The sequence below is a fragment of the Podarcis raffonei genome, chromosome 3, assembly GCF_027172205.1.
Source record: "Podarcis raffonei isolate rPodRaf1 chromosome 3, rPodRaf1.pri, whole genome shotgun sequence".
Classification (NCBI taxonomy): Eukaryota; Metazoa; Chordata; class Lepidosauria; order Squamata; family Lacertidae; genus Podarcis; species Podarcis raffonei.
Window position 1 is genome coordinate 21,924,324 of NC_070604.1, and position 144,179 is coordinate 22,068,502.

General features: G+C 43.5%; 3 protein-coding genes across 4 annotated transcripts; 2 read left to right on the forward strand and 1 right to left on the reverse strand.

Moving 5' to 3' along the window:
* The first annotated feature begins 42,003 nt into the window (after positions 1–42,003).
* On the forward strand, positions 42,004–56,542 carry ALKAL2 (ALK and LTK ligand 2). Its single transcript, XM_053380790.1, has 6 exons — positions 42,004–42,339; positions 44,707–45,041; positions 51,216–51,269; positions 51,366–51,446; positions 54,182–54,247; positions 55,913–56,542. Exons 2-5 carry the CDS (start codon positions 44,771–44,773, stop codon positions 54,244–54,246), a joined length of 471 nt encoding a protein of 156 aa, XP_053236765.1. The 5' UTR covers positions 42,004–42,339; positions 44,707–44,770; the 3' UTR covers position 54,247; positions 55,913–56,542.
* A 3,860-nt stretch (positions 56,543–60,402) lies between these two features.
* On the reverse strand, positions 60,403–71,225 carry ACP1 (acid phosphatase 1). 2 transcript variants are annotated; one of them, XM_053380801.1, is made up of 6 exons: positions 71,099–71,225; positions 64,753–64,826; positions 63,921–64,034; positions 62,215–62,276; positions 60,972–61,077; positions 60,403–60,844 (listed from the first exon to the last, which is right to left on the reverse strand). In XM_053380801.1, exons 1-6 carry the CDS (start codon positions 71,139–71,141, stop codon positions 60,767–60,769), a joined length of 477 nt encoding a protein of 158 aa, XP_053236776.1. In that variant the 5' UTR covers positions 71,142–71,225; the 3' UTR covers positions 60,403–60,766. The 2 variants fall into 2 exon arrangements, with proteins under 2 accessions (XP_053236776.1, XP_053236775.1); XM_053380800.1 differs by lacking the exon at positions 63,921–64,034 and adding an exon at positions 64,091–64,204.
* Positions 71,226–71,341: 116 nt separating this feature from the next.
* SH3YL1 (SH3 and SYLF domain containing 1) lies at positions 71,342–100,454 on the forward strand. Its single transcript, XM_053380797.1, has 10 exons — positions 71,342–71,636; positions 78,896–79,006; positions 79,906–80,019; positions 82,474–82,538; positions 86,554–86,666; positions 88,718–88,846; positions 90,403–90,562; positions 91,224–91,284; positions 92,832–92,888; positions 99,654–100,454. Coding segments are annotated over exons 1-10 (1,008 nt in total). The 5' UTR covers positions 71,342–71,635; the 3' UTR covers positions 99,851–100,454.
* The last annotated feature ends 43,725 nt before the right edge of the window (positions 100,455–144,179 follow it).

The following is a 144,179-nucleotide window of genomic DNA, read 5'->3' on the forward strand; positions in this document are numbered from 1 at the left end:
TTTTTTTGATGTTTAATGTTTTTTGTGCTTTTATATATGTTGGAAGTCACCCAGAGTGGCTGGGGCAGCCCAGTCAGATGAGTGGGGTAATAATAATAGTAGTAGTAGTAGTAGTAGTAGTAAATAGGACATCCCTATTTTCACTGGAGAAATGTTGGAGGGTATGAGGCCCAAACTTAAAGCCCAAACTTTTCATTTTAGAAATTCCTCACTCAGATGCAGATCTTTATCCCCCTAGCAAAACTGGACCCCTTAATCTAATGACTGCATCTATTGGAACTTATTTACTTGGGAGTAATTCCCCACTGAATTCAATGAGACATACTTCTGTGTAGACATGTACAAGATTGCACTCTCAGTCTGCGGTTCTCAACTACTGAATCTGGACAAATGTAACAAATTTTGGCAGAGCTGCTTCAGAGTGGAGGGCTCTGCCATGAGTTTGATTCAGTGTTTATTTCTGATGTCAGAAACAGAACATGAAAAATGACCAAACATATTTAATTTCTGGCTATCTTTAGGTCCCAACTGTAATATAATATCCTTGTCCTGGAGCCCTAATATCTCAGTCTTAGAATCTGCGTAGAAGGACATAACCTGGACATTTGAAATTAATTAGGCCTTGTCATATCATGCTATATTCTGGATGTGTACCAAGTTAAGTTTTAAAGACAATTTAAATGAATTAATAAATGTGAATCCATTAGTGCTTTGGTAATACACTCACTGATAAGAAACAGTAACTGAGATATTACCCACTTCCCACAATACCTGAAAAACAAGCAAGCCCTGTGCTATTTTTCTAGAAAAAGAGGTGCCAGAACTCACCAAGAATGCTTCCCTTGTTCTCTTATAATGGCAATGGTATCCACTTGAGAGGTGCCGGAACTGAGTTCTGGTGAGTTCCGGCTGAAAAGAAGCCCATTTGTAGCCACGACTGACAAAACGCTGAGGTAAAAGCCCTCTTCTCTAAATATTTTGGATAGCAAATGAGCCTTTCCTGAATTGTCTTAAAGAAATCTCAAATAATACTTAAAATGATATTATCACTAAATCAAATCAGGAAATGGCCTGTGGAACAGAAAGTGGTGTTGGTGTCGTGATTCTGAGAAGAAAAGCTATCTGCTTCCTAAACCCTGAGGGCTTGCTCCACCCAAGGTAGAAAGTGAGGGGGATTGGTGACTGACCAGGAATGTGACCTTGCAGATCATAATGGACAGTTCAGTGAAAATGTTTAACCCAGTGTGTGGGAGCTTTGAAAAAGGCATGTTCCATGCTATGGATTATTGGGGGGGACGGACTAAAAATAAAACAGCTGCTATCATAATACCGTTATACAAATATATGGCGTGACTGCATTTGGAATAATGTGAACAGTTCTGGTTGCCTCACCTAAAAATGATATTTTTGAGTCAGAAAAGGTTCCAAAAAGGGCAAGCAAAGTGGTCAAGGGGACACCCCTATGAGGGAATTATGTGTTGCATCAAGAAAGTGAGAGGAGAAAATCTTTCCTCTATCCACTTTCTCCACATAGGGTTGCCATGTGTCCTCTTTTTCCAGGACACATCCTCTTTTTTTTTTAGGGGTAGAATTTCCTGTTCAGGTGATTTTTAAAAAATTTGCCAAAAGGTCTCTGGCTACACTTTCTGGATGAGACATAGACATAACTGGTGGTTGAAGACTTGCTTTCCTCTTCTCTTCTCTTCTCTTCTCTTCTCTTCTCTTCTCTTCTCCGCCATCCTTCTGATCAGCAAGCCCAAGAGGCTCAGTGGTTTAGACCACAGCACTAGGTTAGGCTGTGATAGGTCCAAGATCATCTAATGAGCTTCAACTCTAAACCTGGATTTCCCTGGTCTGACTCTCTAACCACTACACTAGTGCTTCCTGAAAATGTATAGCTTTGACACTGAGGGAGTCTCCAGCTTTAATTCACACTATCTGTCAAAGCAACCATGCGCTACAGGGCTTGGTCTGGCTTACATCTCTTGAAATTTGATCAGATATCTAGTTAGACATGTCACAACAGTAAGAAATTTCAGCCAAAAATCTGATTCCTTTACAAGCCAGCACATCCAAATGAATGCATGAATGGAAGAAATAGCAAGGTCCAGTTTTTGAATTTGAAATATTGGATTATGGTGAATCTATTTTGCATTTAAAGTATTTGACCATACAATTGGGACTCCACTCAGGCAATGCATCAGAAGGTGCAAACAGCCAGAGTCATTTCCCTATCCATCTGAATTATTATGTACACAATGGTTGCAAGTAGAGGTAAAACAGCCTAGAAAAGCATATAGCCTGAATGCCCTAATCTTTGAATGGATTTAAATAATTTAGTAGAGCTGGATTTAAACTAACATGGTTGTTAAAAAGCCCAGGCAGCTAGAAGTTTCTACAATTATTTAATCTGGCAACCCAGGATGTACAGTAGACATAAGTGAAAAAGACCTTGTCCAAACACTCATCAAGATTATATTTGTTTTCATTTAAAGCATTTTGCCAGCATACAATATGAAACATGGTTTATTAAAGAGAAGTACTTGTATCTTGGCAATCTTATTCCGTTGCTTGAATATTTATCAGGAAACTGTTTCCCAACAGATTGGGTTGTGGGGTGTGTGTGTAGCACAACATTTCCTAAAAATGGAAGAAAGCCACTTCTACTCTTTCTTTACATCTTTATGCAGAATAACCCAACATTAGATTCTGCCAAACCTTGAGATCTTGTTCTAGGAGGAAGATCATTCAATAACCTAAAAAGCTATCACAGGTAGACAAGCTGGGTGTTGAAATGGATCAAACCAAAAATGAAGTACAATAAAATAAAGTAGAACCCATTGCTGATCTGTAAAACTCATGGATTTGGATACTGATGAAATTTATAGTGATATATACTTCTCATATTTTTGTTTCAACCCCCTATTTTTACTGCAGCCTCAGTAACACCTCCCATGCAGTTCTGAAGGATACCCAAACTTAAGGAGCAGGTTTTAGCAGGTGCAGAGAACTTCAGAGGGAACAGCGACCTGGTTGTGCCCTACTGAAGATTGGCAAGGGCCAATCCATCTATTAGCCAAGGCTCTGTAGTGAAATTTTAAGCAGCATTCGCCACCACAGGGTTGTAAGCACTCTCCAAGGTCGGCTCTCCCACAATGCCTCATTCTGAGGAAGGCCCCTCCATTCTCCAGAGAAAGACCTGGGCAAAATGGTCCCAGGGGTCTTTCAGGAGAAAAAAGGTGCTGTCAGCAGTGGAAGCAGAGGAGTTTGGTTCACAGGGAGATGGTGTTCTGTCCCAGCTGGATGACAGGGTTCTAGCTCAGATGGGAGCTTGTCCTAAGTACAGGGTCTAGGGACGCCAGGTCACATACCACTAGCACCACTTCCAGATTTAAGAAACAAAGTTCTGGTGATGCAAGGTCAAGTAATGTAGAGCACAAGACCAGATGAGGAAGGTCAGGTGAAGCAGAGATCAAAGTACGAAAGGCAAACATGGAAAGTGGGTGGACCCTGGACAGCTCCAAGTGGAACCCATGCTGGAGCTTCAGATAAGACTCCAGCCTCCTTTGACCAGCCCTGATGAATGATGTCTCTACACTTAAAAAGACACAGCCTTCTTTAGGAGCCATGGACTCCTGTGGTGTAGAGGAGGCTGTGGCTTGGCCATGACCTCTGAGCTGAAGTCCTTAGACTCTAAAAATGCAAAATCTTCAGGCCGGAGAGTGCTGGCACCGCAAGTTCTTCTAGTGCTGGAACTTCAGCCGAAGCATGGACGTTGCCGGTTGGCTCATACAGAGTATCATCCTCCCAGTTAGATGTACCTTCTGAATCCTTGACCTCTGCCTCTGATAGTGGGGAGCCAGGGCCTTCTGACTCTGCCTCGCCTCAGGTGGCACAATGATTTGTTCTGGCCCTGGACTGGCACACACTGAGAACAGATAATTGAATTAGGATGGTTATGTGTACTAGTTCTTAATCTATTATATATAAGGAAGTATTAGGTTTAGGTTTTTCTAAATTTTCATATCACTTTCCACTTTTGAAAAAGCCCTGAAGCAATTTACAAAGTTAAAAAAAACACACATAAACATTATGATTAATCAAAATTAATAACATCTTTGGCAATGCCCAAATGTCCAGGAAAAAGATGTCTTTAATTTAGTGCTGAAAGAATGACAAGTTTGGGGCCAGGCGAGTCTCCCCGGGGAAAACATGTCATACAAATCTAGGCAACAAAGTTCAGTGTTCAATGCAAAAGTGAATTTCACTAGGGAAAATGACCATTGACAAATGTCATGTGTTTGCTGTCTGGTTGGGACGGTAAAAATAGAGCATTGGCCAAGCACCTGCAAGGCCAAATATAAGGCTACTGTTTCCACTTGCTGCTTTGCAAGCTCTATATCTTCCTTCATATACTTCATGGGACCATATTTCCTTCCCCACCAACCCACAACTTCTGTACCAATGGTTGTTTAGTCGTTTAGTCATGTCCGACTCTTCGTGACCCCATGGACCAGAGCACGCCAGGCACTACTGTCTTCCACTCTGTACCAGTACTTTAATATTAATGTTGTTTCAAATACTGAGAGGTTTCAATAAGCTGTGTTCTTGCCCTCGTCTTCCTATTTGAACCATTATCAGAATACCACTTTCCTTACTGATCTTAGAAGAAAGCATAAATCATAAGATGTTGCTAATATAAGAAAGCTGGAATGAAGCTTCCGTTCAAATTCAGCAACTGTAGTAGGAAAGTAAAAGCTGCCCTTTGCATCATAATTAAAAGAGCATCAGCCTTTGAGTGGAAAGAAAGGAAATTCAAAGTTAATAATAATTATTATTTTTAGAGAAGTCAGAATAATAAGCTGATAATGAGCCCAGTACTCTGGTTTATTAGAAGTCAGTTGATTCCTTTCTGGTAATTTACATGGAAAGTTGTGGACAGCAGCTATTATTACAGCCTTCTCTACAATAGAGGATGTTTTTAATTTTTCTCTGCCACTTCCTAGCAGGACAGCTTTTCTATAGTTTAATTAGCAAGAGGAGAAAAAGGAGGGGAAACAGGTTAAGCGATGCTCGTGTCTGAAAGCTTACTGGAATTCTCAACAGCAAATGAACTGCGGAGGATGCTTTACAGTTAATGATGCCACAGGATGAGGGAGTGACATGATATCTTTGTGAAAAATTTCAAGGGGAAAATGATTAGTATCTGTGAAAGAATTTCAGAATCAAACAGACAAACAAGGGTAACAACTATCTACCTGCCTGTGAATTTATCTATCTGCCTATCCCATCTCTCTACCACAATTTGCCTTCCAGATAGGTTATGAATCATTTTAATTATACAACAATACACCTTAGGAAGCAATCCTGTGGTCTCTGAAAGGGCAACCCGGGGCAAATCTTCCTTGACCTCACTTGTAGAGAGGGATATCTGTGGGTGGTCTGTGTCCAACTGGTTTAGGCCTGGTTTTAGACCAGAAAGTGCTTTGGCTGCCCTGTATAATGAACTTTGCCATGAGAGAAACAGGGGGAGTGTTTCCCTGTTAATTATTCTTGATCTCTTGATTTTTATATATACCTATGACCACTGCTATTTTTCTGAAAAAAGAGGAGCCAAAACTCAGCACGAACACCTCTCTTGTTGTCTTAGAATGGCAATGGCGCCCACTTGAGAGGTGCCAAAACTAAGTTCTGGTGAGTTCTAGCTTTTTTAAAAAAGGGCCTGCCTTTGACCATGGAATCCTTCTGGAGCAGCTATCAGAGCTGGGGCTGCGTAGCATCACTTTGAAGTGGCTGCGGTCCTAATTGAAGCTTTCCATGTGGGGTTCCTCAGCGTTGAATTCTATGGCGGTTTTAAAATACTTGTTGTTGTTGTAAGTCTCTTTGGGTTGCAATGGCAAAGAAAAGTGACAAACCAATTTAATAAATCATTATCACCAGTGCTTTTTCTTTCTTTCTTTCTAGAAAAATAGGTGCCGGTACTCACCATGAAGTTGTTACCGTAAATGCCACACTTTTTAACAACAAGAACAAAAGGGGGTACTGCGTACCCTTGAGTACCTGAAGAAGAAGAAGAAGAAGATGAAGACGAAGACGAAGACGAAGAAGAAGAAGAAGAAGAAGAAGAAGAAGAAGAAGAAGAAGAAGCAGAAGAAGAAGAAGAAGAAAGCACCAATTATCCCCATTATCACTCTCAGAGGGATCCTTGTGGCAGCTTCATAAACCTTTGCCCTTGGTGTTCCAGTGGGCTCAGAATGGGGGAAAGAGGCTTTGTGGGTGCATCCGGGGAAGCTTGGGATCTGCTGGATTCAAAGTCCTCCGATTCCCTTGACGCACCCCAGAACAGGAAATGGGAGTGGGGAAGGGCAGTATGCCAACCCTGGGTCATCGAACCATAGAGTTGGAAGGGTCCCAACAATATGGAAATACTGGCATATAATTTTTATAAGATTACACTGTCTTGGCATTTATCATTCCCAAAATATAAGGGACATAGCCCATTTCCCCCATAAATCTCTTTGGCTGATTTATTTGTGTTCTCTTAAGACAAGTTAATTTTATCATTGTTACAATGAACCAGATTTCCTCAATGTAATCTGATATAAGGATGGTGCGTTATTCTTTTTCCAATGGGGTAAGAAGAAAGGATTTGATGCTTTTATTTAGGGAGTGCCCTATCATTCAATTTATTTATTTTTAATAAGGCCCTAATACCAGCATGTAAGTGGCAGGTTATCTTACAACTCTTGAGTTCAAGAGAGTATGTTTAGGGATTTGGGTATAGATGGATAGATGATAGATATAGATAGATGATAGATAGATGATAGATAGATAGATAGATAGATGATAGATGATAGATAGATAGATAGATAGATAGATAGATAGATAGATAGATGATAGATAGATGATAGATAGATAGATGATAGATAGATAGATAGATAGATAGATAGATAGATAGATGATAGATAGATAGATAGATAGATAGATAGATAGATAGATAGATAGATAGATAGATGATAGATAGATATAGACAGATATAGAAAATGATTTGGAGGTGGCAGTCAATTTATTAACAGCTGATTGTAGGGAGAGGAAAGATTTTCTAAAGGCCATCCCACATCTACCCTGCCAACATGAACCCAGCAAAATTTGGCTGGTCCTCTGCTTGGGTTCTTCTTCTGCTTCATTTTTGGATCTCTCTGCCCCAAAACAATAGCTTAAAACAATATAATCTCAACACCAAAACATAACAAACTGCAGTTTAGAACAGGAGTTGCGCCTGCACTTGACTATGTCTGTTTCCAGCAAATGTTTTGGTTATGTATTTTATTCATGGCTTTTTAACTAGAATGATATATTTATATCTATATATTTATATGATTGATATGCAATATAATCCAGCTGAAATGTGCTAGTTCTTTGCAACCATATGTTGCTCTCTGAGATACAACATGGCTGTGCCTCATTTAGGGTTTTTGCTATATGACTCCTATATTGCTGCAAGGGATTTGGAAAAAAGTATACATTCCCGAACATTGGAAATTAATTTCCTAGGCATAAGAATAACATAGCATTTATTCCTGTGCATTATAATAAAGGATGTTGCTGCTCCATTGAAAATGTAGCAATTTCCTCTCTAGCTAACAATAATTGGCTAATTGTGGCATAAACAGGGTTTTCTTTCCCCTTCTCATAAAAAAAAACCAATAGGAAGGAAATTGCAGGGTAGAAATTCTGTGAATGAGAGTTACTGCATCCCCAAATACAAAATGAACCACTTATGAAATGTGATGGAGAATTATTAGTTTATCTTCCCACGCAAAAAGGGTCAGAAGATTAGCCAGGAGCAGAGTCGCCTTTGAATTGTCCCCTTTTTGAAAGCAATTGAATTGCACAATCTGGAGGTAGCATCTCTTTTCCCGGCACCCCAGCAGAGAACAGAGGATTTCAGTGTGGCAGGGTGCTGTTTGAGTGGAGAGGGCAGGGCATCAGGAAGGGAGAAGAGCCAGGCAGCCTTGGGCTCCTACCGTCTCCTGGTCAGCCTTTTTATTATTGGTATCACTATCCATTTACATTTTTGTTGCGTCTTGTAATTAAGTAAATTCCCTTGACATATTGCTATATTTAAGTCATGTTGTTGTTGTTTAGTCATTTAGTCGTGTCCAACTCTTCGTGACCCCATGGACCAGAGCATGCCAGGCACTCCTGTCTTGCACTGCCTCCCGCAGTCTGGTCAAACTCATGCTGGCAGCTTCGAGAACACTGTCCAACCATCTCGTCCTCTGTCATCCCCTTCTCCTTGTGCCCTCCATCTTTCCCAACATCAGGGTCTTTTCCAGGGAGTCTTCTCTTCTCATGAGGTGGCCAAAGTACTGGAGTCTCAGCTTCACGATCTTTCCTTCCAGTGAGCGCTCAGGGCTGATTTCCTTAAGAATGGATAGGCTTGATCTTCTTGCAGTCCATGGGACTCTCAAGAGTCTCCTCCAGCACCATAATTCAAAAGCATCAATTCTTTGGCGATCAGCCTTCTTTATGGTCCAGCTCTCACTTCCATACATCACTACTGGGAAAACCATGGCTTTAACTATACGGACCTTTGTTGGCAAGGTGATGTCTCTGCTTTTTAAGATGCTGTCAAGGTTTGTCATTGCTTTTCTCCCAAGAAGCAGGCGTCTTTTAATTTCGTGGCTGCTGTCACCATCTGCAGTGATCATGGAGCCCAAGAAAGTAAAATCTCACTGCCTCCATTTCTTCCCCTTCTAATTGCCAGCAGGTGATGGGACCAGTGGCCATGATCTTGGTTTTTTTGATGTTTAGCTTCAGACCATATTTTGCGCTCTCCTCTTTCACCCTCATTAAAAGGTTCTTTAATTCCTCCTCACTTTCTGCCATCAAGGTTGTGTCATCTGCATATCTGAGGTTGTTGATATTTCTTCCGGCAATCTTAATTCCAGCTTGGGATTCATCCAGCCCAGCCTTTTGCATGATGAAGTCATTTAAGTCATATACTTTATTAATAATATTTATTATGTGCTGTTGTTGGGAACCGCTTTGCTTTCTTTCTTTTTATGAATAAGCATAAAATTCATTCCTGCACAAGGATTCCACTGAACAACTCTAACACCAGCCTTGCAGACCTCAGAGACTACAAAATAAAGCCAGAGCCTTTCGAACAGCCAGCCAACTCCTCCAGGGAGTTTTTCAGCCCACAAACGGCTCTCAGTGGCTCTAGCTTCCTGCAGAGTCAACCTCTTCTACTACAGCCACCTTCTTGAGAGCAGGGGCCCCTTGGAGCTGTCCAAGGTTTGTTTTTATCTGCTCTCCTCTTGGACTTGGTACTGCTGGATTCCCCTGTGAGCCCAGAGCTCCCATGAAACTGGACAGTGACAGTGCTCTAGGGGAAAGCCCTTTGTTCTTGTCCGGGCTACTGAATGGCAAAATAGGAAAGCATATTTGCTGAGGTCATGTGCAAAAGGAATCAGGTGCAGGGTACGATATTTTCACACATCCAGATTCCTCGTATCTCTAGGTAGGAACTGAGGGCAAGCCCATCTTATGTTGACGAGGTCAGCTAGTGCACACCATTTTTCACTCCTCTTGTTATCAGAAAAGTTGCCAGAAAAGCTTGTGGTGTGTGTGTGTGTGTCTTTCCCTAGCTAGAATATGTCCATGTGTGGTGGTAGAGAGAAAGAAGGGAGGAAGGAACACATTTCTTGCTGGAATGTGTTCTTCACCAATCACAACCTTCCTAATCATAGAGATGAAGCTGAACCTCTGAGCTGGGGAGAGGGGTGCTGGGAGTTGAAGTGCAAGAAAAGTCTATTGTCTATCTCTGGCTGAAATGTGTCCCTGAACTGTGGTAACTGTGTGTGTGTGTGTGTGTGTGTGTGTGTGTGTGTGTGTGTGTGTGTCCTTTGAGAGAGAGGAGGACGGAAAAACTACAGAAAGAAAACCTATTGTCTGTCCATAGATAAAAAAATGTGTGTGTCTGTGTGTGCAAAAGAAAGAAAGAGGGAGAGGAGGGGTGGAGAGAATGTGGTGTGCATTTGTGCACATGTGGTGTAATATGAATATATGTTTTGGTCCAACCTTCTGCTTGTATGTGGTCCCTGTGACATTTTCCCTAAGCCCTCATGGAAGGGGAGGGGAGGACAAGGGAGCTGGCATTTTTCCACAGACAGTTTTTCTGGGTCGTGTGGCCAGCATGACTAAGCCGCATCTGGTGAAACCAGAGCAGTGCATGGAAACGCCGTTTACCTTCCTGCCGGAGTGGTACCTATTTATTTACTTGTACTTTTTTGGTGTGCTTTCGAACTGCTAGGTTGGCAGGAGCTGGGACCAAGCAACGGGAGCTCACCCTGTTGCGGGGATTCGAACCGCCAACCTTCTGATCAGCACCATCTGTAGATCATTTTCATGTGGTTTTCCTTCAATAAGTAACACACAGTATATTTGAGGTCCGTTGGGGAGGGTAGGCTTTTCACCTCTGTGCTAGGAGGTAAAAAAAATTGCATCATGGTAGAGCACCTCAATAAGAGCATGGTGTTGTGATATGGGCCATGATGTGACTATGTCAGTTTTCCTGGACCATCTGCCTGAGACCTGGTAACTTCATGGCCCTAACTTATTCCTGGTTAGATTGAGTAGATGCTCACCAGAGTCCCTGAAGGCAGCAGGGCCTTAAGAAAGTTGAGTCATTGTTAAAGAAGGCAAATTGGATCACCACAGTTGGCGCAGCATGAGACACTTAATCTCGGGATCATGAGTTTCAGCCCCATGTTGGGCAAAAGTTTCCTACATTGTAGGGGGTTGGACTAGTTGACCATCATGGTCCCTTCAAACTCTGTGATTCTAGGTCTGTATGCTGTGGTGAAAGACAATCCCATACACACACACACCCCAAAAAAAGAAAGGTTGTGGAGTGATTTTTTAAAAGCAAGGTCTTGCATTCCTTCCATGTTTCATTTTTAAAAGCATTATACAACAATTACAGCTATGCCCATTAACTACCATGTAGCTGGATTGGATTGGACAGGGCCTCTTTGTGTAGCTAAAGAAGGAATGTGACAGGACTCTAGTCATCTGCTAAAACAATGTAAACACAATAAACATTTTATTGTTTATTGTGGGGGGGGGGATGAAAGCATCCCAACAGGATTGACAAAATAGAATCCTGAGGAAAATTAACTTCAGAAAAGGCTGGCAACAACGAGCAAGGCCAAAGCCAAATTTATAGTCTTTTCTTTCTGGGTAAAATCTCAACTACTGGAAATGAGATTAGGCCCTTGTTTCGACTCCAGTCACAAAGAAAGTCTTGTGAAACCATGGCAAAAACCAGCAGCAAATCTGCTGGTGGTAGGTTGAAAGAACAGTAATGGGTATATATTTTACCTGAGGCCTAGTCATATTCTTTGCAGGAGCACAAGTGGAAAGGTGCAAAGAAGGTATCTAGAACATTTATGAAGCAAGCTGGGCAGAAACAGATTCCAAACTAAGTGGGAATGGACAAAAGGTTGAAGATAGATCCCAAACCAGAAATCCCAAATCAAGAAAGAACAGAGGAGTATCACTTGATGGTACTACACGTTACACATAACAGAGGAGTCCCTTACATGCTAACAATGGACAGTTCAGTCTATGTCCAGTTGCTGTCAGGTTTTCCACAAGTCCATCTCTTCATTAATCTCCAATAATAATAATAATAATAATAATAATAATAATAATAATAATAATAATAAACCTGTCTGACAATTGGCACTGTTTTGGATGCATTTTTCCCCCCACGATGCACATTTTCCAACATAATATATCCTAAAAGTGCTCACTTTTGTATGCATTTTGAGCACGCACACACAAAATGCAGTTCTGGTATATTCTTTTGAGCAGAGAATTGTAGTGCAAAATTTGGTTGATCACATGAGGTTCTCCTCAGCACCGTAGCCCACCCATTATCAACATGAACATTGCAAATGGGAAAGCCTGCATGCATGGGCTTCTTCCCTGGGTCCTTGGAGCTGTGCATAGGCTCTCCCACCTCAGACAGTCATCCTAATGCATAGATGGCAAGGCTGAAGAAACCTGTGGAGCATCAGAGGTACTGCCAAAGGTGCAGTCACCCAATGGGCCATCCAGAAGAGTGTTGTGTGAAGAGAAAAGGACTTTCGTTCTCCTCCTCCTCTATGCCACAATGTAAGGAATCATTTTTGTGACATCATTTTATGCACACACATCTATGCACACACACACCAGCAGCTGCACCCAATAATGTGAAGCAGGAAACAGATAAGGAGGTTCACCTGAGTCCCCTCATGTGTTGAACAAATGCATGAGACAGTTGTGAGGGCCACACCACAAAGCACATGTGCCAACCCCATGCAAGAGGGGATTCTGATTAATCCAGATTTCCCCCCTCGCACTGAAGAGCTCTACAGGCACACATGCAAAAAGCTCCTTCGTATGGATGCTAAATGCAATGCCAGCAGTAAGGCTTTGGGATAGGGAGGGCAAGCATGTTGACGACGCTACGGCATTACACAGGAATTCCATTTTCAGTGACAGCACCGTGGTGTGCATAATGCATACTTCCACTCTCTATATACCAGCAAACTGTGCATGATACAGTCTGATTTTACACCCCATATGGGTAGCTTTGGCTTCCTTGCCTCATGCATCCAAACTGATGTTCTTTATGGATTTTGCATACATTGCTGGTAGTAGACAGACAACAAGCCTGACTTTGTACTCTGTTATTCATTATTTTATGAAATTTCATTCCATTATTTCATTTCATTTTTATGAAACAAAATGAAAGCCTAAAGCCAAAGCTGTTGTGTGATGTGTGTGTGTGTGTTGTTGTTTTTAGTGGAATTTTTTTTCCCATTTCTAAACGGGGTGGGTCCTTTTTTTTTTTTTTACAATAAAAAATATACATGCACCTTCATTATGGCAACTGTGATTATTTTAGCTTAGTTTAAAAGGTTAAAAACAGGAGTTTTTCGGTTTCTTATTTCAAAAATGGTTTGGGACATCACAAGACAAGACAAAATGAGTAAGCACACCACAAATACTCCAAGTCATTTCTCAGTTATGTACTGGATACGTACAATTTATAGGAGCATCACATTTACAAACTTTCTAGCATTTTGTAGCACCGTCAAGGTTCCAGTAATATTGCCTGTCAAAAATTAAAAATGCTGTATCTCTATCCTTCTCTTTCTTTCCTCTTTCTGACAGCTGTAAAGTTGCTATACCATGTTGCAGGCATGGTGTAGGAAGGGGGTGTGGTGGGTGTGGGTTGCCCCGGGTGTCACCACTGAGGGGGGTGACAAAATGGCAAAAATATGAGGGTTGTGGGTTTTTTTAAGAGGAAGAAGAAGAGTTTGGATTTGATATCCTGCTTTATCACTACCCTAAGGAGTCTCAAAGCGGCTAACATCCTGCTTTCCCTTCCTCCCCCACAACAAACACTCTGTGAGGTGAGTGGGGCTGAGAGACTTCAAAGAAGTGTGACTAGCCCAAGGTCACCCAGCAGCTGCAGGTGGAGGAGCGGAGACACGAACCCGGTTCACCAGATTACAAGTCCACCGCTCCTAACCACTACACCACATTGGCTCTCACGAAAATTTTTAGTTCAGTCAACAAAAGCAACGAAACGCGGCTGGCACTGGGTGCTACACCGCAGGGGCTGGCACTCTCCGTGGGGCCTGCAGCGTGCCAGAGCCACACATCTCTCCTGGGAGTGACGTGGTGGCTTGGGCACCTGCAGGCTCCGCGCTGCCTGAAACGGCAACGTGGGGCTTGCGTCTGCCCACCGCCTCTCCCTCAGCCTCCCTACAGCTGAGGGGAAGGTGGCGAAGAGGCTTTGCAGCTAGCTACGCCGTTGGTTGCAGGTACCAGGAGCCCTGAGAAAACTACAAGCTGCAGGAGCCCCCAGATCTGTAACATGAAGTAGCAGCATTACAGGTACTCCTTTCTCCCAGGAAAGAAGCATGGGGAAGGACAGACAAAACTGGCCCCATCCATTGGTCAGAGAAGGATCAGCTGGCAGGAGTTTGCTTTTAAAAACTCAGAACTAATAATGTTCAAGTTTTCCTTTTATCTCCAACCTCCAAATCCCTTTTGTTTTGTCTCTTTTAGATTGTTAGCTTGAGGAAAGAGGCCGTCTTATTACTGATCTTTACAAGTCACTCTGGAAGGCTTTTTTGGCTGAAGAGCAGACATGGGGGGGGGAGAACCCCACTTCAAATAAATAACCTGGCTCCAATTAAAATGAAAGGTGACCCTAATGTGTTGCAATGGTTTGTACTCTGAGCCAAGGAATTATGAACTTTGGTCACATTGTTAGTAACTGCATGTGGAAGTGAGATTTTTCTTTTGTTGGCTTTTGTTGGCTTTGGAGTCCTACGGAGCTCCAATACGTTGTGGTGTGGGGTTCTGAATCACAGCTCCTCATCTTTATTTGCTGGACTATATAGAGAGCAATGACAAGATGCAGAAAAGTGCAGAATAGGAAGCTTCTACTGGCGATGGATCTCTACTATGTCTAATTTCGTGAACTAAAATAGGCACAAAGAATTGCAATCAGTGCTTTTTTTCTTAAAAAAATGTTTAGGAGTACTGTCATTTTGACTCAAGAAAATCATCATTTTATAATTCAAATCAGGGAAAATAAATACAGTAAATGGACAAAGTACAAAGAATATGCATTACTTCATATTACACAGCTGACAGCTCACAGTAACTTCCACACTGGCATAAGGTTGCGTGCACTAACATCTTCCTGATTCCTCTGCTTGCTGTTGGTGAAATCCAAGCTGCTTCACACATTAAACGCTTGCTTCCATCTGAGACTCAGGATACACCGGGAAAGGAAATGAAGCCAACATTGGAGATGGTAACAATGAAACTGACCAATCACCATGCTAACTCACACATTATATGCTCGCTTCCATCTGAGACTCAAGAAATACTGGGAAAGGAAATGAGGCCGCCATTGGGGGTAGCAATGGAACTGACGATTCACTGTGTTAGAGAAGAAACTAAAAAAATATATAGTTTCTTCTCCTGTTAGATTCAGAAAATGTTTTGGGGTACGTGTACTCCTGCATCCCCCCAGAAGAAAAGCACTGCTTGCAATACTTTATTATCATTATAATCAGTGAGTGGTATCCAACGAAGTAATTCTCATAGTACACCCAATGAAATAAATGGGCATTGATTTCAATTGATCTACTCCAAGGAGCTGGCTTCAGGCAGCAGGCCTGTTAGCACACCAACTCTGTGCTATAAATGCGTCATGTGACATGAAGGTTGGCAACATTAACATCACTGTGTGGAAATTCCTTGCAGGCGACCACAGTCCTGGAGACAGAGTGCCAAGTTATGTATCCACAGCACTGACCAGAGGAGAAATGACCGCTGGGAGGAGCACAGAGAAGAAACACCCTGGTGCATCTGCAGCAGCACAACTGGATGTCTTCATCTGCCCCCGCTGCACCAACACATCTCTCTCCTGTATTGGTCTCTACAGCCACAGCAGGAGCTGTAACTCTCCAACGGTGCTTCGGTGGTGCACTCTTCCATTCTCTCTTGAGACAGACAGATGCTCCAGGACAGACAGACTCCAAGGATGATCAGCACTGGATATCTCCCCGTCTATAGTCAGCTAAATGTACTCAATAAAAGTACTTAATAAGTTTAATGAGTCAAACTTTAGTTATTAAAATTGTGTTTTGGGATTTTTGCTTGATTACTAGCCTAAGGCTACTGAATGTTATTCTAATCCACATCAAGCATCTGTCTTCCATGCTATATGATGAGCATCTAAAGTATTTTCTGAATATTAGTCATAGAGCCAGCTTACGTAAACCTTCAAGGCAGTCTCTGAATTCAGAGGCATCATAAAACTCCCATTATGTCCCAGCCACAGGCAGCAACCCTGATCGATGCCATAGTGGTGGGATACCAGACTATTCTAGGAGACAAGTGTTTTGGGTTAATTATACCCATACAGTAGATAAGTAGCATCTCAACAACTTCTGGTGTTTTACTATGAGAGCCTGTGTTCCCTTGAACACCTGAGGCATTTAGAAATAACTGTTTGACCTTCAAAATGAATCTAGGATTTACTGTATTTAAATTTTATTTATTTATTATTTCATTTGTGAATTGCTTCCTTTGAAGCATCCCAAAGCAATTCTGCAACGCAATAAAAATATACACAACTCAATTATGTATGTAGACACACAGAGAAAAATTTGGGGACCTGTGTGTTTTATTTTACTTTATTTTTTGCTACAGACATGGGTTCCCCTTAGATTCTCTGTGATTCCTCCTACAAAGTGAAAAGGCAGCTTGGGCTAAAAAACAAATAAGCCCAACAATCAGAGGGCAAAGGGTTAAGTAGTTTTCCCCTGATGACACAACACAGCCAACCACAAGCAGAAAGAAAGAAAGAATAATAGAGACACTTAATATGTCATTGAATGTTGGCAAAGTGGACCCAATACTAATGGCCCCAGTGGGCCTTGGATGGCTTACCTGGTGGTGACAGCACTTTAAATGAGCACCAGGTGACTGGGAGCACCATTAACATTTCCAACAATGCCCCAGACATAGGGGCATTGTGGGAAATTTTAATGGCAGCTTCCAGCTTCCCATAATTCTAGCATAAAAGGTAAAAGGTAAAGGACCCCTGGACAGCTAAGTCTCCAACAACCTAAGATTCCACAGGTTCCACAGGTCCCAAGGCTTACTCTGGGGTTGATTCCCTTTGAAATAAGGTCACTGGAGACTCTTCAGCATCTTGTTATATATTTACACCAAGGAGTAGCAGCCATTTAAAGTTCATGGATGCATTTGGATTTTGGAGTGGGTGCCACCCTCTCTCTAAAAAAGGGGGGAGGGAAAGGACCCCTGGATGGTTAAGTCCAGTCAAAGGTGATTATGAGGTGTGGCGCACATCTAGCTTCCAGTCCAAAGGAGCCGTTTGTCCACAGACAGCTTTCTGGGTCATGTGGCCAGCATGACTAAACTGCGTCTGGCACAACAGAACACCGTGACGGCAGCCAGAGTACACGCAAATTCCATTTACCTTCCCGCCAGAGTGGTAGCTATTTAGCTACTTGCAATGGCGTGCTTTTGAACTGCTAGGTTTGCAGGAGCTGGGACAGAGCAATAGGAGCTAACTCTGTCACAGGGATTCAAACCGCCGACCTTCCGATTGGAAAACCCAAGAGGCTAAGTGGTTTAGACCAAAGGGAGATGAATGGTGGTCCAGGTCAGGCATCACTGGTGTGCCCCATGGGAACATTGTGACCAGATCAGATGCCTGATGGTGTCATGTGCTGTGTCTACCTTTGGGTATTTCTCACAGCAGCTGTAGGCTACACCCATGTCCAGATATAGAAAGCCACTAAGTCTGGATACGGGACGCAGGTGACGCTGTGGGTTAAACCACAGAGCCTAGGGCTTGCCAATCAGAAGGTTGGCGGTTCGAATCCCCACGACGGGGTGAGCTCCCATTGCTCGGTCCCTGCTCCTGCCAACCTAGCAGTTCGAAAGCATGAAGTGCAAGTAGATAAATAGGTACCGCTCCAGCGGGAAGGTAAACGGTGTTTCTGTGCGCTGCTCTGGTTTGCCAGGAGCGGCTTAGTCATGCTGGCCACATGACCCAGAAGCTGTACGCCGGCTCCCTCAGCCAATAAAGCAAGATGAGCGCCGCAACCCCAGAGTCGTCTGTGACTAGACCTAATGGTCAAGGGTCCCTTTACCCTTTACCTTTAAGTCCAGATACAGAATGCCACTGAGTTCATGTTGTTGGGAGAGACATGTCGGAGAGGGTTACTGTCTTCGAGATCTGCTTTCCAGAGCCAATTGCTTTGCTGTTGTGGACTAGATGCTGAACTAGACAGACCCTTGATCTGATCCAGCAGAGATGTTAATGTAGGGCTGCTGGAATGACACAGCATCCAGAGATCCTAAGATGCAGCCTTAACTGTTCTGAAAAATGCCTTCTCCAAACTCCTCTACTAGGTACCTTCCCCATTTGGAGGCACTGGGCAGCATCTATTCAAGAAGGTGTAAGGTACTCTGGATCTCGAGAAGTTAGTTTCCAGAAATGCATGGGAGACCGGGCAAAAGTCAGAGCTATGCCCCCTCCCACCCCAATGAATCATTTCTCCAGTTCCTGTGACGCATACTTTCTTATGAGTGCAGGATGCGAAGCAAGGCTTCTTGCTTTGCCAGTGTAATTAAAATGTTGTTTCTTTCCTGTGCTGTTTACTTCTTTCGAAACCTATCACATGCCCTCAGGATCTCAGAAAGAGAATGTAATTGTGTGGAATGAATGACGAAATCTAGAGAGTATGTATTCAGTGGTTCTTTGGGTATCTTTAATCTTTTTTTCTCCTTTCCCCAAGATGAGAAGAGAAGGTGGTGTTTGGATGCCACCTGAAGAAAATGTGTTCATAAGCTCAATGGTGATACATTACCATAGAAAGAAAGGCAAGTTCTGGAGATACGTTACATAGCTTGCAACCTACAATGCTCTCCTACATGTACAACACTTCCCTGTAATCTCCTGGTGCTTGAAAAATTCTCTATGGCTACTAGCTTTATGATGCTCCCCCTTAGTTGTAAATGAAGGGAGAAGGAATGAAAAGCAGTAGCTGAAAACTACAGTGGTACCTTGGTTTACAACCATAATTCATTGTGGAGGTGTGGTTGTAAACCAAAACAGGTTGTAACCCAAGGCGCACTTTCGCCAGTGGGGCCTCCCCCCCAAAAAAATTGGTTGTAATCCAAAGAAAGGGACACACACTTCTGGGTTTGACGTGGTTGTAATCCAAAACTGTTGTAATCCAAAGCGGTTGCAAACCAAGGTACCACTGTACTACCTATCTTGACACTTGAACAACCATAACGTTAGGTGCCCCTAAGATTCAAGTAGCAAAGGGTTCCACAGGGCTTACCCTGGGGCTCGTTGCCTTTGAAATAAGGTCACTGGAGACTTTTCAGCATCTTTGTTACATGTTTACACCAAGGAGTAGCAGCCATTTCAAGTTCATGGGCACATTTGATTTTGGAGTGGGTGCCTCCCTCTCTTCTCAGGCATCCATGTGCAACATACATACATACATACATACATATACATACATATACATACATATACATGGAGACCTAAAGAGAGAAGCACATACAGTACATGCCACTTTCCTGTGGGATCTGGGTAAAAGCAGTTGAAACTTTGTTGCAACAATAAAGATCAGGCTTACTAGCTGCTTTTTGCTTCTACAGACTCAGCTGTGGTCTCCGACTGATCCAGAAGCCAAAGGACTAGATCCTAGCAAAGTTGGGACATTCCTGTATGCGTATGTCCCCAAGTTTTCTTTATCCATTGGGTGTAATGTACTAGCTTGGTCTAAAGGAAGTACAGAGAAGGAATTGTCGCACTGCAAACAAGGCATAACACTAAATGCATCACTTCGAATTAACAGCAGACCCATTTGTCCATAGGTAGGAAAGGGCTAACATGTTCCTCCCTTATAATAGTGACAGAGAAATCCCCTGTGGCTCTATTGGTGTCAGAACAGGTATAGGCAAACAGTTGCTGCTACGTGGGTTGCTTTAAATCACACATCTTGTAGGCTGCCTCAGTGTAGTAACCAACCTCCTAGATTCAGGAGAGAAGCACGATAACATCCATGGTCTAAAAGAGACCACCAATTGTGGGCTGGTATTTGTAGGAAGAAGCAAGCACAGTCTCAGACCCTCCAAGTGTCCCTATTTTCCAGGCATAGTCTTGGATTTACAGAACCCATCTGATTTGATCCTAGAATGTCCCACTTTTCCTTAGGATGTCCCTATTTTCATTGGAGAAATGGAGGGTATGGAAAAGGACATCCCTATTTTCACCGGAGAAATGTTGGAGGGGGGGTGTCCCTATTTTCATTGGGGAAATGTTGGAGAGTATTTTATTTCATCAGAGAAATGTTGGAAGGCATGCAAGCTTGGACATACCTCAAAATCTTCATGAAGAAAACTGCGTCTTGACATTGGAAACAGAAATGAAAACTTTGCACTCCTATTAGAAAAGAAGATTCATGTAATCTTCTTAGTCCCTGGAGGACTGCAATGCGCTCGGTTTCTTCACATTACATCAGAGGCCAAGCTCTCGGCATACTGCAATCAATAAAAGCAGGAGGATGATTGAACACACCTCCTTCCAGTTTCAGCTTTCTAAATGTTACTGCCTGACTTCTGAGGCAAGTAAAATTCAGGTGTAAGATCTGGGCCTGAAACATGCTAAGGACCAAACTGGATGAGAAACAATGCATGTAACTCAAGTAAGTGATTCTCTATTGCACACATGATTTTTAACTAGCTGGTTAAGAATATGGGACACATAGAAAAGGTCACTGAGCCCAGCCACCTCTCTTCTGACAGCAGTGCTTGATGACCTGGGAACTAGAACTCAGTTTGGCTTCAAGATTTGGAGCAACACCAACTTCAGATTTAAAGACTTGGTTAATCAAGATAGGGTGGCTCATTACTCATTAATTGTGAGTGGCTTGGATCATGAAAATCCTCCTCTGTGGTTCAAAAGCTTCTAGATAAGATATTTGATAAATGAATATCTCAGGATTATCATTATCAGACAAAGTTTGGGAATGTGTTCAAGTGTTGAAATAAACTTTTTTTAAAAAACGATGAAAATAAAAAGACAACAACAGTATGACTTTATGGCACCCTGGAGCATTTATGGGTCCAGGCACATTGTGTGCCTTTGTAGGTGACACTCACACACACACTCACACACAGAGGGAGAGAGAGGGGGCACACCAGGGGAGGACTGTTGAACTCTGGAAGACTGGATTTTGCAAGTCCGGTTTCTGTTGATTCACTTTGAATCAGGCTCCCAGCCATCTGCAAAATCCATGAGCTCGTCATACCTTATCAGAGGCTCCCTATGAAAATGCAAGACTGAACCATAGCATCTGGAGTCTACGCTTAGTCTGAAATGGATCTGAATGAGCCTGTACTGTCGATAATGGACCATGGGCTAGTTCATAATCACTGTGGCTTCAGTCCAAGCACATTGGCAGTGCCTGGGGCCACAGTGGACTTGCAAGAGGGCAAGGCTCACACCAAATTGCCGTTTGTGATCAATGGCACAGCAAGGTAATTTTAGACTAGGTGTGGGAGAACCTTGGCTCAGGAGCCAAACACAGTCTGATGTCCCTATTTTCATCAGAGAAATGTTGGACGGTATGACCTCCATGCCAAGGAGATAAGTAACTATACAACCTTTAGAAGACATCTGAAGGCAGCCCTGTAGAGGGAATTTTTTCAGTGATTTATTATGTTATTATATATGTTGGAAGCTGCCCGGAGTGGCTGGGGCAACCCAATCAAATGGGCAGGGTATAATCACCATCACCATCAAAAAGGACACCCCTATTTTCATCAGAGAAAGGTTGGAGGGTATGAGTCTTGCATACCTCTCTGTCTGGATCTTGGAATTTTACAAAAAACACACTCCCTCAGCCTCTCTCCAGGCCCCACCCCTCGCTGGTCTAGCTCCCTGCCCTGCCTGGCTAAAATTTGCCTCTCTTGCTTGCCTGGAGGGAGGGAGGATCAGTGTCTGTTAGGGGGATATGAAAAACCTTTGATTTTTGTGCTTGGCTGGCTAAAACTGAAATCCTGCCCAGGTGTTCTGATGGGAATGGTGTACACCAGCACCAATGCCCAACATCCCCTTTTCTGCCACCTTCACCTCTGCCCTTCACAAGTTGAGTGGGAAGGTCTAAAGGAATAAGGGGGGTTCTTTTCCATGATTCCACTTCCCTTCTGCAGCTCTTTGTGCATCACCTGAAAATCTGCCCGGGAATGGTCGTGAGAAGTGTCAAAGGAAGCTCATGAGGAAATCAGTTAAGATCACCACCTCCTTCCATGCGTGGGAGCCTCTGCTGGAATAGTAGAATCCCTTCTGGTTGTGGAAGGTACGCTCTGGAACTAAGCCACAGTGTGAAGCTTTACAAACCTTTGCATATAATCCATGGCATGTAATGAGATAAAAGGATGTTTCCTCAGAAAAGGGCAATTCCCACGCGTCCCTGGAGCAAAAATTTTAACTTGGAGAAGTGTCCTCCTGTTAAACTAAAACATTCCTGGTGAAAATAGAAACCAGTCTCGGCATTGTTATTAAACATTTGTGAACCCTGAAATGATTTCTTTGTACCATGAAAGAACAATTCTTGAGAAAGTACAAAAATATTCTGAAGGATTCAACAACATGAAGAATTCGTTGTTTGAAAAACCCAAGCCGTGTTTGTTTGCTTATGCTTAAAACTAAAATTGGGGCTGGGGCAGCTATTTAAAACTTTGAAAAGTTAAACATCATTATTTTCAATGTTTCGGGCACATGTACGTGTGGGAAATTTGAACCTTTCTGGAAAGCATTAGCCTTTTATCTCTGGACATGCTCATTTCTTGAAGAGTAAAGAACACAGTTCTGCGAGACTCATTGCATTCTATCCAACATGGTTGTTCCACTTGTGCAATAAACTTCTACTTGTGCAGCATAACTTCCCCTCTTTGATCTACTCCCTTGCAGGCCACTGTGCACCCTCAAAATCTGTTCCAGAGGGTTATGGGACCCTCCAGGGCAGATTTTGGGATGCATACAGCAAAAGAAATTTAAGGTCGTAAGAAAAGCCTATTGTGCCACCAACCTGATGCCTGTGAGGAGGCTAAAAGCAGCAATAGAATGGAAGAGGAATGGACTGGAATGAAAAAGGAATGGAAGAGGAAGCCCTGTTGCAAGGCACTCTGCGCACAGCACTGAAAACACTCTATGAAGTTGTTGGCCATAGTCAAAGTAGACCTGTTGAAATTAATGGATGTAGGTCAGCCAATTTCAGTCCATCTATTCTGAGCAGAGCTTAGTTGGCTACACAACCCAATACTTCTTCAAACTCATCACTTCTTCAAAACTCGTTGTGCCTTATGGGAGGACCCTCAACCTCTTCATCCCTACACAGAAGGGATGTAGGGAGTGGGCTGAAATCAGTCCACTGCTGCATGTGTATGAACTTTTGGAATCCAGCATTCATCCACCACTGCCATTAGAAGTGAACAGGGACTATAGGAAGCTGCCATACACCAATTCAGACCATTGGTCCATCTAGTTCAGTATTATCTGCACTGACCAGCAGTGGTTTTCCAAGGTTTCACTTAGTCCTATCTGGGGACTGAATATGGGACCTTCTGCATGCAAAGTGGATGCTCTGAGCTATGGTGTTACCCTCTCCTGCGTCTTAGGTGAGAGATAAACCACTGTGGCCAAAAGGCCTCACATTTCCCTTACCTCTCTGTGACATCCAATCTCTCTGAGTCTCTGCCTGTGTCTGCTGCAGGATCCCTCCTCCCCATGCCCCAAAATACATCAAAACTTTTGTTTCATTTTAAACAACTTTTTGGCATGAAAAGTATTTCCTCCCCAAATTAAACCATTCGGTGGAATCTCATTAGGTCGACATTCTACAGTCTCACTTTGATATTAAAATTAACCTTGTACATTTACAATAAAATGAAATGACCTGTATATTATTTTTTAATCACACAACCCGTCTTCTTTGCGTAGCCTCAATGAGAAGAAGAAATGGAGGGAAATGTATATGATTTCCTACCTTTGGGAACACATTGCACATATATTCCACCTTCAAAGCAACTCATGGACTCAGCCTTTGAGGGACATATATAATACTCACCAATAATGATCCAACATATCCTGCTTTTCCAAACAGAATACTGAGGGCTGCTATATCTATTTCCCATCCTCCTGAGATCAGCTGTTGACAACCTAGCAAGTTGGCGATGAAGGAGGTTTAGCCTTGAATACAGATTACAAGCTGGAAATATTTGTGTTTTCTAGCCAAATGGATTAAGCAGACGGTTTCCTGTCATAACAGGTTGAGCTTGTTCACATATATTTTGTTGCATTGTTACTCATCTGATTTATCACACGTGCATGTTGTTATTTCACAAAGGGATAAGATAAGCAACATTATAAGGCTGTTGTGGCAAGAGAAGCAGATACCCTTAATACGTTGCCAATGCATGTTGATGACACTTCACGATGTGTACACATGCTCTGATCTCCCATAAATCCTGTATGTTGGGAAAAACATCCTAAATTGTTTTTTAAAATAAAAAAACCATATACATATACATGCCAGAATAGATCTTCCATCAGTATCTGACAACACAATCCTATGCGGATCAGAAGTAAATCCCATTGTATAGGACTGAAACCTACATATGGCATTTCAGATTCAGTGGCTGGTTTGTGCTTGCGTTCAGAACTGAACTAGTCCATGCCATCTGTTTTATGATGGGCTGAACAGTTCTTAGCACATTCTAGTGCTAAATAAATGTTACATAGCAGTTAAAGCCATTGGCTTAGATTAGAATGTCTATGGCAGTGGTAGTTATGCCCATCAGGTCATTTGGCCATTTCATCCAATCAACATCAGACTTTAAATATGACGTCAGTGTGTGGCAGGTAAAGAGGTGACTGAGCCAAAATGAAGTTTGCAGCCACTGCTGACCAGCTGATCAGCAGCACCTGAAAAACCCTGTGCAAACCACAATGAACCTGGCTTTGCCCAAAGAGCAGCTGACTCTACAAGGATGTATTAAATGTATTAAACATTTGTCATGCATAGGTTCTCAAAGCTCTAATATCCTTTATTCTACATACACATAAATAAACACACACACATTTTCATAAATCACCTATTGAGAACAGCCATTCAGATTTCAATATGGAACCAATGTGTTTCTTTGTTTAGGGTTATTGCTATTGTCCAATTCTCAATTCTCAGTTGAACTAGACATTTTATGTAATTTAGTCTGAAATCAACTGGTCTTACGCCATCTCTAGAACATTGTCCTAACAGGTCTGTGGACTAATGCTCAGTTTCAGAATTAGAATGCTATGTTCTAAGAGCTTTTCAAGAATAACAAAGTCCATCATATTTCAAATGTGAGGGGGGTGGGGGGAATCAGCCAAGCAAATTCCATTTTGGCACTCCTGGTTTCTAGATGGTTTGGGGCATTTGGGAAAGTTATTTTGCAAAATGCAGTTAAGATCATCTGACTATATTCTTTTCCTAGTGCTTGGTGCCAAACAAGATAGTAAAATTATTCCACCTGTCATTAATTATCTCTTATTCCTAGGATTGGCTCAGTTGTCTCACTAATCTTGTGAGCTTAATTTAAGCTTATTTGCCCCGAAATGATTCATCTGAACAGTCATATATGTGCCAATAATTCTGCTACATCAACATAAAATAAAGCAAGGTTGGATTCCCATGCTGCCTGCATTCTAGAAACTCTGCATTAAAAAAATGAGCCGTGTCAGTAAAGGCTCTGTGGACATTTTCATGTAGCATCTACATCCATTTTACTTCATCAGTACTATTCACAGTTGTTTGCTACTACAGATGGACTTTTTAGAATGCATCCATAAGTTCCTTCTCCAGCCCTGCAATTTATACCTTATGGGCAAGCACTAAACCCTTGTGCTTAGTATTAATAAACCTGGAATAGACACCATATCTATTTCCGTTGACATAATTGCTGATGGAGATTAGACTCCCCATTTCTCTCCAAGGCTGGCACTGAAAGGGTGGAAAACTTGTTTGACTGAATGACAGGCTGGTTAGAGTGTATAAAACTAAAAAATGTTTTTTAATGGACTGGGTATGTGGTCCTTTGGCAGCCAGAAATCTGTTTATGTTAGTAGACTCTACACGGTTGTGACAGTCCAGTTCATCTGTCATACCCTCAGTTGCAAAAAAACAGTGCCTTAGGCGTAATGAAAATTGCTTTTTAAAGAACACCAGGCCAAAAGAAATAGTCCCTTCAACTTGAAAATTCATTTTTCCCTAAAATAAATAAACTTTCCCACACAAGATTTGTTACCCAAACATGATGCCAGTGCATGAGATCATGAGAATAATACCATGGCTGATGTGAAGCCACTAAACTCACACATAGATTCATTAAGCATCATTATCTGCTTGCATTTTATTTGTAATAATCTTTGCTACCATTGTGAAAAATATATATTAAACTAGCAGCCTCATACTTGGCAATCCAAAAAATAATAATAAGTGAAGTTTTGAAATCAAAACCCAAAAGTACAATTGAGTTTCAGTACAATTTTGAGTTTCAGTGTTCCATCTTCATTTTTAAAATGACAAATAGACAAAATGCTGATCCTTGATCTCATGAAAAATCTGGTTAAAGCCAGTGCAGTTTGGAAAGGTTGAGTCTGTCATCCTGATTCACGGATGCTCCAAATGTCCCTATTATCCAGGGACAGTCCCTGATTTACAAAAGCCATCCCAGTTTCTGAGTTGATCCTGTCCCTCTTTTCCACAGACGTCCTTATTTTAATAAGAGAACTGTTGAAAGGTATGGATTCAGAATGGCATCCAATAATTTCCAGACGTAGATGAAAACCTGCTGCTTCATCTCAGGAACCAAAATTTTTGGTCAAGAGGTATAATAATAATAATACCTCAGATAGTTGTTATATTTCCTTGACATCTGAAGGGAGGGTGTTCCATAGGGAGGGCGCCACTACCGAGAAGGCCCTCTGCCTTCTGTGTATAAATGCATAGCAAACAAACAATGTTTCATTATATATAGTAGATGAAAACCTGACACCAGTTAGAGCTTTGACTTTGCTATAAACAGAATTTCCCCCGTAGAGTTTGGTCAAATTTGCCTCAGTGAATCTGTCCCCATTTGATAATGCTGTGTGTGAGGGAAAGTGTTGGAATGACCTTTCCAAAGTGGATTGATATACTAGCTCTGTCGGTTTAGCAAGTATAGCACATATTGTAGGAACAGCTCATCATGAAAAGGGTCCATTGCGAAAATACGGGCCCCTGAGTAAGCTTGATACTCCTGACTTACTGGGTGTACATGTGTGGGAAGCCTGCCAAGGCCTCAGAAGCCCCATCTGCTTCCTACTGTTGAACAACTGGGCAGTGGGGCAAATAGGGTGACTGAGGTTAAAGCCCCAAGCAGAACAAAGACACTTGGCTGCACCGGGATGGCTACTCCCTGTCAGGATTGCTGCCATGAGAAGGTTAAAGTCTCCCACCTGCAGCGATCCTGATGCAGCCCAAGTCTCTGTCTCCACACTGCTAAGGCAGATGGCAATCTTGGCAGCATGGAGATCATTGGGGAATGAGAGAGGGGTAGAGTTAAAGCCTACCTGGTGATCCAGTGCAGCCTAAATGTGTGTGTGCGTGTGTGTGTGTGTGTGTGTGTTGAGTGAGTGAGTGAGTGAGTGAGTGTGTTTTAAAAGAGTGCATACAGTGGTACCTTGGGGTTAAGTTCCGGAGGTCCGTTCTTAACTGAAACTGTTCTTAACCTGAAGCACCACTTTAGCTAATGGGGCCTCCTGCTGCCGCTGTGCCGCTGCTGCATGATTTCTGTTCTCATCCTGAAGCAAAGTTCTTAACCCGAGGTACTATTTCTGGGTTAGCTGAGTCTGTAACCTGAAGCGTATGTAACCTGAAGCATATGTAACCCAAGGTACGACTGTATGGGTATGTTGAGTCTATGTGCATCACTGAGTGTGTATCTGTGCACTGAATGTTTATAGCTATTCATACTTCCAGGTTCTGCCACTCCACCAATGACATACAGACCCTAGGCAATCACCCAATGTTGCATGTAGCCCTTGATGACAAAAAAAAATGTTGCCCACCCCTGCTGTAGGGGAACTACAATACACACTTGATTGCTTAAACATACAAGCAATGGGTTTTGAGGGGGGAAGGTGGGCATCTACGCTGCTGTGTGGCTGTTTTCCTTTCTGAACAGACCAGGATAGCTGAGTTACTCCTCTCCAGGACTGTTAAGCACAGCAATATTGACCAGATTGGGCAGGAACAGGACTTTTTCAGCAAGAACTCACAGGAACTCAGTTCCAGCACCTTTCAGGTGGACACATTTGCCATTCTAAGAGAACGAGGGAGGTGTTCATGGTCAGTTCCAGCACCTCTTTTCCAAGAAAAAACAGCACTGGGCAGGAATAACCCTAAACCTAGAGGATACGAGAAGACCCTAACGAAGGATGGATGTCGTGTATAGCAATACGCTTCTCACAGTTTCTCAAGGTCCCTGGTCATGAGTGACAAGTCAAATGATAGGTTTCAACAGTGTACCAACCTCTCGTGAAAGAAAGCCAAGACTAGTCAGGCCTCAGAGAATGGGCTGAAGGGTCTGATACTGCTCAGACTTCCAAGCTAAGTGAATCTGACCATGGACGGAACTTTGAAAGAACTTGGATGAAGGTTGGCTGCACTGGTGTCCTGAGCTCCCAATCAGACTGGAGTCCAGTTTCACAGCCTGTGATGCATAGCGAATGACAAGAAGCAAGTTTTGACAGATGGAGTGGGAGGATGTATCCAAGCATGATCATCATAATAATGGAAGAGAAAGAGTGGTTGTAGCAGGCAGAAAAGAGAGACACAAGAGGAGGGAAATGTCTTTAGTTTTCGCTGTTGGGTTGTTCCGGCAGCTGATCAGCAGAGGGGCCATTCAGATGATTCCAGAAATCCCACAAGTAGATAATGAAGACAATCAATTCTCCTTCATTATTTGCCTCCCAGCAATTGGCATTCAGAAGCATAAACTGACTCTCAATTTGGAGATCCCATTGAGTTCTCACAGCCATTTCCCTTGTGAATAATCACCTTTTAAGGCCATCAGAATCACAACCCATCACCATGGTGGTGAATTTGTGAGTACTTTTGTTTGTTTTAATCTTGAAACTACAGTGGTACCTCGGGTTACATACGCTTCAGGTTACAGACTCCGCTAACCCAGAAATAGTACCTCAGGTTAATAACTTTGCTTCAGGATGAGAACCGAAATTGTCTCCGGCTGCATGTCAGCAGCAGGAGGCCCCATTAGCTAAAGTAGTGCTTCAGGTTAAGAACAGTTTCAGATTAAGAACGGACCTCCGGAAAGAATTAAGTACTTAACCCGAGGTACCACTGTACTGCTAATCCATTTTATTGGTTCCAGTGGTGCAGGAGGAGAAAAATACATATACAGTATGTCCATTTTCTCCACACCATACTATAAAACTCAGCCATATTCCTCCAGTAAATCAGATTTTCTCCCCTCTGAACTAAAACCTCCAAAGGCATTGACTTTTCCTTGTACAGAAGACTCTCCACCTCACCTGATTGTTCTGCTGTCCTCCTCCCCTCTTTGCTTTTGGCATCTTTTCCAGCCCTACAATATACTTTTTGAAATGAGGTCAGTGGATCTGTACACAGAATTCCAAACATTACCACCCCACCATAGATTAGTATAAAGGCATTACCACGCTGTTGGTTTTATTTTCAAATGCTTTCCTAATAGTTCCTAAAATGGAAGGAATTTGCTTCTTTTGCCATTGCTGCACACTAAAGGGCATCAAATAAAGTAAGCTGGAGCAAGCCAAGAGAACTATTAGAAATAAAAAGCAAATGCCATATTCGGGACTAGCAAACTCGCCAAAAAGAACTACAAAAGATGGTGTTTTATAATCATTATAAACATAAGCCTTAGGATAAACTGGCTCCAAAACACAGTCCAGCATGCAAACTGTGCAATGTGTGAGTGTGGCTTTGCTTCATGACGGTAAGAGTTCTGAGCTGAAGGATCATGTTATTGCATCATGGCAGAGTTATGTACGGAGAGACGGCTGTGATCCAGATGTACAATAAACATGTTGTGTCTTTTTATAAATAATGCAAAGTGACATTGCTATTCAGCCTTTACAACTCAAAGAAGAGAAAGGAACGGATTATTTAAGGGCATTGTGAGTAATGGATCAGTCCTTTCAACCACCACATTATGAAACTTGGGTAGCCCGACTTGCACGCATGCTCTGCGCAAAACCACCACATAGTAGAGTATATGCACATGTATATTCATCTACATATATACATTCATATTCATATACTGGTTCAGGAGTGGAGAATCTTAGGGGGAAATCCGGTTGTGGAAGGCTCCTTGTGCAATGGAAAACCACTTGTGCAACAGACTTCTGGTCTCTCTGTTCCCCTCCCCTCCTGACTCCTATGTGCCCCCAAAATAGCTATAGGACTATAATGGAGAGTAGAGGAAGGAGAACTCCTGTTGCATGAGTGGGTGCCCATGTGATGGCCTGGGATTCGGACTCGGAGACTGAACCTGAGGAATCCCAGACTGCACAGGAGTCCCTGCCTTCAGAACCAGCTGAGCCAGGGCTGGGGCATGAGCCTGGTGGGTCCTCACCTGTGCTGGATCCTCAGGTGCAGGCACCAGCTGAGTCAGCTCTGGCTCCTGAGGTGATGGAGGACCCATTGCCTGCAGGTGCTCCACTCTCAGCCCCGTCAGAGGAAGGTGAGGTTGCCTCTGGGTCCGGTAACCCTCCAGCCTTTCCTGAGCTGCAGAGGCTCAGGGCAGAGAGGTGAAGGGAACTAAGTTCCCGCAGGAGGAGTGCTCGCCTCCAGGCCAGGAGAGGTGAGTCACCTGTGGACCAGTGCCGCCCTATGCCTCAGGGCAGATAAAAGCTGGCCAGCCCCAGCCCCAGGTTGCAGGAGCAACATTGTTGGTAGCCTGTTCCTGCCTGCACCCTGTCCTGCTCTTCTGCCAGAGTTCCTGACCTCACCCGACTCCCTGCCTTGGACCCAGCTTCAGCTTTGACAGACAGCCTTCATACCGCACCCTCGACCTCGGACTGGACTCAGACCTCGCCCACTTGCACTGCACTGGATCTCACCCAACCAGAAATGTTCCCATTCTTTTGGTTAAAACTTTGGGATGGACGACCTATTATGGTTGAAGAGATTAAGAACTCTCCCCTCCCCCTGCTTTGAACCATGAATATCTCCATGTCTTTCAAAAGTTGTATTGGTGTATTGGTAAAGAATGCAAGCAGTGAGTACAGAAATTCTCCAAGTGGCTTCTAGACAGCTATCTCAGACTCATATGCCCATATCAAGCACCCCATATGCATATTTAGAGGATGACAGTGATCTACCTTATTGGGTTGTGGTAAGGATTGCAGAGATAATGTACGAGTAGTGATTCATAACTGCTGTGTAATATTATTACAATGCACCAGTGCTAAATTACCAAATAGGCATCAGCCTATGAGCTCCACACCTTTTAGGGGGCCCGGGACAATGGATCAAAATAATATTAATTTGATCTTGAAAGAAAATCACATTCAAGCTTTCTTAGTTCAATGTTATCCCACTAAAGCTCGCACATGAGGACCCCCTGCCCCCAAGATTTTGACTGCCTAGGGGCCTCCCTAGGGGTATAATCTGGCACTGCTACAAGGTCTTGAATTGAGTCTTAGCATTGACTCCAACCTTCATCACTGGCTTCCTCACCTACAACTTTAAAGAGCCAATTCACACAAGCACTTCTGGTGAATATTCTCCACTCTTCATCAATCTGGTTTGCTAAAGCAATCAATTCATCAATCCTCTATGTAACTAGCCTTGATTTAGCATGCCTCTAACCCACTACTTGTGTGAAGTAAAATGGGGTCTGTGTGTTCAGCATGGGCTCACAGCTGCTTCACAAATGTCTTTACATAGTCAGCCAGTCAACAGATTCTCTACACCAGTGGTTCTCAACCTGTGGGTCCCCAGATGTTGTTGGACTACAACTCCCATCATCCCTGAGTTCTGGCCTTGCTAGCTAGGGGTGATGGGACTTGTAGTTCAACAACCTCTGTGGACCCACAGGTTGAGAAAGGCTGTTCTACATGGTTGTGTGTATGTGCTCTAAGTGAACATAGCATCATTCAACTTTTTAAGTCAGAGCCTTAATTGGATGCAGAGAGATGGCATACCAAGAGGTTCCTTTTCTGACCCTACATCAGTCAGGATCCTTTGACATTCACTAGAGTTAGGAATACAGTCGTACCTTGGACGTCGAATGGAATCAGTTCCGGAAATCCGTTCGACTTCAAAAACGTTCAGAAACCAAGGCACGGCTTCCAATTGGCTGCAGGAAGTTCCTGTAGCCAATCGGAAGCCGTGGAAGCCATGTCGAACGTTCAGGTTCCAAAGAATGTTCGCAAACCGGAACACTCACTTCCGGGTTTGCTGCGTTCAGAAGCCAAAACGTTCGACTCACAAAGCGTTCATCAACCAAGGTACGACTGTACTTAAAAATGAAAAAGAAAATCCATTTAATTCAGCTATCCTGCCACACTGTGAATATAAGGAATGCTTTGCTTCCAAGATACAAGTCCCTACAAAGAACCATACTAATCTAGAGGATGGTGAAATGGAATAAATGTCAGATGAAGAAGCACAACCTAAAACACCAGTTCTTGTTAGTATTTACATTTCAAGGTTTTCTTCAAATCAAGCTAGTCCCCCCGCCATTCCATATCCTATTAGGTGGTCACATATTGTTTTTCCTTTTTCAGCAAATGAGTTGGGACCAGTTTTATATTATCCATATGGTTTGAACCGTGGGATTTTCTTCAACACAGGAAATCTCTGTAGCCTGGCAAATTGCCCTGGGAACGGTTGATATGGACTCAGAATTTACAGTACTCATCAGGTGTCCACTTAGGGCATTTCTGTACAATTATATATAAAAAAAGTGTTTCCTAACTGCATTTTATCCTTAGGGTGATCTTGCAAGCTCCAATCGCCTGCCAATAGCACAATATCCTGTCCCCACATAATGGAAAGGAATGTAACTTTCACTCTGTGTGTCTTTAAAACAGCAGGCTTTTTCTCCCAGGAGAAGGGAGTTCTACAACTGTAGAACAGCCACATTCGTTTGTTCGTTCATTCGTTCGTTTGTTGGTTCATTCATTCATTCTTGCTTTACATTGCTAAACTACATAGGACACAGAAATGCATGAATTTGTTTTTGCTCACCAGGACAGTACTGGGATAGGGGAGTGCTGAGAGTATATGTTTTCCACATGCGAAACAAGTGGAAGACACACATGAAAGACAGGAGATTTGTGAGTTAGTCAAATATTCCAAATTTGCAGTTACCTGGCCAGTGATGTAGTGGGCGAGTGAGAATGAAGCAGAATATATCAATAATGTTCTTCGTTGCTTTGGTCCTATATGTTCCTATGTTCTGCCTGAGATGCACAGAAATCTGATTTACAAAGTTTCACTGCAACATTTAACTAACAGAGGTGGTGACACTCTGTGAGGATTCCTCGGGTTTTGGTTCCAATGATGATTAATGGGATTTTAATCTTCTTGGCATGTGCACCATGTAGGAAAACGGGGGAAAGTGCTCAATATGTTTGGTTACCTTAAGAATTTCTACATCTGTTGGAGTCGTAAATGTTCCCCAGCTGACTTCAGCTCTGGAGGAATTCTCAGTTCTTTGCCCTCGCCAGCAGCTGTTGTTGCAGAGAACGTTAGCTTGGGAGTCAAGTGCTTCGTGAGATGAGCTCGGCATACAAATATTATTTTACACTTATGCAAAATGAATCCTGCTGGGAACATACCATGCAACTTTGCAGTTGTATAAGGTGGAGTGGCTACACTCATTAGATGTCGAATCTGAGCTACAAAACTGTATTACTGCCCAAAAATGGAAAACGAGCAAAGTCCCAACTAAAGAAGAATGGCAACTTAAGTTGACAGAATATGCACAACTCGCATACTTAACATGTAGAATAAGAGAGCAAGAAGAACATATGTTTAAATTAGATTGGAAAAGGTTTATTGAATATATGGGAAATAATTGTGTACAGCTGAAAACGCTGGCAGCATTAAGATAAATTCAACAGTGTAAACAAGTTTTGATGGATACAATAATGGAATACTGAATGGTATAGTTTTTGTAAAATATGCAGGGATTTATGATATGTAAAATGAACCATGGAAAGGGAAGTCATTGTTATCTTAAGGATATGAGTATTTTAAATTGTAAATCAGAAAACTTAATAAAATTATATACAAAAAAAAATACAAAACTGTATTACTTGTGTCTAACAATGTAATACATATGAGGGAGGGAAGTCATACTGAGATGCACACAAGAATTTTTTACAAAATGAAATTTCAAGGTTGAATTCTACCTCCACAGACGTGGCAGTTCTACAACAGGATGCAGTCTACAACTCTGAAAATTAAGTATTGGTAGCGGTAAAGGTAAAGGGACCCCTGACCATTAGGTCCAGTCATGGCCGACTCTGGGGTTGCGGCGCTCATCTCGCTTTATTGGCCGAGGGAGCCGGCGTACAGCTTCCGGGTCATGTGGCCAGCATGACTAAGCTGCTTCTGGCGAACCAGAGCAGCGCATGGAAACACCATTTACCTTCCAGCTAGAGCGGTACCTATTTATCTACTTGCACTTTGTGCTTTCGAACTGCTAGGTTGGCAGGAGCAGGGACCGAGCAACAGGAACTCACCCCGTTGCGGGGATTCGAACCACTGACATTCTGATCGGTAAGTCCTAGGCTCTGTGGTTTAACCCACAGTGCCACCCGCATCCCTATTGGTAGCAGTGGTAGACCTCAAAAGCAAATACCAGGTGCTCCCATGTTAAAGATACAAGTGGTGGTATCTAATGCTCTGTGAATGGAAGAAGCTTCCCTCCACAGACCATTCATGGAGTTAAAACAAAAAACTTAGCACCACCCTTTGTGTTAATTTCTTTTATTTTTATTTTTGCATTTCAAAATCTTCTGGGTTGAACCTTATGAACTCTGAAACGTCTGCTCATGAAATGGGTTTTCTCTGTCTCTTCCCTTCCCATTCCTGCCCATATCCCCATTTGAAATCCAAGTGTTCAAGGTTGGATCCTCTAGAATAGCATTGCATGTAGCACAGCTTGGCAAGGGGAGGGAGAGAGAGGTCAGAAATTGGGGGCTCATCCCTTGTGCAATGGTAGATGTTTTTCCGCTTGTGCAGAGCACTACTGTACTCAAGCCACAGCTGCCCACTTTCTGGAGCCAATGGTGGGAAAGTAGTGTGAAGAATGAGTGAATGAACTGCATTGCATAGACAACAGAGAACAACAGATGTCACCAGTGGATATATTCTTTAATGGTTAAGTTTTATATTTGACTTGAAATTTGAATTTTATAATGTACCTCTGTCAGACCTTTTGAATGATAGATGGGGGCATTGATTGGCTTCACACAGCACTTCTCATTTGCTTGGAGGAAGTACGCTTTTCTGTTTTGGTCTTAAAAATAAAACCTCCTGTTCCATTCTGATGTTTTAGGAAAAGAAGATTCAAAGAAAATATTGTTTGAAGATCTGTGGGTTTTAAAATAAAAAATATTTGATCCAGTAATACTTTTTTTAATCATCCACATTCAGGATTGTTGTCAGAAATCTTTTTCCCCAAGCCTAGATCCTGTCTGGATGTTGTTTGCATTGCAGTTACACTTAAACAGTCAACTCTGTTCCACAACTGAAGAAAGTCATAGTACTTCCTTTTATTAAATATAGATGGGAATCCTATGTCTGTTTTAATCAGCCAAAACAAGAGTGCAATTGAAGCACTGAGCCTCTTAGCATGAAAATTTCACCAATCTTCCGTGGGCAGACTCAAATGGAGCATGTTTTGTCATTGTTTTTATATAGGCCAACTAAATCTTCAAGTCAAAACATCTTTACCTTTGAAGTGGTACCCACAGAGTGAATCTATGGCTATCAGGACTATGTTTAGGCAGAGAAAGTTTTATAATTTCAAATGATTACTGTCTTTTTGCTATTGATCTTAGGCATGACCTATCAATGTTAAGCACTTTTATATCCTATTGATTCTTCTAATGTGAGAGCATTTATTCTTGTCTTTAATCAGTGAAACTGAGAAGTCTCCAGTCTTGATGAGATAGATCGGGCCCATTGTTGTGTACCTATATTCCAGTCAAGAACAGAAACTAGAAATAGTTTGGAGTAGTGATGTCAATAGCTTTCCCCCCTAGTTTGGTATCAACTTTGTCTCCTTGTGATGTTCAGCTGTGATGTTCAAATCAAGTACCACTTCCCTGCATGGGTGTAACCAAGGGTCCCGTCCGACCCCCCCCCCCCCATCGAGTAAAACAATAGAAATACTTAACTGAGCAATCACATCAGTTCTGCCCCCCCCAACAAAAGTCCTGCCCCCCAACAAAGTCATCCCCCCCAAAAAAAATACTGGCTACCCCCATGCTCCCCTGAGTTTCCTTAGCCCAGTTTTCTCTAGCTTCAAAGCAAATTCTGTCATCATTGAGCAGACCAGCTGCTCCAAGCCAGCTGATTTGTAGGTAGTGCAAAAGTACTTCAATGTCAGTCAACCCCCTTCATCAAAACTATTGGTTGCTCTGCAAACTACAAAGGCAACTGCTTTGGAGGCACATGAGCAGTAGCTCTTGACAAAACTCTCATTGCTGGCTGTGAATTAAGTGGCCTAGTAACTTAGGTAGCCTTTTGTTTGAGGAATGACTTATCTATTGTTTATTTTTATTGATTGATTGATTGATTGATTGATTGGCAGGTAGGAATGGAATGGCGCTTCTACTTTGGGTCCATGCCAGCTTTGCATGTGTTCCTTCAGAAGTCTGTTCAATCCCATTCCTTCAGTAAGCTGTGGGTTGTTTGCTTGTTTTGCTTCTAAACTGTACTAAGCTAGTATTTGAATATGTAAATTTTCTGCCCGTTTCAGTACGTCTTCTGAGCGAAGAATTCTACCACATCATTTGCTGATGTGGGAAATCTGAAGCTTAACTTAGGTATCTTGTCTGTGAGGTGGGCTTGCTTAAAAATGGAGTGCACTTTCGTACACGTTGCTTAACGGGAGAACTGCATTACAAAATTCAGAGCCGTGCAAATTTTGAAAGGTAGCTGCATTTCAGTTTGCGTATTATTTCAGAAAGTGCAAATTGGCCCTTTTCCCTCCTTGGCATAATAACAACTTCCCTTGCACTAAACCATCTCTGACAGGCGTTTAACCAGCCTTTCTTCAAAAATCTCCTGAAAAGAAAATATCACAACTTAGCATTTATTTATTTCCCAACCTAAAGGTGTGTCCACTATATTAAAATGCTGTTGGTACTGTGCACAGTAGGGTAAGAAGCAGCATCCACAAAGAGGTGACCTACTAGCATCTAGAGTTCCTCATAAGCACATTTTTCATATTATTCTAGATGTATCTAGCCCCTACCAGAGGGACAGATGAAGACTGTGTTTTTCTGTCTCCAATTTCTGTAAGTCCTTTTTGAAACAAATGAGTTTTGTTCATAAATCAAAGAGTGACCTCTTCCCAACCTACCTATCCCTTTTCCTTTTCTTCTTCAGGTGCATAGATATCTAAAGGACTACATGTTATACTGCAATCCCTCCTGGCTTGCAGTCACCCAAGATGACTGAAATGCTTTGCTGAGCCTCAATCTAGCTTCCATATGCATGTTGGAATCTTCAAAAAGGTCCTCAGTGAATCTTCAATGCTTACTGGGAGGAAATGTCCTCTGAGATAACTGGGACCCAGATAGTTTAAGGGTTTAAAGGTCAAAAGTAGCATCTTAAATTAGGTCCTGAAATTACTTGGCAGCCAATACAGTTGTCTTACGATAGCTGATGTATAAGAATATAAGGCTGAGTTGATCAAAACCAGTGTGTCTCAAACCTCCACAAGAACATAGAGTACACTTATAGAAATCTTGAATGCTTAGCCATTGTCTTTAGACAGACCTAGACTTACTTCAGCTTCAGTAAGTCCTAGATTATGAAGCAACCTCCGATAGTACATGAAACAACATTTTAGCCATTTGTCTCTTTCAGTCTGCCTGAGGATCTATCATTATCATTACCATTACCAGCACCTCCATCATCAACAGACTTGCCGGTAGACGTTTGCCCAAGACTTTAAAAATGTTAAGTCTTCTATAACCATGGTTCAAACTGCCCTTTTACGTGCAGAGAGGCATGCTGGTAAAATCTTTGTGCTTCACTGCAATTATATGTTGCAGACACATCACTTGAACATCACTGAGAGGAGTATCAGATTTGTTGAGGAACTTCCCCAACAGCTGGAAAGCTGAAATTTGGCTCACACATAGTCCAAGAAACCCTTATTAAGCAGTTCTGAAAACACAGCATTTTTACGTCCACAAACTGAAATGCACAACAGTTTTTAGCTCATAATAACAGCCGGCCCTCCAACACGGAGCAAGTCAAGCCATACATGGGGCTGAATGCTGGGCTGCAGGAGTTCCAAAACAGCCTCGGATTGGGAGGAAAGAAATTTGCAGTGGCAGGCAGGAATGCAAGTCTGAAAACGGGACAACCCATACATGTCATTTAATGCAACAGTGTGACACTTCCCCCTTCACTTGCTTTAACAATCTTGGCACTGGGAGAGAAATAATTCCCAGGGAGAGCCAGGAATATATCTCAACTTGCAGAACACAAGCTGTGTGCCTCCATCGTACAGACAGATGACACAAAACAGGGAAATACCCACATGTGTTTGTTTGAAATAGACATCTAGTCCTGATTTCATTGTATAGCTCAGAATGAGTTTTTATGTATACTTGGATCTAACAATGTGTACGATCTGTCAATTTGCTAGCTTGGAAAGACCATCGCTAACAGGCTGCAAAGTCCCGTCCCCCCAAGTGAGCTGGCTCTTGAAAACAATGGCTAAAAGCAGGGGTCAGCAAGGTTTACCTCGCCTGGACCGGTTCACTCCAGTGGAGATCCCTCTGTGGGCTGGATTGTGATTTCTAGCGTCTGCGTCTGTGCAGACGTGATTTCCTGCACAGTGGAAGCAAGTTCCCGTGCCATGCTGTGCCTGTTTAACGCAGCGCGCAGGGGCTCACCAAGTGGGTGGCTCAGTTTGGGGGCAGCTTGTGGGCCAGTTAAATGACAAGCGGCCCATGGGCCTTAGGTTGCCCACCCCTGGCTAAGAGCAACAAATCTCTACTGGTTCTTTAAACTTTTGCACAAGATTAAGCACATGAGTTAGGAATTTAAGCCTAGCAGTGGGTTCAGCAGCTTGCTGTTTCCTAAAGGGAGTCAGTGCATAATTCCTTTTCTTTCCTGACTGTTTCCTTTTTTCTTGCTCATCTCAGCCAGTGCTGCCAATGCTGGACTTCAGCAGCACCAGCACCACCATGGGTTGCTGCTCTCCTCACCTGGACAGGGTGCTTCTAAATATCTTGTCCTTTGCACCTGAAACATTATTTGCATTGGTAAGTACTTGATTACTGTATTTACCTAAGTCAACCAGAGTGCATCTTGATTATCTCTACTGCTTCTTCCGCCTCCCTATCCATTTCACGCAGGTTGGGAAAGGGTCACATCGTCTGATCCAACTTTCTATTTACTTTATTAGCAGAAAAGGGAGAGGTTTATATACACACAATTAGAGCAAATAGAGTTGTTCCGCTGGATCCTGTTTCAGTAGCATTTAGTCACATATTATATTGCTTAGGAGGCACCTTAAAGGAAATCTTTGTTTTTTCCCTGTAGGAAAATTAATGGATTTCATGGAGACAGGGGTTGTTGTTTTTTTACAGCAAACATACAAACACAACCATTGTTCTTTATTATTAATCATGATAATATGGTTTTGAGCACAAAACACTTTAACATTCCTTTATGTCTGTGGGAGGGTGTGTGGAATACCTGCTAGTCCCATTTTACAGGTGGCAAAACGAGCCTGGAAGCAAATGAAATAATTAGGAGAATCCGGTGAGTCCACATTGAGGTGGCGTTGCTTATTTCATTTCGTTGAAGAACTGTAATCCTGTGTGAATGTTTAACTGTACAGGTGAATAGACCATTCATGTAAGCAGTTTTCTTTTAAAAAAAGCTTGCCACTGTCTAATAGTTCCAAGTGACTGTAAGCTAGTTCTGAGCAAGTCACCTGTTCAGATTCAAAAATAGTACTTGATTTGACATCCACTTCACACCTTGAGTGTACACCATATGTAGCCATGATTTACACGATCACATTTAAAGGACCCATGCATGTCTGTACACACACACAGAGCAATGACTGTGGTTGCCCAATACAAACTACAGCTGATATGAAATAGGACTAGGCTTGGGAAGAGCTCACTGGGTGACCTTAAGCCGTTCAGCCTGTCTCACTTTAACTTATTTTGTAGGGTTCTTCTGAAGGTAAAAATGGGGGGGGGGGAGAGTTACATATTCCATACCCTTCAGCCAGCTGAATTCACATGTAATCAAGTCAATAAACAAGGCCAGCCTTTTTATACTGTTTCATTTTGTTTACGTTTGTGTTTTATGGTGCGCTGTGCAAACAGTTGCTTTTTAAAACTGTCTTAAAATTTTGTGGTGTTTTGAATTTCAACTTTTAAAACTGGGTTTTCCATTGGTATCCTATGCCACGACTGCTGCTTTGCGAGATTCTCCTAAAAAGTAGAGTATAAATAAATGCTTGTGTAGAGTATAAATAAATGCTTGTGAGAGAAGTGAAGATTTTCATATACCATAGTTTAGTCAGCATGTGTCCCAAACTATGAGGTGCTAGTTTTCTCAGGTCTTGCATCTGTGGTGCCATCGTGCCAAAGCATTGGGCCTAAACCATTATATATTACTACTACTACTACTACTACTACTACTACTACTACTACTATTACTATTCATGGAATTTCTACGCCACCCTTCATCCAAAGATAGTGCTTAATTTTTTAGAAAAGAAAATGCGTGTCGGGTTTCAAAGTCCTTTAACCTCTTCTTTTTACCATTAGGTTGTGTGGACAGGTGTGTGGGTCGAGGACAACGTGAAATAATTGGGAGCCTGAGGCAAAAAATAATAATAGCCATCCGAATGGTACCCTGAGGAGGCAGGAGGGCAATACCAATGAAGGAATTGCTATCTTCTAATAGTACCCTATTGTCTGAGGCTGGCCTGATGTGATTTGAAGAGAGATGGGCACTCTGCAAATGCTCTGAAGCACTTTGGTTGATTATTACTTCACTTGTTTCTGGATTATTGTCTTACGTTTCCAACTGATCGCAGCCACTGAACACAACTGCTGGGGTTTGTGTGCCCTGCTTGGGGCTTCCCAGAACCAAGCCCAGTCTGGCCTGTCACTTCTGAAGATGGGCCAGCAGGGTCCCTTGGTGGCAGGGGGTGCCAACTTGAATAAAATACTGGGGTGAGGGGGGCAGGTAAGCCCCACCCCACATAATTGATCCATGAATCTTTGCACAAATGCCATTGAAATGGCAACGCCCATCAACTGGGGGTGGGTGGGCGGTGGCTCCCTCAAATATTTTTTGGGGGGGCCTGAAGGGACCTCTGCCCCTAGGAGTTGGCTCCTCTGCTTGGGAAAATCCAGTCAGAACTGTCTCCTGCGACATTATAAGTGGCAAAGGCTCTCTCGCGTGGGGTCCTCGTCCCATCCGTCGGCTGTGAGGGACCCCCAACCCCACAGCCGCCCGCCTTAAAGCTCCTGCCACAAGTAGGGGAAGGAAGGAAGGAAGGATGGGAAAGTCTCTCTTCTTCTCTCCGACGAGTGGGAACGGCATCGATCTCCCGCTTCTCGCTCCGGAAGATTAGATAATGTAAACCAAACCCCGGCTCCTCGTCTTCGCACCCCGCCCTTTCCCGCCCCACCGAACGCAAAGCGCGCCAGGCCGGGGCGAGCGGCCAAGCCCACGAGCCGCTGCTGGTAATCCCCCCCCCCCTCAGCTGGCGGGCAGTGATGCCAGAGAGATGCAGCCCGCCGGGCGGGCCGAGACGAGAAGTGCGCGAGGGAGGCTGCGCGCCCCGAGGAAACCGCGGGAAGCGAGCGAGCGGGCCGGGGTGGGGGTGGGTGGTTGGGAAGGGGGGCGAAATGAATATTTCAGGCGGAGTTTCTAATTAAAGAAACTCGGGCTGCTGGACCCCCCCCCCTTTCCTTCCTTCCCTCCCTCCCCCTCCCCCCCCCTTGAGCCGGGACTGCTCGTTTTACGTCTGCGGGGAGGCAGCATAAGAAGGGACCGGGGCGGGGGAGCCGTGAGGGGAGAACTTCAGTGGCTGCGAGGCGACTCGAGGGGCTGCAGAGCGGGACTTGGGGGAGAGCCGGCCGTCCACCCACTTGCAAGTCGATACCGTCTGAGGCGGCGGCGGCGGCGGCGGCCACCTCGCGGATACCCTATATAAGCCTCTAGAAAAGCGCGGACATGGAGTAGGTGGAGGGAGAGCGGACGGCGTGCGCGCCGGGGAAAGGAGACAGAGCGCGGCGAGAGAAGCGAGGCTCCGGCCGGCGAGGGAGGGAGCTCCGTCACACACGCCGCCTCAAAGGGCGAACGGAGGCAGGTAATGCTCCCGAGAGCTCAAGGAGCAGGAGACGACAGGGCGGACACGCCCGGACGGCGGGATCCACCGCGCGCCTCTCGCCAAATTCAGCCGCTCTCTGGCCAGAGGCGGCGGCGGTGGCGTACTTGCGCTCGGGCACCTCCGGAAGGTGTCGCTCGACTGGCTCGACTCGCCGGCACGGCCAGCCGATTCACTTGCTGAGCGGCGAGGGGAGGGAGCCCGAGGCACCAAGCCGCCGCCCGGCAAGGAGGAGGGTCGAGCTGTGGCGCCCCGCTCGCCCCGTTTGCCTCCCGAGTCTTTGCGCGCCGTCTTTCTCGCGGGTGGGGAAGGGAGGAGGAAGAGGAGAAGCCGAGCGCAGCAGCCGCGCTTGGAAAGGAGAGAAAGTCCTAGCCAAAGTTAAAGCGCTTCGTTGAAATCGCCTTGATTTCGACGGGTGGAATCTCGGCTCTTCTCTTCGCGAAATCGACGGGGCTGAGAAGTGCAGAGACAGCCCTGGCTGGACCGAGCCGCCTTTTTCGAATGAATGGGTCGCTCTCAGCCAGCCAGCTGTTCATACCTCTCTCTCGCTCTCTCCACGCCGGACTTGCTCAGCCTGGTACCTCCCAGATGAGCTGGCTGCGGAGAGTCGCGGACCTCAGGCATCTGGGAGGCTCCAGGCTAGCGAAAGCTGCTCTTCCTCGAGCATCCGCAAGCCACGTGGAGGAGGAGGAGGAAGGCGCGCCGAACATGGGAGGGCCGAAGGGGCAGGCGCTTCCCAGACCCGCCGGTGTGCCTACGTAGGGTTTGGCGTCCGTGGAGAGAGGGGGTTTAGACTGGGTCGAGGCTGGGGGACCTGCGGCCCTCCGGATGTTGCACTCCAGCTCCTATTAGCCCCAGCTAAGGGATGATGGGTCGAGGGTTCAGCAACATCTGGAGGACCACAAGTTCCCACTCTGCCGGTCCAAAGCATCTGAGCCTGCGCGCGTCACTTTGGATTCTCTGTGTATGCCCTCGGATGTAAGCATGTAACCACTTGATAAATTACTTGCCGAGCGAAGAGGGAAAACCCCGCCACATTTCCTCATCAGATTACAAATTAGGGGGAGCAAAAAAGCGGCCAAGTTCTTCTCGGATCAAGGCAGCCTGCTGGCTAGCCAAGCGCTTAGGGAGCGAGTAGACTTGAAAGACAGCGTCACTTGCGCGCCCCCCACCCCCTTGCAGAATGCCGTGAAAGCTTGCCAAACTTTTCCAGGCAAGACTCTATTTACCTGCCTGGCATTTTGCACTTGCTTCTTGCTTCTTCCCTCCCTCGGCCTGCCTCTCCTTACGCAAAAACAGGTTTCCAAGTTTCCAAAAGGAAAAGAGGAGGGGGAAAGGGGGGGCGGAATCCCTCAGGTCCTTTGCTTCCCCTAGAGTTTGCTTTTCATATAAAGCCATGCCGATCTCCAATAGGAAGCGGGGGGGGGGGGACAAGCAAGGCTGTGGGGCAGGCTGCTGAGTTGGGAGAGGCGGGGTGCCTTTGGTGCGAGGCGGGCGGCCTCATTTGCTGGACTTCATCTTTCATCACGCCCTCACCATTGGACATGCTGTCTGTGACTGATGGGAGTTGGAATCCGACAGCATCTCGAGGGTCCTCATCCCTGGTGTAAAGGCTCCGGAGTAAAGTGCCACCACTCGGTGGCACTGCCTCTGGCTGAGAAGCATTGATTCCCACTCTTGAGGCTTCTCAGTTAAGCGAGAGGGGTGAGTAAGCCCTTCCCTTCGTGCAAGGCTCCCTCGCGTGCCAAACAAGCAAGGAGGAGTTTCATCTCTGGCGCTCAGGTCCTGCTTTGGAAGCCGTGCGCTCAGAAGGGTGTCTTCTGCCAAGCTGATCTGAGCACTCCAGAAAGCAGCTCCTCTGCAAATAAATCTCTCCTAGCCCTCTGCTGCTTGTGGACTCAATGAGGGATAGGGCCATGCTTCTTCCTTGTTTTCTAAGCGAAAAGTTTATTGATTGATTGATCTCCAGGTCCCACCCACTGCTTTTAAAACCAAAACAAAACCCAAACACCATGTGTTAAAAGTATTCGATATCCATCTTCTTGTCCTAAGCAAGCGCTCTTTAACTCCGTGGCACCAAGAGCAAGGGCAGTGAGTTCAGGACCAAGCGAGTGAGACGCGAATGCCGCTGGGGAATTCAATTGCCTTCTTCTTGCTACTAGATCCTACTTGGCTAAAGAGCAGAGAGAGCTGCCAGCTGATTATCTAGGTCCTCCCCCTCTTTTAAGTAAAAAAAAGAGAGAGAGAGGGAGAGAAGGCAGAGGTTAGAAAATCTGGGCACTCTCAACTTGCCACTCACTGTTCGCGTTGATGTGACACCTGGCAGTGACACATATCTCCCCTCCACAGCTGGTTTCAGGGAGTGGACTCGGAAGGTGGCTCCATCTATCCCTCGTTTGACCTCGGAAGCGCCATGGGCAGATTCCTGAGATCCCCTGCGTTGGTGGGGCTGGTGTTGGCGATGCTTTCAGCGGGACATTGCGAAGAGAGACCCGAATCTAGCGCAGGGCTGAAGGAAAGGCAGAACCTCTTAAACCTGATCATGGAGATCATTCAGGAACTGAAAAAATACCACCTGGAGGAGGACGAGGAGAACGGGGTTCAGTACAAACAAGACTATCTTTTGGACCGGAGAAGGGAAGTAGTACCCGATTATGGATCTTACTCAGAAGAACAGAGAGTTGGTAAGTCAAATAATACTACATTGTGTTAGAGGAGACACTGCAACCTGTTACGTTCATTTTTCTTTTTGCGTTAAACTTTAGAAAACGGAGAGCTCGGTCATCAAGCTGCTAGTTTGCATCTGAGAAATCTCGGGGATGGGGGGAGGCTTGCAAATTGCTCCAGTCCTTAATTGTGCAGCGGATTCCTCAATAGCCGCTCTGAACGGAAACGCCAGACTAGCAAAGCTCCCCTCGCGTTGAACGAGGAATAACCATGCTACGCCCTCCTTCAGCGATCGATGGCGCTGAAGAGCAAATTAATAGGTTGAAATCCGAGAAGCATCATCTAAAGGAGATCACTTTGCGATGTGTGTGCTCCGAGGCTCGCTAACAGTTCCTTGTCTGTTACTCTAGTCTAGTCAATTGCACATCTGAAACTCTCAGAAGTTTCTTTTTAAAAGTTTTCCATACTTCGAGGGTTCCCGCCCCAATAGACTGGTTTGCATCAGTATAAGGCAACTTCGTGTGCAAATCTACATTTGATTACTGCTAGTCACTCGGATATCTCCCACAGGTTTTCTGCTTCATTAAAGTTTCTTTTTTAAAAAAAATTTATCTTGAAGGTTAAGCAAATTTAAATTGCATTGATTTTAATAGATGAGTGAAGTAATTATACAGTTCTGTATAAGGGGCCTGAAAAGCACAGGACTGTAACACTATACTGATGAGGAGAAATTTAGAACAAAGCAGGAAAAATATAATTACAAGTGCAAAGTATTGTATTGAAGAATGTTCTAAACAGTTGGCTGCAGGCGAATTTTTGGTTGACACCTGGAAACCTCCCTTAGCAACTAAATTGCATTGGTTGAATGAATATTTTTCAGTTTCTCATATGGAATGTGTTTTTTTTAAAGTTATCTGAAGAAGATCTTTGAAGCAGGTCTGCTATCAGCTGTTTAGAGCAGTCTTCAGTACAACAATGTTTGAGCTATGCTATTGTTTGCAAGCTTCGCGGAAATGAACACTTTGCAACTGGAATGATATTTTGTCATTTTCTGTAAACTTATTAAGGCTACTTGTAGTCATACCTTGAAAGAGTAGCATGGCAGGTTTTTCAGCTGCAATGCAAGCTTTACTCCACTCCTCACGCTTTATCAACCAGAAAACAACCTCCAGCTTGCAAGAGGTTGAGACAGCCAACATTTTTTTTTAGTCCCCTCTAGGTATCCAACTTGTTTATTTGCTGTGGTTGTACATTGTTTAACTTTGAAATCTGCTCAGATAGGGGAGATAGCTTTGTGACTGGCACAAGGGCAAACCAATCAGCATTGCACATAGTCCAGCCCTTAAGAGGGAGGTGCTTCATGACTGATACAAGGGCCAGCCCATCAGTGCTGTCCAAAACTGATTTCAGCTCCAAACCAGAGCAGCAGCTATCCCGCCCCAATTCTCCAAACAAGGCTGTGTATATACATAAGGTATGCAGAAAATGTGGCAGCATACTCATTGCTGAAATGTAAGCAGTTCTCTCTCTTTCCTGCTACTCTTCAGAAATCATTGGGGTTTGATAGTGCTTGTACTGGCTGGGTTTGTCTCTGTTATGTATTGAGAAATGCTATAATTATATTTCTATGCCTGTGTTTTTGACACCATAAACATGTTTATGGAAAGAAGTCTTACCAATGGCAAATTTTCAGTTTAAGAACTGTCTGTTTCCTGGACCAGAAATCAGGACTAGGTGCAGACTAAAAAACTAGCCAATTTTAGTTGTGCTTATATCACTGGAACTTTAATTGTTTAAAATCATACTATTTGGCTTAACTGGCCGTTAGTTGCTCTGAAACAGCATTTCTTTGTAGGGGTTTAATTCTGTAGTAAATTATTTCAGAAATTTGGCTTTAGACAATTACAGTGGTACCTCAGGTTAAGTACTTAATTTGTTCCGGAGGTCCGTTCTTAACTGAAACTGTTCTTAACCTGAAGCACCACTTTAGCTAATGTGGTCTCCTGCTGCTGCCGCGCTGCCAGAGCACGATTTCTGTTCTCATCCTGAAGCAAAGTTCTTAACTTGAGGTACTATTTCTGGGTTAGCGGAGTCTGTAACCTGAAGCGTATGTAACCTGAAGCATATGTAACCCAAGGTACCACTGTAGGCTACAATTCTGTGATTACTTTCCTGGGGGTAAGTGCCATTGAATTCACAGGATTGCACTGTCAAATCTTATGCGTAATAATAAAAGATTTGCAGACTACACTTGCAAGTCCCTTGAAAATGGGAATTTAGGCTTATCATAAATACTTGCCAATTAGAACAAATATAGTTGATCCGCTGGATCCTGTTTGAGTAGTATTTAATCACATATTATATGGCTTAGGAGGCACCTTAAAGGAATGGGGAAGATTTAGACCACACCCCATGGGTGGCACTGAATTGCTCCCCCTCTGCAAGTAAATGGCTATAAAGCACAACAGAAAAAGAAAAGGGGAGACTCCAAAAGGCTGAAAAATGTTATGTACTGAAAAACACCCAAAGTTCTGATGCATCTAGAACTTGGGAGGTTTTCCTTGAAAGAGTAATTGTTGTTGACAAAGTGAGAGTTCCTACAGAGAGTTCTCAATAAACACAGTACTCAAGTACACCATTGCTACTGAGCAACAATAACCAGGCAGTGGGCGCTAAAATTTTCAGAAAGTGAAATTTCACTTGCAAGGGTTCCACATGCCTGTGTAGATTCAATCTATCTGTAGTTATTCTAATAAGATGCAGACCCTCCCTCCCGCTCCTGTAAGCCACTATAATATGCTAATGTCAGCTAATGTTTAATAAGATTTGCATCCAGATCTAAACAAGCTCATTTCAAAGTAAATTCTCAAAGTAATAAGGTTGCTTGGGATTGCAGCTTTGGGTTGTATACAATACTGTGCATTCTCTGACTTAAAATGCTGAGTTACTTTATAAATTTCCACAATTTTGCACAATATATGCATAATATACACATTTCAGCTAGTCACAGGAAAAGCAAGGAACTTTGCAAGACCCTGAAATCTAGGTCAGGTACCAGGCTTGAGTGACCCATCAGTGCTGTTGATGGACAGCCATGGTGCTGATCCAGATTCCCTGCCTTGTGCTCCGATTGGGTCCTTCTGGCACCAATTGGCCCACCCCTGTGGGCTTACCCAATAGCACCAACACTCTTACTTGGGGAGCAAAAGTGGCTACTAGTTTGAATTTGTGCCTGGTGGTCACCATTTAAAATTCCCTACACTGCAATGCTCCAGAGCACCTGGCAAATTCTGCACCGTTGCATTATAAGAAATATGAAATGGCAGCTGTCCAGTACTGATCAGAATCAAACAAATGCCCACGTCTCCTAGGAAACCCACCATCACCAATACAATTGCTTAAGTGGCATTGGCACTAATCAGTGACATGTAGTGCAAGAGGTCCCGGCAAGGTAAACATCAGCACCACTGGTCTCTCCCAGAGTGTATAAGCCCCAGTATCTGCCCAAGTGTGCTGGATGTTGACTCGTTAATTGAATCTGTTAGTTGAATCCGGCCTATTATGTAGAAGAAGCCTGTAAAATTATAGGATTTATTGTTTATTGTGCTGGATATAGGTCAGAGCGTTGGTCTCTCTGCTACATGGAAAACACCCCTTCACACAGTAAACTGGCACATCAAGAACAGTCATCTAATTTTCTCCCTGTACAAGATTTTCTTTTTCTTTTGGCATGCAGGCGGATGAATGGTTTTAAATATATATATAAAGAGAGGAGCACTCAAAAATATGACTCCAGCTGCAGTTTGAAACCATAGAATCCATCACAGTCTGCATCAGCCTTCCCTAACATGGTGCTATTCATGTTTTGGGCAACTTTCGTGAGGAATGTGTTAGAAACAGATTTCACACTGAAAACCTGCTTAACTAACGGCTTGAGCTTGATGTAGAACCACTGTGCAGCACTAAATTGGAGCACAACAGCTGAAGTAGAACCTGTTCTAATCAAAATAAAACTGAGCTGAAGCAACTTGCCAACTTCTAAATGGCTTTTCCCCAGCAGTCTCGCTATCATTGCAAGGAACTACTAGCCAGAACTCTACCTATCAATCATCTAATGCCTGACTGTCCCCTGAGGGACTTTCGAAAGAAACATCTAAGCATTTAATGTGGCGCATGACACAATTAGGTCAAATATTATAAGGTCAATTCAACTGAGCTTGACTATGCTTAGAAGTACTGTAAATAAATGGTGAATTTCGAGAATGTCTAAAACTTACCAGTGAATCAGATCTGGTTGGAAGTAGTTCTGACTTTAGATGCAATAAAGAGGTCACAGGGGAATTCAAAGGCCACTTAGGCATTCATTTATGGTAAAAAAAGAAAAAAGTGCAGCATTTCATGTGCAATCAACACGGATGTCTTAATGTAAGTAACAAAAAGCAATAAAATGTGACAGTAAACCAAGGAGACAGCCACAAGGAGCTAAAGAGGATTTCAACGAACTAGTTGCATTCCCCTCCATTTAATACAGGATGTGGGAAAGCAAACCACATGAGTAAGAAGCAAGTAGATTATGTTGTCCTCCCTTACAATGCTGTGGTTACATTTCCTGAAAATATGCTCCTATTCAGTCAGTTTCTCAGACCGTGCTTGATGAACATGTCTGTCCTGGATAACAAAATGCAATTATTTGAGAAGAATTGAGCTTAGGAACTAAATAGGACACTACAGATTCTGTTATGCCAAACTCCAGGTACTTCATTATGGGCGTCTATACTTCTGTCTAAGTAAGTGTACAGTCATACCTTGGGTTACAGATGCTTCAGGTTGTGTGTTTTTGGGTTGCGCACTGCGCCGAACTCAGAAGTACTGGAATGGGTTACTTCCAGGTTTCGGCGCTCGCACATGCGCAGAACCCGCAAATCGCAACTTGCACATGAACAGACGTGGCACTGTGGGTTGTGAACACGCCTCCTGCACAGATCATGTTCATCAGATACCCAAGCAATGGCACCTGTGTTTCAACAGCTCAACTCAGATGCACAAACATGGTGCAGTCTGAATGTCCAGGAAGGTGACTCGGAAACTACAACTAGTCCAGAATGCGGCAGCTAGACTGATGACTGGGAGTGGCCACCAGGACCATATCACACTGGTCCTAAAGGATCTTCTTTGGCTCTAAGTATGTTTCCGAGCACAATTCCAAGCGTTGGTGCAGACCTTTAAAGCCCTACATGGTCTCAGCTCTGTACACCTGAGGGAGCGTCTCCACTGCCACTGTCTAGCTCCGAGGACCTTCTGGCGGTTCCCTCACTGCGAGAATGAAGTTACAGGGAACCAGGCGGAAGGCCTTCTCAGTAGTGGCACCCGTCCTGTGGAACTCCCTCCTGTCAGATGTCAAACAGATAAACAACTATATGATTTTTTAGAACACATCTGAAGGCAGCCCGATATAGGGAAGTTTTAAATATTTGGTGTTTTATTGTGTTTTTATATTCTGCTGCCCAGAGTGGCTGGGGCAACCCAGTCAGATGGGTGGAAGAATAATGATGATGATAATGATAATATTAGGTGGTATGCAAACTAACAAAAGATGTTCATGGACTTGGAATTCCAAAATGTAGGACACATTCATATTATTCGGATAAGCTGTCCTGTTTCCTCCCCCAATTACATCAGAAGAGCTAAGCCAGGAGCAGCTAGAGGAGCCACGGCATTCTTACTTGTGAAGAAAGAGATGGGCAGCCAGAGTGGAATCCAATGTACCACTAAATCTCTTAAAACTTGTACATACAAGAGCTGCCAAGAAGCGAGAAACATTTACATTTGGAGTAGGACAGAAGCTGACTGCTTTTGCTTAAAAGCCATCCCACTTGATTTCAATGGCACTTGCTCCCAGAACAAAATTCAATTCAATCCCAGCTGTCTTTACTCAAAATGTTACTGATTTCAGTGGGTGTTCAATGCTATAAACACTTGCTTAGGTGTATCTAGGTGGGTGGGGGTTTTTTTAGAACATGAGCATTTTAGAACATGAGAATTTTACAAAGGGCAATTGGTTTTTAAGATTCATGAAAATGCCATTGCCTTTTTCAACCAGTTTAACATCTTAAAATGAAAAACCTCTGGAAGCTAAATATACAGAACATGAATGATGATTCTGTTACAATGTCCTTCATTCCTTTTAACAGAAATAGTTCCTAGAGATCTGAGAATGAAAGACAAGTTTTTAAACCATTTAACAGGTAAGCAGAATTTAACATTCTAACATGGTACTTTTGTCTGTAATTATCCTCATGTGGTACTAATTCAACTGATCTGCTGCTTCTTTTCTTCCCCAGGTCATCTTTATTTTGGTCCAAAATGCACTAAACACTTTCATAGACTTTACCATCATACAAGAGACTGCACCATTCCTGCATGTAAGTGCTATCACCCAAGAATCCATTGCCAGACATTTAATTTAGTTGCATTTAATAAAGAGCTGTCTTCCAATGCAATTATTATTCGGTTTATTTAAGGAGTTTGTGGAATTAGAGTAATTAAAGAGACTGCTGTATAGTGAGACTCAAATGTAAATATTCAGGGATGTACTCAACTTGCTTTTACTCAGGAGTATATGCACTGAAGTAATGGACAAAAGCTAGTCATGGTTATTAATTTCAATGGGTTAGTTGAAGACAACTAAGTGTGAACTATGAGTTTCATCTTAATTTCCTAAGCATAGGGCAACATCCAGCATCATGTGAGCAGACTTCTCCCTACAGATCTGCTTCATAGGATCTTCCAACCACCCACAGCAGATGTTGGGAGTTTGCAGGTGGGAGAACCCATTCTGTCAAGAGCAGTCATTCTGCTGGCAGACAGACACTGTTGGATTTCACCCACAGAGTTGCAACCCATGGGACAATATTTTAAGTGCTCTTGCTGTGACTCCTGCAAAAGGTCTCATGGCTTTAACTATCAACTTAAAACATACTTTCCGCAGGCAGCTCAAATTTGTATGCCAATTATCTGTCAACTCCTTTGCCTTTGGTTTGCAATATAGTGACTTGGAACTTAATAGTGCATCAGATAACAGACATTAAAGAATAAAATCTGGGTTTGCAACACTGGGATGGATATATATATACACGCAAGCAGTTAAGAAGTTGTTTAACTGGCAAAAATACCAGCTGACACCAATGTCACACTTATTAAAATGATGCGTTTCCTTACATTCTGGGGATCGCCCAAAGCCAAAATTGCATATAGTCAAAACACACTGGGTTCAATGGTGGGTGGGATTGCCAAAGTAATTTCTCCAAGAACCTTGGCCCCTTTTTATTTTTCGTCATGCATGTGAAGCTGAATGTGCACAAGTTAAATGCCTGTAAATTGCGGGCTTACTGTACACCCATAACTATGACTCTTAACTATTGTGTTTGGGTTCCCCCCAACCTATGCACACCATTTTGAAAAACTATTATATAGTTATGAGGCAACACAATAACAACAACAATAATGATAAATAATTTATTATTTATACCCCGCCCATCTGGCTGGGCTTCCCCAGCCACTCTGGGCAGCTTCCACTAATTGAACAGTTCCCATCCAGCTGGTTTTACCGTTGCACATCACTGCTTGGGCTGCTGATTAGTTTCTCAACAGATAGTCCTCTCAACAGATAGCTGATAGATTATATTAGTGTGATATAGGGAGGAGTACTTAATGCTGCATCTTTAATGTGTGTTCCCCAAGTAGCCTTAGTCTGACTTGGCAGCCATTTAAATACCTTGACTCACATTTTGATTGTTTATTCTTGGCAACTGTGCATAAAAAAAAACTACTTGCATGTGCAAGTCAGACACATGTCATTTGCAGTGTTAGAGAAAATTACTAATTCTACTGCCAATCACAGAAGAATTAATTCCCTTACTAGATTAACTGTGTTTTTGTAGTATCCAAAAACCATAACAGCAGGGCTTTTACACACACATTAATGGTTTGGCTCCCAAAATAGTTTCTTTTCAGGCTGCAGTTCACATAAAATTGATTACCTGAATAAATTTTGCAGGTATATATCTTTCATAAGCTTAGTAGTTTTATAAGCAGCCAAAAGTTTGATCCTTGCCATTAGATTTTACGAAGTCTAGAGGTTTCACAAATTGCTTACCTTCAGACAGTAATATATATGAACAAGCCTTTTCTCTGCACATGCAGTCTCTGTATGCAAGGCTCTAATTAACCAGTTTTCCATTTCATACTATGCTCACCAACTTTGGAACAAGTCATGATATTAAGCCATGGTTTGAAGCTGAGATAATATCCTAGCTCAGATGAAATGAGAAACTACAGTTAACTGAAGACTTTCTGATTTGCTTGCTTACCTCAGAAATGGAGGAGCAAAGGGCCCGTTTGCATAGATCAAATCCTTGCTCATATCTTGATTTACTAACCTAGAGATATGGTTATCTTACTGTGGCCATTTCATTGTCCCATAATCAAGCTTTCCACCAAGTGTACATGTCATATGAGCTGGGACCAATCCTGACTGATGTATATACAGTAGCAGATACAAGTTGGCAATATTCACATTATTACATTTTTGTACACACAACTAAAATGTAATCTGTGGCTCAAATAAAGGGCAAGAAATTCAAACTAAAGATGAACAGTGCTCTAGTTTTTATCCCCTTCAAGTTTTCAGCTTCAGATTATTATCAGTCTTTGCTAGTTCATTGTTAGTAGAAAATGAGAATTTTCATTTTATGGAATGAACACCACAATTTTATTTGCTATCCTGCATACCTAAGCTGTCCAGGCATGCATTGCAGCTATTTCTCCTGCACATGTTCATAGCTATGGGAGCTAGCTGTTTACATGTGCACGTCCGTTTCTTCTTGAGAGGTGCTTTCTTCCAGGCCAGTCTGCATAGCATTATACATGCAAAAGCATATAAAATCCCTTTAAAAACTAAAAAAATCTCATTTATACAGCCAGATTTCTAAGCAAAGAATTCAAACATAACTTAAAAATAAATGGTTTCAAAATGAATTGCAACAGGCTTGCAGTTCCTTGTATAACCTTACGATAATAACCTTTTTTTAAAAAAAAAAAACAAACCTCAAGTTATGCCGGGTTGTTTGTTAACTTCTATTTATGATCTTTTCACTAGACTATAAAAGATGTGCCAGGCTTCTTACTCGGTTGGCAGTAAGTCCAATGTGCACGGAAGGATAAGGTAAGCTTTTTGAAAGGACCAATTGCACATTGCCTGTATATGCATAGCAACATCACCATTGTGGACTTGATACAATTAATGAGCATCGCGCAATAGCTCTTTGGAGAAGGTATTCCCCTTTCAGAGAGAATGACACAACGCCCTTCACTCGGCAAAATACCAGCCATAAATAAAAGGATACCCCCTACCGGAAAGCAGCATAAAGACTCTCAGACATCAAGGGTGAATTCATAGCTGTATGCAGTTAGCAGATAGTGAAACAAAGCACATCCAGGCACAGCTTATTTTCAGGGGCTGAGTCAGCATCTATGTATTGACACTGGGTCTCTATTTAAAGTTACAGGTTGATTATGCCATATTTGAATGCAGCTTAAAAATATACATGTAGGAGTGATTAATGTATCTATGATACAGTTATAATGTAGTTGATGCATGAACAAACACATTATGTGCATTCAGCTGAATCTGTATCCAAAACTGCACATTTCTATTTCACTGAAATACCAACTTAACAACAGTAAGCAATATCAGGAATCAAAACCAATTCATTTCTCTTGGAATCAACACTGAGATTGAGATCCTTTTCAGCCCTTGTGAATAAAACATTGTAGAACAAAACAAATTGTACTTCGGGGTGAAGCTCAATATTCTTCATACTTTACTTGACTTTTCTTACTTTTTATGATAAAGCCATATATATATATATATATATATATATATATATATATATATATGTAAAGGGAATTGGGGGTTGCTTGTGTGTAAAGGGTGCTGCAGCTCTAGGCAACGTTGCCTGGCTAAACCTTTCCCTGGCTGGACAGCCCTTTCTCCATGGCTGTGTCAGTCGCTGGCAGAATCCGTCAGTGGGCGTTTTCTGAACTTCTTCCAGCATAAAAATTCTTTCACCCCAAGTCTCCGCCTAGCCTCTCTGCGCGGAAGTCTCCTGCGCAGAGTGGGCGTGCCCAACAGAGGTCCGGGGCTCTCCCTGCTGCTCTCTGTGGAAGAGTCTCGGAGCCCTCCCTCTGCAGTCTCTCCTTGCTTCCTGGTGTCCCTCCTATTTCCTTCCTCAAAGGAAGTTTGCTCTCTCTCCCTGCTGGTCCCTTCTCCTGCATCGTTAGGGAGCCTTACCTCCACTCTAGGCTCCGATGGCAGTTCCCTGACTATATATATATATATATATATATATATATATATATATATATATATGTTGTAGTCAGCCCTCAAACATTAGAACCACCGACTTATCTCATATAGCAGGCATCCCCAAACTCGGCCCTCCAGATGTTTTGGGACTACAACTCCCATCATCTCTTGCTAACAGGACCAGTGGTCAGGGATGATGAGAACTGTAGTCCCAAAACATCTGGAGGGCCGAGTTTGGGGGTGCCTGTCATATAGGAATGATTGCCACAAGTAGGGAAATCAGTGTATTTAAGAAGTAAAAATATATTGTTGCCCTTGGAGTACCCAAGAACTGCTGCTCATGAACTGTGAAGGCTTTAGCTCACGTACCTAAATCCCCATCCCTTGACAGCAAATGGTAACCGACCCAGAGTTTTAGTATGGCAGATTGTGCAGCAAAAACAAAAGTGAAATATTTTGCTCTCTTGAAAACCGAGAAACTAATATTTTGTGGTGGGCGGTGTTGTCTTATCTTTTCTTCAGATGTTACTACTATCAAAGGAAAAAGCTATTATCAAGAACCAAGAGAAGTGCCTTGGAAACCAACAGGGAAATTGAACTTACCATCTTTGTAACATATTCCATTGTGAACAAGAGATTTATTTTTGCAAGTTGATAGACTACTTCCCATAAAATCTTTAAAACATGTGTTTTCTATTCTGTCACCACTGTTTACAGATACACATTTTTTTCTGGTAGTTTTTCTACCATAACAATTTAAAATGTTTCATACTTTAAGGCCACCCTATATCAGAAGTGTTGCATTGCCAAAAAATTCAGTGAATTATCAACCTCCCAAGTAAGAACATGTTTCATTTAGAGACGTCATGGGACACTTTCAAGGAAGCCTTCCTGTGGAGAAGGTTACCTTTCTTGCTTATGGAATTCAAAGTGTTTGGTTACAAATGTTTCATAAATCTGTTATGGTGTACTCTTACTGAGTACAAACTGCATGTCACGTGGAAGAGACAAACATGTTTTAAGTAAAACTTGGATTCTGCATCCACTAAAATGCCATCTGTTTCCTGTACAATAGAGGTATGAACATTCCAGCTAAATGTGCAATATGTAAATACTGTAAATAACATACATAATAAAGTGTTGGGTTTATAACTTGGCTCTTCATCATTCTTCTTCTTCCTACTTGTAGTAGGGAAAGAACTGCCCTAGACCAAAGACATCAAATTCCTTTTCAAAGTGGGGATGTTTTGTGTGATGAGATATGGAACATGCCCCAAGGTGGGCTTCATGTGGGCTAACAGCATCCTTGCAAACAGTTCATTCAGAAGGGTAACCCACCCATGACTCTACTTGCCTGTGCAACCACCTTTTCCATCCTGCCAAGTCACCATCATCAGGGCTTATTAAAATAGCCATCTCTATCCAATTCAATACTGTAGCTATAATTAATGGAAGTAAGGTAAATGTTGCTCTTGTCCCTCCTCTCTAAGTGTTGCCTTGGGGTCCCGTCAATATGAAACATTCATTTCCATATACCTGCAACACCTGAAGGTTTTTCCTTTACATGGAAGTTTGAAAGCAACCACGGAAAAGTGTTCCATGTGTATCAGGATTGGAGATTCAGATGGCCACTTGTATTTCACGCAGGTTTTTTTAAAAAAACAAGAAAGTGTACTCAAAGTAATTTGCTACATTATGAAACTAAGGCAATGAAAACATTACAAGGATCAATACAGCTAAGCTGATCTTTTTCCTATTTTATTTGCTCTTGTATTTTCAAGTCAATTGGTATGACAGTTAATTTTAGTACGGCTGTAAACAGGAATAAAAGTTAGCATTTTTATTAAAACAAAAATATATTCCTAGCAGCATAGCCTATAAAAATAGGCTATTTGCCTCTAAATTTCCTATGACATTTTAAATCAATAGCTATGGAGTTTTGCATGCAATGAAATTCAGCTCTGGGTGCATTTTAAATCCAGCAGGGTTGTTATTTGGGGGGAATGGGAAAGGTACCCAAAATATGGATCTAATCTCGAAGACCACTATTTCTGCTTTAAAGAAAAAAATTAAAAAATTGTCCAGTAGCTACTGGACAATTTTTTTATTTATTTCGACTGCATCAGACCAACACGGCTACCTACCTGAATCTAGATGCTTTAAAGAAAGTTTGCCCTCAACATTCAGTAAACGTGTAATATTTTCTAGTAGCACCTCCCTGCCCATGCGAGTCCTTAACCAGGGACATGCCAGTCCAGCAGCATCAACAGGATGTGCCTTCTCCACATGAGGTCCAGAGGGTGGCAACATGAGAACTGGCCTCTTCTGCAGTGGTTCCCTGTTTGTCGAATGTTCTCCCCAGGGAGGTTTGTCTGGCACCTTCTTTATATATCTTTAAGTGCCAGGCGAAAAACGTTCCTCTTCAATCAGGCCTTTGGCTGTTTAATATTCCACAGCCTTTTAAATGTGTCTGTGGGAGGGGGGTATTGTTTTGTTGTTTCTATTTATTTGTGTTTTAATCTCATGAACAGCCCTGAAATCTTATGATGGCGGGTGGTATATAAATCTAAGAAATAATATAAACTAATAAATGTTGCAAATGTGCTTGGGACATGAGAAGCAGTAGGCGAGAGGGGAAATGTTAGTGTCTTAATGTGTACACACAGTGCAAAATACTCCAATAACCACTGTTTATAGCAATACTCAGCCAAAGGAATTATTATGACAACTTCCTATTTTCTTGTCTGCAGCTTGTATTTATTAATTCTGCTAAGTGGGAAGATAAAGATCTTGGCAAACATTTTTTATAATTGGCTGTTTAAAAGATAAGACAGCCTACCATGCCTTATTACACTGCAGGGCTTGACACCAAGTAGACCAGGAATAGCTCACACATCCAACTATTTACAAATAGACATTTATTCATGTCAACGCCCTTCAGCATGTGCTTTATGTTATATGTTGAGTTATTTATTACCCGGAGGAGTTTTGCACTCAGTAGTGTCCTTTACTAGAAGCAGTAAAGCACATTTGTGACACGCTATGGATTTTGCTGCTTGCTTCTGGGTAGCAGCAGCTTTTCTTTGGCTCAGTTTTGAAGCAGCAATAATGAAATGCTCTTCCAAGAAAGGGAGGTGGGGCAAGAGAGAAGCTAAGCAATGCCAACTCGGGAGTCACGTATTGTCATCATGCCCAGACATTTTAAGGAATAGGCTGGGATCAAGGATTTAGTTATCTTTTCATGGTCTATCTAGCTCTTCTAAGCCAAGTTGCAATCAACTCAGGGAAAAGTATGGCACCCCATAAAAGGATTCTACCCATGTGCTCTCTTGTACTGCTCTGCATCATGAGGAACTGAACCGCAAAGAGGTGATAAGAAGGTAAAGGTAAAGGTCCCATGGATGGTTAAGTCCAGTCAAAGGCGACTATGGGGTTGTGGCACTCATCTCGCTTTCAGGCCGAGGGAGCTGGCGTTTGTCCACAGGCAGTTTTCTGGGTCATATGGCCAGCATGACTAAACCGCTACTGGCGCACGGAGGACTGTGACGAGTGCCAGAGCGCACGGAAACACTATTTACCTTCCTGCCGAAGTGGTACCTATTTATCTACTTGCACTGGCATGCTTTCGAACTGGCACAGTCATGAAAGACAGCTTATTTACAAGAAAGAAGATGGGAGAAGAGTATTAAAAGCATCCTTTAAACAATTTAGGAAGAGAAGCTCCGAGGAGTATCAGTAACTGGTGAAGCGACTTGAAAGCAAACCACCAAGGAGGATGTGTTTGATATGATGGGAAAGAAAAACATGATGGAGGCACATAGAAGTTCCAGCATGAGGATATTCAGGAAAGGCATCACAGCTATAAGAGACAGGAGGGTGTAGGCACTAAACATATATCACTTTTTAAAAAGTGGCAAATGTGGTTGTGATCTACAGAATGTTTACCAGTGGCTGGGGAAACCCAGCCAGATGGGCGGTGTAAAATTATAATGATTATGATTACCATGAAAATGTTAAATGAAAATGTCAAAAGGAAATCTCGCTTATAGACCTATAAGGGAATGCCCATGAAGCAGAAGAGAGCAGTCCTAGTTGTCATTGAGGCAATTACTGGTCTTTTAAACTCTTCTCTTCAGACATTTCTCATCTATAGCCAGGGCTGTGTATGTGGTTGTTTAGTCGGGTCTGACTCTTCGTGACCCCATGGACCAGAGCACGCCAGGCACTCCTGTCTTCTACTGCCTCCCGCAGTTTGGTCAAACTCATGCTGGTAGCTTTGAGAACACTGTCCAGCCATCTCGTCCTCTGTCCTACCCTTCTCCTTGTGCCTTCAATCTTTCCCACCATCAGGGTCTTTTCCAGGGAGTCTTCTCTTCTCATGAGGTGGCCCAAGTATTGGAGTCTCAGCTTCAGGATCTGTCGTTCCAGTGAGCACTCAGGGCTGATTTCCTTAAGAATGGATAGGTTTGATCTTCTTGCAGTCCATGGGACTCTCAAGAGTCTCCTCCAGCACCATAATTCAAAAGCAGGGCTGTGTATACTTATGATTAAAAAGAAGGTAATGCCGAAATTATGTTGTGTGGAAATTAACACGGTTGTAGTTTGCATATGTTAGGGCAAGTGAAGCATATTTAATTAATTTGCTCGGCTTCCGTTAGTACACATGATCTGCAAAGAACACTTTATGCCATGCACACTGCTCCAAGACTTCACAAGGCTGTATTTATCCTCTTTCAAGCATCATCTGAGCAGCTACTAAAGGCTAGATTTTGTTTTAATAAATAGGGGGGGGGGGGAGAGAGACCAAGACTCTAGGAGACTGTACTATGCATCAAGAGACCACACATAGAACTTATTCTGTGGTTATGCAGACTTGTGAAATTCATACAGCTCAACAACTCTATATGGCTGTAAGTCTCTCTCTCTTTCAAATCACAAATAATGGAAAAAGTAAAAAGAGACTGTTTTGTTAAGTCTTCAGTTCTTAATCATGTGACAAAACATCCAAAAAATACTTCTAAGAAAGATGTTTAAGGTTTAAAAGTACCATACATACAAGTAGCAATGGAAAACAGACATAGGTGTATCATATTTAGAGTATGCATACAGGAATTCTTTTACATATTATGTGGAATATGTATACCAAGAATCACACACATTTATTTTGTCAGTACTGGATGCTTTCCCCCTTATATAGATGCTTGATCAAGGTCAATATTAATTTTATAAGCCTACCATTTCTCAAGTACAAGGTGCTGTGCACATCATGAAATGCTAAAAAAGGACTTATTTTTAGAATCTTTACAATTTAATATCAATTGAGAATAATTTTACAGAACAGCTAAATATTATTTGCTTTCAGAAACACTTGCCCCATTAATGAGGTTTCTCCAAAAATGCTTTACAGCATCTAAGGCACTGTTGATAAACAGTTTCAAAATCTTCATCAGTCCCCTATAGAAAGAAGCAGAGACAAAAAATAAAATGAACCAATTTAAGTTAAACAGATTTCTTTATTACAACACTGATTGCTACAACACTGATTTTGAGTTAAAAAGCACTAATAGAATTGAATACTTACATAGTACGGATCTTCAATAATAAGCTGCTTTTGTGGATCATAGCTCCCAAGCAGCTCAATCTGAGATTTGCAGTTTTGAACACTATTGCTTTTTCTTTTCAGATCTCTACAAGACAAAAGTTTAGGCAACTTTTTGTCATTAAGTGTGGCATGTCTTTCTTTCTTTTTTCCTTTGACACCAAGATATCCTTAGAGTTTGCAGTGCATAAAGGAAACAAAAATCACAGTGTATAAAGAAAAAACCCACACATTTTTAACAGTGTGATGTGATTTAGTACGCAGCATCTAACACACATGTTTTTATGTAATGTTGTACCAAAGTATAAATGTAAGTTATGGAATACCAACACTATGGAGCCAAAAATACTAATGAGAGGCTCAGGAAATAAATGCAACAGTTTCAGAACATTGACTTGAAATAACACCTGGATCCACCAGAAATATAGATTTCATACAGCAGCCTCTTCTCCTCTTGCAGAGTAATCCTGGCAATCATTTGCTCAAATGAGGAATAGATTACTATAATGCAAAAGGTACAATGCTATTCCGTCTGTTTCCTGACTATTCCTAGGGATCATCATCCTTTAGACCCAGAATGGGGAACCTGTGGTCATCCAGCTGTGTTTGAATTAAACCCCCATCATCTCTATGCATTGACCACGCTGGCCAGAGCTGAGGGTAGTTCAATAACATCTGGAATTTAATCTGTTTCCCTCCCCATGTTTTAGACGAAGGGTGTAGTGGGAATACTCTTTAAGGGCTTTAGCATCTATTAGGTAAAGTAAAGGTACCCCTGCCCGTACGGGCCAGTCTTGACAGACTCTAGGGTTGTGCGCTCATCTCACTCTAGAGGCCGGGAGCCAGCGCTGTCCGCAGACACTTCTGGGTCACGTGGCCAGCGTGACAAGCTGCATCTGGCGAGCCAGCGCAGCACACTGAAACGCCGTTTACCTTCCCGCTGGTAAGCGGTCCCTATTTATCTACTTGCACCCGGTGGTGCTTTCGAACTGCTAGGTTGGCAGGCGCTGGGACCGAGCGACGGGAGCGCACCCCGCCGTGGGGATTCGAACCACCGACCTTTCGATCGGCAAGTCCTAGGCGCTGAGGCTTTTACCCACAGCGCCACCCGCGTCCCTTTAGCATCTATTAGGAGGCACTAAATGTAGCAAACAACCCATTTAGGCTAGAATAATCAGAACTATCATCATCTATAAGCAAAAAGCACATAGTTTTCACAACTTACCGTAAGTTACTTTCATCCATACAAAGCATATAATCAAACGTCAGGAAATCATCTTTTGTAACCTAGAATTTAACAAATATGTTTAAACACTGTTAACAGAGATCCATGTCACAATTATTCTTAATAAAAAAAAATGCAAAATAAGGTTAAGCCAGTGTTGCAGTGATGGCAGTTAGCAATACATATTTAAAATTCTAAAGCCAAACAACATTTATGTATGCTAACTGACAGCTGCAAAGTAAGCAGCTCAGAAATCAATTGTAGAAAAATAAAACTGGAGACAGAACAATTAGTGTTTTAGCATTTGGCCAGGAAACATTTACACAAGTTATTGTTCATATTATCTCTCAAAAACCAAACACTGTTCAGAAATTATGGGATAAGGCTGTAATGATTACGATGTAAAAGTATTGTTCAACAATGCGCTCTTCCAATGATGCCATCAGTTCTTCTTTTGAACTGTGATAACATTCAGAGCACATTTTGATGTGTTGAAAACAACAGATGTGAACTATACCATTTAAGCTTTCCTTGTTAAGCTTTTAAATATTTGGGGGGGGGGAGAATCAAGATATCAAAAGAAATAGAAGAAAAAGCAGAAGGCAGGCAGAACTGTTTGAGTGTTGAGAGGCTCTAATCTATGCTGAGTTCTATGGGTTTTACATGAAGTGGACTAAAGGGAGTTAAAGGTCAAAAAGGGCACCAGTGAAGCTAAAGGAACAATATTAAAAAGATCTGTAAATGGGGAAAACAACTAAAGCAAGACCTCATGAAAGGAAAGAAAAAGTCAGAAGGGAATATGTGACACATCCTTTGTCTAACAGAAATGCTGCAGTTATGAATCCATCTAAAGAAGGTCAGGCCTTAAAGGAATTTTGATAAATTATGTGCATTTATTTTAACAACTGAGACATTGAAATCAATATCATTTAGCCATCTCTTATATCCTACAATTGTCTACTGGAGCAGAGTTGCTTAAGGTCTGAACCAGGAACAGTTTTCACAACGGAGGGAAGCTAACAGTGAGTCTCTATTGGGACTGGTGTGATTTAACTTGTTTATTAATGAACTGTAGCCAGGGGTGAGAAGTCCAAGCCTTCAATCAATACCAAATTCTTTAGTACAGTGGTACCTCGGGTTAAGAATTTAATTCGTTCTGGAGGTCCGTTCTTAACCTGAAACTGTTCTTAACCTGAGGTACCACTTTAGCTAATGGGGCCTCCCACTGCCACCACGGCACGATTTCTGTTCTCATCCTGAAGCAAAGTTCTTAACCCGAGGTACTATTTCTGGGTTAGCGGAGTCTGTAACCTGAAGCGTCTGTAACCAGAGATACCACTGTACTATGAAAAGCCAAATGCAATATGACTCAAAAGGATCTCTTTAAACTGGAGGAATGGGCAACAAAATGGCAAACTAGGTTCATGGCAAGTGATTCACCTTGGCTAGCAAAGAAATAAAATAGTAATATTCCTAACCACTGAAATCATTTCAGTCAGGGAACAGTGTTAACAGGCTCTGGAACACGGCTTCATCCAACCACTTTACGCAGATGCTGTTAGAATTTCCACTGCTCTAACCACGATGACACTGAGTAGTTAAACATTTAATACTTTGCCAATCCATGCGCAATCCAACCTACAGCAGTTACCAAGACTTTTGCACCACCCATAGTTTCCAGAAAACAACAAACAGACTCTTTCTACCTGTCGTGCTTTATGGCCCGTCTGAATGTCATGATTTCTCAGACAACTTAAAGCCCTCGCATCTGGGGAGCGCCCCACATTCCAGTCAGAAACAGCACCGCTGTCTATCACCCACTGTGAACAACAAGAACATATGCATACATACAGTGAAAGCAATATGGGTACAGTACCTGCCTGGCAATATGATTCATGGTAACACCATGTTTCCTCATGCAATTCTGGCCTCGATAATCTGGAGGATTTCCTACTTCATACGTAGATGTTGCTGCACTGTCTATCCTCCACTACAGAAAAACAAGTCAAAATATAATGATAATCTTTATTGCGGTCCAAAAATCCATAACACAGATTCAGAATAAAATGCAAATTCATACAGACAACCCCCCGGGAGAGGGAGACTGAGACGATATTTGTTTAGTCTTAAGTATGATGATCTTTGATACGTATGACTACTGAAAGAAACTTTGCCACGGCCACTGTGATACCATTATACTTGTCCAGAAGATATTTAGTATACTAGGTTTCAGATTTACCTGGCCGATTTGCCAGTAGGGGTTTAATCAATAGATCCCTAGCTTGCTCATATTGTCGGCAATGCAGTAGCATATGCCTCATGCAATTGATGTCCTGAGAGCATACACAGAGCCTATTCTGATAAGGGATGCCTCTCAGTCTGCCATTTAGCACTTCTGATGGAAATAGATTTAATCTGGCTTTGGTAAAGAGATGCTGATAAATTGGTACAGAAAGATTTCTAAGATATGCAGGTAAGGTCAAAATATTTATATCATGCTAACAGAATGGCGGCTTTGGTGGCTAAAATAAAACTTACCTTGTTTTCAATGTTTCCCTCAGTCACAAGTTTCCTAAAAACAGCTTCGGCTATGGGAGAGCGGCAAATGTTCCCTGTGGAAATAAAGATTTGATCCAGTGACTCTAAAATGCAATCTCTCACACCTGTGTTCTTAAAGTGAAACATTCCAGAACCTGTGGAGGTAGATGTGAAGAATTGAAGAAAGCCACAGAGTTTATCAGCTCCCCCTTCTGTGCAGTTTCACAGCAGTGTTCACTTCCTGACTTCCACATCTGGCTTGCGAGAAGCCCATTATTGGTCACCAATAGCAACCAACTTTTAGCAGAGGTGGATTGTTGCAAGTCAGTACACATCAGTATTCTATGGGCTGTATTGGTTTCCAGTAGCATTGCTGACAATGTATTATGACAGATTGAATTATATATCCCCAAAAGACAATTTCACCAACACATTCCACTGAAATCACCAGCATTTCCAGATTTTAAGCCTAGTTCCTAAGCCACCTAGTTTAGGAAATCACAGCAGACTTTTCCACTGAGTAACAACTACCGTATTTTTCGTCCCATAGGACGCACCTACTTTTTTTGGGGGGGGGGATAACGGGGGGAAAATTCCCTTTATTTCCCCCCCCCAAAACCAGGTTGGGGAACAGTGGGATGGCGGCGCTGCGCCTCCCCGCTGTCCCCCGAGCTTGTGGGGCTGGCCGATGTCCACAAGCCTTGCGCGCCCGGGGGGAGTTCCCCCGGGCGCGCAAGGCTTGTGGACACCTGCACGAAGCACGGGGCGTCCTCCGGAGGGCGTCCCGTGCTCCGCGCTGCAGGCTGCCACCCGCAAGCCTTGCGCGCCCGGGGGGAGTTCCCCCCGGTGTGCAAGGCTTGCCAACACCTGCGTGAAGCACGGGGCGTCCTCCGAAGGGCGCCCCGTGCTCCGCGCTGCAGGCTGCCGCCCGCAAGCCGTGCGCACCCGGGGGGAGTTCCCCCGGGCGCGCAAGGCTTGCGGACACCTGCGTGAAGCACGGGGCGTCCTCCGGAGGGTGCCCCGTGCTCCCGGCTGCCGCCCGCAAGCCGTGCGCGCCCGGGGGGAGTTCCCCGGGGTGCGCAAGGCTTGCGGACACCTACGCGAAGCACGGGACGTCCTCCGAAGGGCGCCCAATGATCCGCACTGCAGGCTGCCGCCTGCAAGCCTTGCGCACCTGGGGGAGTTCCCCCGGGCGCGCAAGGCTTGCGGACACCTGCGTGAAGCACGGGGCGTCCTCCGGAGGGTGCCCCGTGCTCCCGGCTGCCGCCCGCAAGCCGTGCGCGCCCGGGGGGAGTTCCCCGGGGTGCGCAAGGCTTGCGGACACCTACGCGAAGCACGGGACGTCCTCCAAAGGGCGCCCAGTGATCCGCACTGCAGGCTGCCGCCTGCAAGCCTTGCGCACCTGGGGGAACTCCCCCCGGGCGTGCAAGGCTTGCGGATAGCTTCCTGGAGCCTTCAGCGAAAGCCTGCATTCGCCCCATAGGACGCACACACATTTCCCCCTCATTTTTGGAGGGGAAAAAGTGCGTCCTATAGGGCGAAAAATACGGTACCTGCTTTGACTCAAGCTACAAGTACACTGTAATGCAGTCCTTAACTCCATACTAGTAAAAGACAAAGGGGAGGTATTAACTCATTTCTGTCCCATCTCCTTTCCCTACAAAATAAATCTTATATCTGAAACCTTGAGGTGTTTACTTGGGAGTAAGTCATATTGTATTTAATATGATTTGTTCCCCTGAGTAGACACAGATAGAATTGTGCTCCAAGACAAACTACAGGCCAACCTTCTCCTTGCACCTCAACATAAAGGGTATAAAAGTGGCGTGCCTAACTCATTGTTTGCATTGGGAAGGGGGTCATTAATGGATAATCCCTCTTCTGATACTAAAACAGTAAAGGTAGGATTACTATTTGGTTTCAGTCTGTTCATCACTCTGCAGCAACACAATTTCCAATGACAACATGCACACATTCTCGTTTTGGCTGCCAATGGTCTACAGTGCAACTTTAACGTAGCTACTAAGCATATAATAACTATTTCCTGGGACCTCAATTAGACCAAGAGTGAGTGTCTCTCTAATCCAGCATCCTTTTCACACAGCAGCCAACCAAATGTTCCCAGGAAGCACATAAGCAGGACTTGACAGCACCTTCCCTCTCCAGTATTCTGTCCCCTCCAGCTGCTAGTATTTAGAGCTACACTAACAGCTTCGCCCTCCTGTGCTGGAAGAGGACTAGATTAGGCAGAGAACCCCATCAGCAAAGAGTGTTGGTGGGGTGTTCACAGCCAAATTTCAATACTGATCCTCAAATGGCAGATAGAGGCTACTGCCAGCAGGAACTCACAAAATGTGTGCCAGTGCAGGATTCACTGGCTCTTCAGCTGGCTCTGATGCCATCAGTTGATGGCCATGGGCTCAGCCTAGGATCTGGTGTAGTGAAGAGGAACTTTTTCATGTTGCCCCAATGTGAGTGGTGGGGCTGTGGATGCAGTGGTGTACACACTGCTGCATCAACTCCTGCTGTTGCCAGTCAGGAGTTTTAGTTCAGCTCTGGATGCCTCTTCCATGTCCAGTCATGGCTGAAGCTGTTGATGAATCAATCCTTCATGACTATGTCTCATCTCCTTTTAAAGTTATCCCTGTCCAATGGCCAAAACCACACATCGTGGAAGCAAATTAAGTTAACTATGTGTCGCACAGAGAAGACTCCCTGGAAAAGACCCTGATGTTGGGAAAGATGGAGGGCACGAGGAGAAGGGGACGACAGAGGACGAGATGGTTGGATAGTGTCTTCGAAGCTACAAACATGAGTCTGACCAAACTGCGGGAGGCAGTGGAAGACAGAAGTGCTCTGGTCCATGGGGTCACAAAGAGTCGGACACGACTAAACGACTAAACAACAACAACAACAAATGTGTCGCACAAATAGGTATTGTCTTCTAACTATGTCCAATCTACTGCCAATCTATTTAATTGAGTAGCACCCAACTTCCAAGCAGTGTTCGAAACTCTCAATGCTCTAGGTGCATTTTGCAACAGGGAATTTCATTAGCGTGAGCAGCTTCTGAGCTCTGGGCACAGTACTACACCCATGATTTCAGATTAAAACTGCAGAGTGTAAGGACAGGAGGACCTTTTTCTGCCTCCTCACTTCCAGCTACTCTCTGAAGACTGGACAAGAGACCCTCTTAGGAATATTAGGGGGTTGGGCAGGGGAAGGATGAGACCATGTGGGAAATGAACATAATATTTTAGCTGCAGTTCATTCATTTTCAGCTTTGTCTCCTTGTTATTAAAAAAGTGTGCCTAGACATTCTGTTGTTGCACCCATAACCTGGGTTTAAGGTGCCATTTAGCTCCTAGTTTTCATATCTCAGTTTCTAACACTGCTTCTAAGTGTTGAAGGAGAGAGCTCTATCTACAGTCTCCACACCATGCTGCCGGACCCTAGTCTAATCCTAGTTGAACACTGTTTCCAAAAGCAACCAGCCAGGATTAAAAGAAGGATTTCTAAATGTAGACAGAGAAAAACTGTATCACTATCATTTGTTTAGAGATTTTAAGAGACGTCATCCACTCTCTCAGCTGCAGCACCTCCATCATCACAATTTAATCAAGCAAAAAGGTTTCATAAAGTGATATCTCATCTTCTACTTCACATGTGGGCAAAGGAATGAGATATATCAGGCATAATCCACTGAATGATTGTTGTGCATGCCTCACTGAAACATAGTCCAGACTGTACAACTATGGACAGGGCCCATGTTTAGATGCATCTATTTGATTTTTACCAATAGATACATGTTTCAAAATAGTCATTTCATGTTTCTTTTGCCCCAGAAGCAATGAGGCTGGGCAGAATAACAGCAATCTAATAAGGAGGCTGTAGCTTCCATAAAATTCCTCTCCTGCTTTCACACTGCAGGGTAGTTTCAGTGCCAGCTATCAGGTAAAGGTTTATCCATTTCTTCCAGAGGATTTTTTGACTGAATACCAGGAGCTGTAATCGGCTTCTATCAACATCTGGTGGCCCCTAAAACCCCAAATGATTTGGCTTCCCTTTTTTAAATAGAAGTATTATTCTTTAAATATTTTTCTCAGCAGGCGACACTTTTGAACCCCAGGACTACACTGGTTAAATTGAGAGGTTTCAACTTGTCCACCAATCTAAGAAAAAGGGTGAAGGGCCAATGTCACCTCTTTTTACCTTTATAAAAGAACCTTTCTTTTTTCTTTCTCTGTCTGGCATGGCACCATTTCTAGAAAGTCAGCACCAGAGACTTAGGAAACAGGGCATTCTCAAAAGAATGCCACACCAGAGAGAGAGAGAGAGAGAGAGAGAGAGAGAGAGAGAGAGAGAGATCTTCTCTCTCTAAGACCTTCTAATAATGACAGCATGCCTGTGGGAGAATTTTTTGCCAAGATAAAGAGATGCTTTATTTTCGCTCTCCAGGGCAGGACTGGGGCAGATGGAGTCCTTCCTACACCAGTGATGCCCTAGGGACCAACAGGAATATTAAAGCAAAGCTATGCACTTTGGAGTAAGCCCCATAATTCAGTGGTACTTCTGAGCAAATGTAGCAGCATACAGCCTTCATTTCTGTTGTTACCCTTCCCATTTATTTCTCACATGTACTGTACACCACAAGAGATCCACAGACATGTTACTCTTCAAGTATTAAGTAACTTATAGTCTGCTATGTAAAGAATATCCACTACTCCTATTACAAACCAAAAGCAGAGGCTAAGTGATATTTGACCAGCTTTATATTTTGCAAATCAATGTAAACATAGGACATGTACCGGTGAAATAAAAGCTGAAGACTTAATAACTTCCCATTCCTCAGTGGAACGATACTTTGCAGATAAATTGCAGGCACATACTATGCAGGCACTGGTGTCTCCAGCTTTGTTTGCTCTCTCCCTCCTCTGTCCTAACCAATAAGAAATGAAGATAAGCCCTCACACACTTGGGCCCACTGCTACCACAGGGATGTAGGGTGGCACCCTCTGCTGCCATGAGGAGGCCTGGCAAGGCTCTCTGCAGCTGCGAGGAAGTGTGATGCACCCTCCACCACTGCAGGGAGGTATGGTGGGACCCTCTGCCCTCGTGGGGGGCAGCAAGGCCCTCCGCCACCGCAGATATATATCGTGATATATCAAGATATCCTATTTAGCTGGTGATATATTGTGATGTTGAAAACAAGGTATCACCCAGCCCTAGTATCCAAGTTGTATCTTACCTTCCCAACTCAGCCATTCCTCAGGGGAGGTGACGGTGGTGGGAAACCACTAAACTCACCAATGCCCCTTCCCATTACTAGGATAAACATAGTTCTGCCAGTGCCACAAAGGAAGGTGGAAGATCTGAACCAGGAGATCATCAGAAAGTAGGGTTGCCACCTGTCCTGTATAATACAGGATTGTTCCGCATTTCAGTGTAAAATGCTGAGTCCTGTATTGACAGATTTGTCCTGTATTTCAGGCCTTCTCTCTCTGTCTGCCAAGTTACAGACCCCCTCCAAACGCATGAGTAATAGATTACCACTGTATTATAAAGCCAGGGGGAGGTGGTGCTATGTAAAACAGTCTCCTTCCATCACCACAGAGAGCACGGCAGCTTCTGTCCTACTCCAAATGTAAATGTTTCTCGCTTCTAGGCAGTTCTTGTATGTACAAGTTTTAAGAGATTTAGTGGTAACACTGAATTCCACTCTGGCCGCCCATCTCTTTCTTCACAAGTAAGAATGCCGTGGCTCTTCTAGCTGCTCCTGGCTTAGCTCTTCTGATATACAGTGGTACCTCGGGTTAAGTACTTAATTCGTTCTGGAGGTCCGTTCTTAACCTGAAACTGTTCTTAACCTGAAGCACCACTTTAGCTAATGGGGCCTCCTGCTGCCGCTGCGCCGCTGCTGTGCGATTTCTGTTTTCATCCTGAAGCAAAGTTCTTAACCCGAGGTACTATTTCTGGGTTAGCGGAGTCTGTAACCTGAAGCGTATGTAACCCGAGGTACCACTGTAATTGGGGGAGGAAACAGGACAGCTTAAAGATAGTGAACTGAATAATATGAATGTGCAGCACATTTTTTGTATTCCAAGTCCATGAACATATTTTGTTAGCTTGCATAACACTTCCTATTATTATTATTATTATTATTTTCTTCTTCTTCTTCTTCTTCTTCTTCTTCTTGTTCTTATTACTATTACCACTACTACAACTACCCACTCTGGGCGGTTTCCAACACATAGAAAAGCATAATAATGAAATCCCATGCATTTTTATTTTTAAAAAGCTGCGTCTTTACCTCCCCCATTCTCAACCTCCCCGCCTTTCCACTCACCCAGGCAAACGAATAAAACGGACTTAGCTTCCCCGGCCGCCATGCTCTCTCTTTCTCTCTCTTTCTTTCAGGAACCGCCAACAGCACCGAGCAGCGAAAGAGGCAGTTCGGAGGCCCTCGCAACTGTCGCGAAAAGCCGCCCTTCCCGCTTTACGGCAGCCGACGGCCGTCTTCGTATAATGCCTGAGTGGCGGGGGTGGGGGGCGAAATGAGAAGGATACGAAATAAAGTTGAAATAATAATATTTTTTTTATTCCCCTTCAGGAGTTGACGCCCCCGAGCTCTCTTTCGCGGATTCGATCCCAACGTTAGAGAAAAGAAAATCAGGCGCGTGGTTTAGACGACTATCGCGCCTCACGCCCGCCCATGCACCTGCTCCAGGTGAGCAGCAGCAGCTGCTGCTGCCTCTTTCAAGGCGGGGTCTTTAGAGTGGAACGCAGGGATAGTTTCTGTCGCGAGTGGTTGGCTGCATTGCTGTAGATACTCCCGAGGCTTTCCCAAGCCAGGGGTGGGTGTGGAGGGTACCTTCCTGGAAGCAGTAAGTAGGCTTGGTTGGTGTGGATATGGGGGAGGGGGAATTTGGAAGGTGGTGGTGGTGGGGAAGAGAGGAATTGGAGTTTTGGGGAAAAGTATACGTGGGATGTGTCTTTACCATATTTATTCCCCAAGTTTCCCTAGTTCATCCCTGTCTAGTTTTCTAAGTCCAGTCCCCCCCCCCCAACATGAGGGGCTTGCAAATCTTTAAAAGAGTGGCTGGGGAAACCCAGCCAGATTGGGGAGGGGGGTATAAATAATAAATCGTTATTTAAAAAGAGTGAAACAAGTCCACTGATAAATTAATAGGACTGCCCTAGTGTAAGTCACTATTAGAATCACAGACTTGGAGTCCAGTTCTTGTTTTATGTTTGTTTTATGTTCCTTGTTCAGTCAAAAGATGATGTGTAATGGTATATTTATATGGAATATATTCTCATATATATATATATATATATATATATATATGCACACAGGAAGCTGTCCAGAAAACCCAGTCAGGTGGGCATGGTACAAATACTGCATTATTATTATCATAATACTAAATAGGTGCAAACTAGCCAAAATTCCCATTTATGTCGTATTAACATGTGTGTTATTATATTCCTATTTTTATTCCCAGTTAGATGGGTGGGGTACAAATAATGTTGTTGTTGTTGTTGGACTGAATAGGTGCAAACTAGCCAAAATCCCCATTTATGTCGTATTAACATGTGTGTTATTATATTCCTATTTCTATTCCAAGTCAGATGGGTGGGGTACAATTATTATTATTATTACTGGACACCTCTGCAACGGCCTCTTGGTGAATAGGAGGGACTGCTGGTCTCCTCCCACCTTTGTTCCTGATGTAGATCTTTATACCTCTCCTCGCTCCTGATGGGTAGATCTTCACTCACCCCTTCTTCCCTGGTGGAGGGTGCTGTTTTGTGGCCCGCTTAGGTGCCAAAATATCTTGGGACAGGCCTGAGTCCAGCATCCCATTCTCTCAGTGGCCAGCCCCAAGACATAAACACAGGACCTCGGTCACAAAAACCAGTGTGGACACATTTTACGAAGAATAATAGGACATTAGATAATGAGACAAGTAGCATCTCTCCACTTGCCACACTTCCTTCTATTGACATGGCAGATAGTCTGACAATTAGTGGCTAGCAGAAGCTAATGGAGGGTTAAATCACTGCTACAATAAAGTCATGAATTTCTCCATCATCTGCTGTGACCAGCTATAGGGTTTTTTTTGCCAGTGACAAAAGAGTTTGCCATGGTGTCAAAAGTAACCAGGAAATCCAATCCAAAGGAACTATTCTAAATCAGTTACAGAAAGGTAGCCGTGTTGGTCTGCCATAGTCAAAACAAAAATTTTTTTCCCTTCCAGTAGCACCTTAAAGACCAACTAAGTTAGTTCTTGGTATGAGCTTTCGTGTGCATGCACACTTCTTCAGATACACTGAAACAGAAGTTGCCAGATCTTTCTATATAGTGAGAAGGTGGGGAGGGGTATTACTCAGGAGGGTAGTGGGAATGGGTGATTGGCAGATAGCTGTGATGAGCCTGTTGACGACTCTTAACGACTGCAATAGGTCTATCACTGTGCCTGCACTCACTTATTTTCCTCTGCATGTACCTCGGGACCTAGAAGGGTGATGGTGAAGAAGTGTTGCTTGGTGAATTTTGGTAATTGTTGTTCTTGGCTGTTAGGATGTTTATCCTAAGTATCCATCATAAACCTACAAAAGCCAACACGTCTGGCTGTGGTCAATGTTCTAATGTTCTCTCCTTTTCTCTGAAATCTGTGGCTTTGATATTGCAATTCAGAATGTTTCAATGTAAGCCTCTCTTGGAGGCTATTTGGCTGAAGAGCAGGGCACAAATGGAATAAGTGAGTAAGTATTGCAGAGTGGTTTACAAACTTTGTTGAGAAGACAGGATATGCCCTCAAATTCTCAGTCTAAGAGAGCAGAGGGAATGTAATAATGTTGACTCCATTGAATAAACTGAAATGTGTGTATTCCGAATACAAATAAGTGGATTTGCATGTGAAATCCTATTGGCAACACTTGCATCAGTTGCCCTCCCAAAGTATGATATGCAGCCTGCAAGGTTAAGAGAACTAAAAACAGTCAGATATGACATTTCTCATGTCCTTGTTTTCTGCAGAGTAGGTCACTTATATCTTCACTACTTGCTAAAATGCCTGTGATCTGTTTTCAGATAAAGCTAACCTTGAGTTGGAGTATCATGCAAAGATTTGTTCTGAGGTGCTTGTCTCGTTTTTCCTGACCTCCCATTTTCCTGCAGCACAGGAAACATACTACCTGGGCTTTTTAAATGTTAGTATGCTGTTTTATAATGCTAAAGCTGTATTTCCGCATGCATTTCCCCTTAAATAGGGAGGCCATGCAATTTTATTTATTTCATAAAATTTATTTATACTGTATCTTGGTTGTAGAAGAAAACCTCAAAGCAGTTAACAAAAAAGAGCTGGAACTGCAATTTTTAAAAACAAACCACAGAGCTCAAAACAAGCCGTCTCACCACCATCTACTCTTATCTGACAGAATGCCTGGTTATAATAATTATTGATAATTGTGTAATGTATTTTATTTTGTTTTGTGTATTTTGTTTTGTAATGGTTTCAGCTACACCTAATAAATAATATTTGTATCCATACTAGGCAGTCCATTCAACAAGACTCAAAATAGGCTTTGGTATCTTATTTTCCTCTACAGAACCAAGATATAACTAATAAGCATCTTACTTTGCACTTACAGAACTAAATTAGTGGTAGCAAACTACAGTGGTACCTCAGGTTCAGTACTTAATAATAATAATAATAATAAATTTTATTTATATCCCGCCCTCCCCAGCCGAAGCCGGGCTCAGGGCGGCTAACAACAATAAAACAATACAAAAGTACAACACAAACAACACTCTAAAACCATTCATTATAAAATTAATTAAATTCAAGCCACTGGCCACCATTGGGCCAGAGCTCCGCGAAGATTGCCGAGGGAGGGAGTCAGGCTGTGCCCTGGCCAAAGGCCTGGTGGAATAGCTCTGTCTTGCAGCCCTGCGGAAAGATGTCAAGTCCCGCAGGGCCCTAGTCTCTTGTGACAGAGTGTTCCACCAGGTCGGAGCCACAGCCGAAAAAGCCCTGGCTCTAGTTGAGGCCAGCCTAACTTCTCTGTGGCCTGGGACCTTCAAGATGTTTTTATTTGAAGACCGTAAGTTTCTCTGTGGGGCATACCAGGAGAGGCGGTCCCGTAGGTACGAGGGTCCTAGGCTGTATAGGGCTTTAAAGGTTAAAACCAGCACCTTAAACCTGATCCTGTACTCCACCGGGAGCCAGTGCAGTTGATATAGCACCGGATGAATGTGATCTCGCAGTGAAGACCCCGTAAGGAGTCTCGCTGCAGCATTCTGCACCCGCTGGAGTTTCTGGGTCAGTCTTAAAGGCAGCCCCACGTAGAGCGAGTTACAATAATCCAGTCTGGAGGTGACCGTCGCGTGGATCACAGTGGCTAGGTCAGGGCGAGAGAGGTAAGGAGCCAACTGCTTAATTCATTTCGGAGGTCCGTACTCAACCTGAAGCTGTTCTTAACCTGAAGCACCACTTTAGCTAATGGGGCCTCCTGCTTCTGCCACGCCGCGAAAGCCCGATTTCTGTTCTCATCCTGAAGCAAAGTTCTTAACCTGAAGCACTATTTCTGGGTTAGCGGAGTCTGTAACCTGAAGCGTATGTAACCTGAGGTACCACTGTATTGGAAATCTCTAAATACAAACCTCTTCAAAGCTTGGATCTCACAAATATGGGACACCATTCTTAGGGACAAATTAACCATATACAAAAGGGGCATTGCATCCAAAACAAAACAAAAACCCCAGACACTTTCTATAAAGCATGGTATGCCTTTATTGGCTTGGTAAAATTGGTTGATCATTGTTTCCATACATTATATCACATGCAACACTATGGAGCAACACCTTTAGTTGACTGCCTATGTTGGAACAAAAGTGACTTCAGTCTTTAGCTGGTATATATTTTTCTCTCTTGCCAAGCTCTGTATTCCGCCTTGATAACTGTTTAGCAAATCAATAAAAGCAATTTAAAAAGAGAAAGCGTATTTTACCGGCCTTTGGCTTTGTCTAGCTCAGTATTGTCTACACTGACTAGCAGCAGTTGTCAAGGGTTTCAGGAAAGTCCCCCCCCCCCCCCAGTTTACCTGGCGATACCAGAAGCTAGGGCCACAGCTGTCCTCTGTTGCATATGTGGACACCTGACTGCTACAAAAACATTGTCTGAAAGCCTGAATTACATGAAAGTTTCATGCTTCTTAGCATTGCTTTCCTTTTTGGTTTTGCTTCTCCAAAATATTGCAGTCATCTAATACCTCTGTATCTGTATGCAGCCACTTTAAAAGAGGTAAATTCAAGCAAATATTTTCATTCTCCTCTTCTGCTCAGCTGCTGTCATATTATTTTACCCTTCAGCTTTCATTCAGCAAGATTATCCTGCTTAGGGGGAGGATGGGGAGTTCAGTCTGTGCGTACTTAGAGGCTCATTTCAAGCTGTTTCAAATATGAAGGTAATTTGCCATGAGATTCATAAAATCCTTCTGATAATGTTTTGTCATTTGGGCTGAAATCCTGTACCCACTTACCTAGGAGCAAGCCCCACTGAACTTAACGTGACTTTTTCTGAGTAGTTGTAGGTAGGATTGTTAGATTCCCTAAGGACTTGCCTGAAAAGAGATTCAGGCCTGCATTTCATTACTGTTTTGCCTCTATATATCACTTTGTGTGTCCAATGATAAGGTTGCACCGTTCCCATAGCAAACATAAAACTGAACTTATAACAACTGATTAAAACATGTGCCTTTTGTGTACCTTGTATGTGATGTTTTAAAAAGGCGGGTATTTACTCAGTACAGTGGTGCCTCGGGTCAAGAACTTAATTCGTTCTGGAAGTCTGTTCTTAACCTGAAACTGTTCTTAACCTGAAGCACCACTTTAGCTAATGGGGCCTCCTGCTGCCGCTGCGCCGCTGCTTCATGATTTCTGTTCTCATCCTGAAGCAAAGTTCTTAACCCGAGGTAATATTTCTGGGTTAGCGGAGTCTGTAACCTGAAGCGTATGTAACCAGAGGTACCACTGTACTATGATTGTGGCATTGTACAGTTTGAAAGTATAATTGGAAATGTAATTAAACTCTGATAACCATGTGCAGCCAGATTTCCAACAAACCATCTTGATGGCGCTCTCTCTCTCTCTCTCTATTGCTGATAAGAAAGTTTTGCAAGTCAGGTTTGTTGCGCTGGGGTATAAATTCTTTCCACCTGTTGTGTTCATGTTTTTGTGCTAGACTTTTTTATGACAACCCCCCTTCTTTATGAACAAAATAAGGGAGACCTCAGAGGTACTCAAAGGATAACGTGATTGGTACAGTGCGTTTACAAGACTATCTTCCACCCAATCCTTGCTCCAGATTTAGTTGTACTGAGCAATTTCATTGGAGGGAGTTTTCTCCATTCTTGATATCTCATGCTCTCCTATCTTTCTGGCTCCTTATTTTGGACACAGCTGACCTTGTATCTAATAGCTGTTTGTATATTAATTTTGAGAAATATTTCACCTGAGAAATTATGAGCAGATTAGTTTTGCCTTCTGTTATCTTACTGGGTGGATCTTTGTTAACTCATAATATCTCACACAGTGTTTGTTTATGGATTGATTACTCCATTGTATAGGGTTGGCAGTGTTTTGAGTTTCTCATTTGGATCTAAGTCAGAGGAATTTAAAAATCCCCCAACTATTTCACATTCTGTGAGTGCAATCCTATGCTCAACAGGGCTTCTGTTAATACTTGAAAAATCTTTACCAGCTCTCATGTGCACTGCCTGTATTATCCTGCTACCATCAGTCATTCCTTTTAACTTCTCTTGAGGACTAAAACTAAGACAGATGTTTGCATTGTATTGATGACAAACTATTCTCTGTGAGGTTACCTCTTTCTCTTCAAATCCCTCCTGCAAAACCTGCCACCTTGGTGAAGTCTTCGTTGCAATCTGCTCATGCATTAGTGAGACTAAAATAAGCCTTAAATGCATGCAACTTCATGATAGCACATTCTTCCCCTGTGGCCTCTCTGCTGTGTATCTTGTTAGATTGTAAGCTCCTCAAGAAAAACTCCTGTCCTTTCCTATGCTGCAAGCGCAATGCACAATGATGGCACTGTGTTAAATGAATAAAGTTTCTGCAACCATTCCTTAGGTGAAAAGTATTTCAAGGCTACGCCAAAAAATCTAATGGTTCTGCCACCTAAGCTATTCACATATTTACTTTTGCTCCTCAGTAACTTTTAACACCTCAGTAATACAGATAAAATGTTTTAACCTTTATAGCTCAGCCTAAGTGCCCATGCTTTTAAGTGGCTTAATGTTTAATAATGCTTAGGTCCAGTGTGGATGGATGGATGGAATGTAAACAATTTGGCTACTAACAATAGGTTTTGTGCTCCATAGACATTGTGGTTTACATTTTTATTCTTGTGACATCAATGAAGGACAGGTATTTATAAAGCATTTCAAGAGGACCCAAAAGAATATGATTCCCCCCCCCCTTGGGCTAATGGAGATTGCAGTGGAACCTTATTTATTTAAACCATCTTGATATGCAGTGAGAGCCTCTACTTTGCAGAGATATTCAACCAACACAGCACTCTTAGTCAGAATTCTAATTGCAGACTTCAAGCTTCTTTTAGAAACCTGCCTGTATTCCTGTTCTGTCATATGCTTGACTCGCGTAGGGTTTGATGTCATCATTCTTAAATCAGCTGTGGCATAATCACTCCAAAGCCATCAGCTAGTAAGTCCCTTTGCTGGAACTTATCTGCATTTTAACGTTGCCTGCTGCAGCTCTTGGTTGCTCACTGGTGGAATGAAATTGGATCAATTTTTTATTTAGCTTGACACACGCTTCAGAGCTACTGGTGAAAGAATGTGTCATTTCTCCATAGGCTCAATACTCAAAAATAGCAAATTGTACTGTGGAATGATTCTCCACAGACATGTCTTTATGCTGATAATGGAGGAGATAGTGGTATCATTGTATGGTGTTACTAAGCAAGTACCAGATTGTTAGGGATGCAACATAAGCGGACTGAAACAAATGTTACCAGCTCTTGGAACTAACAGATGCTTCTTACCCCCTTTTGAAATATTCGTGTTTTGCTTACAATACTCCTTTTCCCCTCCTTTTCAGTGAATAACCCTATACCTTCCAATTTGAAGTCGGAAGCAAAGAAGGCAGCTAAGATTTTAAGAGAATTTACAGAAATCACTTCTAGAAATGGCCCTGACAAGATCATACCTGGTTAGTAAAAGAGAGTTTTTCATCTTGTTGTTCACAACTTCAGTTTGTTTGTTTGTTTGTTCTTTCTAGAGCTAAGTTTCCCTCTAATCTTGTCTTTGTGAGTTCACCTGATTAAAGGCCTGGGATCTGCATTTGGTAACATAAAATGGATTGTGTGCAGATTTTTTTCTTTTTTAAAGCCCCTGTTACATTTTGCAATCCCAGCTTTCTATAAACTGTTTCCTGGAAAGAAGCTGGTATCGCAGTCTAGGAAAAAGCAGTGGTCCAAGGCATGTCCTGCAAATTCATTTGCAATGTACAGTCGTACCTTGCACACCCTGAACACCCTGAAACTCAGAAGTTTTGGCTCCCGAATGCCGCAAACCTGGAAGTGATTGTTCGGTTTGCGAACGTTCATTTGGAACCTGAACGTCTGACGGGGCTTCCTGCAGCCAATCAGAAGCCTCAATTTGGTTTTCGAACGTTTTGGTCCCCGTAAAATGCCAGTTAAATGGCAATCTGGTTATTCCTTTCCTGCCTCTCTGCTTTTAGTAATCAGCGTCACACACAGAAGGGCAAGCTTCAAAACTAACTTGCCCATTGGTCCCAGATTTGAAAGTGAAACTAAGGTCTGTCCCACAGACTTCATTGACTTCCTTGATCAAGAGTATCAAAGCAAAATTTTGCCTCAAAGTGTCAAGTCTCTGCATAACAGCTCAATTAAAATTTAAAAAAGCTCTCCCCCCTAATTGGGAGTGGATAGGGTTGCCATATGTCCAGGAAATCCTGGACATGTCCTCTTTTTGATGGCTCAACAACTTTTTCTTTTTTGCCCAGATGTTTACCTCTGGAAATACACAACCCTAGTAGCGGTTCTTTTGCCTCCTTAATATCTAACTATTTAATTTCATTATTTGCAGCCCATGTAATTGCCAAAGCAAAAGGTCTTGCAGTCTTGTCTGTAATCAAAGCTGGGTTTTTGGTAACAGCTCGAGGAGGCAGTGGGATCGTTCTGGCTCGCCTCCCCAACGGAAGTAAGTTTGCCCTTTCCTCCTTTTAAAGCAGTCCAAATGCTTCTGCGTGCAAAAAGAGATGCCAAGAGTTTTTCAAACTTTAACAGGGCCTGCATGTCCATTGGGATGAAATTGTGAGCTATTATGAATCGGGCATATCTGGCAACTACCCTCCCAGCTGAACGTGGAGGATGTTGAGTCTTAGGCCCCCGTCACAAATTTCACTTCTTTGAAGTATGTGTCTGTTCATCTGATTATCTGGCTGAGTGTATTTATTCATTATAAAAATGGGAAGATAGGGGGTAGGCCGAGAAGGTTAGACCATTCTATCAGGGTTTATTCAGTTGTACAAAAAGAAATCAATCTCATGATGTCCAGAAGCATAATAGTGAAGTTAAAGTACAGAACTGGGTGCTATTCCCTAGACCAAATTTTCCAACCAGGTGCCCTCCAGATATTACTGGAGTCTTAACACACATCTCACTTGCCTCTTTCCAATCAGCTCAGTTCATAGAGCATGTGTCTCTTAATTCCAGGGTCAAGTTCGATGCCCACATTGGGCAAAATATCCCTGCATTGCAAGGGGTTGGACTAGATGACCCTTGTGGTCCCTTCCAGCTCTATGATTCTATCTGTTTAGCCCTCTTGGCCAATTGTCAGGAATAGTGGGAGTTGTAGCCTTAGCAACATAGTATGGGCACCAGGTTGGAAAAGGCTTCTCTGGTCAACAAGCACCTTGAAGCCCATTCACACAAACCTCTTATTAGCAAGACAAGAAGCCTGAAGCTTTCCCCTCCCTCCAGCAAATCAGTTTGTGTGAAGGCTCTCGTTGAAAACAAAAATCCTAAAACTGAGACAGAATTGTCTTGCTGGTGGAGGCATGTTTCAAAGGCACATATCTGTGTCCTTTTGCTGGCAGGCACTGAGCACTTCCGTAATCTCCGAAGAATAGCTCGCAAACAAATGTTCCCTTTGTCTTGAGTTTATACTTGGTCATAAAAAGCAGCTTGCAGTTTGCTGTTTTGAAAACACTGCGAATTACATCATGGGAGCATTCCTGTACATGAGAGTCCTGTTTGGTTAGTTCCAATGACTAAAAATGAGCAGCTCCATGTTTCTTTTAGAAGAAGTATATTTACCTCTGTGGCTCTTCAGGTGATAGGCTTCGGTTCCCATCAGCCCCAGGTCACATAAGCTGTGGTGAGAGAGGATAGGAGTTGTAATCTAACAACATCTAGAGGGGCTACAAGTTCCAACCTTGTAGATGCCTAGTGACATCCTTGGAATAGATGCCTAGTGACATTCTTGGAAGTGTCTTAAGAACATAAGAAGCTCCTACTGGATCAAACCAGCAGCTCATCTAGTCCAGCTAGGACCGGCCTGCCCATGAGGCAAGGTGAGGCAATCGCCTCAGGAGGCAGGATGCCCAAGGGGAGTAGGAATGCATCACTCATTGCCGCAGTTGCAGCAACATCTGTGGTGCTCTCTTTTGAGGCCAGATCTGCTCTGTCATTGGCAGCCCAAATGCCACCTCTGCAACGGCCTCTTGGTGAATAGGAGGGGCTGCTGGTCTCCTCCCACCTTTGTTCCTGATGTAGATCTTTATTCCTCTCCTCGTTCCTGATGGGTAGATCTTCACTCACCCCTTCTTCCCTGGTGGAGGGTGCTGTTTTGTGGCTTGCTCAGGTGCCAAAATGTCTTGGGTCAGGCCTGAATCCAGCATCCCATTCTTTCAGTGGCCAGCCCCTAAGACATAAACACAGGACCTCGGTCGCAAAAACCAGCATGGGCACATTTCACGAAGAATAATAGGACATTAGATAATAAGACAATAGCGTCTCTCCACTTGCCACACTTCCTTCTATTGACACGGCAGATAGTCTGACAATTAGTGGCTGGCAGAAGCTAATGGAGGGTTTGAAAGGAATTTAGTTCCTGTTAAGATTCCCGAACAATAGTTTGTGGCTTGTTTATGTTTCAGTGGTGTATGTAGCACATGATGTGACTTGCCTTACTCAAGCTTTCTAAATTTTACCAAAACTGTCTGGATTTTGTAGTTTCTCCAGCTGTGCATGAGATTCAAAACTGGGAGCAAAATAAAACATTTTGAAGAACAGCTTCCAGCTTTCCTCAGCACACTTTGACATACATTTGTATCATGCTTTTCAAAATGACCTACGTATTGTATTACGTACATATTTTGTTTGAACGTGCAGTCTTTCATTTGCAAGTCAGTATTGGAACAAAAAATTCAGCATTGTAGAAATGCCTGAACTGTATGAAGCGATTTCCTTCAAAGTTCTTTTTCTTTGTGAATAAAGCGTTGCAGAATGGCATTGGATTATTTGCAAATGAACTTCAAATACGCGAGTCTAATACAGCGGCATCCTCTTTTCCTGTTGCACCTGCCTATCTCATTCAGTTCTAAAGTAAAATGCTCTGCATGTTCACAGTGTGTTTCTGTTTCTCTTCTAGTCTGGTCAGCTCCATCTGCCATCGGGATAGCTGGCCTTGGTGGCGGATTTGAAATCGGAATCGAGGTAAGTTAATGCTGCAACATTTAGTTAGTTGGTTAGAAAACACGCACACGCATTTTGATTGACACCTAAAATCATGTCTCTAATTAATTGGGCAGAGTTTTTAAATTATGATGATATACGTAGTAAAAATTACAGATGAGGATCCTGTGTGTGGAAAGGGGCAGAATGCTTCTTTTTTACGACAGTGCCTGCTGCAGCAGTTCTATTTATCACACAGTAACACAGAGAGCATATCTTCCTCCTGTAGGACTATTTTTTTCCTCTTGCATGCAAATTTAGGCAGATTTGGTACGTGATTGACTAAAACTCATATACAGTGGTACCTCTGGTTGAGGACACGATCAGTTCTGGGGTACCCTTAGCACCCCGAAAAATCCGTAACCAGAGTGGCGCTTCTGCACATGTGCGAAGTGCTATAAAGCGCTTCTGTGCATGCACAAACTGCACAGAACGCTTCTGCGCACGTGCAAACCACGCAGAACGTTTGTGTGTGTGCGCAGCGAAACCCGGAAGTAAACACTTCTGGGTTTGCCGCGTTCTTAGCCCGAAAAAACACAACATGAAGCGTTCACAAGAAGAGGTATGTCTGTATGGTTCAATAAGATTTTAAATTGGGCAAGAGTTCTTTTTAAAACATTCATATTTGCATTCACATTTATGATACAGTCGTACCTTGGTTTTCAAACAGCCTAGTTCTTGAACGTTTTGGCTCCCGAATGCCGCAACCCTGGAAGTGACTGTTCTGGTTTGCAAACTATTTTTGGAAACCAAACGTCCTGCAGCCAATCAGAAGCCGCGCTTTGGTTTCTGAACGTTTTGGAAGTCAATCGGACTTTCAGAACGGATTCTGTTTGACTTCCAAGGTATGACTGTACTTCTTTATGGTATCTAGACTGCAAGAGGCTCTGTTATAGTCAGGATTGGAGAACCCATGCACTTCCAGATGGTGTTGGATTTGCAACTCCCATCAGTTTCAGCTAGCATAACCAATGCTTAGGAATGATTGGAGTTGTAGCCTGGATAGCTCCATTGGTTAGAGCATGTTGCTGATAATCCCCTGGTTACAAGTTTGATGTCCATATGGGGACAGCTACATGTTCCTGCATTGCCGGGGTTGGACTGGATGATTCTCAGGGTCCCTTCCAACTCTGCAATCTACGATTCTGTGAACATCTACAGCATTGTTTCCCAAACTTGGGTCTCCAGCTGGGGCTATGGTTTCCACCCACCCCTCACCACTGGTCTTGCTAGCTAGGGGTGATGGGAGTTGTAGTCTAAAAACAGCTCGAGGCCCAAGTTGGGAAGTGATGCAGCCTTTCTCAGCCTGTGGGTCCCCAGATGTTGTTGAACTACAACTCCCATCACCCCTAGCTAGCAAGGCCAGAGCTCAGGGATGATGGGAGTTGTAGTCCAACAACATCTGGGGAGCCACAGGTTGAGAACCACTGAGCTAGAGGGTCAAAGTCCTGTGATATGGTAACTTAGCAGGGACTTTTGTATCCCATCCTGTCTTTCAAGTGTTAGTGATGGAAGAGGGGAAAAAGAGGTTGCTTGCCTATCTTGTACATTCATTTGCCAAACCAAAGCACAGCTATAATGCTTTTCCTTGATAGTTACGTCCAGAGAGGAAACTTGAACAGGAAGCATGCCATTTGTTTGCTTTTCTGTAAAGTAAGTAAAGTGCTGCCCACTCCTGATAATGGATAACTGGCATGGCTATGGAGCTCTGAGATGCTGCCAGCGAGTGTTGTATAACCTTGATCTCTTCTGTGCATGCTTTGTCGACTGCCAACCAGTTCTTGCCCAAGCAGGTAAAAAAAAAAAAAAAAAAACTAGAGCAGAGGGTTGTATGCAGCTAAATCCCACTTGGAGTAGACCTGTTGAAAATAATGAACCGAAGTCCACTAACTTCAGTGAACCTAAGTTAGTCATGTCCACTAACTTCAATCAGTCCACTCTGAATAGTACTAGCGGTGAATACCACCCGTTGTCGCTAGCCAAAAGAAATCTAAACAAAACCCTCTTTGTGCGGTTGGTGTAGTAGCTGATCCATTCTTGCAGCTGCCCATTCTGTTGAAAGCTACTTCAACTTGGAAGGAAGTTGGAAGCAGCTGCCATGTGCGGGTGCAGCCGCAGAAGTCAAACTGGAAAGCCAGCTTCCTTCCTCCCACCTACTTGTCTGAGTTGGGAGCAATGCAGCTACCTGTGTTGCTGTGTTGTGAGCAGGCATAACTAGGGCAAAACAATTGTCACTTGGACCTCCAATTACACTTCACCCAGGACTGGCCAAATGATCGTGGTCTGTATTGTCACCCTCCCCAGTAACATGAAATGATGAAATGTCAAGAAGCTTGTGTGGAGAGTTTTCTCAGCCTAATGTTCTCCCTGCCCCCAGTGGCAGAGCAAGCCAATTTGGCACCTGGGGCAGCACGAGTGCCCTGTGCCCAGGGGCGGGACCAGCTGCCTGCAAGGCAGGGCCAGTCGGGGTATGACGCTTTGCGGGGCCTCCAAGGAGTCTGCCTGCCTCCTCCCACTCAGCCGCCCTACAGCTGAGGGGGAGGCGGTGGGCAGATTGTTTGGAGCAAAGCGGAGCCTGCGGGTGCCCAAGCCACCTCATCACTCCCAGGAGAGATGTATGGCTCAGGCGCGCTGCAGGCCCCACAGTGAGTGCCGCCCGGCATTTTGTCAGCCCCCTCAGTAGTGACACCCAGGGCAGCCTGCTATTACTGCACCCTCCTTCCTCCGCCCCTGCTCCCCATCCCACCCCAAAATGATTACATCCTGATTTTCTTTCATTCTACAGCAAGTCACGCTGGTTGCTTCCCTTCACTCAAACAAATGCTACATTTCTTAGGCATTGTTTGAAAACAGTGCACTCAATTCAGTTCTGGTTGTGCCAGCGCGAGTCAAGGTGACAAAGGGATGCTTTCAGAACGAACATCTGTATTGCAGTTCTTTCCTAAGGGCTTGTTTACATTTTTGCTCCTTCTGAGATGACAGCTACTTAACTCCCTTCAGTCTCCCATATGATCAAGGGGTTTATCAAGCTAAATGAGGGGAAGAGCACTTTTAAAAAAAAACCAAAAAAACTTATGCATAGTAGCTAAAGTGTGGTTCACCCACACCCAAGTTTGGGGGCTTAAGCATGACTCGAAAGCAACTTTTCCAGATCCCACTGGTTTTTGCAGCAGCAAAAAGAAGAAGAGGTGTAGTATACCCAGTTTGATCATTTGATGAGCAGAGGTTGGGCAATAACTCCCTGCTCATGAGCTGATCTGTTTGGATAGCTCGGAAGAGGGTGACTGTGGTGCCCTGTGTACACATGCAAGAGTGTATTAAACAGTTGACTATTTAAAATAAAGAGGGACGCGTGTGGCGCTGTGGGTTAAACCACAGAGCCTAGGGCTTGCCAATCTGAAGGTTGGTGGTTCGAATCCCTGCGACTGGGTGAGCTCCCGTTGCTCGGTCCCTGCTTCCAACCTAGCAGTTCAAAAGCACATCAAAGTGCAAGTAGATAAATAGGTACCGTTCCGGTGGGAAGGTAAATGGTGTTTCCGTGCACTGCTCTGGTTCGCCAGAAGCGGCTTAGTCATGCTGGCCACATGACCCGGAAGCTGTACGCCAGTTCCCTTGGCCAATAAAACGAGATGAGCGCCGCAACCCCAGAGTCGTCCGTGACTGGACCTAATGGTCAGGGGTCCCTTTACCTTTTACCTTTATTTAAAATAAAAATCCACCAATGGGGTGATGGGCAACCTGCAGGATGTGTGTGTCCTTCCGCCTCTTTCAGTGTGCCCTGGTCAGACAAATAAATAGCTACCTTCAGTTCTTGTTCCCCAGGATAAGCATTCACCGGGATTACTAGATTTGTTGGTTCAGCTTGTTTTCACGAAAGTAGTCTTTCGATAGGGCCTCTTTTTCTATGCTGTTCGGCTTGTAGGCAAACGAAAAAAATCTGAGTTCTTTCCTTCTGAAAATAGATTCAACATTCTGCTTTTTAATTTTCTCTCTCCAGGTGTCAGACCTTGTGGTAATACTGAACCATGAGAGAGCTGTTGAAGCTTTTGCAAAAGGTGGCAATCTTACTCTGGGAGGAAATTTTACAGTCGCAATTGGGCCTTTGGGGAGGTGAGTGTCACTGAAATGCTAAAGGATACTGAGCTCTCAAAAGCTGTTACCGTACAGCTTTATTTATCTTCAGTAAGCTGAAAATGGTGTTATTGATCATCCAATGAGAGTGGAGTGGAGGGAAAGCTCCAGGGACTTGTTCTAGTTCACGGTGCCTTGAGGAGTCGGCTGTCTGAATGTTTGTTTCCTCATATCAAAACCAGTCTCTGGAGACTGCCTACTGGCAGAGTGGGCAGGAAGATTTTAGCAGGGCTTCTCTCCAAGACAGTTAACACAAAACATCAGCACGTCAGCACTAAGCACAACAGCACTAAGCACAACAGCACTAAGCGCTCCTGACAATAATGGGTGCTGTGCAAGGAAGCCTTTGGGCCAGATCCTGTAGATTGTTGCTTTCCACCCACTTATGTGACTCATGTCTCTGATTTCCACTTCCTTTCTCTCTGTTTAGTTCCAAGAAAAGAGAATTCAAAGGGATACATGGGCATGCTTTCTCTAGGGTGGAGTTTCCCAAACCTAGGTCTCCGGCTGTTTTGGGGACTACAGTTCCCATCATCCCTGACCACTGGGCCTGCTAGTTTAGGGATGATGGGAGTTGTAGTTCCAAAACAGCTGGAGATCCTTCAGGTCTTTCTTCCCTGGCTCCTAAGCAAGGAGAGGGGACGCGCACTCTGTTTAGCAAGAGTTGTTTCATGGGGATTGCACTGTTTTGCAGAATCCCTAAAAATTCTTAATAGCACTACGTGAGTGCAAGCAGCTTGCAGCATAAGGTTTCCTCGTTGCAACAGTGTACACTGTGGGCTGGACAGGACTTTAGGCTAGGGTGAAGATCTCTGTTGAAAACATCCATATTTGTCTATATACAAGTAATCAGGTTTATTATGTTTATACCCAAATGGGTTTGTAGTGGTTTATTCTTATATAGAGTAGTTGACTATTACCACCAAGGATGGGGGCACCACTGGCAGTTCACAACACTGTCCTGCCAGCCTTATTCAAAAGGGGGGGAAATGTGCAACTGCAAACACACACACACACGAACTCGAGTATTGGTGAAATGTGGAAACGTATCCCAAGCTGAGAACAGATCATGAGATGAGATAGCTCAGATAGGATGAGACTCTCAGTTTCAGGGTTGTGGGTTTGAGCCCCATGTTGGGCAAAAAGATTTCTGAGTTGCAGGGAGTTGGACTAGATTACCCACCTGGTCCCTTCCAACTCTCCCAAGTCCTCCCATTCTGTGGTTATAGGAGGAATTCTGTGTTGCACTAAGGCAGTTGTTCCATCGGAGCAATCATTTCAGCGTGGCAGACAGAGCAGTCACTCCTCTCTCCCTTCCAGCTCCGCCATAATAATAATAATAATAATAATAATAATAATAATAATAATAATAATAATATATTTATATGCCGCCCTCCCCAGCCAGAGCCGGGCTCAGAGCGGCTAACAGCAATAAAAGTAACACAGCATTCTAAAATCAAATGGCAACCACTGGGCCAGAGTTCTACGAGGATCACCAAAGGAGGGGGTCAGACTGTGCCCTGACCAAAGGCCTGGTGGAACAGCTCTGTCTTGCAGGCCCTGCGGAAAGATGTCAAGTCCCGCAGGGCCCTAGTCTCTTGTGACAGAGCGACCACCAGATCGGGGCCACAGCCGAAAAAGCCCTGGCTCTGATTGAGGCCAGCCTAACCTCTCTGTGGCCCGGGACCTCCAAGATGTTTTTATTTGAAGACCATAAGGTCCTCCGTGGGACATACCAGGAGAGGTGGTCCCGTAGGTACGAGGGTCCTAGGCCGTATAGGGCTTTAAAGGTTAAAACCAGACCTTCAACCTGATCCTGTACTCCACTGGGAGCCAGTGCAGCTGGTATAGCACCGGGTGAATGTGATCCCATGGCGAGGACCCCATAAGGTCCCCAGGGATTCTCCTGCCCCCCCCCACTCCGAGGAGGAGGGGAAGCCCCATTGCACAAGCACAAGTCCTCGCACAGGGCTTCCACTGCTGAGACTCCTGAGCTGGATCCCACCCTCTTGTTTTTTCCTCCCACTTAGAAATCTCGAAGGTGACGTTGCCTTGAGAAGCTCTGCCGCTGTCTATACATACTGCAAATCTCGAGGGCTGTTCGCCGGGGTGTCTTTAGAAGGAAGCTGCTTAATTGAAAGGAAGGAGACGAATGGCAAGTAAGTAGCTGGGCAGTTGAGATCGTTCTTCTCAAAATTTAGCTCCTGTTGTCAGAACACCATGACAGCCCCACAAAGGGCAGGGTATACATTTATGAAATAACTGGAGTTGTAGTGGCTAGAGTGTCTGATTGAGACAGGACAGACCGATGTTCATTCCCTGAGATAGGACAGACCCATTCCAACCCGCCCAAGGAGCTCACCCTAACCTTGGGTGGGTCATGATCTCTCTCTAACCTACCACACAAGGTCTTTGTGAGGATAAAATAGAGGGAGGAGGAACTGTGGACTCTACTGTAAGCTGCTTGGAGTAACAGGCATGCTGTAAATGAAGAAAGAACATCGAACACATTGTAGAAGATAGGAGGGCCCCATCTTCCTCCAGGATTTCAGGCAAGGATGTTTCACACTCAGTCTGGCTAGCAAGAGAATCAAGCACACATTGTCTTCAGACCATAGAGATAAAAACTGAGCGTAGAGATAGCAGCCTATGGCTTTCTAGTTCAGGGCATCCCCTGCTCCTTACTGCTCTTCCTACAGCTGAAGAGGCAGACACGCATTTCTGCGTGCATATGTGGGCCAGGATGAGAGACCTAGAGAATGGGCCTTTTCTGTGGTGGCTCCCCATTTGTGGAATGCTCTCCCCAGAGAGGCTCGCCTGGCGCCATCACTACATGTCTTTAGGCGCCAGGCAAAAACATATGTCTTTACCCAGGCCTATGGCTATTATAATCATCTACGGCCTGTGAAAGTGTGGGGGAGTGGACTGTTACGATGATGACTGTTTTATTATTAGGCTGTCTGTCAGTATGTGTTTGACTGTGTTTCTAATTAGGTTTTTATCACTGATTTTCTGTAATGTGTTTTAAATGTTGTGCAGTGCCCTCGGTTCTTCTGATAAAAGAGCGTTATATAAATTGAATTAATAATGATAATGATAATAATAATAATAATAGATGGGTGTAGTAGATGTGCTTGTGTGTAGAAGGATGGGTGGGGTGGTTCTGTGTCTGTGAAAAAGAGAATTGAGGTGTGGGGGGGTGGGAAATGAATGCCCCACCCACTTTTGGCCTTGGCCTCACCTACTGCAGGTGGCGCTTTGGGTTAAACCACAGAGCCTAGGACTTGCCGATCAGAAGGTCGCCGGTTCGAATCCCCGCGACGGGGTGAGCTCCCGCTGCTCGGTCCCTGCTCCTGCCAACCTAGCAGTTCGAAAGCACGTCAGAGTGCAAGTAGATAAATAGGTACCGCTCCGGCGGGAAGGTAAATGGCGTTTCCGTGCGCTGCTCTGGTTTGTCAGAAGCTGCTTAGTCATGCTGGCCACATGACCCGGAAGCTGTACACCAACAAACGCTGGCTCCCTCGGCCAATAAAGCGAGATGAGCGCCGCAACCCCAGAGTGGGTCACGACTGGACCTAATATTCAGGGGTCCCTTACCTTTACTGCTAGTAGGCAGTCCTCAACTTCAAGACGGTTGCCTACCCCTGGTGAAGGTACTGCATGAAATCCCTCTTCTCCGCCTAGCAGACTAAACATGACGCACATCTTTCCCCAGGTCCTATGGTCGGGAGATCCGTGCTAGTGCTATTTTGTACGGTGACATCCCTCCTCCTCCTCTGGCGCAGGACCTCTACGACATCCTCGAGTCTTTCACTCTGCAATATGAAACTCAGGAAGGAAGAAGCTGGATGGCAGTAACAAGGGAACCGAAGAAGGTGTGGGGCAGGCTCATGCGAATTCTGCTTGGCTCTACAGTGGCACCTCGGGTTAAGAACTTAATTCGTTCTGAAGGTCCGTTCTTAACCTGAAACTGTTATTAACCTGAAGCACCACTTTAGCTAATGGGGCCTCCCGCTGCCACCACGCAATTTCTGTTCTCATCCTGAAGCAAAGTTCTTAACCCAAGGTACTATTTCTGGGTTAGTGGAGTCTGTAACCTGAAGCATCTGTAACCCGAGGTACCACTGTATTTCTGAAGAGCCAAGAACAAGACGCCCTTGCCTTTGCAATAGTGGGGAGCGCGGGGGGAGGGCCTAAAGGCACAAAATGTGGCGGTGGGGGCAATGGAGACGATTCTTGCTATGGCACAGTATCCTGCATTGCAGCCACATGCAAGCTGGTGGTTTCTTCACATGCAAGGGGCAATAGCACAGTTCAGGACCACTTTTCCAGCCAGGTGTGGGCATTTGAAGAGCAACGCACAACAGATACGGCACTGCGTTGAGCCGAATGGCTCGGCATATGAGTTTTTCAGTCAACATGGAAGGGTTGTGTGTGTGTGTGTGTGTGTGTGTATATTCTGACAACCTTTGAGTTTCTTGCACTTGTAACAGAAGGTAAAAAATATTGACATCTCTCTTCCCCCTCCCCTGCCAGGTTAATGAGCAACCGTCGAAGCAACAATCACGCAGGACTCCGGTGCAAACCACACCGGAAGGTATTGTATAACTATCAGCTTTCTCTTTTTGCAGTAAACACCCCCCCTTAAAAAAAAAAAGCATTCTAATTTTTTGTTCCCTGAGTTCTGTTTTTCTCCATAAACTGGTAAGTTTCTTGACTGCCGGCATGAGATGGGGGGGTGTGATTCTGTGTATGTGCACAAGTCTTGTATATGTAGGATTTTGCCTTGTTCTTGGTTTGTCATATTGTTGCATCACCTGCCTGTACCTAAAGAGCTCTTCTGTCCATGGTGCATTCCTTGTTTACTTCAAGGGGGGGGGGATTGAGGGAGGCATTGCTGTATACAAAGGGTCATATATAGGGGAAAGGGCCACGCTGCTGAACACTGGCACTTCAACCCTGATCTTACGAAGGTCTTCTCAGAGATACCATATTTTTCCATGTATAAGACGAGCTTTTTATATTCTAGAAAAATGTTAAAAATTGGGGGTCTTCTTATACATGGATAGTGCAGAGGTGGGACGTCTGATTGTTGACAGCCACGAGCAGGAGATTGTCAGTGGCGATTGGTTGGGTGATTGTTGGCTTTGGCACGGCGTGGTGGTAATTTGCTGCTGCTGCAAATTGTTGATTTGTGACTGCAGCAAGGCGTGGTAGTGATTGGCTGCTGCTGTGGCAATTTTGCGGGCAATTGGTGCCTGCTGGTGGTGAGCGGGCAGACAATTGGTGGCTTTGGTGAGGCGTGTGCTTGGCGGCGGCAGTCAGGTGGGTGAGCAATTGTCAGCAACCCCCCCCCAAAAAAAGCTCAACAACTCTGGGCAATCTCCCCCCATTTCCTTAATTTTGGGTCCCCAAAAATTGGGGTGGTCTTATACACGGGGGCATGTTATACACAGAAAAATATGGTAAGTCTCAGTAGCTTCACTGATACTTGTATCCAGGTAGTTGATGATATTATTGTAGCCTTAGCTGGTGGATCAGCTGGGTTATTAAATGCTGTTTTTAAAATTGATTTTTAGAAGCTGCCATCAGTTTTACTCAGGTGTTGGTTGAAATAATTTTAATACAAATCCTTGCAAAAACCCTGCAGTTGGTAAGCACAGAAGAGGCATTCTTTTTTTTTTTCTTACACCTACCGCATCTGCTTTGATATATGTACATATTGTCCTGGAAACAAAACAGTTTGTTGTTTTCAGTATTACAGTGGTACCTCGGGTTAAGTACTTAATTCGTTCCGGAGGTCTGTTCTTAACCTGAAACTGTTCTTAACCTGAAGCACCACTTTAGCTAATGGGGCTGCCTCCTGCCGCTGCACCGCCGGAGCACGATTTCTGTTCTTATCCTGAAGCAAAGTTCTTAACCTGAAGCACTATTTCTGGGTTAGTGGAGTCTGTAACCTGAAGCGTATGTAACACTGTATTAATTTTTTTGGGGGGTCATTATTTGTTCTCTCTTGATCTGCTTAATTATGACTGTCATATCTGGAAAAGCAATTATTGCTTCATGGTAATCAAACTGAGACTATTAAAGAAGATATTAAGTGGGCATATTAACTAATAAAATATATTCTGAATTCCTCTGCAGCTGTAAGAACACCAGGTAGACTTTACCCTGAACTTCCCAGCTATTCTGCCGCAGTGGGTGAGTGTTGATATAATAATATTATCATTCATCATCAGTGTCAAAGTAGCATTTGAGAATTCACAAAATCTCTTGACAAGACTGAATCTTGATACTTAACAATCCAAGTTGGGCCACTACTCTGTTCTTATTCCAGCCTCCCCCTTGAAAGTATGCACAAGTTTCCATCTCTCTTTATTTTGGTTCAGATGTTTAAAGAGAGATTTATTTACAATGTACCTAACATGGCTGAATAAAGCTTACAAGATTTGTAGACCAGATCCAACGACCAGGCTAATGTAACGTTGTGTTCATTTCTTGTCATTGAAAGGTCCTGCATCCAAAAAAAGATAAATTATTTGCACTGGGTTTTGTTAGATCACCCATCACGCCACACCAAATTAAGAAATCGCGGTTCTTGCTAGTACTTGTTAGGAAGACGCTTGAACATTATCCCATTAGTGTTAACGCTCCAAGGGAGATTATCTCCACTTTTGCAGATCTGAGTGAGGAATGGCTGTATGTGCATGTGCATGGCTAGTTCCTGAATGTCTAATGTCTGATGCAAAACAGGACTTCACCACATGGAACAGGCTCCTACACTGCAATGGTAATGTTGTAAGGCTAAAGGGGACCCCTAACCATTGGGTCCAGTCGTGACCAACTCTGGGGTTGCAGCGCTCATCTCACTTTATTGGCCGAGGGAGCCGGCGTACAGCTTCTGGGTCATGTGGCCAGCATGACTAAGTCGCTTCTGGCGAACCAGAGCAGCGCACGGAAACGCCGTTTACCTTCCCACCAGAGCAGTACCTATTTACCACTTTGACGTGCTTTCAAACTGCTAGGTTGGCAGGAGCTGGGACCGAGCAATGGGAGCTCACCCCGTCACGGGGTTTCGAACTGCCAACCTTCTGATCGGCAAGCCCTAGGCTCTGTGGTTTAACCCACAGCACCACCTGCATCTGGTAATGTAGTAGTTTGTCCTAAAACATAAGAACAAGAAGAGTCTGCTGAAGCAAGCCAATGGCTCATCCTGTTCTCACACCAGATGCCCATGGGATGACCACAAGCAGGGTACTAGCACAGCAGCACTCTGTCCACCTGCAATTCCCAGCGACTGGTATTCAGAGACATACTGCCTCTTAGCAGTGAAGGCGCAACTTAACTATTGTGGCTAGTAACCATTGATAGCCTTTAACTGATCCTCTTTTTAAGCCATCCAAAATGGCGGCCATCACTTCTTATAACCTTCTTATAACAGTCTATGACCTTTTTGAGTTGAGGCGACCAGAACTGTATTCCAAAGGCGATTGCACTATAGATTTGTATACGACATCAGCTTTTCAGTTACTTTCCTCATGGTCCCTAGCATGGAATTTGCTATTTGGGCTGCAGTCATACATGCACGTATACTAGGAATTAAGATACGTATACTGAACACCATGGGGCCTACATATGAGTAAACATGGATAAGACTGCATTGCAGTGCCTTGCTGTACATAGCAAGAAAATTGTAACCATTGATTGCTTTCTCAAGGGACTTCAGAAGAGATTATTGTAGATGGCAAGATAGCCCTGCTTAGTAGTGAAATGAATATTCGACTATTTCTTTGGTACCAGGAATAATATTGAGCGTGCATGTAAACCGTTTGCATGTGTAATGGCTGGTTGTTGATAACTCAAGACTAAAGCAAGACTTGAAGTATTTTTTCTTTTTAAGCAGGGACGGGAGATGTCTGCAATGGCAGCAAGAGCCTAGGCTGAGTTGCAGCGTGTAATGGTCTCTACAGAGAAACCTTTAGCAGATTATAAACTGTAAAAAGCAGCAAATGAGATCAGGGTTAACTAATGGATATTTGTATGAACAGATCTTTAAGCAAGAGAATAATGTGTTTCTGTAAATTCGTAAGCCATGGTGACGTACAAGACTTTGGAAACATTAGAGTGAATTCTCTCTCCCTTTTAAAAGGTTTAAGGCAGCATAGTCCTATTTTTGTGGTTCTCTTTCACTAGTCAGGCTTGTAGCTTATTTCCATCTAAAATAAACATCCATCTAGCAGCTTACCTCCCTCTGTTGTTATAAACTGTCTTAATGCTCATCATTAAACAGGAAATCCCAGGAAACAATTCCTATTTTTGAAATTGCTCTGCTATTATAATATTATTTCTGGCACTTTTGTGTATCATCATTTTAAATTGAACTTCTTTTTTTGGCTTATACTGTCATGAAACGCGCAAAAAGAGAGAGAGAGAGAGAGAGAGAGAGAGAGAGAGAGAGAGAGAGAGAGAATACTATGTGGAATTCTGATTGTATGGGGGGGGACTCCATCTCCTGCTGCTGAGCTTGCTGATTACAAAGGCACATAAAGATTGAGGTCAGTGCATGCTAGGACTAGAAAATTGAGGTCTTTGTTTTATGTGTGTTTTGGGTCAATGCCATTTTGTTAAAAACTAACTTGAGTAATAGGCAGCCACTAAGAGCGTCTACCTTTTTAGTATCCTTAACATGGCAACTATGCCATTTTCACAGAGGAAACAAATAATATTTAGTGTACAATGGAGATTTTTTGGCAGTAATTAAAGGCTGAATTTAAAAAAAAGAAGAAGTTAAGCCTTCACCATCCAATAGCACCCCAGGCTTGAGGCAAGGAACAAAGGCATATAATTCATTTTGCTTTTTGGAAAGAACTTGTAAGAAGAATCAATCTATACAAAATCCAGTTGTATTTAGTTTCTCCAGGCTATAATAGGCACATGGATTTTAAACAGGGCATGTCTTAGGAACAGAGAGAGCCTGGTTTTATAGGGCTAGCTTCTTAACCAAATGAATCATGCTACCAAAGTAGAAAGCCACCGGGTCTCCTGACGTGGATCGGAAATGTGCCACTGAAAAGCAGACTCAAAGTAGGAGACTCAGATCAGATGCGTGGCAGAGCACACTGCCTTGACAAATAATAATAATAATAATAATAATAATAATAATAATAATAATAATAATAATAATAATTTATTATTTATACCCCGCCCATCTGGCTGGGCTTCCCCAGCCACTCTGGGCAGCTTCCAAAAAAATATTAAAATACTGTAATACATCAAACATTAAAAGCTTCCCTAAACAGGGCTGCCTTCAGATGTCTTCTAAAAGTCTGGTAGTTGTTGTTCTCTTTGACATCTGGTGGGAGGGCGTTCCATAGGGAGGGTGCCACTACCGAGAAGGCCCTCTGCCTGGTTCCCTGTAACTTGACTTCTCGCAGTGAGGGAACCGCCAGAAGGCCCTCGGTGCTGGACCGGGTGCAAAAAAATCCGTCTCCCCTAATGTCTTTGTTTTCTTCCTCTGCCTTTTTGAGAAACAGCCCTAATTTTAGTTTCAGAACTTGATTCCATACCTTGGTATCTAACAGAGTGGTGGATAATTAACTGCCCGTAAGCAAACTTCTGCAATCTGGGAGAGTTGGTCTAATAGCCCCTTGTTGCAGGCTATTATTGTGGAGCGAATATCCTGTGGGAGACGATCTGAGCATTATATTACCACCCCTACAACCTCCCCCCCGGCCCTCTGATGGAGGGGGAAGCGTGATTAGAGATTATGACAGAAATCGGTTATGGCAGACACTGTAAGACTTTCCCAGTACATACAGCAATAAAAAAATGATACTTTTGTATATGAATTGGATTAATAGCCATGGAGTTGCCAGGTCACCGTTGCTGGCCGTTTAAACCTCTCTCCCAACATCTGTTTCGTAAGAGGGTAAAGGGAGAGAAATGTGGTCTTTGACAAAGCTTATGTTTTGGGTTTACTATAGGTCACTTCTCAACGTAAGCAGGCTTTATCAGCATTTGTTGTAGTGTGGCGTACGGTGCAGGAAAATGTCTGTGGCATGCATAGGAGCCTCAGAACACCGTTTTCCCTAAATAATGTTGCATTGCTTGAAACAGAGGCAAAGTGTTCTTACCAAAGCTGGATGAGTAATAATGGATAGAGAAAGGGCACCTCTCACTTCTAGTTCTTGACTCTCACAATCATTTCTTAGTAAATAAATGCATGAAGATATGTTAAACTGAGCCAACCCATTGTGCAGAACAAGCCACAAAAATTTAGGCATGTCTCCTTAATAGAAACGATGGAATGGGTAAATGGCAGTGTTGGTGCTTTGAGCCTCTCCCTTAATAATAGATGCCTTTCCCCCCAAACTAGTTAGTGCGAATTTTGCTTCTTTCGCAACTGTACCCCTTCTCTGCAACGCTCCTCTGTAATGTTGCCCTACTGCATGTGCAATGTTGCCCTACTGAAGTGCTGCATTAAAAGAATAATCTTCCAAGAGTGACGGGCAAGCAAATGATGTGGTGCATGCGTCTTTCTCAGGAACCAGTGGGCTGCATTTTAATGTTTTAATGTTGTACTTGAATCTTGTTTTTTAAGTTGTATTCATTCAACTTGTTTTTATTATTGGTTGTTAGTCGCCCTGAGCCCGGCCTTGGCTGGGGAGGGCAGGGTATAAATAAATAAAATATTATTATTATTTTATTTTAAAGCTCTGGATAGCTCTCTGTTTTGTAAGTGCAGGGCTCTCTTAGAATTCAGCAGTAGTTGCAAAAATCTGGTAACTATCTCCACCCTTGATGGAAGTGAAGTAAAATATGAAAACTCTCCACTATGTTGTTTCATGAAGGGGTGTCCATGAATACCTGTGGGATAGTACAGCTGGCTCCCCCTTCTCACACACTTGCACATACATGGATGCAAGGAAGCCTGTGTGCCTGCACACAAACGCACCACACAGTTTCTCCAGCTCCGCCCCTGCGTGTCTAATGGGCACGGTTGAGAACGTGCACAGTCATGGTTCCTGGTTGCATGGGAAATTCTCTCTCTGCCTTGGCTCCCACTGCATGAGGAACATGAACTCAGATGATGGTTTTTCCCCCTTCTCAACAGCTTTAATGCTCACATTGGTGTGGTTGCCTCTGGTCGGCCACTGTGGAAAGAGAGTGCTGGACCTTGGCATCATTCAGCAGGGCTTTTTCGTATGGATCCAAGCCCAGAAATTGGCTTTTTCCACAAAGTGCCCAAGGCAACAAACAGAGCAACAGTCATTTAGGATTGCCACATAACACAACAAGCTGATCTGCTGAGCTTCCTGCTCCTATAAAACTAAGCTACAAGTGCCTTAATGTTGAACGGATTAGCCATTTTTGAGCAAGCACCTTGGCCAGTTTTCCAAGATAAAAATTCGCTAGATGTGTTGAGGGCCTTCCCACCCCCCTCCCAGCTCACAGGAACTTTCTCAGTAGCAAACATCTTCCTCCATTCTACATGGATATAGCATAACAAAAACACAAGACAAGATTATCATCAGATGTTTGGTCTACAAGTTTGCTATTAACAGATAAACAGGGCTCAATAGCGTTTTCGTCATTTGAATGTAGCACTGTAGCACCATCTTGTGTAGATTGAGCATTTTTTTAATCTTTTTGAAATATAGTTGCAATGTAACAACTTACATAACAACTACATGGCCTTGTTTCCCACAAACCTTCCTTAAAATACTCTAAAGGCAAACAAATCGTTGTTGGGTATTTTCAAAAGGCTGGAATTCTGCCAACAAGAGTTGTCCAGAGATGCTGCTTTTGTAAATTTCTTAAATATAAACAGATGCCACACACAACCAGCTATAGGTTTACCAAGTCTAGTTTGGAATTGAAGGTGCACAATTCTTTGGCTAATTTGCCCTGTAAGTTTGCAGTATTTTATTTAGTTTTTACCTTCACTCTGGCTTCCTCAACTGTAAGGTAAAGTGCGTGTAAGCTCTCGTATGAGCGAAATGGGTTGAATATCTTCTCTCCTGCAAGCTGTGAAGAAAACCTCGCAGCTTACTTGCACACCAATTAAAAAATATTTTGGTTATGCTTGAGCTGGTAGATAGCTCGGATCTAAGTTCCTGCAGGACTTTAGATTTCAACTTTCTGTGCTTCAATGTGGTCTTTCTTTTTTCCCCTTACTGTTTAGCCCCTTTTGCCTGCAACACAAGTAGTAACTGCCCAAACCATTCAACGCCAACATTTTCCTCTTTTAGATGTTGAGTCTGCCAATAGGAGGTATCTTGAATATTTTGTTCACAGGAAGTATTTTGATAGACAAACGTTGCTAGATCTTGAGAATGCAAGAAGAGCCTTATAATGTTGGTTCAGACCAAAGGTCCACCTTGCCCAGAAGTAGCCAGCCAAATACAAGAAGGGAATGAAGAAAATGGGCCGCCTTCCTCTTGTAGTTGTTCAGATAGCAAGTTATGGATTGGTTGCCTATCGCATTCCATGGCCTCTGAACACTTTATCTCTCGATCTCTGTAAACTGTATCTGTGTCTTATGCAATATGTATTGGAATTTTATGAAACTCAACAGATCTTGGATATGTACCTCTAACCAACATAGTAAGATCTGTGTAGACCTTCCCCCATATCTTACTCTGTGCCACATTCCCCTTTTCTCCCTCCCATCAATTGTTCCAATCTCCAACGTATTATACATGCTGAGTAGACCATCCTTTGTACAATGAAGTTGGACCAGAAGGCTTGGAGGAGAATCCTGCATGAAAACGCTTGACTTCCTGTTTAACTTGTAACAGGATTTGGTCTCCAGTCTTGGAGTGGTTTGGGGTGATTTATGTTGTACTTTGTGGCGGCTCACTTGTTGTCAAGGCAAGCTGGACTTCAGCACTCTGTGAAATTTATCGTTCAAGATGCAACCCAGGTCCTGAACTGTCGTCTTCTTCTACTTCTTCTGTTTCTTAGGAAACTCAAAGGCCACCAGTCCTACATTCGTTACAGCACTATATCCGTTTGAAGGACAGCAGCCAGGCGACTTGACTTTCAACGCGGGCGATAGGATCAAGATCACGACGAAAACAGATTCACAGTTTGATTGGTGGGAAGGAAGTTTGCAAGGCAGGACTGGCATTTTCCCTGCTAATTATGTGACCATGAATTAAAGCACATTCAAACGGCCTTGCCCTTTTTGTCTTAACTACTTGCTCTTAAATATGCAACAAAAAATTAATAATTACAAATATTTGGCTCGATCCAGTTGTGTGTTGGCCAAAGCAGAGAAATGCCATAGGGAGCCCTGTTTACCTGTCCTTGCCCTTCCCCTCCCAGGTGTACATGCAGATATTGCAGAGAATGAGAGAATTGTGTGTGCCATCTCTGTTGCCCATTGATGCACCTTGGAAGGGCTAGGCTGTGGATAAGGGAGGTGCACATGGGCTTCTCATTCCTTTCAGTGCTTCCCTGTCCTGCCTTACTCTCTGGTTCTGTTGAGCCTTATTCAGCTCCTCCTTGTGAGCGGGCGCGTGCCTTCTTTCCGCTGGATCAAGCCCTATATTTTTTACAGATTTTGTTTTTAGTTTAATATTTTCAGAAAATTTGTGTTTTAATATTTTTTTTGTAACTTATTTGTAAATGGGTGTAATCATGGAGCCTAATCGCAACGAGCTGCATCAGAAATGCTAGATTGAATGTTGTGTGCTTTGTATTTAACACTTGTCATTAATAATGTCGAATAAAATATTTAAATAAAAATCTTGCCAATTGGAATTCTTCGACATTCTCTTAAAACCAACAAGCATTTACAGTGTGTACAACGTTTACAAAGCCATTCCATGTTTTGAATTTGTCTTCTGGCTGTTTCACCATCACCACCCTTGTCTGTGACTTGCTCCAGGAGAGTCATGGTGAATAAAGAGAGAGAGAGAGAGAGAGAGGGCAGGGTTTTTTTGTCATGTGTGATGACTTAGCCCTGAAGTTAGCAGTTCCTTGGCAAACTAAGTACCGTATTTTTCGTCCCATAGGACGCACCTAGTTTTTTTTGGGGGGGGGAATAAAGGAAAAAAAAGTTTCCTTTATTCCCCCCCCCCCAAAACCAGGTCGGGGAAATCAAACCAGGTCGAGGAACAGCGGGATGGCAGCGCTACGCCTCCCTGCTGTTCCCCGAGCTTGTGGGGCTGGCCGATGTCTGCCCGGCACAGGGCGCTCTACTTCAGGGTGCCCCGGGCGCCAGGCGGCAGGCTGCTATCCGCAGCATGGGGAGCCCAGCGGGGAACTCCTGCAGGGCTCCCCACACTGCGGATGTCTGCCCGGTGCAAGGGACGCTCTGCTTCAGGGAGTCCCTCGCGCCGGGCGGCAGGCTGCCATCCGCAGCCTAGACAGCCCTGCGGGAGTTCCCGCAGGGTTGCCTAGGCTGCGGATGTGTTCCCGAAGCGTCGGGCGCTCTGCTTTCAGCGCGCCCGGCGCTGCGGGAACCAGGCTCCTATCCGCAGCCTAGACAGCCCTGCGGGACCTCCCGCAGGTTGCCTAGGCTGCGGATGTGTTCCCGAAGCGCCGGGCGCTTTACTTTCAGGGCGCCCGACGCTCTGGGAAGCAGGCTGCTATCCGCAGCCTAGACATCCCTGCGGGACCTCCCGCAGGGCTGCTTAGGCTGCGGATGTGTTCCCGAAGCGCCGGGCGCTCTGCTTTCAGCGCGCCCCGCGCTCCGGGAAGCAGGCTACTATCCGCAGCCTAGACAGCCCTGCGGGAACTCCCGCAGGGCTGCCTAGGCTGCGGATGTCTTCCTGAAGCCTGTAGAGAGAGAGGGGTCGGTGCGCACCGACCCCTCTCGCTCTCCAAGCTTCAGCGAAAGCCTGCATTCGCCCCATAGGACGCACCCAGATTTCCCCTTCATTTTTGGAGGGGAAAAAGTGCGTCCTATAGGGCGAAAAATACGGTATTTAGGCTACTCACTTTAATGAGCATAGGTGGCTCCTTGGATTCCAGAGGTTTGACGTTCCACTGGAAGCCTCAGTACACAATTGAAGATCCGTAAGTCAAAGTGGTGAAGTCCTGCTGTGCCTCCTGGTTTTCTCCTCTTTCATACCATCCAAAGAGGACCTTAACCAGTAACTAGAAAAATATGTGAGGAGTTTGGATTTGATATCCCACTTTATCATTACCTGAAAGAGTCTCAAAGCGGCTAACATTCTCCTTTCCCTTCCTCCCCCACAACAAACACTCTGTGAGACTGAGAGACTTCTGGGAAGTGTAACTGAGAGACTTCAGAGAAGTGTGACTAGCCCAAGGTCACCCAGCAGCTGCATGTGGAAGAGCGGAGACACAAACCCGGTTCACCAGATTACGAGTCTACCGCTCTTAACCACTACACCACACTGGAGAAGTCTAGCTTTCATTACATACCAAAGACAAGCATCATTAAACTTGTGGTCTTTTTTCCTATCCATAGAACTGGTTACCCCTGGTTATTTGACACATTCTAACTCCTATAAATGCCTTGTTTACTCCCTATCTTCTATATAGTGTGGCCCCTTTTTTTTGCCTCCTCTGGTAGTACTCAGGCATATTTTGAGTATAAACCAAGCGCTTATCGTATTTTATTTTTCCTTAGAAATTCTCAGAGGGAGGACATTAAGGAATTGTATATTCCTTTTAATAATGCAATTCAGAAACAGCCTGTCGATTGTAGTTTATTTTACCATTCGTTGTTTCAGTTTTTCCTTTCACAGGTGAATGGCAACCAAAGTTTTAAGCTTTCCTTGGGAAAGGATTTGCTCGGATGTTATGGGTGTCTGGGGCAGGTTGTTCAGCTCTGTATATTGCTGCTCAGCAGAATATCACCCTGCAGTTTCCACATTAGCTGCAACACTAGACAAATAATGTTTTTATCTTTTTGTAAACTGCTTTGAGATTTTTTTACATTCAAGCAATGTATAAAATTATTAAATTAATAAATAATATATATTTACACATTTTACCATTGGATAGATGGGGAGGGTTTTTAATTTTATTTTAAATTCATTTCTCCATGCATATGAATGAATCCCACTTGCTGACTGACAGGAACACTGAACTTGTTAAGAGTAAATCCCAATAAACTAGACCCAAGTGGTTTTCTTTGGCTACCTGACTGCCAGAAAAATGAGTCCCTTGTATATACCTCTCACTTATAACAGGACACCCAAAGTGTTATCCCCATATGGTTATGGTATGCAAGTCTCCCAGGAAGTTGAAATTCAGCACACAAAGAACCCAAGATGTGTTGATTGCTATAAAATTTGGAATTTGGGTATTTCCAGAAGCCCATAGATATTATACATTCCTGTATAACAAAAACTTGATTAACTAGTAAGTTTGTACATTGTTATTACTTATTGTAAAGCATTTTTAAATCTCATTCTTCAACTAAAAGAGGCTGCAGGAAAATCTTCCGAATGTCCCAGCTTTCAAGCTTAGCAGTGTAAAAGACACAACACAAAAGAAAAGGGAGTTGGGAGGGAAGAGGAGGAGAAGCAAATTTAGCCATTGTTTCATGTATAAGAATTCTTGTAATGATCAACAGGGTTATTTCAAGGAGAAGAACAGCAGACAAAAGTTGATGGTCTTTCAACTGAGCTGTTAAAAAAGTCATGGAGCCCCATCTATCTCTTAATGTCAAGAATCCTTCGGGGATTATGAACTTTTTTTTGTTTTTGTGTACTTGCAGGGTATATGTATATATTTAATCACTAGTGATAGCTACTCCAGAAGGACCATGTGTTCAGTAGGCAATGAAAGGCTCGTCAAAGTCCTAAATATGTGTTCTGCTTGTCTGCATGTGTGGGTCCAAGTCTGCTTGCTCCTCTACATAAACAGGGTAAAAACTGGGTAGCTTTTGTTTCATCTTCTCCAAACGCAATGAAATGAAAGAGTAAATCATGAAAAGTTTGTGTTGTGAAGTCTCTGATTTGGAAATGGCCTCAACTGCAGCCTAGCCTTGGGGCAAATATTTTGGCAAATATTAGGGTTTCTAGAGAAGGTAAGTTATTGACTTATTAGAAATACAATAATAGAAATCAGTGTTTTAAAGTGGGGCGGTGCGAGAACATACATCATTTTTCTTGTGTCATCTATCATTGCTATGGTAAGTGGTGCAGTTTTGAAAGTTTGGTCAACAAGTCCATCCAGAATTAGAACTTTTTTCTTGTAATGCTTGGTTCAGAATGGTCTCTCTTTAAAATACTAGATGCATGTGCTTCATTGGTGGTTGGTTTTTTTAAAAAAAAAATACTGAATGAAATATAGTCCCATTACACACACACACATACACACATATATAATTCTCGTGTTACATGTAGACTGATTTCTTTAGCACATCCTTTGTGCATTGGTTCACCTAATCTATTTCCCTCATACTTGATTTCTAAAACAAACTCCCACGTTGCGTTACAAAATGCAAGCCATCATTTTTTAACTCTTAATTGGTTGCTTGTCATCCATCAGGCTCTGACAAACAGACATAGAAAAGCTTGACAAAAGTTCTGCGGGTCACTTACTTAAGTGTTGCGGGTCATTTACTTTGTATATGTGTGTTTAATTAACTTCAAATCTGGGCCATCAAATATCCATGTATTACATACAACAAGAAGAGTTTGCCTTGGGCTATAAACAGGATGCCATGGATCCACTAACCTTAAGGGACCTTTCTGAAGGTTTTTTTGTTGGCTTCATTAGGCCTTGGACTAACGTCCAAAAAAGTGTCTCCGTGCGTCCAAAGCAATGGATGGTGTTTCCATTTGCTTTAGTAGTAACAGGATCTTTCTCTTCAGATATCCCCATGTAACTGACCCCCTTGTCAAGTTTAGCTTGGTTTTTAAATTTCTCATGCTCGGAACACCTAATCCTTGCCAGCATATGTTAGCTCCATAACCCAAGTTTCATTTCCTAGCGTTTTGTATCCCTGAAGTAACCGTTTGCATTCTGTTCAGCTGATGACTTTTAGCTTTCAAATTAGAAGTCACCATTTTATCTGTGCCAGTAGCCTGTCGGGGTACAAATATTGCCCTTCTGTACATTGTTAAGATAAGGCCTAAGGTTTTTAGTTTTGAATGACAGATATGTCATACTCTTTCCCAGTGCTTTTTTTTTCTGGAAAAAGGAGGGGGAACTCACCACAAAGTTGGTTACTTAATTTATTGCTGGCCCAGTCACAGTGCCACCCCACTTCCCTGGACAGTGGTTAAATGTAAGATGTGATTAATAAACTCAAGCAGACAATGATATGAATTAGAAATGGCCACAACTTTATTGATTTTATATATATATATATATATATATATATATATATATATATATATATATGTGTGTGTGTGTGTGTGTGTGTGTGTGTGTATATATATATATATATATATATATATATGGTGACAGGCACCGGGTGTATTATTATTATTATTATTATTATTATTATTATTATTATTATTTATACACCGCCCATCTGGCTGGGTTTCCCCAGCCACTCTGGGTGGCTTCCAACAAAACACTAAAACACAATAATCTATTAAACATTAAAAGCTTCCCTAAACAGGGCTGATGTCTTCTAAAAGTTTGATAGTTATTTTTCTCTTTGACATCTGGTGGGAGAGCGTTCCACAGGGCGGGTGCCACTACCGGGAAGGCCCTCTGCCTGGTTCCCTGTAACTATATCTGTTCCAGCACACACACACACACACACACACAGACAAAAACCCAAATTATTTGATTTTTAAAAATGCAAGAGAACTCAGTTCCCCTGAGTTCCTGCTAAAAACAACACTGCTCTTTGCCCCTCCCCCCAAAAAAACATGTATTCCCCTTTCCTCTGTCCCATACTCTAGCCAAAGTGAAGCACTGTTAAATCCCACTGAATTCCATTTTTATTTTATTTATTACATTTGCATTTATATCCTACTTCTCTAAGGAGCACAAGGTCGCATACATGCTTCTGTCCACAAACGTATCCTCACCTCTCCCGTTTTATGCTTGCATAAAATCCTGAGAGGGTAGGCTAGGCTCAGAGATAATGACTGGCCCAAGTTTATCAAAGGAGCTTCATGACAACATAATTGTCCCCAGTCCTAGCCCTACCACACTGGCTCTCTTAAAGAGGTCTGGGTTACCTGCTAACATGTGCTTTGTTTAGCTAGATTGTACCTCTCGGGGTTTTAGTTCTTATACATTTTATCACATCGGAGTTTTGCTATAAGACGTGGGCATCTGGAAAGTTTTTTCTCAAGTGTGTGCCTTCTTTTGTCGACCAAGGATTCTTTTCAGCAAGTGTTGTATATAAATGACTGGTTGCTGCTTTCCAAAAGGCATTGTCCTTGATCTGCAGAAGCAGCGGCAGCAGTGAAGATAATATTTAAGTGAGTAGTGTGGTGTTTGAAGGGACAAACCATCCTTTGTTTTATTTGCAGGATTTTAAAATAGCACCAATCCTCTGTAACAGAGTAAGAGAGGCATTCATAGCATCATGGAATTGTAGAGTTGGAAGCGACCCTGAGGATCATCTGCAATGCGGGGATATACGGGGATCAAACCTGCAACCTTGTTGTTATCAGCATCACGCTCTAACCAACCGAGCAATCCAGGCTAGAGAATCACAGGCTATTTGCTCACTTTTGGCCCTCTGTGGCACTGCTGCACAATTCTGTTGCCTTGGAACACTTTTGCTTTTAAAAAAATAAATGCTAAGGGGTTAATAATCAGTTTTGAGCTTCAGCCGGTCTCATTCAAACCGCATGGTAAACCAAATTATGGAGTGCCAGGACTGTGCTGACTCCCAAAGAGTTGCACACAAATTTGTTCTTCCACTTGCCTTTTAGGCCCGCACAGCAGCTGAGCCAAGGTATGGATTACTGTGGCGTGTGAACCAGGCTGCTATCTATGAAACCCCATAGGTATGCTTTGTTGTAACATGGATGGGTAAACAGGAAGTAGCCATTTCCGTGCATGTGCTGGAATGACAGCACGCCTTGAGAGGAATATCTCTTTCGCACCGATCCTTCCTTCCACCCCACTGATGGCACATTCTGCTTGAGTACACCTTCTCCTTAACTGTGAAGTCCTTAATTTTTAGGTGAATCTGTGTTTATTTATGCTAGAGCTTCACCAGCCATGAAGATAGTGCAGCAAAGTGTCGTTCTAGTGCCTCAGTTTCTACCTGGAGGTTTCTGAGGATAAGCACATTAGGTTGGATCTGGATTAACAGCCCACCCATATTTACTTAGAAGCTAATCCCACCTTGTTCCATGGGTACATTCCACAAAATGGCGCTCAAGTGGATACTTCCATAGCAGCAGATACGATTGCTCAGATTAAAGTGTGACTGACACAGTCTGGGTTCTGAGCCAGTCCGAGCCATTTTCTTGCTTGAAGCAAAGAACAATTCTCCCTCCATTCCATGTACAAAAACCACTCACATTGGCTACTGAGTCTTATTTCAATGGTAGCAATGGGACAGTGTCCTCCACAGCACCTGAGGTCAGCAGTCTAGCTTGGGAAACTCTGGGTGAGCTGTGTAGCTTTGCTCTCCTACATCTTGCCACTCTTCCCCATCACCCAGCATCTGCTTCCTGAGGTAGTTGCCTCATTTTGCCTAACGGTAGGGCTCCACATATCCAGATCCAGCCGATTGGCTGTAACCTGCCCTAGTGTGTATAAACCAAAGGGGCCAAGTGTCCTGGGAACTTCCAGCATTCCTGGTTTTGTGCTGTAGAGCACAACCAGCCATGTAGACAATGTGCTGGGGAAAACCTGCAAGTTTTATGTATTTGAAACAATTCTGATTTCTAAGATAAAATGGTTTACAAAGCAAAAATTGAGAGCACAGTAATTCAATATAAAGCAGCTTCAAAAGGAACATATAAGCTACCGTAAAATGAATCTGGAGTTCATCTTTGTACATTGCAGTCCATGCTGGTCCTAGGCTTAGTACGGTAGAGACTCATGTAAGCACAAAATCTCCCTTTCCCTCTCTGTAAGATAAAGGTAAAGGGAGCCCTGACCATTAGGTCCAGTCGTGGCCGACTCTGGGGTTGCAGCGCTCATCTCGCTTTATTGGCCGAGGGAGCCGGTGTACAGCTTCTGGGTCATGTAACCAGCATGACTAAGCCGCTTCTGGCAAACCAGAGCAGCGCATGGAAACGCCGTTTACCTTCCTGCTGGAGCAGTAGCTATTTATATACTTGCACATCATGCTTTCGAACTGCTAGGTTGGCAGGAGCAGGGACAGAGCAACGGGAGCTCACCCCGCCGTGGGGATTCAAACCACCGACCTTCTGATCGGCAAGTCCTAGGCTCTGGTTTAACCCACAGCGCCACCCGCGTCCCATCCCTCTCTGTAGCACAGTCCAAAAGGGGCCAAACAGCACACCTGATGCCTGAAATAAGGACCAGCTAGTGCCCCTTGAATTAATACAAGCACAAACTACTTTCTTCCATCTTAAAAGCGACCCGCAATCATCCACATACTGTTCCACCAGCATTTCCATCCCTATTATGTAAAGAAAACCCAGTTCCATTAATGGGCTCCCGGCCTTTTAAGTGAGCAAAATGTTTAATGTGAGCCTCAAGAGTGTGATATTAATAGCCTTTGCTTGACAACGTGACATATACACATTATTGATTACACTCCCGGCGCATTGCGCTAACTGAAACACAGCATTCAAGTAGCATGTGCGGGCAGGCCAGATGCGAAACTGTAACACTATCTAAACAGAGTTGACTCTGAAAGTAAATAATCCAGCGGGTGGTCCTCAAAATTGTCAGCAGTCATTATTTCCTGCAACATAAACAGGGTTGTCAAACAGGATTCTTGTCACAATGCTGGAAATCTCATTCTTCACCCGAGACCTCTAGGCTGTTTCTTCTCAGAAAGAAGAGATCCGATCATTAAGAGAGGATGAAAGTCGCTTTCCACTCTTCTGCAGCATTCTTTCAACAGAAACCTGATTGCTGGGGGAGAAGAATGCCTGTGAGGGCAAGCAGGAATTGGGGGGGAGGGGAGTGGAGTGCATGGGCAGCAAAAGCCTAGCAAGTTACAGGCTGGCGATTTATTTTAAAAAACAATGTTAGTGGTTTATTTTCATCACCATTATTGAGAGGCAATGTCTTGGATCTAAGGGCTGTGCACAACACTCTGGACATGTGAGGAAGGCTCAGATTTCTGCATCATTTCATGTCCCCCACTGCACCTCAAATGCCACTTCTGGAAGCTGGACAGCAGCCACCTGCCTTTGACCCAGAAAAGGGGTAGATTTGTTGCTAGCTGATGCTCTTGTAGCCCTCAAGGTCTAAAGAAAGGGCTCCTTCTAGAGTAGTCTCACAACTGATTCCCTCAGGATATGTGGGATCACCTCCCTCTCATCATGGAGGCATTGATAGCCTCCCAGATGCCCCCTGTCCCTGCTAGGAATTTATAAGCTCAGAGGGCTAAGCATCTTGTCCTCATTCACAGGCAGCAGGAACTGAAAACTCAAGTCAATGAAATAGGACCAGACAATGGCCTGGATGCATCCATAGATTATAGAGGCAAGTCAAGGTGGATGTGAAATGCTAAGCAAGTCCTTCAATGCTGGCAATGATACACTGCACCTGAGGGCAGCAGGCTAGCTTAGGGGGATGCCTCATTTTGTCTAATGGTGGGACTGTCCCTGGCCATGGTGGTGGTATAAGGCAAGCTGGTATAAATTTTTTTTTAAAAAAATAATTTTTATTCATTTTCCCAACAATTTTATACAGTCAACAGATAATTTAACACTCATTCTTCAGTTTTTGACTTCCCTCAGTTTCACTGTCAATCTTTCGTAGAATTTCTATTTGTTAACGCATTTCTAAACATAATATTGCCTTTTAGAACTCCTTTTCCTCTTACTCTCTTTTTTGCACTATTTCTTACTATCTCACAGAGTCTCTTCAAAACCAACAAGCGTTGTCTGTACCTCACATATGTTTTTCAGATATTCTGTAAATCTCCCCCAGTCCTCAATAAACTTTTGGTCTTTCTGATATCGAATCTTCCCAGTCAATTTATCCAATTCTGCATATTCAGTCAATTTCCTTCTCCATTCTTCCACTGTTGGAATTTCTTCCTGCTTCCATCTTTGGGCCAGAAGTATCCTTGCAGCAGTCACTGCGTATTGAAACAGTTTACAGTCTCTCTTATTAATTTCGTTTCCTACCATTCCTAATAGGAAGGCCTCTGGTTTTTTAACAAACGTATATTTCAACATCTTTTTCAATTCATTGTATATCATTTCCCAGAAGCCTTTCACCCTTTTACACTCCCACCACATATGATAGAAAGTACCTTATTTTTCTTTACATTTCCAACACTTATTGCATATTTTGTACATTTTAGCCATTTTAACTGGCGTTATATACCATCTGTAAACCATTTTCATTACATTTTCTTTCAAATCAGTACATGCCGTAAATTTTAGCCTTTCATTCCATAATTTCATCCAGTCATCATACTGTATATTATAACCAAAATCTCTTGCCCAATGTATCATTACTGCTTTTACCTCTTCATCTTTTGTATACCACTCCAGCAACATTTTATACATTTTGGACAGATTTTTATACTCATTATTCAATACCTCCGCTTGCAATTTTGATTCTTTACCTTCATACCCACACATTTTACAATCTTTTTTAAACATTTCATTAATCTGATAGTAATGTAACCAGTCATAAACAGATTCTTTCACCTCTTCATAGGTTTTCATTTTCCATTCCCCCCCCTCTCTTATTACCAATTCTCCATATGTTGTCCACCTCCCCCTCATATTAATTTTTTTCACACTCATCACTTCTAATGGTGAAATCCAGTGGGGGAGTCTAGGTTCCAACAAATTTTTATACCTCTCCCACACCTCTATCAATGATCTTCGAAAGATGTGGTTATCGAAACCTTTGTGAATTTTTTTCTTTTCATACCATAGATATGCATGCCAATCAAATCTGTTATCAAATCCTTCTAAATCTAACAACTCTACATTCTCTTATTTAATCCATTCCTTTATCCAACAGAGGCATGATGTTTCATAATATAATTTCAAGTCTGGCAGGGCGAAGCCACCTCTTTCTTTCGCGTCTGTTAATAACTTAAACTGAATCCTTGGCTTCTTGCCCTGCCAGATATATCTTGAAATTATTTTTTGCCATTCTTTAAAGATTGATGCCCCCTTGATTATCGGCAATGATTGGAAAAGGAATAACATCTTTGGTAGCACACTCATTTTTATCGTAGATAAAGGTAAAGGTACCCCTGCCCGTACGGGCCAGTCTTGACAGACTCTGGGGTTGTGCGCCCATCTCACTTAAGAGGCCAGGGGCCAGCGCTGTCCGGAGACACTTCCGGGTCACGTGGCCAGCGTGACAAAGCTGCATCTGGTGAGCCAGCGCAGCACACGGAAACGCCGTTTATCGTAGATATCGTATATCGTAGATATTCTCCCCCAAAAGGACAGTTTCAGTCTTCCCCACACCTCCAAATCCCTTTTTATTTGGTTCCACACAGATAAATAGTTGTTTTGAAACAAATCAATGTTCTTGGGGGTTAACCATATTCCTAAATACTTCACTTTATTCACCACTTCTATCTCTGTCCTTTGTTGTATTTCCTCAATTAATTCTTGATTCATGTTTTTAGCAATAAGTAGTTATAAACAAGGAATAAAAATGTCTCAGTAAGTATACAGTGGTGCCTTGGTTCTCAAACGCCTTGGTACTCAAATGCCTTGGTGCCCAAACACCGAAAACCTGGAAGTAAGTGTTACGGTTTTTGAAGATTTTTCAGAAGCTGAACATCCAATGCAGCTGTCGGCTATTGTTTCCAGGGTGCCTGCACCAATCAGAAGCTGCGCCTTTGTTTTTGAACATGTCGGAAGTCAAAGGGACTTAAGTTTGGCACTTTTGTTTTTGCTATTTATTTTGTGTTTTTGTTTTTGAGGCTTTTTCGGTTAATTTGTTTTTGTGACTTTGTGGAACCAAGTTCAGCTACTGATTGATTGATTGATTGATTGATTGTGTGACTGTGGAAATGGATAAAAGTCCCCCATCCAAACAATAACTATCATCAGTGCAGGTAAGGAAGAAAATAATAATTTTCATTTTTAGCATCTACAATACTGTCTTATTTATTTTAAAGTACAGTGCATTGATTATTGGAATGCTTTGGTTTTGGAATGGACTTCCGGAACAGATTTAGTTTGAGTACCAAGGTACCACTGTACAATGAAATTGAACAGTCCCCACAAAAGATCTTACCATAAAGATGCAAAAAGTTAATACCAATAACAACGGAAATTAAGCATCTCCAAAACTAAATTTTGACCCAACAAAAACCCCTCACCAATATCCCACCCTAAGAGTCCATAGTTATCCTAAGTAGCAGGTCCTGCAGGACTCACAGCAAAGATGGCATCTGACCTCTTCAGCAGCCTCAGCTTCTGTAGGTGGAGTCATTCAGGGCCCCAAAGCCCTCTCAGGCCAGGTAGAAAGTGGCCTGCAAAGCAAGAAGCAAGTATTCCAGGACTCACAGCAAAGGTGATCTCTTTTGAGTATCATAGCTCCTGTGGCATCTCTTCCATGCTGAAATATTTCTTGTTGTATATACTAAACATCTGATTCATTCGGTGGCCACCTCCTTTTTGCAAATGTTTGGAGTTGCATGGCATTGTCAGTGATTTGTTGACTTGTACAACTCTCTGGACAACTGTCAATGAGAGGTGAAAGCCTTTTGTTTTGGCCTCTTGTGACTCCCCCTCCACCTACACAGTTTCTGTGTACCTTTACATCCAAACACGATGCCCAATTTAGGAGATGCAAAAGGGCAAGGAGTGTGCCGTGCAAAATGGTCCCTGAAATGTCTTTACCTCATGACCGCAGGCCTCAATTTCACAGAAGATCACAGTCCCGGGACTACATTCCCACAAAAAAGAGAACTGCCGTTTCTTGAAAGCCCCAGCTGTCCAAAACACCCATCAGTCTCAAAGCAACCCCGTGGCCCTACCTTATTTTCATAATTAAATGCATGTTATTAAAAAGAAACAAGAACGTGGGAACGGAAAATGTTTCTTCAAGCAAAAGCGGTGGGAATCTTAAGTTGGGAAAAGAGCAAGGGGAAACTTTGGTGGAACAATGCTAAATCCTACAAAGGCCCAATTGTTTACATCTTGCGTTTTATTTATAGGGACACCAGTTGCGTGGGCACTTAGGTACCCTGTGCAAAAAAATAAAATAAAAATAAACAGATTTCCAAAATAAGAGACCCTCACGTCTATGGAGGTCACAGCCCTAGGCCGGAAAATTCCCTAGGCTTTCTTGCTTAAGCCGAGCCAATAATGAATAGTTAACGAATGAATTTGATTTGTCATTAAGTCTATTTTGCAGATGGTCTAATGGATCAGCCATACTACCCCTCACATGTTCTCCTATTCTAAAAAGTACCTTGCACTTCCCTAGTTTGAAGGATTATGAATTCTATCCTCGCAAGAACAGCACTGGATTGGTTGTAACAGCAAAGCAATGTATGTATAGCGTGAACCTACCCTGTTAATATTTGAATTAACCTATATTTTGTCTCTTCTCTTTCTTAAAAACTGCTTTATCGTCATTTCAATTGGTGTATTGTTTATGTGTTACATATCTGTAAGATTTCTTGCTTGGAGCTGGATCTGCTCTGGATTTTTATTTTTATTATTAATTTCATTTATTAGCCACTTACTATCCAAAGGGTCTCAGTGGTTTGCAATGAACCAATATGTAAGTGTGTAATCATACACACAGGGACATGGGTAGCGCTGTGGGTTAAACCACAGCGCCTAGGGCTTGCCGATCAGAAGGTCGGTGGTTCGAATCCCCCCAACAGGGTGAGCTCCCGTTGCTCAGTCCCTGCTCCTGCCAACCTAGCAGTTCGAAAGCACCTCAAAGTGCAAGTAGATAAATAGGTACTGCTCTGGCGGGAAGGTAAACGGCGTTTCCGTGCGCTGTTCTGGTTTGCCAGAAGCGGCTTAGTAGTGCTGGCCACATGACCCGGAAGCTGTACGCCAGCTGCCTCGGCCAATAAAGAGAGATGAGGGCCGCAACCCCAGAGTTGGCCACGACTGGACCTAATGGTCAGTGGTCCCTTTACCTTTTTAATCATACACACACAGCACAATAAACCATGTCAAATAAATTCACATAACAAAATACATAACAATACCCACATACATAAACATAATATAAAAAATAAATTAAATCAGAGCACTACATGGTAGTCAAATATAAAATTTCTCTATACACTGATTAAACCCCAACACCCAGGAATCTAGGGAGAAGGAGGGCACCCAGAAATCCGGGGGAGTCAGGGCACCCACAAATCCACAACAAATCGGGTCCTCCCTTAAAGATGGCACATATTGCAGTGAGACCTGGACAACCGACACCCTGTGTTGTGAGTGGGTACATTTGGTCAGCCACAACACCCGATTGGTAGGTCCCTCAAAGCTGGGTACAATCTGGCCAATGGGACACAGTCCAAACAGTTCGAGGGACCTATTTATGCCCATGCATGTGACCCAGAGCTTCTTCTTTTGGCACGTGCATTTGCGCTTGAGCTTGCTATGCCGTCATGTGTCATCTGTCGTTGGGACAGGGGCACGGCAGGAATTTTCCCCACTTGGCTGAGTGGCTGTTGCCATTTGGGTTTCGCCTGCCGCGTAGCAAATCGTCACAACTTGTAAGGTTACGGATAGGCTCTGGTTCAGGTGATAGGGATGGGAGAACGGTCTCGCCATCCCTATGTGAAGGGTATTCCCTTAAAGGAATCCAGGGACTCGATGGTTTGGGCAACCTCTGAGAGGGGGTTGTGCCCGTGCCTGAGTCCAGGGGGGCATTTCGGTGGTGGAGTTAGCCTGTTCCCGGCTTTCCGCTTATCCAGGTGTTCACCCTAGGCTGACCTATGCTGGTGCCCTGGGTCAGCGCTACCTGCAAGGCAGGGAGCTAGTCGAATCAGAACCTTTGCAGCCAGTCACTTTCTGTAATCAATAAAGTTGTGGTCTAAATTCTGCCAAAAACCAAACCAAAAATTTGAGTCAAGTGTGAATTTATTTAGGGGGGAGGTTTCTGGGTCTGAACATGCAATATATTAATTTCTTCAGAGTGCTTTCTTTTTTTTGTTCTGCAGCAATCTCAAACTTTTGGATACCGCTTGCACCCCACCACCTTCTGTAGATGTTGAAATGTTCAGAAACGCCTTTTGCAAGAACGGTTTTCTTTGGAAAAGCAGCGCTGGTATCCTCGGTCTCTGTGGCAATTCATTAATTTAGCCTGTTGCATATTTGGGAAGCTGCAGTCAGCCAGCACCAACCCAAAGTCTGACAACTGCAGCCCAGGAGTGCCAAGAACTCTTTGTACAGCCAGCTGCTCCAGTTTAACTTCTGTAGCCATCTCTTCTGCTAGCTAAAGGAAAGGGAAAGATGCCTATTTAAAGTGTGACAGAACAAGAAGAACCAGTACCAGAACTGTTCTGGACTCCATGCAGAATCTTGCATGATTTGTAGAGCTGTGCAGGCTCTTGTTGCAGGTAAAGAATGCTTTGCTAGCCTGACATCTGTAAGTGATCAATAAAAGTTGCAAGTAGTCATTGCAACTATAAGGTAGTAAATGGTAAAAGGTAGACCACAGTCCACTGGAAACAAACATATTTTAGTGAGGAGCTGCACCAGATTTCCATGCTCTTCTAAAGTGTAGCATGCACATCACTGGATTTAGTTAGAAAATGGATTTCTTCGACTAATTCCATGGAAAACATAAGCCCAAGAAAAATATTCACAAACGCAGGATCAGCCAGGGTAAAAGACTGTTTGTTTTTAGATTCCTGGCAAGCACTTGGTACTATATTACTTACAACCTTATGAAAATTTGGATAGTCCAATTTGCGACGTTGCCATTTCACATAATCCTAAAATAGCTCCAAGCACAGGAATTTCTTTTCAAACTGTCTTTTTGTTTCCTATTTATTTTTACTATTCTTCTCCGTCCCACCCTCCTCACATCCCAGGCTTCCAGGAAACTTCATCCTGTTGAATATTATGCTGAATTCGGAAGGAAGTTCCATATTCCTCACATGGATTAGGTAACCTATTGCCCCCTTTAAAAAAAAAAGGAAAGTCTTATCTATTTTTTTCATGTTACAATATTGCAGGATGTGCTCAAGAAAAGGGCAAGACCGTCAGAATTAAATGAATTCCAGTCTGGCTGGAGTTACAACAATATGTAACGTTCTAGCAATGCTGTGAGAGCCTGCTAGCAGGACCCTTCTGTACAGTGATCCGTCAGTGGTGGGATTGCATGAGGGCCTGGAACATTTTCCCGTGATAAAAGTGTACCACTTTGGCTCCATATCCTTTCTCGCTAATAAAACAATTGTGCCTGGTTTTGTTTATATCTACCACAGCTCTATGGGAGAGCTCTGAGCTGCCCTAATAAAACTCCAAAAAAGTGTATTTGAAAGGAAGTTATTGCAACTGCAACACATCTTGTTATGTACTGAGCTGAATCCTAGAACAATAGGATCGAGAATGCAGCAGTCTGATTGGTCAGGCTCCTGGAGGAAGTGAATCCGCAACCTGATTGGCCTACGGGAGCAGCCCAGAATTAGCCAATCACGTGAGCCCATTGTGTAAATAATGTATCTATAGCTAGAAGTTTTGGGGAAAGTTTCATTCATTGCTACTACGAGCTGAATAAAGAGCATGAAATTCACACTCGACTTTGAGTATATTTCACATCTGAAGGGAACAAGCGACAAAAGTTGCCTTATGCTTTTTGTGACTTAGCAGCCATTCATACCGTTGCACCTGACAAGCAGGTCTTAGGTGTTTCGCCACCGCCACCCCTTGTGTATCAAATACGGTGTTGAGTCCCACAGCTGAACTCGAAACGTCTATCATGATGTTAAATAATGTGCAACCTTTTCCTCTCTAGGCTGAAACTCTCCCCTCTTTGCTTCAGTAACCAACTGTGTGATGGATGTGGCATGATAGATGAAAAGGCTTTTTCTTCCATTTTCAGCAGCTTCCATTGCAGTTGATGTAGATCTTAACTATAGAAGTGCAGGATGGTGCCTTATGCCGAGTCAAATCATTGGTCAAACTTCCTTTTGTTAACACCGACCCCTAGCTATGTAGGGTTTGAGGCAGGTATCTTTCCCAGTTCTTGTACAGCTCTAGCTATTTTGGTACATCATCATCATCATCATCATTTATTACTTATACCCCGCCCATCTGGCTGGGTTTCCCCAGCCACTCTGGGCAGCTTCTAACAGAAAATTAAAAATGCATTAAAACATCAGTCATTAAAAACTTCCCTAAACAGGGCTGCCTTCAGATGTCTTCTAAACGTCAGATAGTTGTTTATTTCTTTGACATCTGATGGGAGGGCGTTTCACAGGGCGGGTGCCACTACCGAGAAGGCCCTCTGCCTGGTTCCCTGTAACTTTGCTTCTCGCAGTGAAGGAACCGCCAGACGGACATTGTGGCAATTACAGCTTCAGGGTGACAGCAGAGCTCATCGGCTTGCAAAGTGGAATAGAGACCTTTCCTTGGTGTGTGTGTGTGTGTGTGTGTGTGTGTGTGTAAAAGTACATAGTGCTATTTTTCCAGAAAAAGAGGTGTTGAAACTCACCATGAACGCCTCCCTTGTTCGCTTACAATGGCAATGGCACCCACCTGAGAGGTGCCAGAACTGAGTTCCGGTAAGTTCCAGCTGAAAAAGGCCGTGTTTGTGTGTGTGTGTGCATGTGTGTGCATGTGCTCAGCCTTAAAACTATATACTTCTCTTCCTCAAGTCAACTTTATAATTTACAACAGAGCAATAGAAGCTAGTGCTGTTGAAGTTAAAACATCTTTCCCTGCTTACATAGCCAACCTGTGTTTTCTGAATCTTGTAGATCAGCCTTGTGGCTATGATCCAGGCAGAAACTTGGCCTCCGGATTCTTAACCCAGGAGAAGCTTTTTATTAAACTCGATAAAAATAGGCTCGAACGTTTGTAAGTTAACGCTGGAGGAATGCTATAAACAAATAAATAACAGGAGGCCGATGGAGTTTGTTTACACTACCCTAATTCAAATGGCCCAGTTTGTAGACACTTTTAGTCCATATTGGGTCCGATTCCGTACCCATCTGGAAAAATATATCTGTGTTTTCCAGGAGGTGTTCTGAAAAGAGCTATGACTGTAGATCAAAGACTCTTGTGGTGTTTAGAGACCCTGTAAGAGGACCAAGTTTTATTAAAACAGTATACTGGCAGAAATATGACCAGGGAAAACAGCAAGGCCAAGTCTCTCACAACAGAAGACCTCACACGCCACTGCCATGTAAATGGGAAAGATTTCTGCAAGAGTGCACTGTGAAGATCATTAGAGTAAGACTGAATGTAATGGTATAATGTTACACATCTGCTCTACCTGGTTCAAGGATGGGAAAACTGTAGACTGTTGTTGGACTATAATACCCATCTTCCACTGGTGGGGTTGGTTGGGGCTGATGGGAGCTAGAGTCTGATGGCAAGTGGAGGTTCACAGGTTGCCTATCCTGGCTCTAGATGTTATTGGGAGATACATGGGTCAGATAATGTCTAGCTTGGTCCATAGAGTCAGCTGTCTCTTCCCCACCCCTAATTACAGACAACCTGGAAGGAAAACACAGAGCAAGGTAATTACGAAATCAATAGCTACATCAGGCAAACAGCTTCACTGAAAGCTGAGTGATGGAGACCATTGCTCTGTGACAGAATACAAGCATTTTCTCTTTCAGAAGATGTCAAATCTGTGACTTATGAGTGGGAAGGTCGGAATGGAAAACCATTGGAAAAGAGTTGTAAACAGAACAGCAGGAAGCTAAACAAAAGATGGAGATGTTTTATGTTTCAAGTTTTGCTTTTGAAGCAGGGCAGATTGTGCATCTTTCTCTCTCTTTTACTGGTAATGGGTTCAATATGAACTACAGTGGAACCTCAGTTTTCGAATGTAATCTGTTCTGGAAGACCGTTCGATTTCCGAAATGTTCGAAAACCGAGGATCAATGGGCAGTTGGCAAAACTGATTGAAAAAATGGAGAAACACGCCAAGGTGCGTTTGAAAACAGAAGCAATTACTTCCAGGTTTCCGGCGTTCGGGTTCCGAATCGTTTGGGTTCTGAGACGCTCTGTATATCTGATTATTAGACATATTCTTCTAACAAAAATATGGTATTGGGGAAAAGGGGGGAGGCTGTATGTTTTCTGTGTCTCTTCTAATTCCTGGATCCATTAAGGGTTAATATCTAATGGAGGATCCCATTGTGGAATTAGCAAAGCACGAACGATAATGTCCCCCAGGTATGGATCCTCTGTATAAGAAAGGAAGTTGCTCTGTGCAACTGAGGTCCAATGGTTGGACTCCCTTACCTCACCTCACTGGTAGTGAGGACAAAAGCCAGGGAGATGTGTGGGGGAGATCTGGGCTAGAAACAGGCAGAAGTCCAAGAGCAGTATTAATACTGGGCTGGAGCTTGAAGCAATGGTGGCAGTGGGAGCACGTCTGGCTGTTCAGTTGCGAAGGCAGGTTTGCAGCACAGTTGAAAAACAAGACTGTGAAGCCTCTTTTTTAAATGAAGGGAGTCCAGCTTAAATCTAGAAGCCTGGCTCCACTTGCACAAGTTTGCACGCACATCCTTGTATAAAGCATTGTACACCCACACGCAGAACAGCGTTTGTGGCACATGAGGAACAGATGCTGTATTTGTGGTCTTCTGAAGAACAACTGTACGGGAATCGTTTTCAGATGTTTTTAATTGTTACCCTGTGTGTGTTTGCCACCCTGGACTCCTTTGCAAGGAACGGCAGGATATAAATTTAATTCATTGATTAATTAATTAATCAATCAATCAATCAATCAATCAGAGTTCGGCCACTGTGGATCCTTTCCCCCTTCCACAGGAAATTAGGAGTTCTCTTATTATTCCTAACCTTATACCTCGCTTGCTTCTCAACCACCTAGAAAGGCTAACTTGCCATTTGCAGAGACAAAACACATCTGACATTCCATAGATAATAGTTTTGACCTCAACTTCAAACCTTTGGCTGCAGTGAGGAAAATACGCAATATGGTCCCTAGATGTCACTAAACACCATGTCTGGCTTCAACATGGACTTAACTGCAGTTTGCCTTCAAACAGCACTCATTTCTTCCCTACTGGTCTGAAAAATCTGCGCTCATTTCCTCCTAATAGATACTGCTTACTAGATATAAGAGCACATTCTAAAACTAGCAATACTGATTTATCAGTAGATCATACAACAACATGGTACCAACCAGGTAGTTCAGGCAGAGTGTGGTACCCGAAGCCATGTGAAAGCAAAGATGTAACATGCTCTTTAAAAACAGGCTAGCGACCAATGAAATCTTCAGTAATAATAGGGTCTAGGGGAGCATTGTCCAGGGTGGGGAAGATGCTCATTTCATATGCACAGAAGGCTGGCATGAATCCCAAAACCATTCCAGAAACCTAATCTTCAAAGTGAACACTTTTAAGCCATCTGGATAACACTTTAAAACAAAACACACAGGCACTACAAAGCGATATATTTTCCTGTGCCTTATGCAAGTATAGTTCCCTACCACAGTCATGTTTAAAATTACAGTATGAGACTTATGTATGCCTGAACATAAGGAAGCCCCATTGCTTCAATAGGGCTTATTTTCTGGTAAGTCTGGACAGTATATGATAAAAAGGTAAAGGACCCCTGGATGGTTAAGTCCAGTCAAAGGCGACTCATCTCCGCTTTCAAGCTAAGGGAGCCGGCGTTCGTCCACAGACAGCTTTCTGGGTCCTGTGGGCAGCATGACTAAACTGCTTCTGGCACAGTGGGACACTGTGACGAGTGCCAGAGCGCACGGAAATGCCATTTACCTTCCCGCCGCAGTGGTACCTATTTATCAACTTGCACTGGCGTGCTTTCAAACTGCTAGGTTGGCAGGAGCTGGGACAGAGCAACGGGAGCTCACCCCGTTGTGTGGATTCGAACTGCCGACCTTCTGATCGGCAAGCCCAAGAAGCTCAGTGGTTTAGACCACAGTGCCACCCGCTCCCTTACAGTATATGAACTCAACAATGTTGCTGTTGTTGTTCATTTGCTTGATTCCACACCTGCCTTAATCACAAGTCTTCCATGTCCACGACTGGGAGTTACAGCCACCAGTTGGAGACCAAGGGTGTAAAAGATTATGTGAGTACCGTAATCTTGTCTGTTAAGCAGATTTTTCCAGAGCTACTTTTGAATATATTTTTGTCCTCTGATGCAGGGCCCAATATTTTATCGTTTTATTTTTAAAGGCATCTCAGAATCGTCCTCGTATTTTATTATGTCTTTTATCACAAACTAAGCTTTCCCCCTGAAAGTGAAGTTTAATTCTATGGCAACGGACGCTCCAAGTACTTTGAAACGCTGTTGTATAAATCCACATGGCCAGCTGCGCCATGAAAGCAATCTTCTTGGCAGGAAAAATGTTCTGGAGATGCCACATACTGCTTTGGCCTGACGGCTGTTTGCCTTGTTTTTCAAAACATAATCAAAAATCTCCGGAATGTTAGTGGCGCTTCCCTCCGGAGAGATGACCGTGGTAGGATTTCAAATAAGCAACAAATCTCAAATGTTTTGTTTCCCTAGAAAGCACAGTATGTTACCTCTGCTCCCCCTCGCAAAACAACAACAACAACTCTTAGCAAGGATTTGTAAGTAGTTTGCTGTAGATTTTGAAACGAAGAGTTTCAAAATAAAAAGTGCAAGTGATTAGATGCAGGGCAAGATCACCTTGAAACCTGTGCTGTGGGGAATTGTGTCATACCTGAAAGTACACACATTTCACTCCAGATTTGGGCCAGAACTACACATAGAACAGGAGAGATAAAGGGCTGTTGACAGCAGCCTACATATGTTAAATGCAGTCCGCCACTATTATAGAGGAGGGGGGCAAAGACTGAAAGTGCAGCGGTAGCAAGGCTGAGTTGGAAGATAGAGCTATGGGGTCCCTCCCTTCCTGCAATTGCTGTCCCCTTCCACAAGTGGCACACCAAAACTGCATTTCCACAGTAGCAACAGCAAGAGTATATCTTAGAAAAGGGTGGGATGATGATGATAGATAGATAGATATTTATACAGGCGTGCTTAAAAAACAATTTTGTCACTAACAGTGCAATCTTACTAATTTATATTATTTATATGCCTATAACATAAAAGTTTTCTCCAACCAAGCAGCATGCACAAAAAATGCATACATTATGGGTAAATGCACAAAAAGCATGTGTAAGTGAAAATAACATACAAAAATATATTATATATGGGGAACCTGCTTGCGTGTCGAGGTCCCCAAGCCACCCCTCAAATAACTCACAACGCACACTTAATTTTTGTTTCAGGTTTTTGGCATAATTTTGGCCACAACTTTATTTAAATACAAAACCGTGAGTGGTTGTTTAGGCATTGGTTAAGACTATCTGTCCCCCCGCCTGGGGACAGAACTGACTTCCGGGCACCACCGAAAGACAGTGCGGGGGAAAGCAAGTCGGGGAGAAATGGAGCTGAGTCACAGACCCTCAATTCTCATCCGCATGCTCCCCGAAGGCTTGCCGGCCCTAGTCCCATTCCAGGGATTGGACGAAAAGATGGCAAGCCCCAGGATTCCTTTAACGGAATTCCCTTTCCGCAGCAACCATGGAGGGGCAGGCCCAGCCTATCCTAACCCCTCCTCCACCAATTTATAACCAATGCCTAACCGCAACCTTACAAGTTGTGACGATTTGCTACGCATTAGGCAAAAACCAAATGGCCCAGCCAATCAGCCAGATGGACAAAATTCCTACCAAGCCCCTGCCCCAACGGCAGACGACCCCATGACAGGCATAGCAAGGTCAATGCAACAACCCCTTACTCAAGGGCGGGTGGGCGGGTGATCCGTTGCACACAGCAAAGAGAAAGCTCCAGGCTGCGTGCAGAGTATTTAAACATTTTACCCCTCCCACCAAAATTGCAACATAACTTTTACCCCAGCAACCCAGTGAACCAATCACTGCCCCAGGCCATCTTTAAAGACCCTGCCTGGTAACAGAGGGGTGGCTCAGCAGACCCCACCGCAACACGTGCTCTCCATGAAGGAGAACATGCTTTGCTAAAAATGTGCATGTTCCTCAAAACTGCATACAGAAATATGATTATTAGGAAATATTCATCCTTTAAAAACAACATTTATTCAAAAGTTAAAATACAGTTACAAGACAATACATTTTCAATCAACATATCCCCTCCACAGAAACCTCTGTGATGGTGGCATTAAAATATCTTGTTCTTCTTCCATAAAACAAACAAACAAAAAAAGGAATATTCATCCTAAAATGCTGGTGATTTTTCAAGAGGATTCTCTGCAGGGGGGCGGGGAGTCACAAATTGCTGCGGAAACAGAGTATTGAAATGAAGGTTGGAAGAATGAGAACCTTAGAGAAACGAAATTGTGAGATCCATCCATCTCTAGGAACTACTTGAGGGACTCGGGTGGCTCTGTGGTCTAAACCACTGAGCCTCTTGGGCTTGCCAATCAGAAGGTCGGCAGTTCGAATCCCCACGACGGGGTGAGCTCCTGTTGCTCGGTCCCAGCTCCTGCCAGCCTAGCAGTTTGAAAGCACGTCAAAGTGCAAGTAGATAAATAGGTACCGCTCCGGTGGGAAGGTAAATGGCGTTTCCGTGCACTGCTCTGGTTTCGGTGTTCTGTTGCGCCTAAAGCGGCTTAGTCATGCTGGCCACATGACTCAGAAAAAACTGTCTGCGGAGCGGACAAATGCCGGCTCCCTCAGCCTGTAAAGTGAGATGAGCGCCACAACTCCAGAGTCATCTGTGACTGGACTCAAGTGTCAGGGGTCCTTTACCTTTTTTAAAGGAGCTACTGAGAGACTTATCCTGTAGAAAGCAGAGCATGCAAATAGCAGGGCTTTCTCTGACAGGAATTCAAGGCACCTTACAGCTAAAATAGAAACAGCTAAAAGCATGGGGGCAGTGGAGAAGCCATCATTAAAAAAAATAGTAAAGCTAAACCCTTTAAATAATTCAAACAAATACCTGTTTGCGACCCAGCCTCTTAAACCCATTTGTGTTTGCTCTTTCTTCAATAGGAGAATTTAAAAAAACACAGCTTTATTATATTGTTTTCAGCATGATATAAAATTATTGCCGCCTTACTGTGGGCCTCCAGCTACAAGGCTGTTAATCTGAAGATGTACCAATTGTAGTGGAATGTTGCCCAAAACATAAAGAAGCAGAGGATTCAGCAGCACTGGGAGATCATGAAATATGAACAAGCTGTTCGGATATACATTTCAGAGGGTGAGGAACATAAAACATTCCATGTACTCAGTTAAGCCTCCTTATGAATGTAGTGGATACATCATAGTAGTAAATAGGCAGCAGGTTGAAATTAAGTTATTGAACATTTAGTATGCATGCACACGGAAGCTCATACCAATAACAAACTTAGTTGGTCTCTAAGGTGCTACTGGAAGGAATTTTTTTGTTTTGTTTGAACATTTAGAGTTCATAAGGGACAGAGTAAAGAGCATTTCCATTATTATTTTTCCAAATAGCATTGATAATAATGTGTATTCTCTGAAATGCAGCCTGTGCTAAGGAAGCTTAAAGTAAAGGTAAAGGTACCCCTGCCCATACGGGCCAGTCTTGCCAGACCCTAGGGTTGTGCGCTCATCTCACTCTATAGGCTGGGAGCCAGCGCTGTCCGCAGACACTTCCGGGTCATGTGGCCAGCGTGACGAAGCTGCTCTGGCAAACCGGCACCAGAGCAGCACACGGAAACGCCGTTTACCTTCCCGCTGGTAAGCGGTCCCTATCATCATCAACCTTTTATTCGACCGTCAGTCAGAAAAAAGTACATTTGTCAATACACAGTTAAAACATCCAGGAAGATTTTAGAACTTAGCCAACACTAAAATGGGCTAAACAGATAGCCCCATATCAATACAGTCAATTATAGTCTTGAGACGCTTAAAAGCTAAAAAAAGAAATTTGGCCACCAAGGAAGGTATAGCTCTAGTGACATTATTCAGCAAGTGTAAAACCTGGTTTTCTCCGGGTAGGAAGCTAAATTGACATAGGAGTGGGTCTATAAAATTTTGTCTAAGCTCTGCATAAGAAGGGCAAGTCAAGAGAATGAGTTCGGTGGACTCAACCACACCCATGGCACAATGACAGGTTCTCTGGGCGTATGGTACTCCCCTGTACCTTCCCCACAATATCGCAGAGTCAAGGGCATTTAATCTAGCCGCTGTAAGAAGTCTGCGGTATTCCACATAGTGGATTTCTGCAAAGCGGTCCCTATTTATCTACTTGCACCCGGGGGTGCTTTCGAACTGCTAGGTTGGCAGGCGCTGGGACCGAACGACGGGAGCGCACCCCGCCGCGGGGATTCAAACTGCCGACCATGCGATCGGCAAGTCCTAGGCGCTGAGGTTTTACCCACAGCGCCACCCGCGTCCCTTAAGGAAGCTTAGGGAAATTCAAAGATTTCTGGCCACCTCAAGAGAGGCAGATCAAATAACTCTTTTGATATTTGTCAGTGTTCACGCACTCTTGAATTATTTCCCTGTAGTGGGGGAACTACAGTGGTACCTCGGGTTAAGAACTTAATTCGTTCTGGAGGTCCGTTCTTAACCTGAAACTGTTCTTAACCTGAAGCACCACTTTAGCTAATGGAGCCTCCCGCTGCCACCGTGCTGCCAGTGCACGATTTCTGTTCTCATCCTGAAGCCAAGTTTTTAACCCGAGGTACTATTTCTGGGTTAGCAGAGTCTGTAACCTGAAGCATCTGTAACCCGAGGTACCACTGTAATGGAAGGGTAACAAATATGGATTGCATGAACCCTTATAGTCACTAAGTGACTTATACTTTGATTCTATAAGAATAAATACTAACCATCTACAGTCGTACCTTGGAAGTTGAACGGAATCCGTTCCGGAAGTCCGTTCGACTTCCACAACATCTGAAAACTGCAGGAAGCTCCTGCAACCAATCAGAAGCCATGGAAGTCCCATTGGACATTTGGGTTCCAAAGAACGTTTGCAAACCAGAACACTCACTTTGGGGTTAGCAGTGTTCAGGAGCCAAAACGTCTGAGTACCAAGGTTTTCCGGATCCAAGGTTGTTATTGTATGGTCGTTTAGTTGTGTCCGACTATTCGTGAACCCATGGACCAGAGCACGCCAGGCACTCCTGTCTTCCACTGCCTCCTGCAGTTTGGTCAGGCTCATGTTTGTAGCTTCGAGAACACTGTCCAACCATCTCGTCCTCTGTCGTCCCCTTCTCCTTGTGCCCTCAATCTTTCCCAACATCAGGGTCTTTTCCAGGGAGTCTTCTCTTCTCATGAGGTGGCCAAAGTATTGGAGCCTCAACTTCATGATCTGTCCTTCCAGTGAGCACTCAGGACTGATTTCCTTAAAAATGGATAGGTTTGATCTTCTTGCAGTCCATGGGACTCTCAAGAGTCTCCTCCAGCACCATAATTCAAAAGCATCAATTCTTCAGCGATCAGCCTTCTTGATGGTCCAGCTCTCACTTCCATACATCACTACTGGGAAAACCATGGCTTTAACTATAAGGACCTTTGTTGACAAGGTGATGTCTCTGCTTTTTAAGATGCTGTCTATGTTTGCCATTGCCTTTCTCCCAAGGAGCAGGAGTCTTTTAATTTCGTGGCTGCTGTCACCATCTGCAGTGATCATGGAGCCCAAGTAAGTAAAATCTCTCACTGCCTCCATTTCTTCCCCTTCTAATTGCCAGCAGGTGATGGGACCAGTGGCCATGATCTTCGTTTTTTTGATGTTGAGCTTCAGACCATATTTTGCGCTCTCCTCTTTCACCCTCAATAAAAGGTTCTTTAATTCCTCCTCACTTTCTGCCATCAAGGTTGTGACATCTGCATATCTGAGGTTGTTGATATTTCTTCTGGCGATCTTAATTCCAACTTAGGATTCATCCAGTCCAGCCTTTTGCATGATGAATTCTGCATATGAGTTAAATAAGCAGGGAGACAGCCTTGCCATACTCCTTTCCCAATTATGAACCAATCAGTTGTTCCATATCCAGTTCTAACTGTGGCTTCTTGTTCCACATAGAGATTTCTCAGGAGACAGATGAGGTGATCCAAGGGATGACTCTATTATTCAATGGGCTGAAGGCCTTAATGCTCTTGCTATGCACTTTTCATAAACAACTTTGTTGGGATACATAATTGGACATTTGGGTGGCATATATTGATCTGCATACATAAATTATGGTGCATTTATTGCTGTTTATTTTATTGTAAATTTTAACTGATTTTATACCATTTAATACCATTCTCCCCTTTTCTGTGTGTGTGTTTTCCCTTTTGCTTTTCTTTCTTTAATAATTCTGCAATGAAATTTCAGTTTAAAAGGACCTGCTGCACCCAGTAAGACCAGCAGCGTTGTCAGGACAGGATTTGGGGGGAGGGGGACAGAATCCAGGCCCCCACTCAGGAAAATGGGCAACAGGGCCTCCAAATGCAACAAGGCTTACCACATTTTGAAGAAAGTGAAGAAATGCACTTTGCCATTTCCAGAAGGGGGGATTCTATAAGCTTATTAAATTCAGAGTCTGCAATTACCTAACGGCATCGCTGACTAATCCCTGTGTAAAACCGCCAGTTCTAATGTTATTCATTTGCAGACTTGGTTGCTCTTTGGCCCTTCTCCTCACAGCAAATGCTGCACTGGGTCCCCTATGACCCAGCTTCTCTCTTCCTCTCTCAACATCGTCTGATGACTCAGCAGTTCTTGCCAGTATCCTGCCATCCTCTATGAGTCCTAATGCTCCTCCTCTGCTCAAAGCAAGGCTTCCAGAGAATCAGTCTGATTTGCTTTACAGTTTCTTCAAAACTCATCCAGCCTGCATACACACTCCTATTTACTCCACATCCAGTGCATTCCCACCACTGCTTTGAAAAGTGGTGTACACACAACATTTGACACAATCCATGTCTATCCTGTATCTAGCCTGTCGCTGTTTCTGATTAGATGCGTAATGCATATTGGCGTGTTTTTCTTCCAAATTAACTTCAAATTGGGAAAAAGAGCAACCCTCACTGTGTCTTAAAGCAGTGGTGTGTACACAGCCCCTTGACACACAAATCAGAGACAGCACAAATTCAGCAGAGTGGGGAAATGGGGCTAAGACAAAACACAGTGACTTCAAAGTGCCTTTCTGTTTAGGCGTGAGGGATAATCCTGATCAGCAACCTTCCTGTTTTCTCTCTGAAAGAACAGCAGGCATTTTAGGATGCTCTCTACCACACTTCCCTTTTGTCAACACACAACTTTGTTTCTTTAAAAATGAGACTTAATATGTGAAACATTCACTATACAAGCAACTATGGCATGCTGTTTCTGTATGAACTGATTTAAGTCTCTCCATTTGGATAAAAGCGGGGCTTATGGGGCAGGAACCTTTCTACATATGTGGTGGGAGTGCAAAGAGATAGTGGGATTCTGGGAAAATATCTATAACGAACTGAAAAAGATGTTTAGGTTCTCATTTGGGGGAACAAACCAGAATCCTTTCTCCTAGGCATCATGTCAGAGGAAATAAAAAGAATGGTCAGACCAATATTTATGTGGCAAGGTTATTGATTGCCAAAAATTGGAAAAGCAGCAGCGTCCCAACAAAAACAGACTGGTTATCTAAAATGATGGAATACTTCCATATTGCCGAACTAAGAGGGAGGATAAGAGGAGATATGGTACAAAAAGTGAATAAGGAGTGGGCTATCTTTAAGGAATACATCAAAATTTATGTGGAAAAAGTATAATTTCTGACAGATATTGAGTGAATCCAGAAAATGATTAGAGTGAAAGGAGAGTAAAGTTAAGATAGAAGAAGAGATTAAGGAAATAATGAAATGCGTTTAAGCTAGTTGGAAAAATAAAGTAGCGTAACAAGAAGGGCTGGAAGTCAAGTCACTTGGTGGGTGTCGGTGTGGGGTAGGTGTGTAGGTATGTTGATATGTACAGTATAGGTAGGTATTATATAGAGTAATGTAGGTATGTTTATGTTATGAAAATAAGGTAGTGTTACATGCACGTGTATTGTGTAATTGTGTAAATGTATATGTATGTGGTTTTGTTTGTTTGTTGTTGTTTTTTAAGGGTAAGAGTGGGGCTTTTTTCCAGCCAGAACTCACCAGAACTCAGTTCTGGCACCTCTCAGGTGGGCGCCATTGTCATTATAAGAGAACAAGGTTCACAATAAGTTCTATCATCTCCTTTTCCAGAAAAATAGAGTTCTGGTGGAGATACAGAGAACTTGGTGAAGCTGCAAGACACCAGAGAAGCGATAGTTCTAGGCAGCTCCTTTTGTGCTCATGGTTTTAAATACCTTCACCATGCTGAAAAGATGTAGACGGGCCCAGAATGAAGGCTTCTTCTTCTTTTGAAGTGGCATCATTTTTACTGTGTTAAATTGTCAGCCCATACTTCGTATGTGGGAACCTGCATTGGCAATGAATCCCCTTTAAAGCCAGCTTCAGCCACTTTCTGCAATGTGATATTTATGGGCGGATAACAAGCAAATGTTTTAAATCTGAGGTGGAGACCATTAAGCTGTGTTCTCTGTCATTTGTTAATTAGCTTTAATTTGTGTTAGAGGCAGCAGTTCCTCAAGCACTGCTATTACTTGGAGCTCAGCAGATTTAATTCATGGCAGTAGTGATGAAGAGGAACTAAGTGCATTTAATTTCCTTCTGGGATCTATGTTCACTTCACACACCAATGTAATAACCACCTAAATCGAGGTGAAAACACATTTGAGTGAACATCAAAGAGTTTCCCAGAACAAAAGCTAAATCACCATAGCCCTGCTATGTCCCTGGTCAATATCATTACAGAAGCCATAGCAATGATTCAGCATCACTATCACCTGTGAACAAAAGCTTTGTCTAGGCTTTCCCTTTCCTCTTCAGTGGTAGGATATAAATGGGGGGGGGGGGAATAATGAATTGGATCCAGAGTAAAATGTGCAGTAGGGAGCTGGTGGTAGCTGACTTTCCTGCCTCCTGATTTCCCTGTCACTCCGCAGCCCTGATAACTGAGTTGACCTGATCTACAAACAGCCCATGTGGGTGGCTCTGTGATCTAAACCACTGAGCATCTTGGGCTTGCTGATCAGAAGGCGGCTTGAATCTGCATGTTGGGGTGAGCTCCTGTTGCTCTGTTCCAGCTTCTGCCAACCTAGCAGTTTGAAAGCATACCAGTGCAAGTAGATAAATAGGTACCGCTGTGGCGGGAAGGTAAACGGTGTTGCCATGAGCTCTGGCTTCCATCACAGTGTTCCATTGCGCCAGAAGCAGTTTAGTAATGCTGCCCACATAACCCAGAAAGCTGTCTGTGGACAAATGCCAGCTCCCATGGCCTGAAAGTGGAGATGAGCGCCGCACCCCTTAGTCACCTTTGACTAAACTTAACCGTCCAGGGGTCCTTTATCTTTTTACCTTACATGTAACTGATAGATTTGATGGCTGTGATTTGTACAGAGACTATTCCTGCACATGATTTTAAATCTAAAATGAGAGCAATGTCATGACTGAGTGCTGCTTGCAGGTGGCTCCATGCAATCTGATCCTATGCCTATTAATTCAGAAGTAAGCTTGACTGAAATCAGTGATATTTGCTGCAAAGTATGTCTGCATGTGATTGCAGCCATAATTTCTTTCTCTTTCTCTCCTCTGCTCATGCAAGAAGACTATAGAATAGGGCTAAAAATGTTCTTACCGCAAAATAAAAGTTGTTTGTGTATGTGTAGGGCAAACTATAAATGCAGAAGAATTACAGAATGGTTAAGATGCTACCTGGGAACACTCTGGAAGACCATGCAGCCCTCATTTCTCTGGGCAAGAGCTAATACCAGATTCATGTCCATTAGTTAGCCATCATCTTCTCAGGCCCACACGATGAATGAGTGGATGCAACAAGTCCTAGGTGGATTGTGTGTCCACTCTGCTCTTTCTGCCATCTATTGCATATAAGTGAGTCATTTTATTGATGGATGGAGGTGTGATCATTATCTTAAACATAAACCTTACCTTGGACCTAAGGGATGAAATACATTAGTGTTTAAAACTTAAAGAACAAACAGGAAATGTGCTTGAAGAAGAAACATCTTGCAGCTGCACACTGCTGATTTAGAAATGGCAATAACTCATCTTAGCTTCTGGAAAGGAAATATAAATAAATGGACTCCTTTGTCAGGTTAAAATAGACAGACATAGCACAGAATGATAGCAGCGACCACTGTAATAGTGGCAGAGAATTCAAATTGTTATCGTTGGAAGACAAGCATTCAACATGTTTGAAGCACAACAATGAGCTAGGTTTAATGATGCTGGCAAGAATTACCTCCCACATGCTGGTAGCCTGGACAGTGTAAGCAGGGTTCTTACAGAAAACCTGTTTCTGATACCAGACGTCTACTTCTGTTGTTTTGTATGCATAAGAAGAAGGGAAGTAGGTGGGTGCAGCCTTTCTGAGAGAAAGCTCTCAGGCCAAACACGTAAAACTAGCAAACACTGAAGCTATGCAAGACATCATCTAACATATTTATAAGAGAATCAAGTTTCTTCCCAATTTGTTTTCTAAGTCATGCCGATTTTCATGACTCAATGCGCATTAGCAAAACAAACGTTCTCTTTCAAAGCTATTGTTGCCATTGATCAATATGTGATTGAGCACAAAGTGAAATGCAGCTGTGGAACAAAGCCCTGCGGTGGAATTGCGGAGGATTAATGTGTTTTGTGTTCCTAGCCTAAATATCTGGACTGCTGTACCTGCCTGTCACACTGCCAGGGGCAACACTACAGTGTTGCTGAAATGCCATGATTTTTCATGTTGAATTGCCGTGGGTTAAAACCACTCTTATGCTTATGCAGCAAGGCCTTAGGAAATAGCAGCTATTTATTAACTTAAAATCAGCACAATCTACTGAAATCAGCATGTCTACTGAAAAGTGTGTCTCATTGAGTTTAATGGGGCTTGCTTCTCAGAAAAAGATGCATAGAATTGCACAATTACTTGCGAAAATATCTCATTGTATTTTTAAATTCACAACCAGATGCTCAAAGGGGCATTTCTTTTAAGCAGCCTCATAGCATGCTCCCATATGGCCATATGGTTAAGAGTGGTGGACTCATAATCTGGTGAACCGGGTTCACTTCCCTGCTCCTCCACATGCAGCTGCTGGGTGACCTTGGGCTAGTCACACTTCTCTGAAGTCTCTCAGCCCCACTCACCTCACAGAGTGTTTGTTGTGGGAGAGGAAGGGAAAGGAGATTGTTAGCTGCTTTGAGACTCCTTAGGGTAGTGATAAAGCGGGATATCAAATCCAAACTACTACTCCTCCTCCTCTTCTTCTTCTTCTTCTTCTTCTTCTTCTTCTTCTTTTTCTTCTGGGTTCCTCGTTGGCAACAAGAACAATTCCTACAGATCACTTACAGAGCAGATTGAGCTGTCTCTTACTGAGAGCAAGCAAAATCAAAGAGCAAAGAGTGTTTTGCCCTGCTCCAGACAAAGCTAACTATGATTAGGATGCAGAAGCTTAAATCAGTCACAACCTAAATGGTTCCATTGACTTAAGCTTACCTACCTTTCTCTGATTCTGCCATGCATACCCATTCTTATGGCCTATAACAGTTTACCATAATTTATATGCATGTATGTTGTTGTTGTTGGAATCTGACTTTCTCAGGAGACAATGGAGGAGTGCACCTTTTGGGAGACGGGGAGTCAAACTGTTGGAAGGAGACAGCGCCTGCTGCGGCTCTAGAGACCAACATGGGAGAGACATGTTTGGTTGCCGCTGGGGCAGATGAAGGCGTCCAGTTGAGCTGCTGCAGATGCACCATGGCGATTCTTCTCTCTGCGCTCCTCCCATCAGTCAGCCCTCTTCTGGTCACTGCCCAACATGTTCACACTCCTGTCTCAGTGACGCCTACACTGGCTCAGTCACGTCCATGAATGGAAGATGGCAGGATCCCCAAGGATGTGCTGTATGGGGAGCTGGCTTCAGGCACCAGGCAACACTTACGAAGATTCTGCAAACATGACATGAAGGCTGGCAACATCAACCCCACTGTGTGGGAATCCCTTGCAGATGACCATGTGCAAAATTAATTTGCTTAATTTTGTTTGCAGTTATTCCATTAACTCATTTGTTTTTCTTTACCCCTGTGCTGCTTTTTACACGTTTGTTGTTGTTGTTTAGTCATTTAGTCCTGTCCGACTCTTCGTGACCCCATGGACCAGAGCACGCCAGGCACTCCTGTCTTCCACTGCCTCCCGCAGTTTAGTCAAACTCATGCTGGTAGCCTCGAGAACATTGTCCAACCATCTCGTCCTCTGTCATCCCCTTCTCCTTGTGCCCTCCATCTTTCCCAACATCAGGGTCTTTTCCAGGGTGTCTTCTCTTCTCATGAGGTGGCCAAATTATTGGAGCCTCAGCTTCAGGATCTGTCCTTCCAGTGAGCACTCAGGGCTGATTTCCTTCAGAATGGATAGGTTTGATCTTCTTGCAGTCCACGGGACTCTCAAGAGTCTCCTCCAGCACCATAATTCAAAAGCATCAATTCTTCAGCGATCAGCCTCCTTTATGGTCCAGCTCTCACTTCCATACATCACTACTGGGAAAACCATAGCTTTAACTATATGGACCTTTGTTGGCAAGGTGATGTCTCTGCTTTTTAAGATGCTGTCTAGGCATTGAGGGCTACTATGTTTGTAGTAGCCCTCAATTAAAATAAACCAAACATCCAAAACTAGATCCAGAGAACTGCAGGAAATCTTGGAGGTCATCTAGCCTAAGCCCTGGTTCATTGTGGGATTTGCAGTACAGGATGCAAATACAGCATCCATAACAGGGCTGTCAAACATCTGCTTAAACACCTCCAGTGAAGAAGAGCTCACTGTCTACTGATGCAGTCTGGTGGGGACCATTTTTGTCTGGTGGGAACCATAAACAGTCTGGGGCCTTGCATATGATGCTTCACTGAGTCTATACTCACACTGAGTGTCATAAACAGTAGCCACAGGGAGCCAGTCTGAACATGCAAACAGGAATTCAATTTACATTCAGGTAGTACAATTCTATACACCACATGACTATATTATTTGAGTTAATTTGTGATGCTGAAGCTGCAGGCTTCATCCTTTCATCTTAGAAAAGTAAGATGGCTCTATTACAGATTTTATTTAATGGAAAGGCACTAATGATTAATGGTTTATGTTATTCTGCCCATTTCCTCCCCACTCATCCAGAACAAATTTCTGCATCTGGCAAAGATGCTGATACTCTGCTTATTATTTTTTACACAAGAAACAGAAAACAATATATATTATTTATCTTTCTAGAAGGAGAGCAGTTCTTTGAAGATGTGCAACTTCTCTCGACTCGGGAACTAACTCAACCTGTCTTTTACTCGAACGCTTTAACTTCCAGCTTGCAAATTGGTTTTTCATTACTATTCTCATCATGTATAAGCTGAATGACTTCCACTCCAATGCCACAAGATCAAAAAAGCTACAAATCACAGGCTCTTGGATTTGCAACAAGCTAAACTATCTCCAAATCTGCCTTGGCTCATCTCTGAGAATACCCTAAAACGTTTGTTCCACCCAAATATAACATGCAAGGTGATTGCCCAGGGCTGATATGAACTGTTCCAATTTTTTTAAAGCAGAATTTGGCTGATAGGTGTTCTTTAGTCTTTAAATGAAAGCACTTACAATTAAAGCTTTGGGAGAGTGTCCGTTTCCTTTAAAGCCAATCCTAGGAGCCATGGCACTGAGGTTGTAGACCAGGGATGGAGAACTTGAGGCCCGGGGGCCAAATGTGACCCTCCAGGTCAGCCTTTCTCAATCTTGGATCCCCAGATGTTGTTGGACTACAACTCCCATCGTCCCTGACCACTGGTTCTGGTAGCTAGGGATGATGGGAGTTGTCGTCCAATAGTATTTGGGGATCCAAGCTTGCTCCAGGCATTTGTATCTGGCCCCCAGGTTTCTCTTCAGGCCACAATTCTGCTCTGCGGCCTCCTCAAGTGCTGTTGCCTGCCTGGAATGCCCCCTTGAAATGAGATAATGCCTCTGAATGGACGACTGAGATGTGACTTTTACCTGGCTGGAATGTAGGCTCCTGTACAAAGGTCAGAGCCACATCCATTGCTCCACTCACATTCTTGCATTTTGGGCCCATTCCTCAGGCTGAAAAAGATTCCCTACCCCCTCCCAGGATCACGGGACCTGATTCTAAGATCCCAGGACCAGATGAAGGCACAACAAGAGCTCTTGCATTTTCAGTCAGGGATCTGAATCCAGCCCCAGTGACGCAAACTGGAGCCTAGTTTGGCGCTTTCCAGCCATACAGATGGCCCTGCTCCACTAGACAGGTGGTGAGTCACAAAGTGAGCCAAAGTGGCACCTGTTTGCTCCTTGTGGCCCCGCAGCTAAAACCAATTCCTAGCATCCCTCTGTTCTGCATCGCAATTGCATCTCTCAATCAGACGGCCGGTTGCAACGTTGGGATACTTTTCACAGCGGCTATGATAACCCTCCTTTCCAGAGATCAGTAGAGTACGCAGACCTATATTCTGCCGTTAAATGAAATTTATTCTGTAAACTGTTTTAAATGCTGGAAATGCACAGCCAGGGATGCCCATTTGTTGCATATGTGGTGCAAAGGGGGTGCCGAATCGCAACTATTGGAGGCATCTCTGACATGGCGATCCACAGCAGCTGATTTTGTTCAAAGTAATTGAGGATGAGGTAGCTTTGAATCTGGTACCATTAGTATGTATCTGCCTGGTAGTTGCTGAGTATGTGTGTGTGTGCGCGCGCATGTGTGTATACAGGCAGGAATGGAAGTAACAGGCACTAACGTAACGGTGAATGAAGGTTGACAACTGGACACTAAATAAATGATGCAGCTATAGGAGGAAATGATCAACATAGGTTTGCAACAGGAGCGGGAAACCCGATTTTAAGAAATTGTATTCAAGTAATTTGATTTGATTTGTCATCATTTGGAAAAATAAGAAAAACATTTTTTGGGGAAAGGAAGTAGCTGGCATTAACAGAGTGGGCGTGGTTAATCAAATGTTTGGAATGGGCAGAAATAGATGAGGAAAATCTGTTCAAAGGAGGGAAGACTATGGCATGTTGAATTTGCTGGAAGATGGAGTTCATTTCTGAATATTGGAATGGAAGGTATGGCAGTGCATATCATGTTGGAGAGAAACTTGTTTATGTAAATAATAGCATATCAATAAAAATTATTCACTATTAAGCAAGACATTTTCTTTAGTTCTGGAATTCATCATTAGCGCAAACTAATTGGTCTGTATTCATTTAATCCTGATGTGTGTACACACACACACACACACACACACACACACATATATATATAACAATCTGATTAGATGCCAGAGAGGTGCCAACTGCCTCCACCACCTTTCTACACTGCTTAAAATTCATAGTGCATGTTGATGTCTTGGCTTGCGGGCGAAGTTCTGGGGCCTTAAGCAAAATTCCTTGATGTAAACAATGAACACCTTGCTTGATCGGAGACAAAAGTTTGTCCTCTCACCAGTCTCAAAGTCTCAATGATTCCCTGTTTATGGTCCAAAAGGGATGCAAGGATTCCTGATAACACACTTCAAGCCCTAATCCCAACTCGCTCTTGGAAATTTTTGAGTAATATGCTGAACTCATGGTCATATAGCCTAAGAAAAATGATGGTTTTCCCTAACATTTGGGGGAAGGAGTTATAGCTCAGTGGCTGTGCACATGCGTTGCATGGAGAATTCCCAGCTGACATATCCAAGTAGGGGAGGGAAATAGCCTTCTCTGAAATCCTGGAGGACCATTATCAACAACACTGAGAAAGATTAAGCAATGGTCTAACACAGCATTTGCAGCTTCCTGTGCAGATGACAAAATGGTAAAGAGCTCAGTACTCTAAGAACATGACAGAAATCAGGGCTTTTTTCAACAGGAACTCAGTTCTGGCACCTCTCAGGTGGGCTCCATTGCCATTCTAAGAGAACGAGGGAGGTGTTCGTGGTCTAGAAAAAGCACTGGCAGAAATAGTTATGTTCATCTGAAAAAACAAACATGCACCCTCACCAAGTGTCAGCCTCTTTGTACTGATTAAAAAACCAACTAAAACACCTCCAGTTTACTATTGCTTTTCAAAAGTATGCATGTTATGAGGAAAAGAAGCATGGCAATTAAAAACCTGGTGAAATCTAGTTCTAAGTGTGTTATGTGCAAATAAGAAACTTTATAATCAGACATGATTGTTCTTAGTCATATGAATTATGCAGGTACTACGATGCCATAGTGTGTGTGTGTGTGTGTGTGTGTGTGTGTGTGTAATAATCAATCCAAGGTGGGGATGTCTTAAAAATCTTTTTTGAAGTGGTTGTTGATATTTTCCCAAGCGATCCAGCTTCTTTGGAATGTGGCAGTATTCTAAGGAAACCGCTAGATGTTGTTACAGAGCCAGGCTGCAAGCTGAAGTGATCCCTTTAAGAGAAATCTCCCCGCAAATGTGCAGAGAAGGGAAGGCGATCTCTTATTCAGCTGGCTTCGCTGAGCTGTATTCCCTGCCCATTTCAAGGTTGTTCTGACCAGAGGATTTATAATGCTGCTGACAAGAATCTAGCTCATTAAACCATGCACATTCTCTTTCATTCATTCCTTCAGCCTGTTTATCATACACTTAGAAATTCCAACTGCTCCACCAATCGTTTCCTTGCCCTGTGCCAAAGATCTGCATCAGCTGAGTGATATTGCTCCAGCCATCGCTTCCTACTGTATTCTTATCCTTCAATGCACAGTGGTACCTCGAGTTACAGACGCTTCAGGTTACAGACGCTTCGGGTTACAGACTCCGCTAACCCAGAAATAGTACCTCGGGTTAAGAACTTTGCTTCAGGATGAGAACAGAAATCGTGCTGTGGCGGCAGCGGGAGGCCCCATTAGCTAAAGTGGTACCTCAGGTTAAGAACAGTTTCAGGTTAAGAATGGCTCTCCAGAACGAATTAAGTTCTTAACCCGAGGTACCACTGTATATATGTAACAGTTTCCCGGTCCCCCAACCTTGCTGCTCAAGACAATTCTATTGCGGTTATTACTGTAGTTGCACCTGTTTGTTGACACCCTTGATCCAGCAATCTGGTGTGGTCAGGGCTTCCCTACCCTGAAGGTCTTCCCTAGGACTTGGGGTGGCCATAGGTCAACCCAATTTGTGATTATCAATCAGTCAATCAAGGACTGAGCTCCAGGAACTTCTTTCCTACTAGGTTGTCAAGCTCCCCGTTCACTCTGCCATGCACACTAAAATATTCCCCTCCACAAAACTAAAGCACTTGTGCAGGAGCTGCACGTTTTTGTCAGAGCTCACACATCAACGCTACCTGCAGGAGACAAGAGAGCCCAAGGCCACCTTCATGCATTTGTTTCTGAAATGCTGAATTATTTGAAGGTTTGAGACTGAAATAAGCATTGATTTATATGTGTGCATCTGTTGACATCAGAAGGAGAACAGGCATGCTCAGCCAAACTGAGTGGGACTCCCTCCCTCCACTCAACAGCTGGATCAAATCCCACCTTCCTGCCTGTCAGGTAATGTCACCTTGATAGCCACATGGGCAAGGTTTGAAGAAAATGGCCTTACAGGGCAACTTGGACTCCCTTGCAGGTCAAGACTGGCCTGGAAGCCAGAGGTTCCCTGCCCCTGGATTAAGGGATCAATCAATGACAATTTTTCTTCAAGCTTGGAAAGCATCTTATCGTGTGTGTGTGTGTGTGTGTGTGTGTGTGAGAGAGAGAGAGAGAGAGAGAGAGAGAGAGAGAGAGAGAGAGAGATGGATGGATAAGAAGGAAAGAGAAGGGAAAGCGAAATAGAATGTTATTATTTTGTTTATTTAGGCCTTTCAATCCCATCCAATCAACTGTTGTCTGGCCAGCTCACATATTTAAATCAGTGCAAAACAGATATAACCAGCCATAATACGAAAGCAATCAATAGCAGCACCAGCACAAAATTGACAAGAAGCAGCATGAAACCGCAGAGCAGCATAAAATCAGTAAAACAGCATTGGAAACCTATAAAAGGAAAGAATGAATGAAGGATGTTTGGATACAGGGAAGAAGGGTATTGTTTGTGTGTGTGTGTGTGTGTGTGTGTGAGAGAGAGAGAGAGAGAGAGAGAGAGGGAGAGGGAGAGAGGGAGAGGGAGAGAGAGAGAGAGAGAGAGGGAGGGAGAGGGAGAGAGGGAGAGAGAATCAATGAGTATAAATATATTATGGGTGAGTGAAGCATAGAAAGAGAGAAGGGAAGGATACGTGATATCTGCACCTACCATGGGTTTTTGGTTCTGAACACTTTCCACTGCTGACTTATGATAAGGGGGGCTAGTGAGGTTTGCAATTCCCCCCATGAACCCCCAGCAAGAAAATGCACCATTTTAAGTGGGTCCCAGCTCAAAAGGGATTGGACTGAATTCAAAATGAGGCCAGATGCTTCCAAGTCTGGGGTTCAGCATTCTTCAGGTTTCCACACTGAATTATTTTTAATCCGCAGATGGGGAGGAAGACACAGCTTAGATCTTTCTTATGGCCCAGTTGTCAGCAGTTCACCTGAAGTTATAAGCACATTTAAGTCCGATTGATTTCCATTGTAACATTAAGCCCATTGACTGGAACACAGCAACGTTAATCTGGTACTGTAGACCAGTGTAAATATGTTCACTCTAGTAATGTTTATAAAGATAGGAAAGTAAAGTTCATAGCTCTCCAGGACGCATAAACATTTATAAGGAACTGTGAAGTTTGCTGTGAAGTAGAAAATGTGAACAAATGCCCCATTTAGGGGGTGCGTGTGATGTGCGGAGAGCTTTCAATCGAAAGCTTGATCTTCAAATTCTGGGAACTAGAAATACTTTGTTCTCTGGGAAACACATTTATCCAGTCTGTTTACTCTACCCCACCACTTTTTACTCTGACAGCATCACACACAAACCCATCACCTACTCCAGGTCTCCTTTTTCTGCTTCGGACAGAAAGCAAATTCATTTGCTTAAGTGCAAAGTCTTCAAGAGAACTGGCTGAGCAGACATGGGCAGTGCCTGTAGGCAGCATGGTACTTAAAAGCAACGCAGCTTCCCAGGGGTGAATCTTAATACACCCAACTGTTAATTTCCAAGGGCAACCAGCAGATCAGATCAGACTACACAAACCTGAAGGTTGGGAGGGTGGAATGAAAGCCATTCTGCTAAAGGGAAATAATTTCCAACAGGCATATAATTGTCACACCTTCCATCAAAACTGAATTGCACCTCTCTTGTCTGCTGAACTCAACTATTGATTTGGGTTTCGAGCAGGTGTTTGCAACCAGCAGGACGTGATTAAACTGGGGTGTAGACAACTCTTTGACAGGGCTCCTCAGGGCCTGAAGCTGAGTCTCTCCTAGTCCAGGGGAAGAGAGGGTGGGGAGACTCTGGCCTGTACCTAAGGAAACAGGGCACACATAATTCACTGTGTGCAAATGCTAACACACAAACTAACTGCCTGAAGTAGTCCTCTTCCAGCTGTTTGCTATGCAGGAGTCATGAAAGCAATGCACTCTACCAATGATTCCATCTGCTCAATCACTGCAGTCTAGAAAACCCTCTCTCCTCCCCCTGTGCACTGTTCTGGGAACTTGTTCTAACTCCCTTGAGTCAAAATTTTTTTGGGGGGGGTGTCAAACTCATGCTGGTAGCTTCGAGAACATTATCCAACCATCTCATCCTCTGTCGCCCTCTTCTCCTTGTGCCCTCCATCTTTCCCAACATCAGGGTCTTTTCCAAGGAATATTCTCTTCTCATGAGGTGGCCAAAGTATTGGAGCCTCAGCTTCAGGATCTGTCCTTCTAGTGAGCACTCTGGGCTGATTTCCTTCAGAATGGATAGGTTTGATCTTCTTGCAGTCCATGGGACTCTCAAGAGTCTCCTCCAGCACCATAATTCAAAAGCATCAATTCTTAGGCGATCAGCCTTCTTTATGGTCCAGCTCTCACTTCCATACATCACTACTGGGAAAACCATAGCTTTAACTATACGGACCTTTGTCGGCAAGGTGATGTCTCTGCTTTTTAAGATGCTGTCTAGGTTTGTCATTGCTTTCCTCCCAAGAAGCAGGTGTCTTTTAATTTCGTGACTGCTGTCACCATCTGCAGTGATGGAAGACAGGAGTGCCTGGTGTGCTCTGGTCCATGGGGCATGAAGAGTCGGACACGACTAAACAACAACAACAGGAGGAGGAGGGGAAGGCCCCATTGTGCAAATGGAAGTATGTACTTGTGTTTTGGCTTCTGCTGATGGGGTTGGCTAGGTGAATGATACCCCCTCCCCCCCCATGAGATGGAGATAAGCATTATTACCTATCTGCACACCAAGTGACTATTGAAGACAAAAGGATCCAATGTAGGAAGCGAGGAAAGCTTGCTGCACCTAGCAGAGGATGCAGTGGGACTGCCTTGCCATAAGCTAAGTGTTTGGGAACCACTTGTTTCAAGGGCCACTTTCTCCTATCACAACGGAAAAAGCAAATGGCGTCTCCTGGTTGGGTTCTTTCTCTCTGCAACATGTCATGCTCCACAGTGCTCCACCAGTAGCAACCAATAGGATAGCCACTTAAACCTAACCGAAGAAGAACGTGCATATTTGCACACAATTTGGGGAGCAGGGGATAAAATGTGATAGGTAAAGGTAAAGGCACCCCTACCCATTAGGTTCAGTTGTGGACGACTCTGGGGTTGTGCGCTCATCTTACTCTATAGGCCGAGGGAGCCAGCGTTTGTCCGCAGACAGCTTCCAGGTCATGTGGCCAGCATGACTAAGCCGCTTCTGGCGCACCAGAGCAGCGCATGGAAACGCCGTTTACCTTCCCACCGGAGCGATACCTATTTATCTACTTGCACTTGATGTGCTTCGAACTGTTAGGTGGGTAGGAGCTGGGACCAAACAACGGGAGCTCACCCCGTCACAGGGATTTGAACCTCTGACCTTCTGATTGGCAAGCCCTAGGCTCTGTGGTTTAGACCACAGCACCACCTGCGTCCCTAAGAATGTGATACTGTGATGCAAATGCTTTATATTTATTTTTTTGAAAGAGACCCATTTCTCCCCATCTCTGAAATATCCAAAGAATATGAAATCTATAGGAATTCATATAGATTATTTTATGATAATCTTCTCATCCTTTCAGCATGTCCCAAGACATGTTAGGGGAGATTTAAACAACTCAGTAAACAGCACACAAAGGCAGTAATCAGTGTATTTATTTGTAAATTGATGTATGTGTTTAAATTACTGGAAAAATAGGAAAGGAAGCAAACAAACAGATTAATGTTGGCAATGGAAATTGTTTTTTTAATGTATTTTGATAGTATAAAAAGGAATTATATTACAATTACAATGATTAAACATACCTGGAATATTATATACTAATGGGAATTGATCTGCGTTTATCATAAAATAAAGACGGCTGGGGGAAATGTGGTTCAAGACACTTTCTTTACCAGAATTCTTTCCCAATCCATATAGTTACGACATTTCTAAAGCTTGCTTTATTTCACTTGTGGGATTGCAGGCTCACTGGCTCAGAAAATGCCAGGAAACTCTCTCCAGTTCAGTGATAGTTTATCTGTCACGTTCATGGCTGACAGAGAAAAGCTTCCAAGTCTTTCTCACCCCCCGGCCTCAAAATAGTAATATATGATCCTTATTGCCCTGGAGTTGCCATAAATTTAGCAGTCTGTTGTTGTTGTGGGAACTGCTGCAGGAGGTGATGTAACTAAGCATCTAAAAAACTAATTATGGATTACGATACTCTTCTGAAGGGCAAGGAGGCTGGTTTCACCATGGTCAGCAGGAAATTTGCAGAGGAGCAAAACCAACTAGTTTAAACCACAGATCAGAATGGAGGCTGAAGATCCTGCTCTCTAGGGATACAGCCAGGGACTCCTACAAAAGTAGATGTCAGATCTTCCACCATGTCTTGCATTATGACACAGGGATGGTGTTTCTTCACAACCAAAGTGGGCGCCCACAGCTTCCCAGCATTTAAGAACTGCCTTAACATCTCGTGGTGATTGTTCCACCCCCCCCTTTTTTAACAACTTGGGGAGATTCATATGAATGGCTCACTTCCACACACATACCTCAGATCACCTATGATCCATTGTTTGTAACTGACAATTTGTATAGTTCACATTCAAACATGTCCTTTAGAGTACCTTTAGAGTGGAAAACTGCCAAATTCTGCACAAAAACGTTGTAGCAATTTGCAACCAAATCATATGATAGATAATCAATCACACATTAATTAAAACTCTGGCTTGCCAAATGTCCTGACTTTGACAGGAGAGCCTGGGAAATAATCATTGTGTCCTGAAATAAAAACATCCCTAACAGAATAGGGCAATGAATATATTTTTGTTGCTGTTATTGTTTTGCCCATATTGCTATAGTCTTCTTGGATAAGCAGAAGAGAGAGCAAGATAAAGAGAGGGAAATTATGGCTGCAATCCTGTGCATGCTTATTTTGCAGCAAATTACACTGATCTCAGTCAAACTTACTTCTGAATCAATAGGCAAAGCATCAGATTGTATGGAGCCACCTGCAAGCAGGACTCAATCATGACATTGCTCTCATTTTAGATTTAAAACAATGTGCAGGAATAATCTCTGTACAAATCACAGCCACCAAATCTATCATTTAAATGTAAGGTAAAAAGGTAAAGGACCCCTGGACAGTTAAGTCTAGTCAAAGGTGACTATGGGGTATGGCACTCATCTCTGCTTTCAGGCCAAGGGAGCCGGCGTTTGTCCACAGACAGCTTTCTGGGTCATGTGGGGAGCATTACTAAACTGCTTCTGGCGCAATGGAACACTGTGATGGAAGCCAGAGCTCATGGAAACACCGTTTACCTTCCTGCCACAGCAGTATCTATTTATCTACTTGCACTGGTATGCTTTCGAACTGCTAGGTTGGCAGAAGCTGGGACAGAGCAGCAGGAGCTCACCCCATCACGCGGATTCGAGCCGCCAACCTTCTGATCAGCAAGCCCAAGATGCTCAGTGGTTTAGACCACAGAGCCATCCACGTGGGCTGTTTGTAGATCAGGTCAACTCAGTTATCAGGGCTGCGGAGTGACAGGGAAATCAGGAGGCAGGAAAGTCAGCTACCACCAGCTCCCTACTGCACATTTTACTCTGTATCCAATTCATTCATTCAGATATACTAAACACTCTAGACTGCCATCATAAACATACACTTACTCAGCA

Excerpts from the sequence above, each read along its gene's own strand:
- ALKAL2 (XM_053380790.1), top strand. The coding sequence starts at position 44,771 with ATGGGCAGATTCCTGAGATCCCCTGCGTTGGTGGGGCTGGTGTTGGCG. Across the intron at positions 45,042-51,215 it reads CTCAGAAGAACAGAGAGTTG|AAATAGTTCCTAGAGATCTG; the intron begins GTAAGTCAAATA and ends TCCTTTTAACAG. Across the intron at positions 51,447-54,181 it reads AGACTGCACCATTCCTGCAT|ACTATAAAAGATGTGCCAGG; the intron begins GTAAGTGCTATC and ends TCTTTTCACTAG.
- ACP1 (XM_053380801.1), bottom strand. The coding sequence starts at position 71,141 with ATGGCGGCCGGGGAAGCTAAGTCCGTTTTATTCGTTTGCCTGG. Across the intron at positions 61,078-62,214 it reads ATGGATGAAAGTAACTTACG|AGATCTGAAAAGAAAAAGCA; the intron begins GTAAGTTGTGAA and ends TTTGTCTTGTAG. Across the intron at positions 60,845-60,971 it reads TTATTGAAGATCCGTACTAT|GGGACTGATGAAGATTTTGA; the intron begins GTAAGTATTCAA and ends TTCTTTCTATAG.
- SH3YL1 (XM_053380797.1), top strand. Across the intron at positions 79,007-79,905 it reads CCCTGACAAGATCATACCTG|CCCATGTAATTGCCAAAGCA; the intron begins GTTAGTAAAAGA and ends CATTATTTGCAG. Across the intron at positions 88,847-90,402 it reads AGGAAGGAGACGAATGGCAA|GTCCTATGGTCGGGAGATCC; the intron begins GTAAGTAGCTGG and ends ATCTTTCCCCAG.